The sequence below is a fragment of the Hibiscus syriacus genome, unplaced genomic scaffold (assembly GCF_006381635.1).
Source record: "Hibiscus syriacus cultivar Baekdansim isolate YM2019G1 unplaced genomic scaffold, ASM638163v2 tig00109958_pilon, whole genome shotgun sequence".
Lineage (NCBI taxonomy): Eukaryota > Viridiplantae > Streptophyta > Magnoliopsida > Malvales > Malvaceae > Hibiscus > Hibiscus syriacus.
In genome coordinates this window covers 7,299-148,565 of record NW_024062540.1, presented here as the reverse complement: position 1 = coordinate 148,565, position 141,267 = coordinate 7,299, and the positions used below count along the sequence as shown (strand labels likewise).

Genomic DNA, 141,267 nt, shown 5'->3' with positions numbered 1-141,267 from the left:
TGTCCAAGACAGGGTGTATCGATACTCATTTAATGAGTATCATTACTACCTTTATAATTTTTAAATAAACTAGTCGTTACTAGCCATTGGTCCTGACTAGTATCGATATTGTGCTTCATGGTATCAATACCATTGTGTAAAGTAGTATCGGTACCCCTTTGAGTATCGGTACCTATTTTGCATTCTGCAATTTGAGCCGTTTGAAAAACAACTGGTAGTATCGATACTTCTCTTACCTTTGATATCAGTACTACGTAAATAGTATCGATACTGTAAGAACATTATTGGTACTACTTACCCAGAAAAATGTTTTGTGCTCAAATTCTAGTTTAATGGACTTTGAATTATTTTTGGAAACTTTTGAAAAATTTGAACAAATTCAATCAAGTCCAAAATCATTTTGTCTTAATTTATTATATCAAAATATTATAAAAAATGGTTTAACACATTTATTTTATATTAATAAAATATTAACTAGACAATATATTTTTATATTTTATCCAAAGATTTTCATGAACACTCTATTGTAGGATAGGCGTGAAAAGCACATCTTGACCGAAGTAGTGCGATTCGATACAATATTCGAACGAAAATAAATTTGAAATAAATTGAGTTTATTTTTATAAATAATAATTAATTCATTTTTATTTTAATTTAAATAATAGCAATGCATGTTTCTTTAAATAGTAAGTTATTTTATGTAAGCAACAATATTCATTTTATATTCAATTTACGCTAACTTTGGAGAGGGGTACATTTCTTGTATAATGGAGAAATATATGAGATAACATTCCCATTGAAGGATGTGTAAATCCCGTGATTTCTTCTCAAATTAAGGAATGTTCCCTAATTTGAGTCGTTTGAAAAGCAACTGGTAGTATCGATACTACCTAGAGAGTATCGATACTTCTCTTACCTTTGGTGTCGGTACTACGTGAACAATATCGGTATTGTTCATGCAGTATCGATACTGTAAGAACAGTATTGGTACTACTTACCTAGAAAAACATTTTGTGCTCAAATTCTAGTTTAATGAACTTTGAATTATTTTTGAAAACTTTGAACAAACTCAATTAAGTCCAAAAACATTTTGGCTTAATTTATTATATCAAAATATTATAAAACATGGTTCAACACATTTATTTTATATTAATAAAATATCCACTAGACAATATATTTTTATATTTTATCTGAAGATTTTCAAGAACTCTCTATTGTAAAATGAGCGTGAAAAGCACAGCTTGACCGAAGTAGTGTGATTCGATACAATATTCGAACGAGAATGAATTTGAAATAAATCAAGTTTATTTTTATAAATAATAATTAATTCATTTTTATTTTAATTTAAATAATAGCAATGCATGTTTCTTTAAATAGTAAGTTATTTTATATAATTACCGATATTCATTTTATATTCAATTTAGGCTAACTTTGGGGAGGGTACATTTCTTGTATAATAGAGAAATAGATGAAATAGTCTTCCTATTAGAGGATGTGTAAATCCTGTGATTTCTTCTCAAATTAAGAAATATTCCCTAATAATTAATTCAAAATAAATAAATAAATTTTCAAAAGAAAATGATCATATTTTAAATATTGATTTGAAATTTTAAATTCCACCATTACGACAACGTATATGCGACTAAGTACATATTTTGGGCGTTGTGGGGTGTTTACCTTTCCCCATGCGTAAAGGAATCTTTGACAAGTGCATATCAGTTTTTTGTCTTAAAAATGATTTTTCTTAAAATTGTTTAAAAGACTTTTTTAGGCTTTCGACCTACCTAACCCAAAGGTCGATGGAGACTCCAAATCAATTTAATCAAAATAAACACAAAAATTTAATTTTTTTCCTAAATGAGTAATAATTTAGGGTTTTCATCGAAAATATATTTGTTCGTCAAAAAAGACTTTACGACAACAACCTTAATTAATTGCAGCCTACCCCTTTTAAACCTCGTATCAGCTTGTATGCCTTCCTAGAGACTACCTTCCAAACCACTAACAAAGAATTCATTCTTCTCAACTTTTAACTTCAAACCAGACAAACTATAAAACTACACCAACACATTCTTCACCCCTATCACAGAATCCACTGACCCATGACAAAAAATAAGCAGATCATCTGCAAAATATAAGTGAGTCAATGAGATCATTTTGCATTTAAAGTGATATCTAAAAATTCCCTCCTTAGAAGCCATATCTAACATATGACAAAGAACATTAATAACCATCACAAATAAGTAAGGTGACAAGAGATCACCTTGTCTTACCACCTCTCACCTCTAAACCCCCCACTAAGCTCCCATTAAAGATCATAGAGAACCTAGATGTGGTAACATAAGCTTCAATCCATCTCCTAAAGACTTCAAGCAGCCCCAAAGCATCCAACACAGTTATTAAAAACTCTCAATCAACATAATCAAATGCCTTCTGTAAATCAAGCTTTAAAGCACATTTAGATGAAAGCCCCTTCCTAGCATACTCTTTCACCATCTATTGGCCTAAAAGGGTATTATCAATGATGTTTCTACCCTTAATAAAGGCATATTGAGTGGTAGAAATCATTTTTGTGAAGAATCTATCCAATCTACTTATAATTATCCTTGTGGTGGTTTTGTAAATCACTGAGCAACGATAAATTGGTCGAAACTCCTTAGCCCTACACGTATTTGGGGACTTGGGAACAAGAACAATTGCAATAGCATTGTAAGCATGCAACAGATCTGCACTATGAAAAAATAACTTAATAGCAGCCAAAAAATCCTCCTTAACAATCTCTGAAGTCAATTTGAATAACAAAGCAGTGTAACCATCGGGCCTCATGCTCTTCGCATTACCATGTCTAAACAGATCATCTCTTATCTCCACATCAGTAACCTCACGCACCAACTCCTCCCATGCACCCAGAGGAAACCTATACCCGAGTAGTTCTCTAATCTAACCAATCGAACTACCTACAACTACAGTATCAACTTTCCCAATAAGTTCAGAAAAGAAATGCAACATTTCAGAGGACATACTTTCAAACTTTTCCAATATGTTTCCATTATCATCCAAAAGGAGTCTTATAGTGTTTTTTTCTTCATTCTCTTTACAATTGAGTGGGAAAATATAGTACTTCTATCCCCCTCATTTAACCATTTGTCATCACCCATTTTATCCAGGTGGTGACACACATATGGGCCGTTTCATTTTTATAATATATAGTTTATAGTAAATAATGTGGGAATAGTATATATAGTATAGTTTAGGTTTTAAAAGGCATTACATCATGTAGTTGCATTGCATATTAAATAATTACATGTGTTAGATGTTACATATTATAGTATTAAATAATTGTATGGCATATTTTAGTATTGCATGTTCATGTTAGTAATCCATATGGCATTCCATATTAATTCATGTTAAATTGCATTTCATGTTGCATTGCATATTAAATAATTAAATAATTAATTAGTTACATTGCATATTATAAATCATAGTTTGTATTAGAATGTTAGCCCATTTTTAATTCTTTTAATAAATAAATGAAAACCCAAAAAATAAGTTTATTTGCATTTTAAATAGTCCTTTTACATTGTTTTTTACATAGGCCCAAACATAGCCCACTTTTTGTTACAAAATACATGCATTAAATGATAAAAATAAAATAAAAAACAAAAAGCCTAAAACTACACTTAGGGTCTGTTTGTTTGGGGAAAACATTTTATGGAAAATTATCGCTGGTTTTGTTGCTTGTAGGTGGGGGATATTTTGACTTCAAAACCCAAATGGAGACAAAAGCATTTATGATGGCCATATTTTTAGGGAGATGATGTCATCAATCCATGCCTCGGAATCATGCAACAATCTAGGCCATTGGATCAAAAATAGATCCAATGGCCATGCTTCATCATCTTTAAGGGAGCTAGATAACAATCAAATGTCACCGCCGGCCGGTGAGCTGTCATCGCCATTCGCCGTCCGTCGTCGCGCCTGCCGTCGCCGATCCACTTCAAAACATGCAAAAAATTCAAAAAGAAATCCCAAAAAATTAGAAACTCATAAAGCTTCTCGAATCAAAGGCGGTTGTAACCGTTTTCTAACGATTTTGGGTGGGAACAGTTGAATCTGGGACCTAAATCAACACTATAAATAAGCTTCCATTTCAATATCAAAAGACACCAAGATTAAGTAAGCAAAGGCATCACTAAGAGCTTAAAAGAAATGGAGGAAGGAAAACGTACCATCATCGGAGGGAAGCATTTTTGGGGCGAGACTCTTTTTTCCTTCTAATTTTTTGTTCGAATAAGGGGTTTTTGGGGTATTTAGGTAGTCGATCGGAGGTGGTCGGCGGTTGGGGTGGTCGGTCAGCTGCGGGTTTTGGTCGATCGGAGGTGGTCGGTGTTGGGTTTGTTAGTAGGTTGGGTGTTTGGATGGTGGTTTTGGGTTTTGATGGATGGAGTTCATTATAAATGTTCTTGGGTGTTCTTGAATATTTAAGAAAATTTTGGGTTTTGGATCCTAAAGAAACAAGTTTGGTTGGTTTTTGGATGTTGTTGGTGAATCAAATTGTGTTTTTTTGGGATGAACACTTGATATTTCATAAAGAATATGGGTGTTTGATCCGAAAAAATAAGTTTGGGTTGAGTTTTAGTGTTTATTTTGGATCTAAACTTGGCTTTTGGCTTGAATATTTTGAAGAACACCAAGAACAATGTATGAACAAGTTGAATCTAGGTGATTTTCGATTGAGAGGGGTTGAGAGCATTTGGAAGAGAGCAAAATTTTGGTAGTGTAAAAATAAGCTCTATGTTGAATTTTTTGGTCTTATAATGTAGATATTTAGCTATTTACCTTCATTAAAACACCCATCTTCACGCATGTTTTGCTTTTGGGAAGTGGCTTTTCATTTATTTTATTTTAGTCACCATTTGTTTGTAATTTGTACTCTGAATTTTAATTGAATGCAATTTAGTCATTAATTTCTTTTCAATTGCTTTGAATCCTTTATTTAATGTTTTTAATTGTTAATACCAATTGCTAATTTGTGAATCATTTAAATTGGCCACTTGTTTAATTATTGAATAAATCCTTTAGATTTTCCAATCTTTTAATTTGGTCACTAAATATTAATTAGTCTTTAGATTTTTAATTAAGCCTTAGATTTTAGGTTCCTTAGTTATTAATTAAAACCTTAGTTTATGTTCCTTAATTAGTAATTAATATGTTTAGCAAATGCCTTTTAGGATTAATTAACACATAAATATAAATTCATAATTAATTAAAAAGAATGTTCTTTTATTTCTAAATATTGAAAGAGGTGGTCTTAAAATAACTAGAAATCATTTTTCAATATTTTTCGAATAAAATGAATATTCTATCAAGTGGATCGGTTACCACAAAAAATTAAATAGGTTCACTAATTAAACGAAAGGGTAGAGGTTCGTTCCTATAATTAAATTGCTAAGGACGAGTTGTTTGATTAACATCAAAGGCTTGGTCTTCGTTCTTTAAATCAAAGAACGTCCTTATTCTTTTAATAATAATTTGGCTAATTTGTCATTTTAATTTTCTTTTGGGGTTTAATAATCGATTAATTCTTAAATTTTTAAGGACGAAAATATTTTATTATTTCGATTAAAACACAAGAAATAACCGCCTTAATTTCGATTAGGGGGTTAGTTTCTTCTTTAATTGGAAATATATGAATATTGTGTGTCTCTTTAAATTTTTTAAAATATTTTAGGGAATAAAAAGATCATTACTTAAATAAATATTTGAATTTCTTAATTTTTTGATATAGGCATAAAATAATAATTGAAGGTACCAATTTGGGGAGTTGTGGGGGTGCTAATCCTTCCCCAAGAGTAATCGACTCCCGAACCTAAAATCTCTTAATCACATATCAAATCCCGTCTTTTTAAATTTTTTTATTTAAAAATGTGTATCCCAGGTTTTCAACCTAATCAATCCCAAAGGTTGATGGTGACTCCAAACATTTCAAATCTTTTCTAAAATTCAATTTTAAAATTTTTTTTCGATTTTTGCCACTTCGAAAAAGTCGTCGCGACACCATTGAAGTTTGGCTTTTTGCTTATAGAAAGAAGCCTTAGCAGCCTCCAAATCCCTTAGTTCAGTCTACAATAACCTCTAATCTTCCAAATTCCTACTATGAGGATTAGTAGGATTATAAACTTGAATTTACTCAAGTTGATCTCTCATAGTAGTCACTTTACTAGAAATATCAGCAAAAAATTCTTGTTTAGCTCCTTAAGTTTTGGCTTCAACCTTTTCAACTTGGCAAACAATCTTTCCATAGCATTTGCTCTCACCTACTCCTGTCAAAACCACAAAACAATGTCCTTGAAATCAACATGTGAAGCCCAACAATTAAAAAATTTAAAGGGCTTCGACTTATTAACATGCATATCATTCTCAACCCAAACTAACCCCGGACAGTGATCTGATACCCCCCTGTGCCTTGAACTCCACATGAGACTCATGAAACTTAAGCAGCCACTGATATTTATCAACACCCTGTCAAGCTTACAAGTAAAAAAAGTATTGTAATTCTTATTTGACCATGTAAAAAGAGGTCCCACATAAGGATGGTCTATCAACTCAAGCCCAGACAAACACTATTGAAAGTCCACCATTTCAGAAGACTCATGAGGCCCAACGACCTCAAAGTTAGAACTCTCTTCAACACTAGCTACAATGTTAAAGTCTCCCCCAACAAACCAAAGCGAACTCCCCACTAAACCTTTTAAATCCCTCATCTGTCCCCACAAATTCTTTCTAAACACACCAGAATTGTTCCCATATACTACAGTAATAACACTTTTAATACCTCCACCTCCCCAAAGATTGACATGGTCCAATCAACCTCCTGTAAAACAAAAAGTCCAAATGTTTCCTCCAAAAAATCCAAATTCTGCCATTGTTAGCAGCAAAATGATTAGAACAACAATTCCACTCATCAGAAACTCTAGCAACACAACCACTCACTGTAACACCCTTAACCCGTATCTGACCCGGATACGAATCCAAGGTGTCACATTGACTATTGAAAGATGTTACAATAATAAAATACTGGAAAATTTAAACTTTCCTTACTGTAAAATTTACCGTTTACATAAATATATTTAAACCATTATAAAACCGATCAGAGCATATGTATATCACTTATTTATTTACATGCCAACATTCTTAATATGACAAAGTACATACTATATAATTTACTTCTGATCTGATCTTCGAGTGGAGGTATTTTGTTATGTTGCACTTAGCTTTGATTCTCCTGCTTCTCAGTACCTACGTGTAAATCACTTGCACGCTAAGTCATAGACTTAGTCAGGCATAATAATATGATAATGCATTTCTTATAATGTGACTATGCAATCTAATTATTCAAATACATTCATATCACATATGATACAGTGTAAACAATAATTACCTGATAGCATATAACAATGTAAACAGCTTTGATATCTTTTATGAGCTCATGTACATTACTGAGAACTTAAGGTATGTGAGTTCATTGAGGTTGTGAACTTATGTTGTCACCACAGCTCGTATAAATTCCCACTAAGGGCACTGAACACTTGTCCCAAAGGACCACTATGTCCCGAAGGACTACTCCTTAAGAACCATATACATATTCCAATAGACCAAATAAGTGTACCAAAGTACCGCATACATGTTCCAAAGGATTACATATATGTCCCGAATGACCACATAGAACCCTCGACTCTTGGCATGCCAACTATACCCATAGCTCTCATATCACATAACATGGGCATTATCATTTATGTTATTCCACATATTCATATAAACATGTATTTCACTTACAGTTGGAACAATTTCATATCACATAGGCATATGATCTCATAGATCACTTTCACATAGCTTATATTACATGTTTTGTATTTTGTATCATGTAATCTCATAACTTGTAGTCATATGGCTTAACATAGTCACATAACATACATAATAACATATACCACATATACTCATATTAAACACATGCTTATGTTCATGAGTTTATGCATTCTAATACATGAAATAGACTCATCACAAGTCATACTTCCATTAAACATCATACACTAACTAAGATGCACTCACATTAGCCTCACTTGATTCGGATCGATTCTAATTCTTTGATTGTTCCATAATAGGGTTACGTTCAATATCTACATAATCATACATTGATACGTATCAGTATTCCAATGGTATACTTTAATCTTCCAATTCTTAACTAAAAGAAATGTTAATTTTATTTCTTGTTTAGCGTAGGTATCGGTACCCTCTATAGAGTATCGATACATCCCGTAACGGAGGTATCGATACATTGTCTAGGTATCGATACCCAATTTACATTCGAAATTATTTGTTTCAAGGGGGTATCGATACACTGCCTATGTATCGATACACATATTGCATTCGATGGTTTTTCGTTCAAGAGTGCATCGGTACCTGTTGAATGTGTACTGATACACCTTGCCCAGAAATTACCTCTTGAGCCCGAAAATTCACTCAATTCAACTCAAATGCTTCATATTTCATTCCCTTTACTTATCCTTAACTTACCTGCTCATACTTAAACTCATTCCTACTCAATAATCACCTCTTTAACCTCAAAATCCTATCATCCATATGTAATTCAATAATTATACCAACTTTACAATAGGTTCTAATTCTAATTCTAACACTTCATACATCTTAATTAGGTTGATGACAAGTCAAATTTGATCAGGAAATCTAATTACTATCTTTCTACCAAGATTTCACTTATTCACTTCTTTTCTTTAATCTTTCCTATACCTTTCATCTTGTTGTTTTAAGACAGATTAAGCTTTCCTTAAGCTTAATTATCACCTAAAAATCAAAACCCACACTTAAAATCAACAAATAATCAACTAACCAGAAGACTCACCTTTGCTATGGTGATTCACGGCAGAATGAGAGAAAGAAGAAGAAATGAGATTTTTCTGGAGAAATCTCTCTTTATCCCACGTATATATCCTTATTATTTTCTATTTTTAATTCATTTCTAAGTCAAATGACCATTTTACCCTTCCATTCATCCTTCTTTGTAATTAAATCCTACACCAAAATTTTCATATAAGTCCCTAAACTTTTCAATAATTTTTATTTTAGTCATTAAATTCTGAATTTTTTCAATTTGGTCACTAACATATAGTTTGGGATGTTACACACACATAACCAATCTTAATCCTAGTTTCCATAAGGCACACAACATCCACCTTAATTTTATCCATTTTAGATGTCACCCTCACCTGCTTAAGACAGTTGTTAAACCCTCTTATGTTCCAGAAACAAATTATCATTGAGATGGGCTAGAAACTCCCCTTCTCACCCCTTCCACTACATCAGAGAAAACTAACTTATCAACTTGGTCTTTCTTCTTACCTTTCATATCATTCAAGAGGACTGCAACTCCCAGTGAAGTAACACACACTTTCCTAGCTCCCTCTATACCAGCAGCATTAGCTAACACCTCAAATTTGTTAGATGATCCTGCAATCAATTTTTTATCATTAGCCTTACTCCAATGCTTTTTTTTAGATAAGGATGCCTACAAAAAAGGAAAATCCCTAAGGCCTTCCTTACTCTCAACAGTTTACTTCCCATCCCGATGAACCACTTCAATTACAGTCGCACAAAGAGTAGCACTCTCATTAATGCTTTCAAACACATTCTCAACCTGTTGATTAACCTATACGACCTCAGTACTAGGATCAAGCCCCATTACAGAAGCCTCAGCACTAGCTTCAGGAACCAATTCTTCACCAACCTATTTATCTCCCACAGGTTCCCCAAAATTAACTACAACCTTAACTTTCCAAACCTAGCATCATAATGGGATGACATCCAAGACACAGTAACACAAACAGACACAACTAGCCCATCACCCAACATAACATTCAAATACTTTGGAATATTATCACCCACACCAATTTCCATACAAATTTTAGCATACTCTAACTGTTTCTTCGAAGCCGTGATAGAATCCGTATACAATGAAACTCCAATGGCACTAGCAATGTAGCTCAACCCCGTCCTCGAGTAAAGCTCTAAAGGTACATTAAATAGATGCAGCCAAATAGGCATTCTTGAGAGATCAAAATCAAGTTTTCTTAGCCTAGTTCCCACTTTTGAATGATCCATGGCTTATTTTGAATATGCCACGGTTCATTCTCCAATACACAATTTTTAGCATACTCCGAAAAAAAAGGAAAAAACATAAAGATTCTGCTCAGCGAAACTAACCTGAATAGAAGCTTACTTCCCCCAAAATAAATCAACGATACTCTGCATCGAACTGATATTAGTCATCGATCCTATAAATTGACTAACCAAATACAGTTTCCGCTCAGCAATTCCATGCTCCAAAACCTCCACAAGAGGCTGAACCACAGAAACCCTCTCATGAACAATAGGAGGAAAAAATTCCAAAGATTGCCAAGTCGTCCCCACAAACAGTTGCTTCCAATCCAGCTTTGAGGACTCACCCATGAGTAACCAAACAAACAAGAGAAATATATCGCCGAAACAAGCAGAAATTCGTTCAAAACCCCCAGAGAATAAACGAAATCCTCAAACCCCATTAAACCTTCTAATGTGATCCTAGAGAAACTCATTGAGAAACCCTATTTCAATGGTACTAATAAGATAAATTTTTAGTGTGTCGTGATGCATAGTTTTGTTCACTACCAAGAATTATATGATAATATGTGATTATGAAATTTTAAAATTATTTTTATAATTGAGTAAGTATATTTGATCGATTGGTCAAATTATTTATCTTTGTTTCCTTATATTTTCTTAGATTATCAGTTCTAGACTCACTAGAAATATTCCTCTTCCTTCCCCTAAATTATACCTAAATTGATAATGGTCTAATATTTATATGGAGGACGGATGTGGGGTGGGCGGATGCAGTGCAGATAAGGTCTCAAACCCATCACCTACACCTGTCCATGTAGGGTATGACTTTTTACATTCACATCCTCTCACTACTCAATAAACTTATATCCATCACCGCCCCAATTAGACCATATACGGTGCAAAATCCACGAAATTGTACTCGTCTGTCATCCATACACTCTCGGATCATCCCTGTTTGGTACGAGTAATTGTGTTTGCAGGGTGCATGTTGTCGATTAGTTCAAAAAATTTCTAAACGGATATTATCTTGTAATCACTGTAGATTATTCAAATATTATAATCATAATTTTATAATCGTTTAAAAAATGAATGATTATTTTATAATTTTTAAAATTTAAATGACCGAAAATGATTTAAATATAGTTAATCGACCTATAATGTAATTTAACCGGGAAAAAAAAAGAACTAGTCCCACTTGGATAGAATTACGCGTATCCCGACATCCACATATGTTGAATACATCCAAAGTCCAAACGGACTTTTCTCAACCCCATTTTTCCAATTTCCATTCATTATAAATATTAAACATATCATTAGATTTGCCTTAAATCATCTCCTCCTCCTTTCGCCATGACACCGCCGTCACCTCCGCCGTCAAACATCGGCCTCTGGTCCATCCGATCCGAATGCAATTGTATAATCAAGACCAACTCCCGCAACCTCCAAGCTACCATATTCATCTTTCTCTTCCCCATCTCTCTCTCCTTACTCTTCTACCAAGTCTTCCCCATTAAAACCCTTCTCTTCAATCTCCTTTACACCCTCACCATTCCCGTACTCTCTCTCTTCGCCACCGGTTCCACCATTTACAGCGTTTTCCACGGCTTTCACGGTCAACCAGTCAAGTATTCATCCTCCATCAAAGCAGCTTTCACTTCCTTCTTCCCTCTCCTCTCAACTTGGCTTGTAACCCAGCTTATCATTTCCGGGATCGCTTTAATTCTTGGTCTGGCCTTTTTCTCATTATTCAAAGCAACCCAACTTGTAGGCTTCCAAGTTGATCACTCTTCATCTTATTTCATTCTCCTTTGCCTTGCTTACGCGATCACTCTCATGTTTCTTGTCATTCATTTACAAGTGGAGTGGATATTCGCTTATGTTATCGTCGTGGTTGAATCAAGCTGGGGACTTGAACCACTGAAACGAAGTCAAGCCTTGGTTAAAGGAACGAAAGTGGTTGCTTTTAAGATTCTACTGCTGTGGGTCTTCTTCTGTTGGATTGGTGCCTGGAGCTCAATGTTATTAGGGTTGGTTGATTCAGCCGGTGATAAATGGAAACCTTGGCCATCATCTTTTATTAAGATTTTCACCATTCCCGCTGCCTCCTACTACCCGTTCTATATGTTTTATTACTTGGTTATGAATACAGTTTTCTATATGAATTCCAAGGCTCTGCATGGAAAATTTGCAGGAGAATACGTAAGTTTGGCATCTGATCATCATGATGATGATGATGGGACAGTACCTATTGTTGTTTCAAACGTTTAAGCTTTTGATGAAAACGGGTTTCGTTTCACTTGTATGTTTTTCTGTTGTTGTTTCGTTAATTGTAAGAAAACTGTTTGTAGCCTTATATAAAGGCACTTTGAGATTTAATAAATGTGAAGTGTGTGCAGTATTTCTCCTCGATTCCCTTAGTTTCTTGTAATTTTCAATATAAAATACACATAAAAATATAAAATATATGATAATTTTAAATTTTTAGAGACGATTGTCGCCGCTCGTCCCTATCCATGACTAGGAAGATACTCCAAACCAGGCGAAACTTTAGGGTTTGTTTGAAGGTCTAAAGTTTGCTTGGACAAGGGTTTGAAAAGTTCAGTGTCAACTTGATAGCAGCCACGCCTACTACATGGTTTCTTATTCAAACGTACGTTCAAGTCCCTCAACCCTTGTCAGAGCCAACGCTTCTCTTCAAGATCGTGCATGGGCTGTGGATTATAAGCTCATGCGTCGTCGAAATACCAATTCAGCAGTTGATGTTCTCGCCAAATTCTCCCTTCAGCAAAGTTCGGCATGCTCCTTCCTCGACCCTGCCCCGATCTTCCCTCAGGATGTCTTGCAACGAGATATAAATGGCTTTCTTAGGGGTGCCTCATAAGTTGTAAAGGCTTTGCCTTCATTACCCATTGAAAAGAAGAAGAAAAAACTCAGTAGGCATAAATTTATATCATTACGGTCACATTAGATTTTTAACTATTTGACGGTGAATATTTAATAATGCTTGAACTCAAGTTCTTAAAAAGATAATAGTTATCTTTTAACAAATAAGATCGCTTGATTTACAAAATCATGTTCAATAATTAAATAAGTTGAATAATAAATTAAAGTGAAAAATTTTATGATAAGATCTGTAAATCAATTGATATATATATATATGTTAAAATAATAAACCATCATCAACAGATATAGATTTTAACTTTTTATTATACATTAGCAGAAAGTCATCTCGGTTGATAAATTCAAATGTTTGGTGGCGTAAAGTTAGGTGGCGTTTGGTTGGCATGAATCCCTTGAAATTGGGGGGAATTGAAATCTAATTCCACTATTTTTTTCATGTTTGGTTCAAGTTTTCTAAGGAAATTGGAACCCCTCATGGCTTCAACTTTCCATCAAATGAGAGAAAGTGAATTTCATCCAAGAATAGATGGAATTCAATTCCTTGTTGGAGGAATTGAAATTTCACCATACTACCCTCATCAATTTTTTAGTAACTTATTCATATATTGAATAATTTTTTTTATTATTTCGGGTCGGGTCAGGTTTCTAATTCATATATTCGGGTCGGGTCGGGTCGGGTGAAACTTTATTTTGGTCGGGTTGGTTTTTTTAAGTGTGATATTCGGGTCGATCGAGTTCGGGTTTAGGGTGAAAAATACTAGACCTGAAAATATATATAATTTTACCTTATATAATTAAGAATAATTACAGTAATACCCCTCTATATATAATTTTTTTCAATTAAGTCACTGTTTTTATTGAATAAAAATAATTTTTTTTTATTTCGGGTCGGGTCGGGTCGGATTTCTATTTCATATATTCGGGTCGGGTGAAACTTTATTTTGTTCGGGTCGGGTCTGGTTTTTTAAGTGTGATATTCGGGTCGGTCGGGTTTAGGGTGAAAAAAATCGGACCCGACCCGAAAAAAAATATATTATTTTACCTTATATATTTAGGAATAATTACAATAATACCCCTCTATATATAATTTTTTTCAATTAAGTCAATGTTTTTATTGAATAAAAATATTTTTTTATTATTTCGTGTCGTGTCGGGTCGGGTTTCTAATTCATATATTGAATAAAAATAGTTTTTGGTAACTAATTAACATACTCCTATTGGAATGTATCGAAATATTACTCTATCTTTTGGTAACTTATTAACATATTTTGAATGCGATGATTTTAACTTATGATGTTTATTAACATGATTTTTATAACTTATTGAAATGAATAATCAATTAATAAAATGAAAATTTAATATTTTTTAATTTTTTATAATAAATTACTACATGTAAGTTGTAAAACAAACTAAAATAAAGCAAAAAAAAATAAGAAGGGCAATTATGTCATTTTACATTACTGAAATCAAATTCATCTGACATGTCTGCGAACCAAACAGAATATAGAATTGGATTCCAATTTCATTTCCTGCCAACCAAACAAGATATGGAATTGGATTCCAATTCCTGACAGATTCCAATTCCTTCACAGATTCCAATTCCCTCAGAAACATTCTAGAGAACCAAACGCAACCTTAAAGGTGGGCACGTACCGTACCTACTTTAAAATTTAAAATTTTTCAGCTATTTTTTTATTTCATCTTAAAATTTTATTTATATTTATCTTAAAATTTTAATTGTGTCTACCCATTTAAAAATTTTGTATTACTAACTTATATGTACTTGCCCTAAAAAATATTTCTGAACTTTCTTACAAATGTAGGAGCCAATGTCAAGAAGAGGGATTGGCAATATAAGGAACACCGACTTCCCCTTTGACTATAGTTTTTCTTGTAAGAACAAGTGAAGCTATGCAGGAAACTTCTCTTTTATTGCTGTGTTTTTTAGTGAGAAAATTCTTGTTAATGAAATTAATGCTCAAGAAAATAAGGAAATTGGCTCACACCTTGAAATTTAAAATTTTATTCAGCATTTATTAATGAAATTGAATTGAAGTTTCCTTGCGCATAACGGTATTAACCAATATCAATCTGTCCTTTTTTCTATTTTTTATTATTTATTTATTAAAATAATATTTATTCTAGGTATATATTGAGGTTCAGATTAAATTAAAATTTTCCAAAGTTAAAAGTGTAGGGACAAATTTCAAATATGTAAAGAGTAAAGGGGCTTGTAGCAGAATTACACCTTCTATGTATTGTTTAAGTTGACCCGTACATAGTAATGGCGTATGCCGACTTTTCTCCTACGCTGGACTTTTTCTCAAAGCCAATTTTTCCATGCCGACGCGTTATAAAAACAAAAGCATCTCAATGGCTTTGCCACAACCATCTCCTCCGTCTTCCTCCATGGCAGCGCCACCGTCTCCTCCGTCAAAGATCGGCCTCTGGACCATCCTATCTGAATCCAACCGCATACTTAGGGCGCAACCCCGGAACTTACAAGCTCTATTACTCCTCTTCCTCCTCCCTTCCTCTTTCTTATTATCCCTGTACCCCTTCATAGCTAAACTCTTCTATCCCACCATCGAATCCCACCTCAGCTCCCTTCAACAAAATCCATCCATCAAACCCTTCATCCTCAACCTCGTTTACTCCCTCATAATCTCCGTCTTCTCCAACTTCTCCTTTGGTTCCATCACATACAGCGTTTTCCATGGCTTTCATGGTCAACCCGTCAAGCCTTCATCCGCCATTAAAGCAGCTTTCACTTCCTTCTTCCCTCTCCTCTCAACTTCATTTGTACAATCTCTTATCATTTCTGGGATCGGTTTAATTCTTGGTTTAGTCTTTTTTGCATTATTCATGGCGATCCAAGTTTTAGGCTTCCAAGTCATTTACTCACCGTCTTATGTGATTATCCTTGCTTTTGCTTGTATGATCATTTTCACGTCTGTTTTGTTTTATTTACAAGTGAATTGGATATTTGCTTTTGTTATCGTCGTGGTTGAATCAAGCTGGGGACTTGAACCTCTAAAACGAAGTCGAATTTTAGTTAAAGGAATCAAAGGGGTTGCTTTGAAGATTTTGCTTTTTTTCGGCTTATGCAGTTCGATCAATGTGTTGCGCTCAATTATGCAATCGGGTGATTCAGCTAGTGATGAATATTGGAAAAGTTGGGACTTTATTTGGAATATTGTCGGCACTACCTCATTCTACATGTTGATTCTGATTTATAATTTGGCTGCATATACAGTTTTTTATGCATATTCCAAGGCTGAAGAATTTGCAGGAGATTATGCCAGTTTGCCTTTTGCTGACGATGGCAAAGTTCCTCATGTTGTCTCGATCGTTTAAGTTTTGATGAAAAACAGCGGATTTTTTTAGGTTCGTTTATGTTCTGTTGTTGTTGTTATGTATGAAAACGTGTGAATTGTAATAAGAGATGCTTCAGATTTGTAAGAACTAATAAAAATGCAAGTTTTTGAGTTTATTAATGATGATTCTCTTTGCATTTGAAAACAATTTATCTTGTTAGTTGAATCACATATGGTGAAACATCTGCACTTTTGTTTTTACCAGAAGCTTAGGAATGTTCAGTACTGAAGTACAATGGAGTATTACAGCAAGTACATGTCGAAAACCTTTTTCTTCTTCCTTCTTGTCACCCCAAATTCAAGTCCCAAACGATCGAGTCTTCAATGATACACCGGTTGCTAGCCTTGTCTCGACCTAAATCAGTTTCGCCCCTTACAGCCATTGTCATCTGTCTAGAAAGCGCTTCGTGCTTCCAGGTGCAGAGGTACCAAACTGCTTCGATGAAGTACAAGGATTCCAGTCGACCAGTGTAGAATATGCTGCAACGTCAGGTCCAAGGTGGACAAATCATGTAATATGATGATTCTAATCTGATACAAACGACGAAGATGAATAGTGAATTACTTACCAATAGAAGAACAGAAACCATGAGGGTGAAAATTTGCCGGTAGTTCCTCTGACCGATGCAATTGTTGAGCCACAAAAATCACAGGCGAACAAAAGAAGCATTAGCAGAATCATTGACCAACCAACAAATGAAGATCCATCAGTACCCTTTGAAATAACCCTAAGTCCCTAACTTAATCAGCACATACTGTAAACTTCTTCATGTAAATTATGATATAACAGGTCTCAAAAATTCTGATTTATGGTCCTTTGAAATAAAGAGTTCCTTGAGCTGGACCTTAGGGAAATCCTTTCGCTTAGAGGGGAGTTTCAGGTGATGAGTCCCGCTGCTAATGCGACGAGAGCAAGGGATTTTTGCTTGAAATTAGGAGAAAGGAGGATAAAGTTCTTTGACAAACTTGTTTGGTTCCCTTTGCATATTCTCAAGCACACTGTGATTGTGTGGCTCACGATGCGTAACAGATTGTCAACTAAGGATCGTCTACAAAAGATGGGGCTGGTGGTTGATTTACAGTGTCCTTTGCGGTTTGGAGGAGGAATCAATGAGCCATTTTTCTTTGTTTGTTCTTCTCTGCAAAATTTTGGGAGCTTGTTATGCGTCTCTGCAGGTTGGAGAGTTTGGTTCCCACTTGGGACCTTGTGATGAATTGGGCGACCTCTCGCTTCAAGGGAAAATTGATTGTTGTTATCTTACTTAAGCTGGCCTTGAATGCTTCCATTTATTGTCTTTGGGAGGATTCTGGTGGCCTGTCAAGGAGGGTGGATGATGTACTGGCTAGGATACCATCCGTTCCAAGCTTCATGGGGAAGAACACATAGAAAGCAAATCCAAGGGCCAAGAACACTGCAACAGCCACCACCTTTTACAGATACAGGTTAAAAAAAAGTGAAAACTTTGAAAATTACACAGAATTTAAAACAACAAAGAGATGAAGTTCAAATTCTGCTGGGTTTCAATAGCTAAACTAGACCACCCAAGCAAACAAATGCAGCATACGATCTGTCTTTTGTAAAGCTCTTTGCTTGGCCATAAGACCTGTCTCACAACCCACAAACATGAGAAAGATTGGTTTTTTACTCTCTTTTTTACCTTCAAGACCCTACTTTTTTCTTTACTTTGTACGGTTACTTTTTTTGGTAAGTTAAAATTTCATGTTCGCACACGTTTATATCAACCAACTACATCATCTCATTGTTAATAATTCAAAAATTGAACTAACAGGAAAGTTGAGTGCTAAAAGCAAATACTTCACTTGAAGACAAAATTGAACATCTAAAACTGAAGCCCTATTAGCCTTTATGGCTCAACTAATTCCAATTATTATCTAAACTCATCATTTTTTGTTAAATTTTTTACAACAATCTGAGTTGTACGTTAACTTGCTGACTGAGATATGATAAAATCTAATTTCATCAAACGACTATCATATCTCAATCAGGATGTTAACGTTCAACTCAGATGGTCTTTAATCTTTTAACATGAAAGAACAAGTTTGGAATATAATGAATAATCAAATGACCATTTTGTAACTTTTAATAGTCGACGGACTCAATAAAATAATTAAGAGATCATTTTATAACTTTTAATAATCAATGGACTCATTATCTTATAATCCGAAGATCATTTGTATATTTTATCATTTAATTTAATCCTCATCGTAAGTCTAATAATCAACGACAAGGCCACGTAAGCTAAGACAAGAACGGTAAAAGCCCGCGAAATATCAAACAAAAAATAGGAAGAAAGACGGCAAAAATAGTAAAGAGGAGAAAAAACAGAGAGCAAATGGATTGACAACGAAACAGAAAACAGAATGTGGGGGGAAGAGAAACAGAGGGAGGGGATTTAAAACGGGAGTTTGTTCAAATCAAGGATCCGCCTATACCGGAGACACTCCCGTCTCCATAATCCCTTCCATCTTCCCCATTGTTTTCGATCTCCGATCGGAGTTTAATAATAAACAGACAAAGACGGGGGGACACAACACACGCACAGAGAAGAGAGAGAGAAAGGAACCCGAAATTCCTCGTCCATGCCGGGATTTTAACCTTTCTCTCTCCGAAGTTTGGACAGTGATCATCTTGTCGAGCTGCTCAAACACTTTATTGTCCGACAGAAATGGGTGGCTGCGCCTCGTGTACGGCCAAGTGGCCACCATACCTAGGCCGCATAGGCGACACTTTGGATTGAGCAAGCGCAGAAGGATGTCCGCCAAGATTCCCCCTCCATCCCCGATGTATCCAGGTAGGCATGCATGGAGCACAAGGGAAGGGGAGGCGGTTAAATTATTATATATTTTAGAATTTTATTTATATTTTCTGTTGATATAATCTAGTAACAGCATGAGTGATGCGGAAATCACCGATCACACCGTCAGCAAATACGAGAACGGCGCTCCGACCACCGAGATGTCTAACATGTCATTTCGTGACACAGCTACAATATAACCACAGTCAGATTTCTTCCAAAGGGAAATGCCAAGGGAAGAATGGTTTGATTCGGTTAGCATTATGGAGTCCGAATTCGACGATGATTGCCATAGTATATTCGTAGGTAATTCACTCGTTGACGACAATGCTCTATCAATGAACCCGATCACAAAGCTAACGAATCTACGTTCAACAGGTGGAACTGATAAGTACTTATACCGTCCCCGAGCCGGAACTCTAATCCTTCCCTCCGGAGAGAAGGGAAGTCCAGGAACCTGGTCAGTGGTTTCACCGTCGGTTTTTAAGCTTCGTGGACCTACTTTCTTCAGGCAAGGCATTATAGTTCCCTATTATTCATACAACACCAACTCTTAATCCAATGCCTCCTCATATCTCATATATCATTTGCAGTGATAAACAAAAGGCCCGCGCTCCGGATTATAGCCCCTATGTTCCGATAGGGGTCGATTTATTCGTCTGCCCGAGAAAAATGAACCACATTGCAGAGCACCTTGAGCTGCCAAAAGTAAAACCACATGATAAAGTGCCTCCACTTTTGATTGTTAATATACAGGTCACTATTCCTCTCTTTGGTCTCATGTCTCTTTGCATTATCTCACACGACAACCTCTGTCGATTTCGATCACTTACGTCGTTCCGGTGTTTCTTCTTGCAGGTGCCAACTTATCCTGCCAATGTGTTTGTCGGCGATGCCGACGGGGAAGGCTTGAGCCTTGTCTTGTATTTCAAGGTGTCGGATACTTTTGAAGAAGATATACCCCCTCAATTCCTAGAAAACATAAAGGTAATCGATCCCCTCGGTTTAATTACCAACTTCAAAACATTCTAATCGAATCCTCGAGCTAAAAACTCCGTTGCAGAAATTTATTGACGATGACATGGAAAGGGTTAGAGGGTTTGCCAAAGAGTCCATTGTTCCATTCAGAGAGAGGCTAAAGATTATGGCAGGGTTAGTTAACCCTGACGACCTCCAAATTGGTAATACTGAAAAGAAGATGATTCAAGCTTATAACGATAAACCGGTTCTTTCACGTCCTCAACACAGTTTCTATCAGGTAATCTATTCTAAAATGTTTATAAATATCGAACATTTCTGTATCAGACACTCACTCGAATCATCGATACATCATCCAGGGGGAGAATTACTTCGAGATCGATATAGATATACACAGGTTTAGCTACATATCTAGGAAAGGACTTGAATTGTTTATCGACCGCATGCAGTTCGGGATAGTAAATCTGGGTCTAACCATTCAGGTAAACTTCTCTTCGACTTTATTTTAACCAAACCAAACCAAATCGATCAAAATCGAAGAACTTGATCACTTTTGCATGTTGGTAAACAATGGCAGGCAAATAAACCAGAGGAGCTCCCAGAGCAAGCTTTGTGCTGTTTACGCTTGAATCAGATTGATTTTGTAAATCATGGCCAAATTCCCACCATTGTAACCAGTCAAGAAGACTGTTCAATTTGATGAACAGACATCAGGAAGATTTCTTGCTTATAAAGCCAACAGTTCTGCCATTTTTTAATATTTTTTCTTATTTTACATGCTAAACAACATAAAGCAGGCTGCAACTCGAGAATTCTCGAGATCTTATTGGCTCGAAATCATGTTAGACAACGTTGATTCAGTATTTCCATGTACAAAAGAATGCATGGAATGGTAGAACTAAACACAATATGCTCACTGTACTAGTTTACAAGCAACAACAACATCACCTCGATTCGATCCCGATAACGAGTTTGTTCCAAACTGACTTCTTTCTTATGTTTCCCTTTTTTTTTCTTTTGTATTTGATATCGGTTGAGTGGATGGCCTCCATTAAAACATCAGCCGTGAGTGTGAATAAGAAACTTAGGAAAACATGACAGATTTTACCTGCCATAGTTGTGTTATGTTATCTGCTCTTCTTTTAATCGTAGACGTGCTACGGGCTGTCGACTATGCCTCTCGGACAGTAAATTTTGCATTCTTGCATGTGAAGCATTACTATTGGCTGTGTCGTGGCTCCTTGTTTTGGCAGCTGGTACGTCGTGATTATGCTTTCCCTCGTATGTTGTTATAACAGCTTTGGGATCTGTCGAGGCCCTCTCAACATGCTTACGGACGTTGCACCCCGGGGTTGTACATTTATAGTAGCTTCTGTAGAATCGAAAAGATGCATCAGCAATGGTTAAAATAATTGTAGATCACAAATACATAGTAAGCAATAGCAAAAACATTCAACATGAGGCATTACCTTGGATGAGGATTGCCTTTGACAACTTTCTGTCCATACTTTCGCCACCTATAGCCGTCATCCAAGAGATCAACTTCGCTAGTCGTCTGCACGATAATTCTAGGTTCCGTGACAGTCCGATGTGAAGAAGCTGGATCCTTGACCTGATTTCTGTACTTCTGCATATAAAGAAAAAAATTCGTTGAAGAAATCATTCCCTCAAGGACAGAACCAAGTATATAATACGGATTATATAGTTTTTTACGCACCGTCTTTTGGGGTCAGGTTCGTCTTCGTCATTTTCATCTACAACTTCATTCTCACAGCTTCCTCATTGTCATTCGTCCTAGTAGCTTGGCTAGATTCTTGGTCCTTATACATCACTATGTTTGAGTTGCCACTCTGAAGTTGGCTAGCTGATTCGGAATTCCCCTGGTTACCTGCAAGTCCATTTAAGCTTCTGGTATCTTTCCCACGCTTATTTAACGGCGGAGGTTGATGGTTATGCTGCCCTTTGTAAATGATTTCAGTCACTTGGCCATCTATCGATCTCTCGACCTTCTTCTTCACCTGACAACCAGAATTCGTGCACTTATAGTAACTTCTCGGAAACTCACTCCCTTTGACCTGTTTCTGCCCGTACTTACGCCAGTTGTACTCATCATCAGCAGGCTTATCTACGACAAATGAAGCAGGTTGGGATCCATGATCAGATTGACATGCATCTGATGTTTCTTTCACAGTAAAAGTCGAATCGTGTGACATCTGCTGGTTCATTGTCACACTGGCAACCGATGCCGAAGTTGCAGCAGGTGCCAACGAATGTGCCTGCACGGTGACCTGCGTTAGCGCCTGCTGGTGCGTCATTCTGAAAGGTCCCTGTATGGTTCATATACAGGGGAAATCGGTTAATTTTTATGATGCATACCGCCATGGATTATAAGCTTCGAGTTCGATTCTGAAAAGGGTTTTCTTTTTTACGGTAACCTTATTGATCAATCAATCTTCCAATGCGATGCGCAAGCTGAACAGATTACAAATCCGACATTGCCTTATGAGAAACACCAACAGATGCTAAAATCTTAAGTTCTTTACTTCCACTTAACTGGAATTAACAAATTGAGCTTTGAAAAATTACCTGGGGACCAGGTGAAAACACACTAAAGCCAGGAGACTCCAACAAGCTCGCCGGGCTCAGCCCTGTCGGCACCGGCGGTTGAGCTATCACCAAACCAGCCGGTTTATTCTGCCTGAACCGTAGTCCTGTATCGTCACCTCCACCGGAGCCGGCGACGCCACCCTTCCCTTCGGTGGTAGTAACAGGAGGAAAGTTGGGTCTTTTCCCAGCAGCCGGCGAAGCCATGGCACCGGCAAGCAACTGAGAAAACGACTTGAACTCGTCGGATTCGGAGAAGAAGTTGGAAACAAGAGTCATGGGACCCGGACTAAACCCCATCATGCCTGCTCCACCATTGAACGACGCCTCCGTGAAAGGACGAGGTGGGGGAGTAATAATGGGCCGTGAAGCCGCCGCCACCACCGCTTTCGACGGCTGAGCTGATGGCTTCTGCTCCTGACTTTTATCCATTAAAAACGACAAAAAAAAGTCTCGTCTTTAATTGGGTTATGTGCTTCAAAGTTTCACTTTTGGTATCGGAAAATGGATCTGAGACAAGAAATTCAGTGATTCAGAAAGTCAACGCCGATTTGCACAAGAAATTCACTTAAAAAGCTTTGCTTTTTGCTTTTTCCTTTGGAGCTCTTCTGCCTTTGTTTCTTCTGGGACTGGAACTGTAATAGCGCCAACCCATTATGGCCGATTTGCACAAGTGAACTTACTTTTGTCTCCCCGACGACTTTTGAAACCACGGTTCTGCCATTGAGTCAGAGGTGCAAACTGCAAGCTTTAATGGAAGTTAAAAGCTCTACCTTTGTAAACAAACTTGGTTTGATTAAAAAATTATACTGATATTTTAATAAAATTTATTTTTATGAATAATTACAAGTAAATAATAAAAATTAATTTATATGTAAAATTTTAAATGAAAAATTATAAATAAATGGGAAGAATTTTAATATCATCGATAATATCATACCCCATTTAACTCGCTAATCTTGATGATAGAGCTGGCGTTGTTGTTGGCTTAAAAAGAGGAGGTCAAGATTAGTTGGTCGGTCGGTGGTTTTATAGACTTGAAATTAGGATTACAAAACGTGTGATTAATGTAATTTGATTTCACTTTTCTTTTATTTTTTTTATTCTCTTGATATAATATATATTATACAAATATTTTTATACACGAATTAAATAACCTCAATAATTAAAGAATAATTATTATTATTAGAAATTTCGAGTTTAAACATGACATTTATAATAATATTTAAACATTTATTACTAAACAATTTAAAAAATTTCAAACATTTAATATTTTATAATTAACTCTGCATAAAAAAATCATTGCTATGTATATATATTCAAACAAAAGAGGCAGCCACCATCGTCCGACATGTAGCCCGACAACCATGGCGATGCGTCTTTGGTTTACTTCATAATCAGCTTTGGTAATTTCCATTACCTAATGGAAGCTCTCTTTACTACACAGAAGCAAGTAAAGTAGTAACTAAACACGTGCTACATGTTTAAAATGATAATATATATTACGTGTGTAAATATATGTTTAAAATGATAGCATAATACATATTATGTGTGCATAAATTAAGATGTGATAATATGTGTACATAAGTGATGATGTGATATATATTATATGTATAAAAATAATAGCGTGACACATGTTATAAGTACATAAATAATGATATGAAACATGTCATGTCACTACTTTAAACGAATATGACTTGTCATATTATTACTTCGATCATATATAACTTGTAATATCAGCAATAATAATCAATAGTTAATTAATTCACGATTTTCTTTTAATTAAGAGATTTTTTTCAAAGATCATAGTGTTTTCAAAGAAAAAACAATAACAAAAAAAAGTTAGTGTAAATTTTAGTATTTTACCATAAAACATTCATTCTAAGTCTTAGTTAGAACGTCCATTGCACATTGAATTTTGAGAAAGAAAAATCTAAACTTAGATTGCAGCATAGAAAATTTAAAGTACAACACTCCCACTAAACTTCAACCACGCTACCCGCTTCTCGGCAAGCATATATAGCACTAATCATGTTCTTGTATACGTCCGATTTTAATGTCGACCTGAAGAGGAGGCGAGTTCAAATTTCCGTCGTTGCGAGCGAAGATCCTAACGGAATAAGTCGGAAGTAACCGAAGGAAGGCATGAAACCAACGGCAAAACTGTTTAAATAGATCTAGAAACAGTCCGTGACATGGACTGGAGACGATGATAAACAAATGAAGAGGCCAGAACACCGAAGACGGGGAGAAGAGCGAAGCTACAAGCGATAAAGTTACCGCGATGGAGAAATCCCCGGGACGGAAACTGATGGGGTTGTGGTTTAGAGGAAGGTCCGCGGAGATGAGAGAAGAGTGACAGACAGAAGAGGGCACGAAGCAAAAACGGCAGCTCCAACACTGATGCCTGTCGGACAAAGATTGAGGAAGCATTGAGGTTGGGGTTCAAGGGGAATAAGAACGCAAACACTATCAAATTCAGGAGAGGAGTAAGACAGAATCTCAAATCCATTTTGGACTGTTGTTGCCTTGAAGTTGAAAGCAACCGCTCCGCTGTTCTGTTTTAATAGTGGAAAGAAGGTGTGTTTCGAAGCGCAGTTTCCTTCTGAGGTCAGAGGTTATAGGTTTCACCAATGGCTCAGTTGTTGTCAGGGTTAAGAGACAAAGTAAAATGTTTATGTTTTCCTAGTCACGTGACATGTTACTCTGGTTGGAATGAACACAAAACCAGCAAGAAACAAGAGTCCCCGGTCGTTTCCTGAAGACTAAAATAATTGTTGTGTTATATAAAATGGCTGCGAATTCTAGGTTGCCCAACACACCAAAAGACAAAACAATCAATTTTCAATCAAACTACATCCAATGTGCTCTGACTTAACACCGACTGAACTTCAAACTTAAAATTATCAGAACCACCATGCCTAAAATAAAACCCGACCATAATTCCGCTTGAAAAACCAGAAATCAAAGTTAAAGCAAGACTCAATGCTGATCCAAGATCTCTCCTACAGCTAACGACTCCCTCTTTGGAACCCCTTCCTCAATAGATAAATGATTGACCAACAAAGGAGATCTTCTCGAAGTCGGGTTGTATCCCTAGCAAATTGGCACCAAATAGATAAAGGGTTGATCTGACTACACATTAAGTTTCTTCGTAAAATTGGAGCCATGACCGAACACAAGTACAACTAGAATACAAAAGATTAGACGACTAAAGCTTTAGGAAGTTATTTAGGTCCAAAAAGATTATTAAATTTGGCATATGACACCGTAATATGCATATCAATCGATCTCAATGGTTGTAGAATTATTGTTATTTTTTGAGGTTTTAGATTCAAACACCATATATAACTAGGCACTTGAAAGAATAATATTGAATAATTCATCTCTGTAAACTAACTGTACATACAGCTAATATATACAGAATTACACACAAACAAATTACATGACTACCTCTAACAAACTAACCTTTACTCGCATAACTTACAATTACAAAAAAAAAAATTCTAAGCTTGTAACAACGTAAGCCCTCTTTATTAGACAGAAACAGTTAAATTAGTAACTATAATTGCATGCCTGCGTACATCATCACTTTGCTGTTGGTTATTGTTCATGCATGAGTCCAACTTCAATGTCCAGTTGAAGCGGACGAGAGAAGATCCTAATGGAATAAGTGGGAAGTAACCCAAGGAAGGCCTGAAACCAGCAAGAGAAGCGTTAAACAGATCAAACAACAGTCCATGGCAGGGACACGAGACGATGATGAAGAAATGAAAATACCAGAACATGGAAGGCGAGAGAACGAGCGAGGCGAGTAGCGATAGAGCTACTGCAATGGAGAAATTTCCGGGGCGAAAGAGAATGGGATTGGCGTTGAGAGGGAGGTCAGCTGAGGTGAAGAGGAAGAGTAAGAGAAAGAGAAAGAAGAGGGTCATAAACAAAAATGTGAGCTCCCACATTGAAATTTGGTGGGGAAATATACTAGGGTTGGAGTTGGACACAAAAAAGATCATATTTACCAGAGGAGGAGCACAATATCTCAAATCCATTCTTTTGGGGGTGGTCGTTACCTTCACAGCGCCTGCATACTTGTTTTTATAGTGGGTAGTGGTTTTTTAGGCGAGAAGCATCATAGATTTTTTTACTTGAAAAAAAATCAATTAGAGTCTCGTATTATTTTTCATATTATTTTTCTCTTAACATATTCTTTTAACTCAGAAAATAAATTTAATATAACCCTTTGATCAGCGTTTTTCATCGTTTGATCGTTACAATGTTGTTGTAGCAGTTCACAGTATTGATGTGGCAATTCATCTGTCATGTTTGAATTACCACTTTAGTCGATCTACCATGTTATCTGCATTTTATCAACCACCATAGACTATCACGTCTACATCATGGATCGTCACGTCAGTACTGTAACGATCAAACGATGAAAAACGTTGATCAAATGATCACATTGGGATTATTTTCTAAGTTTGAGGGTCACATTAAGAGAGAAAAATAATACGGGGCCACATTGGGTCTTTTTTTAAAAATACAGTGATCTCTAATGTCTTTTTATCTTTTTCTATTAAGTTAATGCGATTATAAAGTAATATATGTCTAAATATTCTCCACCATTTGATAATGAACGCTTAGTTATCTATGTTGCAGTCGTTGGTTCTCGAACCTAAAACGTCTAGAAATAACATCTATTCTTTTAATCATTGAGATAATTTGATTCGCGCTGCTGGGTAGAAATTAAGAGGGAATGTGGATTTGAAAAATGATTTTCGAGCTTGTTTCTTCCTTTACAAAATGGTTGGTCATTTATACAAATCAAGGGGCCTCCGTGTTAAAGGAATTGTTGTCATTCTTTGATGACTCGGATTCGAACACTATAAACACCAAGGTATGAGCGTTCAATATTAAAAGGTTGAGAACAACTTCTAAATAATATTGTCTTGCACTTCGCTTATACTAATAAAAAAACTCATAAAAAATTCGGCTGTCCATCCTAATTTCTCCAAGGTGGTCAAGACCAGTCGCTATCGCAATTGACAAATCCTTCATAAGAAGCTGTCAGCCATCCTAATTTCTCCTTCAGAGTTGTTATGTGAAAGCACCACAATGACTGAAATTAATTTTTTTTTCATTTTAATAACTAAATCACAAGTAATTTAGTGATCATTAATGTAGTTTACCCTAAACACTGAATGTGAAGCTTAATCTAAATAGAACACCCATAATATTAAAGTTTTATTTATGACTTTGCCTTTCTTAAACTATTTTAATGTAATTTCCCATCCTTGTCATGTTCTGTTGGTCCTTGTTCCTGCATGAGTCCTAGTCCAATGTCATCTTGTAGGGGAGATGAGATTGAACTTCGTTTTAGGTAACGACCGTAATGGAATAAATCCGAAGATAACCAACATTTCAAGGCTTCAAATTGTGCCCAATTTGTCATTCAAAGGATATGAAATTGTGATTTTGATCCCTCTACCATGTTGAGATTTGATGATTAGTCTTCGTTTATCAGGTTATCAGTTAAAGTAAAGCGACTAGATGAATGGAATTGGTCTCATTTCAATCAAAATGAAAACGGAGTCCTTGAACTTGAAATAAGCAGTAATCTTAACCCAATAATATATATATATATACATATAGAAGTAGCTATGCGCTAAACCCCCCAAAAGAGATAAGCAGCGATGAATATCATGTGCTCAAAATTCTTCAACTCTGACGGCATCCCGGGGTGCTTCGTAGGCATCCCTAGGCCTCGACTTCTTAACTCCGGCAGTGAACCACACCTTGTCGGATTTATAGCCTTCGACTGCCACACTAGTGACTTTAACCCAAACTAGGACCTTTGTCTTCATTCCCTCGATGCCTGTGAGCTTTCCCCTAAGTAGAATAGCTTTCACACGCGTCGCGTACCTTATAACCGAGGAATCCTTGAAGCTTACCTCACATGGAGAGGACAAGTACACATCAAGCTTGGCCTTGGTTTCATCGAATTCGTAACAGATGACGTTCTGGGGAAAGAGGCCTGGCGGTAAGTTGTACTCTCGGAGGAGATCCGGCAAGCTTTTCAATGGCTTTCCTGTAGGAAGCACATAACAAACATACAGGTAAGGAACTTGCAGAACCAAGCAGAATCAACTCGTTCATGAATTTACTTTTGAAAGAAAGATTCAATCAATAACGCATCATGCAAAACAAAGACCATCCAGAAAATTTTCTTTCGAAACCGAAGGACAAGAAGCTGAAGAATGACAGAGGAGGATTTTAGCCACAGATCGAACATCACAGGAATGAGGATGCATTGCTTCATTCAAGCAGGATGGTCAACCATAATGTAATGGTTGAATGGGAGGGAATGATTGGTGCTCGTAATCTTCTTCCATGAACTAAGGTAGGCCTCGCAATTAAGCATTGCAAAGCATTTGAAGACAACCAGACGACAATCGTCAGCTCTTATTAACCGTCAAACATAATGTAATGGTTTAATGGGAGGGAAAGACTCGTGCTCAGAATCTTGTTTCACGAACCAGGGTAGGCATCGCAATTAGGCATTGTAACACGTTTGAAGACTACAATCGGCCTCTCTTCTTAACCGAAGAACTATAGCCTATGCTTCAGGACACTAACTAGTACAAGCAAACACGGCTAAGCCTATAAAATTATGTACCTTTCAGCTTATTGAAAACCCATTTCGCCTTCTCTTCAACCGTGCTCGAGAAAGTCTGCAGCAAATAACATTTCAGGAGCATCAACTTTAACATCAGATCTCAGAAGCCCTTTTGGTACTTGATAATTACAGCAATAGAAGCAAAGGACAATACTTTAAATCATCCATTGTTGAATCAAACTTTGTCCTAAAACTCTTTAATCAGCTTGAAATGATTCCACATGTCAAAAACAAAATTAAGGGAAATTTTGAAACAGTAGAATAGATCAAGACAAAAATGCAATCTTTGCATGTCCTACACTTAAATCTGATCACAAAAATGCAACCCAAGTTTCACATTTTCATCTCATTCAACAATATCTCAGAAATATGTTCTGAAAACAAGTCTTTTTTTACATTTAAAAGTAAAAACCCACAGATCTTGCATTGTCCAGCAATCCACATTACACAATCCATGAACTCAAAGAACCACCAACACCAAGAAAAAGCAAACCCCCACCCCACAAAACAAAAAAGAAAGCTTTACTTACAACCAGATCTTCAGTAATGTTAGAGAACTCTTCCTTGGCTTTCTTTGAGATCCATAACCCACCAACTTTCAAGCTCCCAACTTTTGTTAATGCTTTCTCCATTTCCTCCTCCTCCCTCACTAAAAGAGTAAAGCTTTACCCTTTTTTATTCAGCAAGTTAAGAAAAAGAAGAAGAAGAAGAAAGGCAGAGATGGAAGAACAAATCCCAAAAGCTACAGACAAATATCCTTGTATGCCAGCTGTGCATTCAAGGAGAAGGAACAAAAAAGCGGCTGTCTTTTGAAAGTTGGGATTCTCGAGCATTTATCTTCTTGTGAAGGGTGTTCATGTAATTTGCACGGTGACGGTGACGGTGACGGTGCTAATCTGTTGTCTTTTTCCCGGATTTTCGGCTATTTGAAAATTTTTATTTTAATTTCCAATTAACTATCCCATTTTCAAATGAACTTGAAAATCTCTCGTTTCAATGCTTATTTGGCTCCATTGCTAGGAGATGGCTTACAGATTAACTCTAGTGGGTCACAGTCTTCAATGTGACTACTCCAGTCACTTTCTCAGCAGCCCAAAAGTTAGAAAACTGGAAAGGAAAATGAACAAAGATGACAATGTGATTGATGGAAAGATGGTGGTAAAAGTTTTCCAAATTCAATCCTTTTTCTATGAGCAAGATCCTTAATAATTATGCTACTAATATTATAATATGATGGTGTTATGATCAAAAGATGACAAAAGCCACACGTGGTGGGATCAGGTTTTATTCAATTTCCAGCTCAAAAGTTGACTACGACAACCATCGTTGTAGCAGAGTTTTGAAAAATATGTAAATCCAACTAAAAACAATCGCTATAAACAGACGCAATTGAAAGGGTAACCTTAACAGTCAGTGAGGCACCTTAGATATTTAAAAGTTCCAATGGCAGCTCATTATATTGAATCAACTGGTAAATTCTAAGGTATGGATGCATATATTCCAAATGTTGACATCTAAAAGTCTTACCTTACTTCAAATTGAACCTTTTGATGAGCCCATATATATCAATTGGGCTATATCCAGTAAACAAATTTCAATCAACTGATCTTCTTTGCATTTTTGGGTAAAGTTGACTTAATAAGCCATGCGCGGGTGAAAAATTTAGCCCGACCATCTCCAAAATTAATTTGGGATATGCAACAAATATCACAATACTTGATAAACTCGTTGTACGTAACAAGTTCTAATAAAAATGAATTTAATTAGAACTCGTCATGCCTATATGACGAGTCCCAAGTTACTGAAATAAATGACGTAGTTTTCGAAATAAAATATTTAATACTATATTGGACTAAATAATTAATCAGTTTACGGTATTGGGTCAAAATTACCCACTTTTGTGCATGAAAAAATGACATTATCTTTACGCTGCATTCTTAAATGCAGGCTGTGAAGAAGCGAATATGAAAGAGTTATTTTAGGCAAGATTACAAGATAGGAATAAGGCCAGATATGAGTGCCCAATACTGAATTTGAAACTGACCAACCCACCCAGTACCACTTCCCCTCTTGTCTCAACTGTTACATTTTCCCCATGTACTAAAATGTCACATCATCTCTATAGAAAATTAAATTGGGATTTGAATTTTTTAAATATATATATATATATATTTCTTAAACCTTTTAAGAATTATATTTTGTAATCATTTAATAATATATATACTCTATAGATATAATTATTCGAATCTAAAATCTTTAAAGAAAATACAATTAAGACCTATTGATGGTTCATTCATTAATCTAATTTTAAATGTTAAAAAAGTATTTTTTAAGTTAAATAAGTAATATCTATATCTATCTATGCAATTATTAAAATACTACTCCACCCAAATTATGATATCATTATACCACACTTAGCATTACTATAATATATACATGCAATAATGAAAGTAATCCAACTTAGGTTAAGATATCATTATTTTCACTGAAGTTTATGGAGTTAATGAATTATATGTGTTATTATAATATTTAATTCAAATTAATTAATTATATTTTTTATAAAAAAACACTAGTTTTATTAAAAAAAAAAAATATTCAGAATTATAATGAAGATTTATAAGTATAACTGTAAATGTAAATTAAATTATAATTAGGACATTTTCCTATAACCATGACACAAAAACTAGTCACCTATATCGCATAAGGATCAAAAAAATGTTAAAAAACCTACCCAATACTCGAATAAAAAAAGATACAAACAAATTTGACTGCATCGAAAAACGAACTAAAAAAAAGGATGAAACTATCTAAAGAATACCGACAAATCGCAAATCAGATTCAAGCGACATGAGAAAATTATCTACGAGCACAAAACACTATCCAAATCAATCTAAGGGTCCAAAGCAGAGAATATCAGCATGATAACAAATAAGTGACATCTTAATGGTGATATCAAATCCAGCTCTGAGAAAAAATATAAATGAAAACAATGGTTGAAAAATCGAAAACTATAAAAAAATAGAGGAAAATGTGTTACGGAGACAGAAATAAACGTGTCATAAAAACATTAATAAACATGTCACAAAAATAAAATTTTTCTTATTAAAAACTATAAAAAAAAAGACAACCGACAGTCGATAACCAAGACCAAAACTAATGTCGTCGCTTAAACAAAATCAAAGAAGAAATTGAATATTGGTGATTATTCTAATATATATATATATATATATTCACCATAGTTAAAAAAGTCATGGTGGGACCCTAAACATATATTTAGGTAAAATCTTCCCACCACCACTCCTACTTAAACACTTTAGAAAGCTTCACGCATTTTCCATGAAAATGACAATTGCAAAAGTATGTATCTACTGGGGACCACAATTAAGATTAAAGGGTAATCACAAAAAATGTATATACACGATATCTTTAAAACAGCTTCTAAAATAATTCAATTCCAATAATACCCATATAGCTTTAATTAATTTTTTTATAATTTAATTCCTCAATGCTTTCGATTCTTCTTTTGCTTTAAATTTATTTTAAGCCACATGTTTTACTTCCATTTCGATATAACTTCAGTTAATTTTGTTTAAGGACATTTATCCTACGCTGGGAGGAAACATCCCTTATGAAAGGTATTTAAAGAGACTCATTCTCCTGATCTTGTTGAATGTGACTAAGATACTTCTTTGTACGTGCATCGCTGCTGCCACTGTCCGGCTCGGCTCGGCTCCTGTAGACAACATATTAATTAGAAAACTGAGTTTAATTTCAGCTAGTTTAATAGCTATTTTTTGGGCACGAAACTGAATTGTTTTGTGTCTAGGTTCAGCCAACTATTAACATGGGAATTACATAATTAATTACGTGATTAATACGGAAATAAATAAGTGTTTATGAATGATTTTTGTTATGATTTTACCCTTCATTCAGCTTATAAATAGAGACGGTTTTTCTCATTTTCAAATCATCTAAGAATCAAACATCATTTCTTCTTTCTAAAAAGTCTCTCAAAGCTTTCTTATTTTTTCTGTGAGAAGAGCAATTCCACTACTGTCCACCCTGAAATTTGGGTGTACGGTTTTTCAGAGAATCGTGCTAATCTCGGGGGACAACGATTATATACATCGAGGTGAAATTCGTTTCTAAGGCAGTGGTCTATACCACGACACGGTTGTTCGATTAACCTTTTAATTATTTTATTAATTTCCAGCTGGTGCTAACAACAATCGATGAACTTAAGGTTATTGCCAAAAACAAAACTATTGAAGATGAAGACCATGTCATCACCCATCAATCATTTAACAAGCAAAGACCAAAAGTTCAATTCAATAAATTTAGTGGAACAATTGGAGCTTTTTTATAATTTAGTGATTAAAACGAGACGACATCTAAAGCTTGGTGACTAATGTTATAGTTTACCCTATCAAAATTATACAGACACCAATTACATAAATGCTTTAAAAGGAAGGTAATATTGTAATTACGCCATATTCTGAAGGGCATTTATCAGAGTAACTTTCTTCCTAAACCTCATCCTTTCACGCAGTTAGATTTTCAGACAGAATCAGGGGGCCCACTTAGTTGTATGCTATGTTTTAGCCAATTAAAACAGAATCTACATTGTAATTAATTCTTGATTAATTTACTACTTTCCCTTTTGGTTCAACGCTAATTAACTTCACTATTTTCCCTTTGGATTTGGAGATAACTAAATGATATACTAATTAATAAGCATTTTCAAGGCATTTAAAATTGTTTAATTTAAATTTCATCCCTATATTTTTTTAAATTGAAAACATGGTCCTTTTATTTTAACTTTTCAATATCCTATCCTGATACCTTGCGAGAGCTTAGAAATTAGTCCATTTATTGAGAACGCATGAACTTGAAATACTGAATTTTTTCCTGATACCACGACGACACATGATTAGTTGGCTTTTATCGCAACATAGGTCGGTACCCGACACATGATTAGTTGGCTTATATATATATATGTTATATATAAATACATGATTATCATTTGAGAAATTAGAGATTAAGTTTTGTTTATATATAATTATGATTAATTTGAATTTATAATATCATGATTCAAAATTTAAATCTTATTTAAAAAATTTAGTGTATCGTCTCATTAAATTAAATAATAATTAATAGAGTTGAAGTTACCAAAACCGTGTTGTAATTAATTTTTATTGTTTTTCATACATTTTGAGTAAATATATGATATTAATTGTTTAAATATTCTCAATTATTTAACAATAAATATTCATATTCCTTATATTTACAATGTTCTAATCCTAGATTTTAAAGAATTACAATGAATATTTTAACTAATGAGACTCGATTTGTGCGTGTTGAATTATAATGAATATTTAAAAAAAACAAATAATACAAAAAAAAACAGAGAATAAAAGGTGACTGATTTTGACAAAATTCATGTCACTGTTATTAGAAGAAGTTCATTTGTTTGTATTGTATGGGGAGATTTCTTATCCCCATCTCTCTCTAACACCTGCTCAAAACAATCAACTTTTCCTTCTCTCTTCTTCTCAGTTTTCTCTCTATAGAATCAAAAATAAAAATTAGATCTTTAAAGGAAAAAAAACATTCTTTTTTTATTCTGTTCTTTCTTTGTTCAAGAGAGTGGCCCAGTAGATCGTAATCTTCAGCCCCTTTTCTTCTTCAATATCTACACGATCTAAGCTCTTTAAATGATGTTACAAAGCCACCCACTTGTCTGTTTCAGCTGAAAATCATTGCTGTAATTTATTTTCTGGGTCGTTGTAAAGCTTTTTAACCTGAGAAATCTGGGAGGTGATAAATCCATGGAAGAATCTTGGGGGATATGTGATTAAGGGATGTGGGCCTAAGGTAAGATTTCTTTCCTTTTTTTTAACTTTCTTGCAATTTCACTCATAGGTTTCTTTTATTTACCATCTTATGATTTGGTTAATTGTTTTTGGATAAGGAATATGTACTCTTGTTTGTGAGCTGTTCTTTTATCTGTTCTATTTATGGTTTTTGGATTGTGGTTGATTTTAATTCTGATTAAATTAAATGGATGATCATAGCTTTTTGTAATGATATATTCAGCTGTTAACATTTGTTTATATCTCTGGGATCTACTCTGTTAGCTTTGCTTGCTAATTTATCATCTTAATCACCCCTTTCTTCATAAATTTCAATAGCATTTTGCTTCCATGATTATGGGGTTCCTAATTCCCCCCCTCCCAGCAGCACCTTTTTCTTCAAGATTCTGTCTTTATCTGGGGATTTTAAACGTGCATGAAAGTGGTTTTGGTGATTCAGTTATGATTTTTTGCCTGCTTTTAGTGTCATTAGTTATGAATTTATGATCATATTACTTTGCCATAGACATTTTGTTGCTTTGGCTTGCAACTATTCATGTTTATTCGATTCTGGCTGATATTTTTTTATTTTCCGAATTGTTTTGTCAATTCAGTAACAGTTGATTGTGATGAAACCCGAGTGATAATTGGATTTTACTGATTATGTTTTATTCAAGTAAGTTACGAGAAATTTGATCATGTCTCTAAGATAGTGCATTAACAGTTCTGCAATTCGATGAACGACGAGTGTTAATTGTAGCCATGATTGTTCATTGTATGTCATATTAATTAGACTTGTTGAACAATTTCAGGAATGGGAACAAAAATTCAGTCGAAAAGCTATTTGCCAGGATTTTACTCAATGAGGGATCTCAACGAGGATTCTAATAGTCGTAGCTGGCCACTTTATTACGGGGATAAGACTTTGAGAAATGGTCAGTACTACAATAGTTTTTTCCCGAAGGCTGTGGCAAATTCATATCCTCAACATGATAAGGACCGGTTGAAGAGAAAAATGCTCGAACATGAGGCTATATTTCAGAATCAGGTAATAAGGTCTCAGCTGATGAATTTGAGTGTTTTTAAAATGGCCATTTTGAAATGAATTTGAGTGTTTGTTTCACCTCGTTCCCCCTCCCCCCGATATTTATGTATCTGAGTTCTGTATCTTCATCCAGTTATCTGAGCTTCATCGCCTGTATAGAATACAAAGGGATTTGATGGTTGAAGCAAAAAATAAAGAATTACAGAAAAATCAGATTCCTGTTGAACTATCTTCATCATCAAGCTTGTTAACGTCACAACTTCAAAATGAAGTTGCTCACGACTGGCATATCCCCAACTTCTCTGTGGCGAACTCTGTTTGTGGTAGACCATCGATTTCTGGTGTTGAAGATGCTCATTCTCCCCTTAGTTCCGTGAAGGGAAGCAGCATCCAAGCTGGTCCCTTTTTGTCCCCAAATGGACTTAATTCCAAGGACGTTGAGGTGCTAGACTGCAGGCCAATAAAAGTAAGGAAAATATTTGATCTTCAACTTCCAGCAGATAAGTACATTGATACTGACGAAGCTGAAGAGTTCAGGGATGACACAACATCCGGCATGTCAAGTTATCTTCCAAATGGAAATGGGAAAATTGGGCCTGAGAGCGGTGGGAAGCAAGATGCATGTTTGAGGGGCAAAAATAGTTTGGCTGACTTGAATGATCCAGTTCAAATTGAAGAAACTGAAGTTTCCACATTTTCTCACTTTGTTGGCCATGATACCTATCATGGAGGCCGTGAATCGTCTGCTAAACCAAAGCCAGCGCTTCTTGGCTTGCCGAAAGACATTTCTGTGAATTCTCATCACCAAAGTGATAATCGGTCTGTAAATAATATGCATGTTGGAAAAAACGAGAATGCTAGAGGATTCTTTTCCCATGTGCTTGAAGGTGGTAACACTCACTTGTCAACTACTGAATTGCATTATATTCCCTTTGTAATTCTTGTATTGTACTCTTTGGCTTTGACCGGATGGTATTAGTCTGGTTTCTATGCCACGTCTTGTTTCTATGCCACGTCTTGTTTGAATGATAACGGACACTCACAATTCCATTTTTGTTATTTCGGTTTTCAGGGCACAGTAGAAGCAACTCGACATTTATTTCACAAAGTTTCCAGCCACAGAAGTTGTCTTTATCATACCAGCATGCACATGGTCTTTTTGACAAAGCTCATGATCCACCAATGTTTTCACCAACTGATCAAAGCGAGGCAGGTCTCTCAAGAGAAAGAATGCTTCACAGTTTAGAAGTTCCGGGAAGAAATTGTGAAATTTCCAATAATAGCAATCCAGATTCAAACATGGGTTTCAATGTTCCTAGTTTGGGTCCATTTGCTTCTTCTGATCCGGAAAATCTATGGTCTCATTCAGTTTCTTCTTCGGAAAAGCCTTCCAGTAGCTTAAACCTGAAGTCCATGTCAGTTCAGGCTTGCACATTTATGAATTCATCTGATCTTTATAGTAAGAGTTCTGTGATATCACCCCATTGCGATGGGAATCTCGGAGAGAAGTGGCCGGCGAGTAGCAATTCAAGACTTAACCCAGGTTTTGGAAGAGAATTGCCCAATCGAAATGGTTTTTGTTATGGATCCTTGTTGGGATCAAAGGAACTTGCAATACACTTCCTTTCAACCAGTTATGATTATGCGAATGGTGCTGCTTCTGGCAAGGGGATCTTCGATCAATTCTCTGCTCATGGTTCGACTAAACCATACAACTGCTCAAATGATGGTGATATGAAGTCTACAAGTGATATGAATTTGAATGTGGTGCTTTCAAACAGTTCATCTAACAATCCAGTTTCACTACGAGGTCCTCAAATAGATGGAGGAATAAAGCATGGAAACCATTCGCCATGGCTGCCATGGCTAAAGGCCAAGCCTGCTTGTAAAAATGAGGGCTTAAGTGCAGGAATGGATCTGAATGTTAGAGAGTTGAGCTTCTCTCAATCTTCTCCACAGCAATCAACTAAAGAAGACGAGATTGGCAATGGTTTCGGTCAAATGTTTACACAGAATTTGAAGTCAGATTCATCCTCCAACAATGCCGATGCCAGCAGGAGTGAAATAAGTGAATGTCTACGCGATAAAAAGATTCTAGGGATTCCCATTTTCGAAAAACCTCATGTTCCGAAAAATGAGTCTTCTTTTACCTCCCCGTATGTATCTGTTCCTCGGACATCCGAAGGTGAAGGGGAATATAAGTGGAAAAATAGGTTACTCGATATTAATTTGCCTTGTGATGTGACTGTTGATGCAAGCCAAGACATTGTTGCAGAGAATTCAACCATAGAGCAGGAAGCAGATAAAAAGTTATCATGTTTCAAACATCAAATTGACTTGAACTCGTGTGCTGATGAGGATGAAGCTTCTTTTATACCGAATGTTTCGAGCACCAGTGTGAGGATGACTGGAGGAATAATAGATTTGGAAGCTCCTCTCGTTCCCGAACCTGAGAATGTTATTCATGGAGAAGAATTATCAGCAAAGGAAGGTGTAACTTTGGAATCAGCAGCACAAAGCCAAGATGAGTGCATCCAGCATGAACTGAAGAGTGCAGCTGAGGCAATAGTTGCCATCTCATCATCCATTCAGCACATTCATTTGGAAGATGTCAGTAGCAGTTCATCTGAAACTTCTACGAGTGACCCCCTAAATTGGTTTGCCAAGACGGTTTCCTCTTTTTGCGAGGATCTTGAGAGCAAGCTAGAGGCTTTTTCGAGAGATAAAGATGAGGGTCGAGATGAATCTTCCTTAGAAGAGATCGATTACTTTGAATCGATGATTTTGAACCTAGCAGAAACCAAGGAAGAGGATTATATGCCCAAACCTCTGGTTCCCGAAAACTTTAAAGTGGAAGAAACAGGAATTACCTCATTGTTAACAACACGAACACGAAAGGGCCAGGGAAGGCGAGGAAGGCAACGGAGGGACTTCCAAAGGGACATCCTTCCAGGCCTCGTTTCCCTATCGAGGCACGAGGTGACACAAGATATTCAGACTTTTGGAAGTCTTATGAGAGCAACAGGCCATCAGTGGCAGTCGGGATTGACAAGAAGAAATTCTAACAGAGGCGGTTGCGGCAGAGGCAGACGACATTCGGTAACTAGCTCTCCTCCTGCTGCCACAAGTTGTACACCATTGGTGCAACAACTTAATAATATCAAGCTGGGGCCGGAGGATCGAAGCCTTACCGGATGGGGAAAGACAACTAGACGGCCTCGCAGGCAAAGATGTCCCCAGTACCATCTCTTGCGTTAACCTAATCGAGTATATTACAGAGGGAACTAGGTCATTGTTTCGAATCACACTTGGGAAGAGCTTCTCATAGCCTTTTGTGTACACAGTAGCATGAAATCCGGCTATACTTAATCGTATGTCCTCGAAAGGTTACGAACAACTTACATTGTCTATAAATAAAGTTGCATGATTTCTTCAAACGGTATGATATACGAATAACCAACCATTAGAGCTTTTTTTGTTGTTTTCGAGCTGATTCTTGCAATGCATGTATACGTAGTAGTACGATTGTTCGATCACGGTATTTTTAATAACATAACCGATAAAGAATTCATAAAGTGACTCTAAACTATTTCTATTTTTTTTGGGGGGGGGGGGGGGGGGAGACGAGGAGGGAGGGCGCGTGGAAAGGGAATGAGGAAGATCTAAGTTTTGTAAGCTATCGTTGTCTGAAAAATGTTGATGTCGGGAGGGTCAGAGATTGGTCGGTTGGGCGTACAATCTTGCCCTTCTAGATTCTCTCTTACGCAATCACATTTCATTGTTTTTATTTTTTTATATTTATGGGCAAATTAAGCGTTTAATACTTAAATTTTTTATTTTAATATCTAAACTTTTAATTTTTTTAAAACTATACCTAAAATTTAGTCTTTATTTCATTTTAGTACTCAGTTCAAAAATGTAATGTTATTTTTTTTAAAAAAATTAAAAGTTTAAATACTAAAATGGATCAAAATTGTTATTTTAAGTACTAAATGTGTTAAATTTTTAACGATAAAATACTAAAAGGAAATAAAAACTAAACAAAAGTATTATTTTAAAAAAATTATGTACTAAAACGGATAATAATTTAGGTACTAAAAGCGTAATTTACCCTTATATTATATCATATCACTCCAACTCTCCCCCTTTTTCATTTTATAATAAATTTAATCAAATAAATTTATATGAAATAGTTGTCAGCGTAGTAATTTTGTTGAGAACGAATAAAAAGTGAAAGCAAATGATTTAATTTGAAATGGAAAAACTGCTTAATGACCAATTTAAAATTTGATCCATAGTTTGGGACCTATAGTGCAATTAACCAAATAAAATTCTTAAAATTTTAGTGCAAAAGGATTTTATATCTTTCAGTGGGGATCGAGTAAAAAGACTCTTTTAAGAGATATTTACATACTGATCAGAAAGAACCTCCACCTTCATCGTCTTCGGGATCAAGCGGAATTTCATGGCGGGGCTTGTTGTACTTCTCGCGAAGCTGCTTGATAGGGATGAAATCTCCGGCTGCATCCATCCCGTAAAATAGAAAAGAAACGTAGGGATGATCGAACCTTCTCTGCACATGGATATCGACGGTCACCGCCATGAATTAAAGGGAATAAAATCGAGTATCAAGTTGTGTAATTACAATCCCACTCACCAACTCTGGTTCCTCTGGGGCTGAAAGATTCTCCTCAGGAACTGCAAAGAAGAAAAATCACATATAGTGTTCACCGGTGCATGTAAGAACTATGAGAAAAGACGGAATACAACTGCAGTTCCGGACCCTAACTCAATGAGAGTAAAATAAATGACAATGGAGATTCGACCAGCTTCGAACAAACAGAGAGAAGGTAATCAATGTCTAAAGGAATCAAGTAAACAGCGATACCGAAATGGTTTACCATATGCTACTAGTAGATTAGGGTCTGCATATACATCAACCAAGACCTGACAAACAACATAGACCTCATTAGAAACATATGATTAAATCGATCCATGCCGTGCCCCCAATGATCTCATTCCTGCTACAAACCGTAGTTGTGTATTCGATTAAGTTAGTTCCCATCAAATTCACTTAATATTTGGACATTATCACTGCATTAAATATCGGTAAATTCTTATAAAATTGTAATATGAATAAGAACATGGGTCTCCTTTCCGAGTAAGTACGCAACACCACTCCCTTCTCTCTTGCCCTCTCTTTCTGTAGCACAAGACCCTACGATATTACATGACAAACAAACTTTAAAGTAGGAAATCAATGAAGAACGTGTGTATAAGGTTCGACATTTGAATGATCGTCGACTAGGTTATAGGCTAAGAGAAGTTAGCACCCTATGGAGTTCGATCATATCTCTTCATTGCATGGTATGATCTTAAAGGAAGCATGCATAAGACCTATCTGGATTTAGCTGGTCAAAATGAATACGTTTTCCGTATAAGAATTATGTTTTATTGGTTTCTCTTTCATATTTGCATTAAAAGCAAAATAATAATATCTCGATTATAGGGAAGAGTATACCACCCACTCCCGAGTGTTGCAAGTCTAGTACTGATCAAACCTGATAAAATGGCTGATTACAACCAAGAGACAATTTTTCAACCTGTGCAGCTTCCATCCACGCGCTTGATTCACAGCACACTGGATCCATCCCACAAACTACAGCTCGATAACCTGAAAACGATGAACAAGTAGAGGAAGATAGTAAAAAGAGGACAAAAACCTCATATTAATGCTATGTAAAACTTTAAGGTGTTGTCCTCCACTCTCATCTTACGTCCTATTTCTCTCTATCTTTACAAAGAAAAAGCGGGTGGGGCAATGATCAAGTACGAAAGCAGTAATAACATATTTGCGAGCAATAGTTAGATACAGAAAGAAACATGAGTTATTGAACTGAATACTGCAATATGCATATTATGGTGAAACTTCGGAGAAAGGATGGATGGGAACAAAAAAGAAGAGGAAAACAAAAGACTAGTGGAGATCATATTTGGCTATATACCAAAACTTTTATGCTGGACTTTCTGTCCCAAACGAAATGCATATTGTGCATTTTCATGTGCCAATGCTTTTGCAGATGCAGCCAAAGATTCTGCCTCCAGTTTGGAGATGTCATCCCGCAATTGAGCAGCCAAAGCATAATTCTCGTTCTCAATCGCATTTTGCAGTTCTCCACTGCGACGAAACGAAGGAAATCAAATAGTCTAAAGGACCCCAAATGCATCTCAAAATCAAATAAAAAAGAAGATACTACAAAAACTCAATCTCTCACAAAAATCAATTGGCCTGCACTCTAAGAAGAGTGCATATAACATAAGCAAGGGACTCACCATAGACGCACCAAACTTAGAGCCTTATCTTGTGCTTCACTCTTTGGGGATAAACCTCTTTTCTCTTCTTGCTGCTTAAGGATTTCTGCTTCAACCTTCCAAGCAGAACACATATTAATAAACACACTACATACATACACATCCCCAACTCCATTTATCACCATAAGAGTCGGATTGCAACCGAGCATACATACGACTCATGACAGTATATATAAAGCAGTAAAGAACTGATACATGAAAGGGTAAAATGAAAAGTAAATGATTCTACCGAAGCTAATCATTCCATTAACAATGACAGCCATGGGGATGAAAGATGTCACTTCTAACCTCATTAAGCTTGTTTCTAAGCTGTTGTGCAATTTCATATTCCTCCAAGTTCAAAGCACGCTGCAAATCCACAAACACACAAACACCAATTACCAAATCCTATGAACCGAAAGACAAATACAGAAGCTTGTCTTGGACTCTTGGTAAGAAAAGATGAAAATTTCTTATCATAGATTAAAAAAGAAGCCCTAATCGAACCTGAACTTGAGTAGCCAAGTCTAACTGGAAAAAGAAAATCAGTATATCTTCATTAGCAGCCTCACTTCGCTCTGAGCTTGCACCCAATTCCTGGTCACCTCCTTTAAATGGCCATACAGCTTTAACCCCAAAGCCCCTCTTCTTCAACAAATTGGGGTTGCCTTCGAAGTAAAAACTCGGCACGTACCCACGGCAGACAAATCGTCTACCGATCCCAGATTTCATGGGCGCTTTTCCAATTATCTCAAAATGACGCCTCCCAACTACTTCTGTTCCATAGACAGCTGTGTTTCCTGAGCTTGTTAAGCCCCTGCTTATTGAAAGGGTCTGCACCATTTTTTTCTCAGAAAAGGAGGAAGTTTTCCTCTTTTTTGAGGGGAATCACTGAGAATAGAATTCTGGGTATTTAATTTCGTCCTCACAATATCAAAATTATTTCAAAACTACATCAGCTGCAGGCTTTCAAGCGATCAGATGGACAGAGATGAAGGGAAGGGAGAAGAAGATGAAAATCGATATGTAATCTGGATTAGGGGGTTGAGTGTGTTATTGAACAGAGTGTTGACACGTGGAGAATGTTTTAGGCCCGATAGACTCGTAGCCAACATGGATCATTTCTTTTCTTGCCTCTGTTTCTGGGCTTGTTAAATCGGGACGAAGTGAAACTTGAAGTAGGATAAATTACACCGTTTTCACTTCTTTTCTTATTTTATTCATCTTATATTTTTAATTTTTTAATTTGTTCGCTCTTTGTTATCTCTAATATTGTAATTACATGTAATTTTTTTATTTAATATAAAATAATTAAAAATGCAAAAGATAAATTACAGTATTATTCATTGAATTTTACTCTCTCTCTTATTTTGCTCACCTAACAATAAAATAAAAACATAAGTTGATAGAATGTCACTGCTGGCCACCATCAACCATCATAGATGGTGGTCGTTCGGTCTCAAATTTCATGGATCGCTTCGCCTCGCCACCTAGAGTCTAAATCCTACTTCCATTTTGTCGAAACTTACTCCGAAATTCACGAATTGAATATTGAAAGTGAGAAAGTCAAAACGTTTCAGTCGAGATTCACGGATTCTGAAACATTTTTCGGTGAAACAACCGCCATATTTGGATTCAGGGGTTGAGACGAATAAACCCATGAATTTTGAGATCGAACGACCACCATCAATGACGGTAGAAGATGGTCGGAATGAAAGATAACGACGATAATCGGTCACATTATTTTCAAAGTGGAGAGAAAATGAGAGGAAAGAAGAAGATTCGAAACGAAGTCGTTTTGATTTATATTTGAGTTTTTTAAAACGGTGTTTAGATACTTGTGTAATGTCATAACACCATTAAAAAGTTAACGACAAAATGAACAATATAATTCAATTTGTAAAATTCAATGAGCAAATTAAAAAAATTGAAAGTATGGTAAGTAAAATAAGAGAGAGTAAAATTAAATAAAGAACGGTGTAATTTACCCTTCAAGGTAAAAATCACCAACACAATATCCGTCAGTACATATGAGAATAATATTTTTTACTATAATCATCGATATCCGATCTATTGATCAACTAATATTTTTCCGTTATTGTAACACTTAAATTTAAGTGTTTAATTTTTAAAATTTACAAGTATCCGACTTACAGACCGGCTTCAAATAAAAGCTCAGATCATCCTGAAATATTATAAACAAGCATGTTTAAGAGGAGGATACAAGAGAGACAGAAATGGCTTCCCTTATCATGAAAACAAAATATCAGAGTTTTCATCTCTGCAATTTCAGAAAGATTAAGAGAATTTGCCTTAGCAAGGTATCTGGAGTGAAGCGAGTATTCTTCAGCAGCAGATAACGGAGGCCCACTGAGGTTGTCAAAACCAAGCATTTCAGCGAAATTCCAACCATCTTGGGCTTGAGCAGTTTTTTCCTATCGTTCTTGGCGTCTCTGATCCGGATCTTTCATCAAGGACATGAAAGCGGGATCCAAATATGCATCCAAGAAACTTGAGTTTCTGAAATATAAAAAATTATTTGACATGATCAATTAATTACATTAAATTGAAATAGACCATGATCATTTATCATAATCAAAAGAAGCACAGTAATTGAAAGCGAATACCTGAAAAAGCTAGCCATAAAACCACATGGAAACTAAGAGAAGCGATAGTTGGCTACATGTCATGAATCCTAATTATCTAGCAACTAGACATAAGTAAAATAATAACAACATTTACTTCTTGCTTTTGTAATATATTCCTTGAAAGCTATTGAATCCAAAATTTTGAAAAAGCAAATCTCTTGTATTATTACAGCATGTAACAACTGCATGCATCCACATACGGCGACAAAAAAGATGAACCCTCATCATTTCTAGAAAGGGAAGAGTGATAAGGTGCATATTTGGTTTCCTCTTTATATCCCTCGGAATGCTTTTATTGCTTGGTTCACTATGTTAGACAGACTCCCTACTCGTGATAGGTTGCGACGTTTGAGCGTTACTGTGGAGGAAGGCTATTGATTTTGCTTGGATGGTTTGGAGTCGAGGGACCATTTATTTTTTGGGTGTGCATATTCAAAGGAGGTTTGAGGGGTATCTGTTAAAAGTCAAATAATTTAGGCACCAAATTAGGCACCAAATGGTGTTGTCAAAGTCAAAAATTAGGCACCTAATTTTTGTTGAAATTGGGTAATGAGATAATTAATTTTAGTCATTGTAATTTAGGGTATTTATAAGATTAGTCATTAAGTTTCAACTATAAATACCCTAGCTCATATAGCTTCAAAATTATCCCAAAGCATTCTAGCTTTCTTCTAATACTAGAGAGAATTTAGAGAGTTTCTTGAGAGTTGTTTTCTCCTTTTTATCAAGAGAGAATTATCATTGTATTCTCCTTGGTAGATTGAGAGAGGTTGTAATTCATATTTTTCTCATAGTGAAATTCTTCTACCGGTGTCCGTGGTTTTTACCCTATATTATTTAGGGGTTTTCCACGTAAATTTTGTCTCTTTTATCTTCATTTTTATTTTCTCAAACTATCAGAGCCAGATTTGAGTGTGTAATATCTGCTTATTGTCTTTGTGGTTGCCACCAAAAGGTGGGTCCTCCAACATAAGAAAATAAGAAGGTATTACCCATTCTTTGAGGTTCTAGAGAACTATTCACGATAGTGAAATAGTGGGAGCTATCAATAATAGAAGCTATGGCAACAAAATTTGATATTGAAAAATTCAATGGGAGAAATTTCTCATTGTGGAAATTGAAGATGAAGGTCATTCTGAGGAAAGACGCTTGTCTAGCAACTATCAGTGAAAGGCCAGTGGATTTCACAGATGACAACAAATGGATCGAAATGGACGAGAATGCTATGGCAAACTTTCATCTAGCATTAGCAGATGAAGTATTGTCAAGCATCGAGGAGAAGAAGACAGCTAAGGAGATATGGGACCATCTCACCAAATTGTACGAGGCCACATCGCTGCACAATAAAATTTTCCTTAAGAGAAAATTGTACACTTTCTGTATGCCAGAATCTACTTCAGTGAAGGAGCACTTAAATACACTGAATACTTTATTTTCTCAGCTTACATTATTAAGTTGTAAAATAGGAGAACAAGAACGTGCTGAACTTCTACTTCAAAGTTTACCGGATTCGTATGATCAACTCATCATCAACTTGACAAACACTAATGTCACTAGTCTAGTCTTTGATGATGTTGCAGCTGCTGTTCTACAAGAAGAAAATCGGCGCAAGAACAAGGAAGACAGACAAGTAAATCTGCAACAAGCAAAAGCGTTAACAACGATGAGAGGGAGATCAACAGAACGTGGCCAAAGTAGCAGTCACAAAAATGGTAGATCAAAGTCGAGGAGCAAGAAGAATTTAAAGTGTTACAACTGTGGAAAGAAGAGTCATTTGAAGAAGGATTGTTGGAGTCTAAATAAAAACTCAATCCACAAGGCAATACCGCAAACACTTCAGATGATGGAGATGCTCTATGCTGTGAAGCGTCAACCACCGTGGAAGGAAGAAAACTATTTGCAGATATATGGCTCATTGATTCGGGAGCAACATATCACATGACCTCAAGAAGAGAATGGTTCCATTATTATGAACCTGTCTCAGGAGGATCTGTTTATAGTTGCAATGATCATGCCTTAGAGATCGTTGGCGTGGGAACCATCAAATTGAAGATGTATGACGGAACAATTAAAGTTGTTCGAGATGTGCGGCACGTGAAAGGCCTGAAGAAAAATTTATTATCCTACGGATTGTTGGATAATAATGCTAGCAAGATTGAGACACGGAAAGGAATCATGAAGGTGTTCCGTGGAGCGCTTGTGGTGCTGAAAGGTGAAAATATAGTTGCAAACTTGTACATGCTGAAGGAAGAGACATTGCTAGAAGCAGAAGCCTCTGTTGCCTCATGTAGTTCAGATTCTGCAATGCTATGGCATAAGAAACTTGGACACATGTCAGAACAAGGAATGAAAGTCCTTATGGAGCAAAAGCTACTTCCAGGTTTAACAAAGATATCACTTACTTTATGTGAGCATTGCATAACAAGTAAGCAGCACCGGTTGAAATTCAACACATCAAATTCTAGAGGCAAAAGTGTTCTAGAACTGGTTCACTCTGACGTATGGAAAGCACCAGTTACATCCCTAGGCGGAGTAAAATATTTTGTCTCATTTATTGATGACTACTCCAGGAGATGTTGGGTGTACCCTATTAAGAAGAAGTCCGATGTGTTTTCAACTTTCAAAAACGTCAAAGCGCGGGTGGAACTTGATTCTGGAAATAAAATCAAGTGTTTCAGAACAGATAATGGAGGAGAATACACAAGTGAAGAATTTGATGACTTTTGTAGGAAAGAATGCATTAAAAGATAGTTCATAGTGACGAACACTCCTCAACAAAATGGAGTGGCAGAGCGGATGAACATAACCTTGTTAGAAAGAACAAGAGCAATGTTGAGGGATGCAGACCTATAAAAATCATTCTAGGCAGAAGCAGTCAATACCGCCTGTTATTTGGTGAATCGAGCTCCATCAACTGCAATAGAGCTGAAGACACCAATGGAGATGTGGACTGGAAAACCAGCTGATTATTCAAACCTCCATATATTTGGAAGTATAGTGTACATGATGTACAACTCCTAAGAAATTTCAAAGTTGGATCCAAAATCCAGGAAATGCAAATTCTTGGGGTATGCTGATAGAGTAAAGGGGTATCGCTTGTGGGATTCCACTGCCCGCAAAGTGATCATTAGTAGAGATGTTATCTTTGTAGAAGATAAACTACAAAGAAAAGAAGATGATGATAGCGCTGAAAAGTCAGTTACTACTCAGATACATGTGGAGAAAGAGTTTGAAGAAGGAGATTCTTCTGAAGTAGAACCAGCACATGATGAACAAGAACCAGAGAGTTCTGAAGCTCCAACAACTCGTCAATCAGATCGTGTGAGAAGACGTCTCAATTGGCACTCAGATTATGTTATAGAAGGTAATATTGCATACTGCCTTTTAACAGAGGACGGTGAGCCATCAACATACCAGGAGGCAATAAACAGCTCAGATGCTTCACTGTGGATGATGGCGATGCAAGAAGAAATCGAAGCCCTTCATAAAAATAATACATGGGACCTTGTGCCACTACCACAAGGAAGGAAGCCAATTGGTAACAAATGGGTCTTCAAAATCAAGCGAAATGATGACGATCAAGTTGAGAGGTATCGTGCAAGACTGGTGGTCAAAGGATATGCTCAAAAAGAAGGTATTGATTTCAATGAAATTTTTTCTCCTGTGGTTCGACTAACAACAGTTCGAGTAGTTTTGGCAATGTGTGCTACATTGAACTTACATCTAGAGCAACTAGATGTTAAAACAGCTTTTCTTCATGGAAATCTTGAAGAAGAGATTTATATGCTCCAACCTGAAGGTTTTGAAGAAGACGAAAAGAAGAACTTGGTTTGCAGGTTGAACAAATCTCTGTACGGTCTAAAGCGGGCGCCGAAGTGTTAGTATAAGAGATTTGATTCCTTTATTATGTGCATTGGATAAAACAGACTTAATGCATACCCTTGTGCTTTTTTCAAGAGGTCTGGTGATAACGATTTTGTTATATTGATGTTGTATGTGGATGACATGGTTGTAGGACCCAACAAAGATCATATTGAAGAATTGAAGGCACAACTGGCTAGGGAATTTGAAATGAAGGACTTGGGATCAGCAAACAAGATTCTAGGGATGTAAATTCACCGAGACAGAAGTAATAGGAAGATTTGGCTTTCATAAAAGAATTACTTGAAGAAAATCTTGTCACGATTTAGCATGCAATATTGTAAGCCAATTTCTACCCATCTTTCTGTTAACTTCAAATTATCCTCCAGTATGAGTCCTAGCAGTGAAGAAGAGATGATGGAGATGTCTCGAGTGTCGTATGCATCAGTAGTGGGAAGTTTAATGTATATGATATGCACAAGACCAGAAATTGCACAAGCAGTGGGAGTGGTTAGTCGATACATGGCGAATCCAGGCAAAGAGCATTGGAATACAGTAAAGAGGATCCTGAGATACATCAAAGGGACCTCAAATGTTGCATTATGTTATGGAGGATCAAACTTACTAATCAATGGGTATGTAGATTCTACCTATGCAAGGGATTTGGATAAAAGCAAATCTACTACAGGATATGTGTTCAAAGTTGTTGGTGGAGCTGTAAGCTGACTTTCAAAATTACAGTCAATTGTGGCTACATCCATAACAGAGGCAGAATATGTAGCAGCTACACAAGCCAGTAAAGAAGCAATTTGGTTGAAGATGCTATTGGAGGAGCTTGGGCACAATCAAGAGTATGTCTCTCTGTTTTGTGACAGTAAAAGCGCCTTGCATCTAGCAAGGAATCCAACATTTCATTCAAGGACAAAGCACATACGAGTTAAGTACCATTTCATTCGTGAAAATGTGGAAGAAGGAACGGTAGATATGCAGAAGATCCATACCAAAGACAACATAGCAGATTTCATGACGAAGGCAATCAATGCTGATAAATTTACCAGGTGTCGATCCTCCTGTGGCCTGTCAGAAACATAAACAACATGAAGGTACAAGGTAGAAAGAATGGTGTGAAGATATGATTATTACAATCAAATCTTCAAGTGGGAGATTGTTAAAAGTCAAATAATTTAGGCACCAAATTAGGCACCAAATGGTGCTTTGTCAAAGTCAAAAATTAGGCACCCAATTTTTGTTGAAATTGGGTAATGGGATAATTAATTTTAGTCATTGTAATTTAGGGTATTTATAAGATTAGTCCTTAAGTTTCAACTATAAATACCCTAGCTCATATAGCTTCAAAATCATCCCAAAGCATTCTAGCTTTCTTCTAATACTAGAGAGAATTTAGAGAGTTTCTTGAGAGATATTTTCTCCTTTTTATCAAGAGAGAATTATCATTGTATTCTCCTTGGTAGATCGAGAGAGGTTGTAATTCCTATTTTTCTCATAGTGAAATTCTTCTACCGTTGCCCGTGGTTTTTACCCTATATTATTTAGGGGTTTTCCACGTAAATTTTGTGTCTCTTTTATCTTCATTTTTATTTTCTCAAATTATCAGTTGCGATTTTGCTCTATCTGATAGCCGTCTTCCGCAATAATATCTTGAGGCTTAGTCATTTATCTAGGGAGGTCGGTTCTTGGGAGCAGGAGGTTCGATGGGCAGTTGCTAAGCTAAAGATGAAGACTCCTCTAGTTTCTTTGCTGAAGATTGATAGGAGTGCTTATGCTTGTCATATTTGGATGGAAAGGAATAATAGAGTATTCAAGGAGAGAATGGAAGGAGCTCGGGAACTTTAATTGAAGCAATTAAAGAAATGGTTCAGTTGAGGTTGATGGGGGTTCCTGCAAATCGTAAAGGGGTTAATGGTTGGCCGTATAATAGCTGGGGTATAGAATGATTGTTGTATAGGGGTTTTTTTGCCATTACTTGGGGTGTTTGTTGTTTTCCTAGAAGCAATTTTTTTAGTTCTTCTTTCTGTCCTCTGTGTTGAATAGCAGTGTTGTTGCTTTGTTTTCTTTATAGCAGATTGTCTGCTTTCTTTGGGTAATGAATTCTGCATTTATCCACACACATAGAAAATGTTTTATGGAAAATGTTATTTGGTGTTTGATAGTTGTAATTAAAATTATGGATGTTCAAACTGTTAATTCAGTCACCTATCGAATTGAATTACCATTAACCGAATTAACTCAATTTTTTTTGTATAACCATTGGTATCTCCGATCTATTGATCGATTAATCTAAATCAAGTACTCCAGAGGCAAGTGCGGTTCTCCCAACCCAGTTTGTTTCATTCACAATGGTCAGGATTTGAACCATTGACCTTGCTTAGGAGATCTAGTGCCTCATCCAGTAAACCAACTGATTGTTAGTTCAACTTTTTTTTCCTTTAATCATTAATTAAACCGTTTTTTTTAAAATGTTAATCAAACTGAACTTTATTCATTTTATGTAAATCATTTTCTATAAAATTAATTATAGTGTACCAAACAGTTAGTGAAAATGATTTACACAATATTATTCAAACACTGTAAAATAATTTCTGAAAACTGTTTTTCAGAAAATATAATTTATTTTAAGTAAAATAATTTTTAATTTATTTTTAAAAAAACCAATTATAGTTTTGTATAAAGTATGTTTAATATACTATAATTGGTTTTGTGTATGTTCTCTTTCTATTATTTTTTGCAATGAGATTAAATTTTTGCTTCGCAATATAATTTTTTTAATAGAGGCAATATAAAATTTTAAATAGGCTTTTTTTTGTTTTGCTTTATTCTTATTATTATTTGGATAAACTACCCCAATGATCACTAATATTTAAGTAAGTTTTTATTTTCCCACTGAAGTTTAAAAAGTAATAAATTAATTAGTAATATTATCGATTTGTAACAAAAAATCACTTAACCGTTATCTTTGTTAAATTGAGAACGCCACTAAATGTAAAAAATAGTGGCGTTTGTCAGTAAACGCCTCAATAGACATTTAATTTAGTGACATTTTTCATTAAAACGCCGCAATTAAATAGTAAACGGTGGCCTTTTTTACACAAATGTCGGTATAGACTCTTACAATAGTGGCGTTTTATTGCAATGCCGCACGTACATTTGTGTTATTTTTTAACAAAACGCCGCCATAAGATGCTATATCTCAAACCATTTTCCTGCCCGATCCTTAATTCCTTTTTAACCTATTCTTTGACCTCTTCCTCCTCCATCCTTACCAATAGAGAATCTTCATCAAATCGGCGTGCCAGCCAATCACCACTGTCGCGCCGCCAATCACTCTTCAAGGCTCAAAATGTTGCTGTTGTTTGCTGCTGTTTAATTTAATCATCAGCCGAAACCCTCGCTTATAAATACCTATCGTCCCATTTATTCAAATTTCTCTCTAGCTATAGAAATTATTGTGCCAACATCAGAGCCGGAGACAAAGGAAGAGAAGGTGATTGAGATTCCAAAAGAATGTCCGACTCAAAGCGACCAATCACCGAACCGGAGGAAATCGGTTCATTGGTTAGTGATTCGCCTCCGGCCGATCATGGAGCCACCATGCCTCCTCCTTACCGATCAAATCCTTACGTTACTCACACTCCTTCTCCAGAATCTTCTTCGTCTCCCTTCAAAGGCCAGCCATCACACGCTTATTTCATTATCATTATCTTAATTATTGAAACATTTTAATAATTTATTTTTGAAATTGGAAACAGAGAAAATGGATATAGTGAAGGATGCCTTGGGGAGATGGGGGAGGAAAGTGGAAGAAGCGACGAGGAAAGCCGAGGATCTGGCCGAAAACACGTGGCGGCATTGTATGTTTTTTTTCCTTTTCCATTATAAAATTTCACTTCATTTTCATACGATTCATTTTTAACAGAGGAGGTGTTGAACTTCATTATTTCATCTTTCCTTCTCGCTCTGTACCATGTTTTTATCTATCGCGTATAGAAATTATAGTAATCTTTGATGTTTTAAGCTGAACAAACTGTTACTTGCTGCTGTTTAGTTCTTTTCGTGTTCGATGGAAGTGTGTTGAATGAACTGTTATTTGATTTATCTAGTTCGGTTGAACAAACTGTCTTTTATCTAATGTTGCTGCTGTTTGTTGTTGTTGTTTGCTGCTGTTCCAAAGAAATACCGAATTATGGGGATGAACGAGGAAGATGACATTGTATAATAATTTATTCCTCTCCCACTCTCTGCCTTGTTTTTTTCTATTCAAACCTGACCTGCTCTTAAAGGTCCAAAGTGAACCTTTCATCATTACCAAGTCCTTTTAATTTGAAACGCATCAAGTAAGATTTGAGTTTGTGATCAATTAGCTACGAAACTTGATTGCCATGTTGCATGTACGATAATTATGATAATACCTTTAGGTGTTTGTATGTTCTGTCTGCATGAGTTGTAAAAGTTTAATTTATTCTTCCATCCATGTAGGACTTCCAAAATAAAAAAGAAATTAGTGTTTTTAGCGGCGTTTTGAAAGCATTGAAGTGTACAAGTAGTCTTCTTGGAGACCCGGAACTAGAAGATTTATTTGGTGAAATTGGTGAAAAGAGGTTCTCCATTTACAATTTAGACGGAGGAAAAACTTAACGATGATTCATCAAACAAGGAAAACTGTTTTTTTTACTTCCTCTCTCTATGAAGGACCAATGAAGACTCATAGATTGTGGATATAACATAGGTTGAACTTGCGAGAGTTGAGAGGAATTTGCTTGCAGACTTTAATGTTCGTTAACTTTGATTTATTTATGTAAACTATTTTTACTTAATTCGACTCGTAATTATATTTTAAGGTTGTTGTTATTGGATATTGTACATCAATTAAATTTGGGTAATAAATAGCTGAAAATAACATTTACCAAACATGTTTCATTTGTGGCGTTTTTAGATAAAAAAAGCCACTAATGGACTACATAATTGTGGCGTTTTCAATGGAAAACGTCACTAAATTACCTACCTATTGCGGCATTTATAAGAAAACGCCGCTAAATGCTTGAACCTATTGTGGCATTTGTAAGAAAAACGCGCTAAATATATGAACCTATTGCGGCTTTTTTATTTACAAACGCCGATGTTTGCAGCGTTAGTTTTAACGGCGTTTCTTGCACCGCTATAGCCCCATTCTGTTGTAGTATTTGTTCAAAAGTTAATGTTAAGTTTTGAAAAATAAAAGTTTATGTACTAAAACGAACCAAAACTTATAGTTTAGGTACTAAACGCATTAAGTTTTTATCGCGAATACTAAAATAAAATTAAACTAAACATTATATTATTTTGAAAAAATTAAAAGTTAAGTACTAAAACAATCTAAAATTGATGATTCAGGTATAAATACGTAGTTTACCACCTTTAATAGGAAAACATGAGGATTAGGTAAGTGAGTATAGGGATGATAATTTTTCTCGATCTCGGCGTGTCTTGGTTTATTTGATCTGCTTCACATTAGAAGGAAAAAGTGGTTGAATATGAGAAATTATTTCATGAACCTGACTTACCATGTTATTTATGATCACAATAAATCACATTAATTAATTTTAAAATAATTGTAAAATAACTGTTCACTCAATATTTACATGTAGGAAATATGTGAATAAAACATATTATCAGGTGAGACCACAAATAATATGGTGAGCCGAATACATCTAATAATTTTTCGTTGAGTAGGCTGGTTAGAGAAATAATCTCATGAGATGTTCTTTCTCACTTTAAAGGTATTGGAGCTTTATGGTTCGAAATGAAAATCTTTCAGCTTCATGTAACGAAGTATGACTTGAAAACACATTGAAGGTTCTGTTTTTTCCCCCTGGAATTGTGGTCGGGTCTTCGCGATGGTTATTATATGACTAAAAAGACGAAGGTAACCGTTATTTGAATCTTTGATTACAATACATAGGATATATTCAGCAGCAGATGCAGGTCCTGGGAATGTCTCCCGTCGTTCTAATTATATTTGCCTTTCCTTTGCTCGAACTTCATCATTTCTCTGCTTCTCCTCCGCCTGTGCTCTTGCTGCTTCCACTGCTTGTTTGATATACTCCATTTCTTTCTTAAATTTCAGCGAGGCTCGTGCTCTTTTCGCTCCAATCCTCTCTGATGCTCCAAGAAACGATAATTATTCTTTTACTACTAGGTTGCTCAATTTGTGCCTAAGAAATAGTTTGAATCGGACAAAACAAGTCTCACCTCTGCTCGGTCCAGCTTGTCCTTGGCTTTCTTCTTCTTCTTTCCCTCCTTGACAGTAATTATATTTGCCTTTTGATTCGCCTCCGCCTGTGATCTTTCTCCATCCACAGCTTGTTTGATATGGTCCATTTCGTTTTGAAATTCTAGTAAGGCTCTTGCTCTTTTTCGCTCCAATCCTCGCTGGTGCTCCAAGAAATAAGCTATTAGTCTATAAGAAATAGTTGTGATTAGGGAAAGGAAAACGATCTCACCTCTGCTCTGTACAGCTTGGTCTTGGCTTTCTTCTTCTTCTTTTCCTCCCAGGCAAGTATAGTGCTTTTCAACTTCGTATACCGTTCTTTGATCTTGGCCATCTCGTCCTTCTCCCAGGCCTCTGCTTTCGTCCTCTCCGTCTGTGGTTTAATGGCGGGATGATGGGGTTTTGTTGCAGTGCTTTCTGTAGGACCGGAAAGCATTTCGAGCTTAGAGGAACTTCTCGGTTCTGTAAGGCTAGTTATGCCCAAATGATCGGCAAAGGTAAGAGATTTTCTAAACGATGGGCCACGTTTAGGTCCCTTCTCATCATTGCCATCAGTTGCTGGCACCTTTCTCGATCCTTCACCTGAGAATTGTTCGGATATAGTGCCAGCTTCCGATGTTGAAGATGACTTGTCTTCCTTTCTGCTCTTATCTGTGATAAACGAGGGATCAAGATCTGAGCTGCTCTTTTTCTGATCTTGGATGCTTGGTTTTGCAATTGATGAGGTAATTACATATGTAGCAGCTGCAACTGCAAGTACTTGTCTGGTTTATGGTCTGAATCATCATTCGAAGCCATCGTCTTGCCTGAAAATGGTCTTCGAAACCAGTTCTGGGTTCTCTTCTCTGCAGAAGGAACATAATCTGAAGTTGTTCATCTTCAGGTTAGAAAAAATAGATGGGGAGAACAGTGTTACTTTTACTTACCTCGTTTGAATGATTGAGTTTTTTGAGGTGGGATCCTTTGGTTTCTGATCGACTCTTCTGTTTTGCCCTGTCCGGCACCGGAAAGTCTCCCCCTGGTGCAAATGATCAGTCAAAAATCTTATTCTCTGCAGATTCCTAAAGGTCAGTGCATGGAAAGGAAAATAGAATTTACCTCGCCGGCTTCAGCAAAGTCTCCATTGTTTCAGATGACTTTCTCAAAAGGATTTCATGGTGTGGTAATGGGAAGAAGACAAGCTTTGGATAAATATGCTTTGCATTGCATGCAAACCTTGGTTTGAATATTCTCAAGAAACTTATTATTTCCTTTTGATTTTAAATGTTAATCAATGTTAATACACAGCTTAATATCGTTTAAATAAGGTGTTAGGTTCGAGTCATTGCAGGGATGGAGGTAAGATTTTATAGTAGTAAGGATGAATTTGAACTTATAAAATTTTAGGAGACGAACTTGAACTTATAAAATTTTAGGAGATAAAAATAATTTTTCAATAAAAAATACATAGAAAAAGTCTAAAATATATGATAATTTTAGATTTTTAGGGGGCAACTGCCCCGCCTAGGTCCATCCCTCATTCCCGAGTCTTTGTGTATATAAAACTCTTATCGAGAACTCATATAATAAAATCAAGTGTACGACTCAGATTAGTTCAAATTAATAAGAAACGTTGGAACTATAGTAAAAAAAGGGTTTGCCAGGAAGGCAAGAGGTTTGAGGAGAATCTTGTATTGTTCAGATAACATTGGTTTATACCTATGTTGATATGCTAAGCTTCTGGTATGCAAAGAAATAAAGTGATTTATTCCTTATTGAAATAATATTTTAATAAAAATATAAAAATGCTATAAAATATAAAAAAATTACTCGAAAAATATTTTATTTTCTAATAAAACATATTTTTAAACCTAAAAATTCAAATTAAAATTTACCGAATTTTAAATTAAATTATCATCCCTAAATTTGAATAATATTATATACACTCTGTGTGTGAGAGAGAGTTTATCCCAACAAAATATAAAAACATATATGATAATGCTAAAAGAAAACAATACTATATAGGATAAATTACACATTTAGTATCTAGATTATTAATTTTTGGTCCAATTCAATACTTAAATTTTAAATTTTTTAAAATCATATCTAACATTTAGTTTTTATTTCATTTTAGTAATGCACCATTAAAAACTTGTTTAATATCTAAACTATCAATTTTGGTCCGTTTTGATGACTAAACTTTCAAAAAAAATCACAATGAAAACAAAAACTAACATTTAAGTATGATTTTAAAAAATTAAAAATTTTCAGTACTAAAATAGACTAAAACTGATAATTTAATTGCTAAAGGTGTAATTTACCCTACTATATATCGCTATCATTTTGTTTACTTGTACTTTTGGGAAACATGTGGGACATGCCACGTATATAGTATTAGAATATCTTCAACTTGAAACTATACCTATCCTTTAACGCCCATACTTTTGATCTTCCTTTTGATACGGGGCCGGTTCATTTTGTGTACATGTCAACTGAAACCAATTTCCTTCCAGGAAGCAACCAATATAACTTTCTGAGGCGTGATCTCGAGTCGGTTGATCGGATGAAGACCCCTTTTTTCGTATTTCAAGGCCATAGACCGATGTACACTACAAGCTTTGCAAGTAAAGATGCCCCATTGAGAGAAAGAATGTTCGAGCACTTGGAACCTTTGTTGGTGAAAAACAAGGTAACCCTTGTATTGTGGGGCCATGTCCATCGGTACGATAGGTTTTGTCCGATGAAGAACTTCACATGTGGAAGCATGGGACAGAAGGGGGAGGATTGGGAAGCATTACCGGTTCCTGTTGTGATCGGGATGGGAGGACAAGACTGGCAACCAAAATGGGAGCCTAGGCCAGACCATCCAGACGACCCGGTCTTCCCACAACCCAAAAGGTCTTTGTACCGTGCAGGCGAATTCGGGTACACTAGATTAGTTGCTACAAGAGAGAAACTTAGACTTTCATTTGTAGGAAACCATGATGGTGAGGTGCATGATATGGTTGAGATTTTGGCATCAGGGAAGTTCTTAATGGCAGTGAAATCGACAATGGTAAAGTTGGTGCATTCCATAAGGTTGACGCAAAACGTTACTCATTTTCACATTATCTCTGGGGTGTCAGTGTCATGGTGCTCGGGGTTTTCATCGGCTATGTTCTCGGTTTTGTTTCACATGCTCGGATACCGGGAAGGGACTGGACTTTGGTGAAAACTCAGGAGACATGAAGAGCTAAAGATGCACTGTGCGCTTCAAATTTTCAATTCTATTGCAATGTCATTATAGTGCTTTCATGCTATTTACAGGGTATGTGCCTTAACGTATCTCTAAACTTCCATAGTTTACAATCTTTCTCATTGTTTGAAGTAAAGCATTTTATGTGAGAAATGGAGAAGCAAAAACTCGTTTTATTCCACGTAAACCAATCGAGTAAATCGGTGATGACAAATGTTCGTGTCGGATGGGGGAAGAAATCATTACTATTGAATACAAGTTCAATCACCGTTCAGTGATTCATATACAGGAAAGTAACCAGCAAAATATTCACCCTTGAATGGGCGGGACGAAAAGGAAATGTTAAAACATCTTTAATGCAGGTATGTGAAAGTAACTTTGGTAAGCTCTGCAACTGTTCTTAGTTGAGCAATTTTTTTGCACGTTGATTGGCACCCTTCACTCGGCTATTCAGTTCATCCACATCATCAGCTAGATGATCAAGAGCTTTGTTTTGTCTGCAATCACCAATTTCATGCAAGGATATAAGAAATGCAGCTTTTTTTAAAAACGTAAAGCCAATGTGATAAGAGCAAAGTAACAGACCTATCAAGTTCAGTTCCCATGTCAACAGCCATGCCCTTTAGATCACCCAAGATATCACTTAAATCAGAAAGTGCATCGTCTTGCTTTCTCTTCTCGAGCTGGAGTTAGACAATGGATTAACCGTAACACAATCATCGAATTTTACTAAGATTTGCAGGCATGTCATGGTACTTACCTCGACTTTCTGCATGGCATCGGTCGGTTCCGGTTCCGAAGTAGTCTTGCTTCCACCCTTCTTAGGTGCAGGAGCCAGACCCAGCTTTTCTCTCTGCCCCTTCCGGGCATTGTCTTTCTTGTGATCATCTACCAAACCAATGCAATGAACAATCCAATCATACCACAATTCGATGCTGAACGCAAAGTATTCGAATAAATCAATTGCATTGAAGAAAGGAATTTAAACCTGCGGTGATCACCGGACCGGTAATGTCTCGAGTCTTCTTTGGTTTCCAGGGCATAGAAAACACACCCCCTAGATTATTCAAAAGCTTCTCACCCTGATATTGGAAACTTGAACTCTAAGTATGAGAATGAGAGCTACAAAGAAGTTGCCTTCTTGTACAAGGAAATCAAATAACATTATATGATCCAAAAGACCACAAGAATATTGCAGATACTGGTTTTCGATTATCAACACTTCTGTCGATAGTAATGCTGGAAAATACATTCCCTACCGAAGCGATTATATCGGAAAGCTGTGGAGCTAACAACACAGAGTATCGCGCAAAAGACATTCTACGTAGAGCTTACCTTACTCAAATCCTTATCCATGCCAACAGCCATTTGATGAGTCCTTTCGATTTGCTCTCCTTGCTGGTGCAAAGTATCAAGAGTCTTTGAAGCATCCTCTCGGATGTTCTCAGCAATCCTCAAGCAGTTATTGACAGTACTCGTTGTCTCCTCGGCCTTGTAGACGGCGTAACCTTCGAGGTCTTCGGTGGTCTGGGCTTGTAGCCCTCCGGAGTCGCGGAAATCGTCCTTGTATTTATCGCGATTCCTTGCCGGTGATGGCCTAGTGGATGCCGAACTCTGCTTTTTCTTTCCCTTGCCAGTGTCATCTTCCATGGAATCCGCTAACAGCACGGGATCGGAGGATGTCCTTCTAGCAGGCGGCATCGCATTCTGGTTGTCCTCGGCATCAGCCGGCTTTTGCTTCGATTTCATAAACCCAAACATTTTGTCAACCGTGAAATTTGTCTGTCTAGTGATTTATTCAACAAATGGTACCTGAAATAAACAAGCAATTGTAATAACTACAAGGAATGTGTCTCGTGCACCCAGAATTCAACTAAAAACGATTCATCACATTCAAAGCAATGGGATCAACAAAAAACACAAATACAAGCAGATTAAACAAAAGGGTACCAGTGAAAAACTTTGGAATTGAACAAAAAAATGGAGAGGAAAACAAAATAACACAAACCCAAAAACAAAAAAAGGGTTTGTGTGTAAGGAATTATTTGGAAATGGAGAAGAGTGTTAGTGTAAGAATTTCATTTTGTCAACTTCGAATTACCATTTATTTGTCATCTTCTCCATCTTTGATCAAACAAATGGTAGGCATCCCGGAAAAAACCAGAGCAATCCTTACCCCTTGCAATAATCTCCAAAACTATAGGAAATCTCTTTGTTTTAAACCGTTGGAGTTTGAATTTCTGTTGGATTTTCCCATTTTGAGGGGGGGGGGGAAACATACTTTTGTGCTTTCTAATTTTAGCAAAAGATTATGTTCAGTGTACCATTGTAATATTAATGGTTAATTGACTAATTGTGTGAAAGTCTCTCTTGAGAAGCTATCACATCCTTTCTTTCTTTTGCCTCCCTTTTTCAGCAAAATATCTTACATTAGGACAAGTCTTAGCCTCCAGTTGAGATGGTCCCCTCTTCAACTTCTCCATGTGACAAAAATATCCTGTTTTTTTGCTTAATCTCAACACAAGCTTATAGTTTTTGTCAGAAAATATCTGATTTTAAACAAGCTTATGAAGTTATAATCTCCATTAATGGCCCTCATTTGTTCATTACCATCATCATTACTAGCATCAAATGCTTTTGACTGCAAGCAAGATGTTAATGGCACCTAGAAAATTACGATCTAAAAATAAGTTTATTCACAGGAATTACATATAATCATGGATAATCTTATATAGTTTCACAATTTCACTCGTGTATGAGACTAAGAAGAAGAAGCAACAAGTTTGAAGATAAGAAGACAAAAGCAACGCTCTCTCTTTCCACTCATTTCGTTTCTCTTTCTTTTATTATTATCACCCACTCTTTCTACAACTGAACAGAAAGGGTAGTGAAACCAACAACAATGGCGTCTCTACCTTTCTCTGCAACCAGTTTTCACTCCACTTTCATTGGTTTTAACTATAAAGCAAAAAACCCGAACTTTTTCTTGATCAGAAAAGGCTCAAATTTCACTTTCTATAGGATAAATTTTTTTGTTAAAAGTGTTTCTAGTGACCAAAAGCAGGACCTCAAAGATGAAGCTCAAGTCACTGGAGAAGGTAACTTCCACATTTTCTTAAACAACTTGCTGCAAATTTCATAGCAGTTGAACATGATGAATTGTTGATCTTTGTTTTTGGTCATTTGAATCATTCATGTTACATGTTTTGCTGTGATTTGCAGCTTCTTTAGATACCTTTGCTCCTGCTTCTGCATCCATGAATTGCTTCCTCGACATGTTGATGCAGGAATTGCTTTGTAGGAATTGCTTCCTCGACATGTTGAGATCGTTAGAATGATCGATGAGGAGGTAGCTTTGTAGGCAATACTGTGAAATTCTCATCTTTAAGACCACATATTCTTTTCCACATAATCTAACATCTGTTTTACTCTGTTTATAAGCTTATTCAAACCATTATTGATGAGTACGGCACGGAGGATCTCGATCTGTTGCAAGAAAAACTGAAACAAATGAGAATTCTAGATAACATTGAGTTGCCTGAGTCAGTAGTTGAATTGTTTGTAGAACCAGAAAAAAAACTCAGTTGAGGCTATAGAATCAACGGAAGAGGATGATGTTTCTGATGAAGAAACCGAACCTACAGCCGAGGAGGACCAGCTTGAGGAAGAGGAGGACATGGAGGAGATAAATGAGGTGCGACTGCCACCGATTATTGAGCCGAATCCAATACTCCCCAAGATGTTCCGAATGGCTAACCTATGCGTTGCTGGTGGCTATGCAGTGAATGGAGTTGCTGAGATTCATAGTGAAATAGTTAAAAAATGAGGTTTTCAATTAATTCTATCAGGTTGCCATCCAAAATGTTCCTCTCCCATTCACTGTATTTTGATATACTGAAACAATGGTTTTATTCTAGGACTTCTGATATACATATATATTGCTTTTTGGCAGTTGTGGCCTGAGAAATTTCAAAACAAAACAAATGGAGTAGCACCGAGACGATGGATCCGCTTCTGCAATCCAGATTTGAGCAAAATTATAACCAAGTGGACTGGATCAGAAGATTGGGTTGTAAATGCGGAGAAATTGGCGAAACTTCGAAAGTTATGTATATCCATAATCCGAACTCTAACTTGATCGAATGCTTTAGTACGTCAACTATAGAATCCAATTCATATAGTTTCTTTACATGAACGTTTCTGCTACAAAGGGAAAAGCCATGCACTTTGATCCTGCTATATTCTCAGTCAATTAGTAGTGTTTACATTCATATAGTTGAGGACTGACGAGAATCGTCCACAGTTTGCTGATAACAAGGATCTTCAATCTGAATGGAGGGAAGCAAAGAGAAGAAACAAGGTCAAGGTTGCATCTTTCCTCAGAGAAAAAACAGGCTACAGCGTCAATCCCGATTCAATGTTCGATGTGCAGGTTATTTCCTCCAAGCTGCACTCTTTTGTGTCTGCATATACCTATATCCCTGTCTAAATATGTGTGAGATGCAGATACAAGTGTCGAATGCGGATAGTTATAGTAATGAATGCAACAGTATAAACCAACAGTATACCGAATGGATGTAATTGCAGATAAAGCGCATCCATGAATACAAGAGGCAGTTATTGAACATCATTGGGATAGTTTACCGCTATAAGAAAATGAAAGAAATGAGCCATGAGGAAAGAAAAGCAAGCTGCGTTCCTCGAGTATGCATATTTGGAGGAAAAGCTTTTGCTACGTGCGTACAAGCCAAAAGGATAGTGAAGTTCATCACAGATGTTGGGAATACTGTGAACCATGATCCTGAAATAGGAGATCTTCTAAAGGTATTATATATGGTGAACTCTTTTTTGATCCGAGATAGTCGGTTTCTATATTGGCCATATTTTCTGTTCATACCTAAATATAACCTTTTATGCTTGCTTGATGTTGAGAATGATCCTTGTTTGTAACCATGATCTTGTTCTCTGTGTTTTTGTCAGGTTTGTGTTTTGTTCCTGATTACAATGCAAGTGTGGCCGAAATGCTTATTCCCGGTAGTGAGTTGTCTCAGCATATATGGTACATTCGGCTTCTTTCCTCTTCTTATGTGTAGCTGTGTTTAATCTAAACATCAAGCAATTGAACTCGGAAGCTGCTCGGAAAAGGGTTCGCACTTTCGAATCCGACCGATGACGGTGAACAACATACAATTACAAGCAAGGCATAATAAATCCCCTGCAGGTTGATTAATATTGCTCTCTGGCTAGCTAACACATTGTTTCAATTCCTTAGCACGGCCAGAATGGAGGCTAGTGGAACCAGCAACATGAAGTTTGCAATGAATGGCTGCATCCTAATCGGAACCTTAGTTGGAGCTAACGTCGAAATAAGACAAGAGGTCGGAGAAGATAACTTCTTCCTCTTCGGCACGAGGCTCACGAAATCGCCGGGCTAAGGAAAGAAAGAGATGAGGGAAAGGTGAGCCTTTAGTTTTCTATTTTGCAAAGATGAGAATGTGGCATAACAAAGACTAATATTTTGTTTGATCTCTTATCACAGTTTGTGCCAGACCCAAGGTTTGAGGAAGTGAAGGCATACGTAAGAACCGGTGTTTCGGTCCCTACAGCTATGAAGAACTGATGGGATCCTTGGAAGGAAACGAAGTTTACCCGTGCCGATTATTTCCTCGTCGGAAAAGAATTTCCGAGTTACATCTAGTGCCGAGAAAAGGTCGATGAGGCATACAGAGGCCAAAAGGTAACTCTTGCATATGCTGTCTTGGTATGTAAGATAGGCTTTGTGACAACAATTATCATGTTCAATGTTATTCGAACTCGAATTCAATTCATCATTCGTATATATTTTTCGAACAGAGATGGACGAAAATGTCGATATTGAACACGGCTGGCTCGTACAAGTTCAGCAGTGACCGTACAATACATGAATATGCCAGGGACATATGGGGAATCGATCCTGTTGTACTGCCATGAATCATGATTCCTGGTGAACACCATGTCTTAGTCTCCCATTTTTTTATATCTGTAGCTGCAAGTATTGTCCTCATTACATGTACACCAACATTGTAACGATTCTTCACCCTATGGTGTGCCTTTCTGAGTTCGAATCGAGACCTTCTCATACCAGAGTTTGTTAAGGATCACGTTACATCAATATTACGTCACGGTGAACTCCAAAACCGTTATATTATGACTGCAGTTTAATACTATAACAGTAACACACCAAACCAAACCAACGATCATCTGACAACACCACCATGATCATCATCACCACCACCATCATAAACCCTAATTCTTGCTTCAAGGCTTTGCTCATTATATATACCGAACCAATTACTTTCAGTTGGTGATTTGATGTCTCTCTTACACGGGAGACCAGACCAGATGCATACAGAGAATCTACTTTTGATTTACAAGACATTATGACAGAGACTTCAAGCCTGTTTGGTTTGCTTCATCGAACAATTCTAACTGCAAAATGCCACATGCAAGCTTCGAAAGGGATTACACTTACTTTCACACTTGCCTGCATGCTCTGTACTTTATATATATATATGGTCATATATATATATATATATGGTCCCTTCTAAACGTGGTGCTTAGCAAATTGGTCTAATTGCAAGTTCCATCCCTTTACTTTAATAAATTCGATTTGGTCCTTGCTTTCATATGGATATTTATAAATTTTAATATAAATCAATCGATGAATATATCTTATACAGATACGACTACACAAACTAAAAATATAGAATAACTCTCCGACTTTGAAAAGTTGCTTTGGGTATAAGTCACCTACAACCTAGAGTCTATAAAAGTCTAGGCAATGCAACTAACACCGCTTTATTCAGCAGATGAAAAGTGCAGATTGCTTAACTTTAATTAATTAGTTAAATACTCCCAAAATATTTCCCCTCAATCAATTCAATATAGGATGTGCATGGGTCGTATTGGGTTAGATTTTTGGTCATCCTATTGATTCGAAAATTTTAAATCTTCTACTGACTCGAATCCGATCCAAAAAATACATTCGTTCCATCTGTCCCGAATTCAACCTGATTTTTTGAAATAAAATCCGAACTAATCCGAACCGACCCAAAATAATATATTTATTTAAAAATATTATTTTTATTCAATAAAAAACACGGATTTAATTGAAAGAAAATAATATAGAGGGGTATTATTACAATTATCCTAAATATAAAGATAAAATTATAATTTTTTCAGCTAGCTCAGGGTGGATATTTTTCACCCTAAATCCAAACTCAACCGACTCAAACATAACTTTGAAAAAACTCGAGCCGAACCTAAATTTTTTTTTAAAAAAATCTGACCATATTAGATCAGATCGAGTCAGAACCCGTCAGATTCAGGCATCATGCCCATCCTAATTCTATACCCTTCTTTTTTTCTCTTTCTCATCCTTCTAAATATATATATATATATATATTTGATTATCAAAATACTCAATTATATTCGAATTAAATCAAATTAAATTTAAAAATAAAGAATAAAACTTTAAGGTAAAATATACAAATAATCTATTGATTATATATAATATTGTTTTATTAAATTTTTCTATTGAAAATTACAAGTAGTCCTTTACGTCTTATCATTTGACACAAAGACACTGATATCCTTTCACCTTTTTCATTGCCTAAAATTAGGCCCATTTCCACCCAACCAAGAACTGTAAGCATGCAGGAAGTAAAGTCAAGGGCAGCACATAGAATTGTCTTCCAAGTTTTACCCTATATGTTATATATAACATCATAGATTTCATAATCAATATTATATAGTTTTCTTGTCCATTGATCATCCGACTTCTTTTAAAAAACCAGGAAAAAGGGACCTTTCAAAATCATCACTAACAGGGTTTGAAATGGTTCAATAAAGGCGATTTGGATATTTTAAGTAGGGGTGTAAATGAATCGAACTTAAACGGGTAATGTTATATTCGTATCGTTTGTTTATTTTCGAAGATGTTCATGTTTGGTTCATGTTCGTTTATTTATTTTTGAAGGTGTTCGTGTTCGTTTAATGTTCATGAACATGCTCATTTATATGTTCATGTACGTATTCATTTATATGTTCACGAGATTATTCGTTTATATGTTTACAAATATGTTTATTTAGTGTTAGTTTGTATGTTCAACTTTTAGTTTTAAAGAAAAATGATAAAATTATGCTATTGGTGCTTAAACTCTTTAAAATTCATAGCTTGAATTTTAATTTTTATCATGTATTTAATTTAGTCACTATCTTCACCAATATTTAAAATGTAAAAAACAAGGAGAAGGAGAACCGGATAAACAAGTTTGTTCGTGAATATAAATAAAAAGCTCATAAACGATCTTGTTTGTGAACATAGACGAACCGAACACGAGCAGATCGTGTTCATTTGTTCATTAAATGAACATAAAAAATTTTGTTCATACTCGTTTATTTAGCTTAACAAACAAACATAAATGAACGTTATATGAACGGTTCACGAACAATTCACCGAACACTCTATTCATTTACACCCCTAATTTTGAGTCAAATATCTCAAAATTATATCATTTCGAATTATCTCAAAATTGAACTTTAAATACTCAAGCATGCCTTTAGGTTCATGCATGCAACTCCATATATGGAGAAGATTGAGTGAAAGAAGTAGTTGCAGATTTTCTATCACTTGTGTTTAACCCTAGTGTGGGTTGAGATTCTGTGAAACAAAACTCTCTTGTACTTTTGCATCAAATTGGGTTTGCAGTGAGTGTCACTTTCATATGCACAAAGGGCTTTTACTTTCACATGTGCATAGGGAACCATGGAATGGTTGTTTGAAAGAATCATGGCATTTCCATCTTGCCTTTGCCCACCACTATGTATGTAATAATTATGATATATATATATATATGTGTGTGTGTGTGTGTGGGGGGATCAAATTTCCTAATAAAGAGAAAAATATATTTATGATTGGTACTGCTGTTTTTTCTTTCTTTTCTTTTTTCCAGATTCAATCCTTCTGGTTTTGGTACAATCCCCATTTGGCCCACTTGCTTCATCGTATGATCATTGTAAGATACAGGTGTTGAAGGATGCAACTTGTCGTGATGGTCGTGCAGTATATGTCGACGTGAATCCTTTTGGATAAGATTAGGGTTGTAAAATATAGCTTAATCGAAAAGGTTGTGTCATTTGTTTTTTGCGAAGGTATTTATGTTCGATTCGTGTTCGTTAATATCGTATTCATGTTTATTTATTATTTTTGAAGGTGTTCGTGTTCGGTTCGTTTAGCATTCGCGAACATATTTGTTTAACGTTAGTCAACATGTTCGTTTATATGTTTAGAAAAATGATAAAATTACACAACTACTCCTTAAGCTCTTAGCCTTCGTAGTTTGAACTCTAAAATTCACAATGTGTTCAATTTAATTTTCCTACCTTCATCAATTTTTAAAACGTAAAAAATAGGTAAACTACATTTAGTACTTAAACAATCAATTTTGTCTGTTTTAGTACCTAAACTTTAAAAAAATTAAAAATCATGTAACGTTTAGTTTTTGCTTCATTTTAGTACCTATCGTTAAAAACTTAACGAGTTTAGTACTTAAACTATCAATTTTGGTTGTTTTAGTACTTAAAGTTTCAATTTTTTTGCAAACTTAACGTAAATTTTGAACATAATACTAAAATGAAACAAAAACTAAACTTTATGTATGGTTTTAAAAAAAAAAGTTAGGTACTTAAGAAAATCAAAATGATAGTTTAGTACTAAATGTAATTTACCCAAAATAAAAGGAAAAGGGGAACTAGGAAAACGAGTAAATAACCAATGAGTTTGTTCGTAAATATAAACGAACTGAACACATTTATGTTTGTATTCTATCATTTATTAAAAGAACATAAAAATTTGTTCATACTCATTTATTTATGTTAGTAAACGAGCACAAACTACTATATATGGAAGATTTATAAACTTTAGTTTTTAGCAGTTTTGGTTGTTTTATTATTTAAACTTTCATTTTTTTTCAAAATTATACTTAATGTTTAGCTTTTATTTCATTTTAATACCCACCTTTAAAAACTTAAAGTGTTTAGTATTAAATTATCAGTTTTGATCCGTTTTAGTACCTAAACTTTTTCCCCAAAACTTAATGTTAAGTTTTTAACGAGGGTACCCAAAGGAAACAAAAACTAAACGTTGGATGTGGAAAAAAATAAAATATTAAAACGAACTAAAACTAACAATTTATTTACTAAAAGCAAACTTTACCTGATTATTAATAATAATGTCGTCGACACATATATATATATATATAAAGAAGGAATCTGCAATAGGATTAGGGTTGTGGTATCTATCATTTCATGAAAGCGAAACTAACCGTAAATGGAAAAGGAAAGGGAGATAAGATGGTCCACTCGTATTACAACATTTGTAATTTATATTTATACTGCTTGAAACTTTGATGAGCTCGATGATCAGATGATGAATTGATCCAGCGGCTAATCTGCAACGTGATTGGCAACTAGGAAAATGAGAGAAAAAGTGGTCCTCGAGAATGTACTGCAGCTGCTTGGTTTAATTAAATTTCCTTCCAATATACATAAAATTCTGTATTTTCCTTCAACATCTCTAAGATATTTTCATTTATAGAAAAGGAGAGTGAGTTTTCTGGTTTTTGTATTCATGAATTCCCCTGCTGCTTGCAAAAACTAGGGTTTCAAGAAGTTGCAGAAATGATTTAAAAAAGAGTAAATTACACATTTAGTACTGAAACTATCAATTTTGGTCCGTTTTAGTATTTAAACTTTTAATTTTTTAAAACCATACCTAAAGTTTTTTTTCTTTTCATTTTAGTACCCTGTTCAAAATTTAACAATAAGTTTTGAAAAAGATTAGAAGTTTAGGTACTAAAACGGGCCAAAACTAATAGTTTAGATATAAACGCATTAAATTTTTAACGACGAGATACTAAAATAAACAAAGTTGATTTTATTTGAATTAAGTTTTATTTGATATTAAGTTTTAAGTTAAAAAAACAAACAATAAATAAATGAGAAAAAAATAGATTGGATTGATTTAATCATAATTTCATAATATTTTCATTTAAATTTAATTTAAAATTTATTAATTTTAATATATTTTAAATAAAAGCACGAATCAATTTACCTCATTAATTAAATGAATCAATTTCATTTTAGAGATCACGGATTTAAGTAACTTAGCCAAAGTGATTTGAATCTTTATATTCGAACTTCATGTGAATTATTTATAATTTCTATAAATATATTATGAATTCATGAATCGAACAATCTTTTACGATATAGGATAAATTATGTGTTTAATACCTAAATTATTAGTTTTCATCCATTTTAATACCTAAACTTTCATTTTTTTTAAATCGTACCTAAAGTTTAGTTTTTGTTTCATTTTAGTACTCATTGTTAAAAAATTAGTTTTTGTTTCATTTTGGTACTCGTTCAAAATTTAATGTTAAGTTTTGAAAAGATTAAAAGTTTAGGTTCTAAAACGAATCAAAACTGATAGTTAGGTACTAAATTCTTTAAGTTTTTAACGGCGGGTACTAAAATGAAATGAAAACCAAACGTTAGGTATGGTTTTGAAAAAATTAAAAGTTTAGATGCTAAAACATATCAAATTTGACAATGTAGGTATTAAAAGTGTAATTTACCCTAAAATATATATTAATTTTTCCAATGTTACATGTACGGATTGAGATTTATGATGATAAATACTTAATTCGATCCAAGAGTAATAGTATAATTGATTTTATATACTTAAAGATAATTTCTATAACATCTCTCCTTATATTTTTTTCAAATAAGTCCCTAATTCCTCTAATAAAAATCAAAACTTATATGTGTGTTGGACTAGGTTCAAGATTTGACCTTAAAAATTAAGTCAAACTTTAAATCAAATAAAATTTCGTAATTCTAAATCAGATCAAATGACGGATGAAAAAGTATTATACTCGGATCGAGTTAAGATTAAGATGGATCAAAAACTATGTTGAGGGACCCTATTTGAAAGTATACATTATTAATGATTACAATTATGAACTTATTTATAATCGTACCATCGATTTGGATGTTGAAGATGAAAGCACAACCGAACCAAAGCCTTATCAATGAAATAATTAATGGATTTATGTATGCTTTGATCAAACAAAATACCATCAATTTTAATTATTAATTAATGAATTAATATTTGCTTGATTGACAAAATTAATTGATGTCAAAGGGGCATCAATTCAAATGTCAAAACAATTTTTTCAAGAAAAAAAATAAAATTTAATTTAAAATAATAAAAACTCAAGTTGCCGACATGATAAACCTAATAATTAAATTTTAAATCAAATTTGTTAATTTTATTAAATATTAAATGTAAAATATATGTATTAATGAAATATTTATTGTATTTTAAGTGAGTAGTCAATCGAGTTGAGCGAAAAACTAATTTAATTTTTCTTAGGTATTGACAGTGCACACACATCATACAAACACATTACTCAAATTTAAGATAACTAGAAAGAACGACAATCTCTCTTGTCGCTTCGCTTATACAATGATTCTCATTATTTGATAATTTTAAATATGTTACGATTGTATAATTTAAATACGATATAAATTTATCAAATTTTATATAAATAAAATATGAAATATAAATAATCTATGGATGAATTGCCCGTCCAGCTCAGTTGGTAAGAGCACAAGGCTTTTAACCTTGTGGTCGTGGGATCGAGTCCCACGGTAGGCAATTCATAATTCTGATTGCCGGAACTGTCCTACCTCCCCTTACCCATTACATATGAGAATAGGTCACCTAATTTTAAATAATCGGATTATTGAATATTTTTATTGAGTTGCCGGAATATGAAAAATTTACAAAAGATTCACCGACTACAAAAATAAAAAATTAATTTTTCATATAAAAATTAACGATATTGACGTTACATTTAATAAAAAAAATTACCCCTTGTTTTCGTCCAACATATCATAGCTAAGGGATTTGAAAACATACAAATTATTTACATATTTTATCTTTTTATTATATATTTTATATTAGGGTAAAGAAAAATGATATTGGTACTATTTTATTAAGTTTTGACTACTAAAAGTAATAAAATAGTCATTTGACTATGGAGAGTTGTTTTGTTGAGTTTTCGACTATTAAAAGTTATAAAATGGTCACATATTTTTCATTACGTTCAAACTGATCTTTTTCATTAAAAAATAGATGATATTCTGAGTTGAATGTTAACTTATTGACTGTAATATGATAAAATTTCGTCCCAAAATCTAAAATGACTATTATATCTCAGTCATCACGTTAACATCCATCTTAAACAAGTGCAATTTTTCAACATAAAAGGATGAGTCTCGAGCATAATAAATAGCCGGATGACCATTTTGTAACTTTTAATAGTCGAGGACTCAACAAAGCAACACTACATAGTCAGAGGATCATTTTGTAATTTTTAGTAGTCGATGGGCTTAATAAAACAGTATCATATAATCGAGGGACCATTTGAATTCTTTACCCTTTATGTTATAGGAAACTTGATAAATTTATATCGTATTGAATTGTACCATAAGACTTGGAGAAGTTGTCCCATGGCCCTTTAAGAGCATGTACTCAAGAATGTTTTACAAATTTGTGAACAAAGTCTCGCTTGGTTTGTAGTCAATATGAAAGGCATAATTAGCCAAGGGAAGAGCTCCTCTAGCATATGCAGTATACGTAAATAAGTACTATTTGGTTCAATCCATTTGCATTGGGGTAACTATCTGAATCTGGTCCATTAATCGATTAATTTGGCTTCGGTAATGTAGAGACGGTGTTGATCTCCTAATCCAATTTACTTCGTTCACAAAATGTTGAAATTCAAATTCTTGACCTTACTCAAAGAATTTTATACCTCATCCACTAGATCAATTAATTGTTAGCATAACTAAAATAAACTAATTATCCGATATAACGTGTATAATAAGGCAATTTTCCCAATAAATCACCGTGATCGGTATATTTAGCGATCTAACACCGGTCATATTATATTTCCCGATCTAACACCCGTAGCAGTAAAACGCGCCCCCTGCCCCGCGATATACGATGATCTGGCGACACGTGGGTATAGCGCGCCCCCTGATCCGCGCTATACCTGGGTATCTGACACGTGGGGTATAGCGCGGTGCAGGGGGCGCGCTATACCCCTAAATACCCATCCCTACACATCCTCATCCTCCCTGTAAATACCCCATCCTCAATCACTTTTATCACACCAAATTCTCTCAAATTCTCTAAATTTCTCTCAAATACTCTATCTTTTTAAGGTATATTTTATAATATTTTTACTGTTATGTATTTACTTTATTTAATATTTTACTAATATAATTCTTTTGTAGATATATAATGGAAGGCAATCTACTTCGCTCGGATGGAAATCATATATCTCTACACTTTGCTGATACGGTAACATTTTAACGTTTTAATTTAATTTAAATTATTAGTAATATTTAGTTGATTTATTTAATGCATGATTATTAGATTAAGAATTAAATATCTCGACACTTTGCTGATACGGTAACATTTTAACTTTTTAATTTAATTTAAATTATTAGTAATAATTAGTTGATTTATTTAATGCATGATTATTAGATTACAAATTAAATATCTAGACACTTTGCTGATACGATAACATTTTAACATTTTAATTTAATTTAAATTATTAGTAATAATTAGTTGATTTATTTAATGCATGATTATTAGAGAAAGAATTAATTTTTGTAATTATTTATTTTTAGGAGAATGACCGTGTATTATATCCTTTATTAGGAATTTTAAGTTAGTGATACCCAGCCGTGTCTTGCCGTATTTAGTAGAGGCTGGATTCGGTTACATAGGTAGATATCAGGGTCACTGTAAGATAGAGCCAGACATGATTTCTGTCTTAGTAGAGCGGTGGAGGCCGGAGACCCACACATTTCATCTTCCGTGCGGAGAGTGCACGATCACGCTTGAGGATGTTTCTATGCACCTGGGGCTTCCGGTGGATGGAGATGTGATATCGGGGATAGCTTCCGGTTCTTGGACTTCTTTGTGTCGGGATAGTCTATGACGTGTCCCGAAAAATTTTATCGGAGGTAGGATACCGTTAAATTGGTTAGATGCCAATTTTCGGGAGTTGAGCGCAGACGCCTATGAGGATGAGGTTAAGATGTATGCACGGGCATGCATATTGCAGTTGATAGGAGGGTTGCTGATACTGGACAAATCGCGCAACCTAGTTCACTGCATGTGGTTGCGACATCTTAGCGACTTTCGTCTCGCCGGATCATTCAGTTGGGGCTCGGCAGTTTTGGCTTTGCTGTACAGGAAGATGTGTGGAGCCACTGACTATAGACATAATGCTATCGGCGGATGTCTCCTACTGCTGCAGTCTTGGGCATGGTATCGATTGCCCTTTTTATGTCCTCTTGTGAAGAACCCATTCATATTTACACTACTTCTGAGGTAATTATAAAACTGATTTTGTGTATTAATAATTTACTAACTTGCTTTCTTTGCAAAATTAAAATGATAAAAAAATGTATAACTTACTAACTTGTTTTCACTTACCCATGCGCACAATTAATTAACGCTCATCATTCTTCTTGTACCTTCCATGATAGTTCGCAACAATGTGTCGGAGACAATACCTATGTTGGACAAAGGGTGGTTGCCACATTGGACCCAAAGACTCCATTGCTGCTTTGATCCCAGCTCCGCGATATGAAATGACACATATTTTTTCCCTCGTGATAACATGTGCACGTAAATTTCGGAGGAAAAAAGCCCAAGAATCTGTATCTTCTCTTTCGACAAGACCAAAAGCAACTGGAAGAATGTTGTGATTACCATCTTGGACAACTGCCAATAATAAAACTTACTTGTATTTTCCATATAAGAAAGTCTCGTCGATCTGGACCACAGGCTTGCAGTATTTGGCAGCATTAACGCACTGTGGGTAACTCCAAAAAACCCGGTAGAATTGGCATCGATCGCGAAGAACTCGATCATTATGGTATGCATAGGAGGTTTCGAAGTCCACAATTGTCCAAGGATTCAACGTCCGCACCAGCCTAAACCAACCTGGAAGTTCGTTGTAAGATGCATCTCATTCGCCATGAAGTTTGACAATGGTATTTTGTTTTTCAAACCAAGTTTTTTTTATAGGAGACGGTGTACCCATACTGCGATTGTATAGCTGAAATCAACACTGCAACAGCTATATGAGAGCTTGCTTTTACCATGGGCATGATGGCTTGGCATATCACTTCAGAGTCCAAGTTGGGATGATCTTGGTTGACCCCTCTAGCACAATATGTGTGAGGACTGTTGTATACTGTTAGTTCCCATATGTTGTTTTTCCTCTTCATTTTCGATACGCGAACCATCCAATTGCATCCGTTTTCGCGTCGGGCACAATAGCATACATATTTTTCGATCGTCGATTGGTTGACTATGGACTTAACAGAATTACGGATATTGTAATTTTTGATAGACATCATTGCTTCTTCTTTGCTTGAAAACTCCATGCCTAAAGATAACTCACCATTATTTATTGATGAGTAATATCCATAGTCACCGAGATGAGGCATATCCGTAAATTATGGCCCGTACATTGCACCATAATCATCTTCATACATGTGTGTAAGAGGGTCAGTTTGTGCCACATTTCCTGGAACTTCATCATCATCGGAGTTGAATTGCGGTGATTCTGGGTGAATGAATAGTCCAGTCTCAGCACCATCCGCACCAGGCTCACGAAGTGGTTCTTCTGGTGGAGATGATGGTTCCTCCATGCTCTCCACATTTAGGTCGAAGAACCTACTACTACTTGCACGCCTTCCTCTTGATCTGGAAGGCATATCGACATTGAGATCGAAAAAGCTCGCAGTCGAATGCCTCCCCCTTGAGCTTGAAGCCATCATGTCAAATGGAAACTGCACAGATAGTTGCGTCGATGGCATCTCCATATGGTCAAAGAAATTTACAGATGAATGCCTTCCCCTTGAACTGGACGCGGTGTTGCCATACGGATTGTTCGTGGACCCACCTCGGTACATATCGTAAGGAGTTGCGGATGAATGTCTCCCCATTATGGCATTAAAATCGTTACACATTACTGTAGTTGGGCTGTCAACTTGTTCAGCCAGCCCATAGTGTGAGCTTAAAGATTGACCCCGAACAACACGCACTTGAACAAAATGTGCATACATATCAATAGCGGCGTCTGAATAATTACTTTGAGCTTCAACCATCATTTGAACATCATCATTGTTCGAAAGTTCGAACGCTGTATAAGTTAATGGCAACAATGATGTTGGAAATCTATACTACAACGACGACATTCTTCTGTTACTTCCAACATGAATCTTCCTCGAAATCTTCGTTATCAGCTCCTCAAGAGTTATGTTTCTCTCGAATGATATTTTAACATGCTCATTTGATACGAAAACAACGCCGGTTTCATCTTCTCGAATTTCGTCATCATAATAAACAATAGCTGAAAGTCGCGCCATTCTTTGAGTTTAAAAGTGCGGCAATATTATATCTGCAAAAAAATAACTTAAACAAACATGATTAAATAAATTATATATGAATGAAAATATAACACAAAATTTTTTTACACATCAACATAAATAATTTAAATAATATAATTTTATATTATTACCTGCACCGCAAAACTATTTCGATGTATGCTCCCGCTTTTCAATTTTACAAACATAAAAATTAATTAAAAATAATTGGTATAATATTTTTTCAAATAATGATAATAAACAATAAGTATAATTAAAAAATTATAACAAAATTACCTTATAACGAAAAATCACACGAACTTCTAAATCAAATATAAGAAGATTGCTAGAATTATTACTCGTTGACGGAATTGTTGTATTAATTTATAAGAGAGGAGAGATGCGAGGAGATGTGAGGAGAGATGCGAGAACGGGAGGTATTTATAAACATATAAGGCGTGGTACCTGCACCGTGTTATATGTAATTATTATATAGCGCGGATCAGGGACCGCGTTAAATATAATTTTGGTACGGCGTATAGCGCGGCTACTGATCCGTGCTATACCCTACGTGGCGTATAGCGCGGAGCAGGGGGTGCGCTATACCCCACGTGTAACCCAGTCAGCGTATAGCGCGGTACATGGGGCGCGTTATACTCCACGTGGCGCCAAATCAGCATATAGCACGGTTCAGATGACACACTTTACTGCTACGGGTGTTAGATCGGAAATATAATCTGACCGGTGTTAGATCGATATATATACCGATCACCGGTGATTTTTGGGGAAAATCGTCGTATAATAAAGATGTAAATAAGATCATAAGTTTAAATATTAACAACATAAATGGAGTAAGGGTAAATTACACAAATCATCATTGAATTTTACTCTATTTCCTATTTCACTCATTATATTTTAAATTTGTTCAATTTTTTCATTGAATTTAACACAATTAACATTTCTGGACACTCAGCCATTAAATATTTAACGTCGTTAAAATGACAGCGTTTTAGAAAAACAAAATTTTCACAAAAACGATTTTGTTTTGTATCTATATAACAACTCATTTATAACGTCGTTTAGTAAGAAAACGGTAGAGTAACCAAAAATGCTAATTGTGTTAAATTCAGTGATAAATTGAACGAATTTAAAATATAGTAAGTAAAATAGAGAGAGAAAAAAGTAAAGTGATAATTATATAATTTACCCATGAAGTAATTTAGATTTAAAAAATTCATTGGTATATAATTTTGATTAATCAGTCAATAAATTAAAAAAAAAGATAATACTGTAAAAGAAATTTAAAAATAACTTAATTGGATATAAATAAAAGTGGAAAAAACCCCATTGGGTGATTAAAAGAAGCAAAGATTAAAAATAAAATAATTAAAAGAAATCCCAATTAACAAGAGAGGAAATAAAACATGGTGCTTCTTCTTCATGTCGGAAAGTATCTCTTTTCCATTTGCATCGTCATTCATGCGCGTGGGTCCCACACGTACCCGCCTCGCCCACTCCTCCTCCGTAGCTTAAATATCAACCTCCCGTAACTATTTTCGGTTGACGCCGATTTTTTAAAACTTATCTTTTCTCTTATCTCCCCCCAACCCCAAACAGCTTCTCTGACTCGCGCGTGCTTTTCATTCTCCAACTTTCCATTTTCTTTTTTCTGTTTGAATGACGGGACTAAGAAACTAGCCAAAAACCCTAGCTCCTCACTATCTATGTCTCCTTCATTTCTTTGTCTCATGGTCTCTCTACGTTTCTTTTAGATTTCATTTTGATGCTTTGAATCCTTTGATTTTCTTTGTTATTTTATTGGCGCGTGGTTTAGAGGATGGAAGATAAAGAGGGGCTTGATCCAGCTGGGACCGAGTTTAAATCCGATTCGACCTCGAGCTGGACACTGGCTGGACCTGACTCGGTCTCGGATAGCGTCAATTACTTCTTCGATAGGGAAAGCAGTATACTGAATGAATTCGGTTGGAATATTTTACAACCGGACCAATCCGATGAGTTCGGAAGTTTAGTGAACTATACCGGACCGACATCAGGTCTGATTTGGCTGGAAATTTTAGTGGCTCGTCGAAGAGCTGTGGTGAAGCTGGTGGTTCGTGTTTAGGGAGGGCGTCGAATCCGGGCGGGTCAGCTGAAGTGCCGACACCGAATCCATCGGTGTCTTCGAGCTCCAGCGACGATCCGCTGGAGAAATCAACGGACATCGGCGGGAAACAGCCTGAGATACCGTGAGTACTAGTGAACCAACGATGAAAATGAAAAAGAACTTTTATCCTTCAACATTTTTGTGTTATTTCGTGGGACTGAGTCGTAATTAATTCCAATTTCTGTGGGCAAAAGCAACAGGCGGTAATAAAAGCCATGGCATCGAAAAAGATGCTTAAATCAGAGAGAATCTCGAGTCCGAGAAGGTGCAGTTTTCGGCGTCCGTACACCGAAACTGGAAAAAGAAGATAACAACCTTGTTGCTTCATGCAAGTTGGGGGAGGAAGGGGTTTAGGTAGTTTCGTAAATTTAGAGAAATAATAGGTCCAATTAAGTCAAATTAATGACCAAAAATTAAAAGTTTACTTTTTGGCTATTAACGAATTGGCCGTCTTCACCGCCGTTATCGCGGAGGGAATGGCGTGCTTTGCTTTCAGATTTTTTTCTGTTTTAATTAAGTCAAAAAGCGGGAATATAGCTTCTGGGAAATTCCCCTTTCGGTAACAAAAATCATGTATACTGCAAATTAGAATAATTTATGAAGCGTCTGTCAGTTTTTCTACATTCATCCCCTCCGGTAAAAGGTAAATATATAGGGGTTTAGTGTTACTTCTGAGGTGGACTTCCATTGTTTGTGAATTGGGGAATGCACTTTATGGTTTCACTTACTGGATTTTGAAATGCATTCATGGAGTTTTTTAAAGAGAGAAACTATACCTCTATTTATGAACATTTAGTAGCATTTAAGGTTCATAAAATGTTCTTTGCTATAGAAGGGAATTTGATCAGACATATCATTATATCATGGATTTCTTCCATATTATAAGAAAATTCTTTGTATTACTTGGAAACTTGATTTTCATGACATTGTAGTATATATATGAAGTATATGATTCAAGTTTTTTTTTTACATTACATTGAATATATCTACCTTAGTAATTGCAAGTTTCTTATATTCTTCGGTTTTTAATCTCTTTCAATTGAATACCTTGAAATTGCTTAGATTGGCCCCGGACATTTTGGTTATAGTTTCCTTTTATCTTTTGTTAAAAACTGAAACATATGCATTAACCTTCTTTTTAGCAAAATATTTAATGCTAGGATTCATTTTTCTCCTTCATGTTGATAGTTGTAGGTGGATTTTTTGTTGTTGTAGGAATAAGGTGAGGAAGAAAGGGCAAAAGCGAATTCGGCAGCCACGTTTTGCTTTCATGACCAAGAGTGAAATTGACCATCTTGAAGACGGATACAGATGGCGGAAATATGGACAAAAAGCTGTTAAAAATAGTCCATTTCCTAGGTCTGTTGCTATTTCTATATTATTCACCTTTTGAATTGATTCAGTGCATGCCTTTTTTTTCTATTCAACAAAATAAACTTCAACTTGAAACATTGTAAACCATATTCATTTTCCAATATTATAATGAATTTTCTTTTAAAAAGTTTGTGTTTTGATGAGTTTAAAACCTGCTTTGATCTTTGTTATAGGAGGGAGATTCATCAGTTCATTGACAAAAAGATGCCCGAAATCAAAGGGTTACAAACTAGAGTTAAATAATACCTTTCTTAGACAAAATTTAATATATAGATTATTAAACCACTAGGCCATAGTGCATGAGATTCCCTCAGTTCATGTCTATATAATTGATAAGAAGTGTCTATGGCATATGAAGATTTTCTTAGAATGTTAGGTCCACTGTCCTTTTGATTATTAATTTGGCTAACTTATTTTTCAATTACTGCATAGATAATTTCCTTATTCAGTCATATTTTATGTGAGAATATGCACCATATGCATGTATTTTCTAAAGTGAGGTAAAATTTATGAAGTACATGTAGCGTTGCAAAAAGCCTTGATAGGCTCCTTATGTTTTGGGTAGTGAAATTATGACTTCATGCTTAAAATCATTCATCAATTGAAGTAAAACTCTGCAGAGTCTTTCTGCAAAACCTGAGCAACTTGGTTAATTTCACAGGAGCTACTATCGCTGCACAAATAGCAAATGTACAGTGAAAAAGAGGGTAGAACGATCCTCTGAAGATCCCAATATTGTCATTACTACATATGAAGGTCAACACTGTCATCATAGTGTTGGTTTCCCCCGTGGTGGGCTCATCAACCATGAAGTTGCTTTTGCCCGTCAATTTACTCCTGCAATCTCTCAATTTTATCATCCACATGGGATACAGTTACATAGGGAAATCCCTCCAAGCACAACACAGTCGCACCAAGTACCTATTGAAGTAAGAGAATCTCCCGAACCCACCCCACAGTTCCCCAAAGATGAAGGGTTACTTGGGGATATTGTGCCTCCAGGAATGCGTAACAGATGAGAGAAAAAATATGGTATGCATATCTTCCTTGAACCAAGTTTACATACTCTCAGACTGCCAGACTATAACTCTTTGACACACTTAATCTGCCTGAATTTCTTGTGTGTTTGTTCTCTTGTCTATGTTTGCTTCTTGTATGATGACTATTGAGCATAGGAAGTTGAAAGAGAGGACTATAGCATCAAAAGCTTTTTTTTTGTTTTAACTCATAGAGGAACTATTGTACACTTTGTGTTAAGTTATACTTGATGAACGGTGGCATAACCCTGGTCTAATGTTCTATCTTCTATGGCTTCACCCTGGAAGAATCTCTAGGTTGAACTGTTGTAAATACCGTTTCCAAGTCAATAAATTACAGTCTGACTAAGCGAAGAAAAAGGTAAGGGAGATGAATGGCTGAAACACCGAGCATTTTACTAGTCAGGGCTTCAACTTAGCTATTGATAAGATTTAGCCTCCCATTTGTCACGAGGCCTTCACAAGACTATATTAGCTTCTTAGCTAGTACGTAGTTAACTATGATTAATATTTGGCTATTTAACCCCGCAAGGATGAGATATAGAACCCCCTTTTGACATTTTTTGACCAGTCCTAATCTATCTTGGAACGATTAATTATATTGTAGCACTAACTGACTGCGACCTTTAACATTGATGGATATACATATACTGTGATATATGTACAATGATATGGTAGATAAGGTCACAGTTATCTTTGTGATATACTTGTTCCCTCGCAGCAAGGTTAGGTCACGGTCATCTTTGTAATTTGCTTGTTCCCTCGCAGCAAGGTTAGGTCACGGTCATCTTTGTAATTTGCTTGTTCCCTCGCAGCAATACACATCATAAGGTTCATAGAATCAAAGTTTTCATTGGCTACCTAGTTTTTCTGGACTGCTCTATTATATCTTGATGATGCTAAGCTTAATCAGGGATCCTAAAAGGCCTATCTAGTCACTATCTATATGCGTCGGCAAGAGATTTTATGAAGTCTTAGCTTTTTATATGTGGTTTAGATTGTTTTAAGAAATTAGTGATGTTAAAAAAAATTCAAAGGCTTCTTGTGTTTTGAGAAAGAATTTGGTTCCAATTATTCTTTGAGTCATCTTATATATTAATTTGCTTTGGTGTGATATAAAGATGTCTTGAATATGGAACAAAGTCTATTATACAAAGATTCCTTGATTCTGGGTTTTTCTAGATTGCACCAATGTTTTGTCTGGAAAGGGAGGACCTTCTTTTATATAGAACATCACTATCATCATGATTATGCTGATAGATCATTATAGGAGGAAATAGAACAATTCTTTTTTTTTCTTTCTTCTCTTTGCGATAAAAAAGTTTTGGTAAAGCTACTGTAGTCCAGAATCAGAACATATCATCACCTTCATAAAAGATTAAAAGTACTACTTTTATTACTCACCAAATAGATTATTAGTGAGACTCAAACTCTAATGTTTACTAAAATGCTAATGAATGTTCAACCAACAAAACTACATAGATTATTGACAGTGGCGGGCCTTGTGGTGATAATTTGTAAGGGTCTAATCTATTTTTTTGGGTCTTATCAAATTTTTTGAAAACTTCGGGGCAAGAGCCCTCTGATTGTTGTTACTATCCGCCTCTTATTATTGATGGGACTTGAACTCTAATGTTGGTTGGTGGGTTTGTTAGTGAGTGTTGAACAAATAAAAGAATAACTTCTGGTTCGTACCATTTGGGAGAAAAATAAGAAACACGTGTCTGTTTACCAGATCTACAAGAAAATAAATAAAAAAAGCGTAAAGACAAAATGCGATATTAGGTCTTTGTTCATCACTTGTGGAGGTGATGAAAAGATGAAGAAAAAGCAAAATGATTACTATTTTTTTATAGACACGTCAAGGGATATATGAAAATCTGGTTGGAGTTGAACTTTGAAGTGTGCCTGGTTTTGGAACAAAGCATAAAAATCAAGTGGAGAACAATAATCCGATCCATATAGTAATATGCCATAAGAATTTAGGGTATATAGCTAGGTTCTGCAGTTCTTTTTTTCATTTAACACTAACCTTTTTCTTAGTTTTTCTTTTCTTTTCAAATACAGGCTATATTCTCTGATTTGGTAGATGAAGTACTGAAGGTCACTGATCTTGCCCTAAGGATCAGCTCAACAGCCTGCCAAGTGGCAACCAACGCTGCAATTCTTTGTTTGTTTCAAGATAAAAGTGAGTTCTTTACCAGAAACTACAATTTCTTTCTTTATAGTATCTTGTTCACGTGATGAGTTCATTCTCGTAATGGGAAGATTTATCTAACCTAAGCCCTTCGAATCTAATACATGCATGTGAATATACGTATATATAAATCTAATATTTGATGCTTATGCATGTGGATATATATTGAAATTCCTGTTTACTATCAGGTCTAAATGCCTGAGGTTAGGTACAGCAGTTGATGGTTTTTAGAGCCACTAGTTTCTGACATGCGCTACTCTATACACTGATAATCAATATTTTGTCCTAAAAGGAGAGTTTAATATTAATTAATTATAAGCTTAATGAGGAAATATTAAAACCATGTGTACATATATAGGTGTGTGTGTGTTAGTATACTACATCATATATACTGGATCGGTTGTGCTGTAATCGATATTAACTTGGATCTCGTCATGATTTCGTACGTGACTGTGAAGTGCAGATATCGATAAATAAAATGCTAATAATTGGGCGCCACTTTCTTTCTTCGCCACTTGTTTTTAATGGCTCAGTTGCGTGGATTTCGATGTTGCTTTAGAGTTAGGCACTCAGCCGACATTGCATTTAAACCTCCACGGCCCCTCAACCTTTTTCTTTTATTTTAAATTTTCTTTTGAAATTATTAAAAGAGATTAAAGAAATACAATTTAATTTAAGGTTAATAAAAATGTGACCGAACTCATAACATTTTAGGTTGTATACAACCAAAAACATTAACTTTTTCATAATAATTTTCAGTTAAAATTTTTTCGTAACAATTTTTTTTATTAGAAATCGAAAATATTATATTCTTCATAATATTTTTGATCAATCGAAAATATTATAAAATTAACATTGTAAGTTATGTCAAATCTAAAATATTATGAGTTTCATAACATTTTAGATCATACTCATTTCCTAGAAACCTTAAATTAGGATGTACATGTTATTTTTTTATAACATTTTTAATTATACAGAAAATGTTATAAAGTTAACATTTTAGGTTTCGTTTAACTTAAAATATTATGATTTTTATAATATTTTAAGTTTCACTTTTTTTTTACCTATCATTAGCTTTAAATTATATTGTTGTTTACACTATCAGAGTTCTCCATTTTAGTTAATTTTTGTTTTCTTTTTCTTTTTCTCCTAGATTTATGATGTTGGACGGTTATATAGAAATCAATTAAATTTAAGAGTAAGAATTACCCGTCCAGCTCAGTTGGTAGAGTGCAAGGTTCTTAATCTTGTGGTCGTGGGATCGAGTCCCCACAGTGGGCAATTCATAATTCTGACTGTCGGAGGTCTTTCACGGTAGCTGTTTTCAACCTGGCCTACTACATTACCTCCCCCTCACCCCATTACATATGGGAATAGAGTCAACTAATTTTAATTAAATTTAAGAGTAAACTATATATTTAATACTTAAATTATTGGATTTGATTTATTTTAAACTTTTATTTTTTAAATTATACCTAATGCTTAGTTTTTGATTTATTTTAGTACTTTGTCATTAAAAACTTACGCGTTTAGTACCTAAATTACAATTTTTCTCTGTTTTAGTATCTAAACTTTAAAAAAAATCAAAATTTAATATTAAATTTTGAACATGAATACTAAAATAAAATAAATACTTAACTTTAAGCATATTTTTAAACTATTAAAATTTTATTTACTAAAACGAATCAAAATTGGTAGTTGTAATGTTAAACTAATTTCAATTTTATTTTAAGTTCTAATGTTATTTATACACCTATAAGTTCTCAATTCAAGATTTAGATTAAAGATGGTAACCTAATGGGGCAATAAAGAACGAATTTTTGCATTTTTCTAATTTTTACTGGATATCACGTGTGTATATTTGAATCTTGATTTTAACATAATTTAATCTGATTTAACATAATTATGTAAAAAGTAAAATAAATTTAAAAATGTTTTCTTAATGAATACGTAGGATGCACATGTTTTGTTTAAATGTAACCTCGATTTTGACATACCCTAAAAATAAAAATATCCTATCTTATAATTTGATTTTGAAAAATAATTAATTCTATTAAATCAAGTCAGATTAAAACTTATTGATTTCAGTTTTCACCATCCCTAATAAAGATTAGGATGATCATTTTACCCGCATTTGACGGGTTTTGACTCGATCGGGTCAGATTTAAAAAAAATATTAGGGTCGAGTCGGATCAGATTTTTTAAGGGGTGAAGTCGGGTCGGATCCAGGTGAAGGGTGAAAAAATTCTGACTCGACCTGATTTGAGGACAATAAAATTTCCTTAAAATTTTATTATTCATTTAATTAAATCCTTAATTTATACCATGTCAAGTTGGATTTATACTATGAAAAATAGGGTCGGGTCAAAATCGGACAAAGGATATATATTTTTCAAGTCGGGTTAACAAAAACCCGACCCGTTGTCATCCAGATCAAGGTTATTGGCTTTTTCTTCTTCTAGGGTGTCCATTCTACACTCAATTAGAAGAAATAATTATTTCGGTACTTAAAAAAATAATAATTATTTTTTAAAGATTTTAGGATTGAGGGTGAACGACTACAACGCAAGTGATCAATCGTTTATAACAATTGCATCGATTAATCCAACATTCATCGTATGTTCAAATTTATCATAAAAACTTTATTTTGAGAAATAATGTTGTTTAAAGACTAGAACATTAAAAGACATTTTTTCGTTAAGTTAACATTCATCGTCTGCTCAAATTAATCTAGTGGATGAGATATAAATCTCTTAAATAAGATTAGGGGATCGAATTTTGACGATTGTGAATGGAACAAATTGAGTTAAGAGGGTTACCCTTAACTCTGCAGTACTTGATCTACGTTAGTCGATCAATTGATCAGATACCAATGGTTATAAAAAAAACATACTAAAACCAGTTAAACTCATCAAAGCATGCAATTATCTAAAAAAATAAAAGACCAGCAAGTTCGGTGTGGTCCAAAAGCTCACATAACCAGCAAGTTTCTATGAAGATAAAATAATAAGCATTTTGAGCCCAATTTGGATTCTCTACCATTTACTAAGGACTCCTTTATGATTTGGTTATGAACTAAAAGAAAACCCTAAATTCAATGTAAAACTGGTCCAATATCGCAGGCGAACTCATTATTTAGCATAATACGACACTAAACAAATTATTTAAGAGTCTACAATAAATATTATAGTAAAAAAAACTCGTCATGTCGAAGTAACGAGTTCTAATAAAAAAAAATTATTCAAATTTTCTATCTTGTTGTAATAAAATTTTATAAATAAATTATATTTACCCCGTTTGTCATAAATCCCTAAACAATTTGAAGATAGACTATGGATAAACTTTTTTACCTTACTAGCTAATGGGTCAATTTTGACCTAATTCAATTGTCCTAAATTTCACTATGGATAAAATAATTCTCTTACGTCATAGATTCTAGATCAATTACGTGCACTCTCATTTCTTCCTCTCCTCTTTGAGTTCAAACATTTACGTTATAGATTCTAGATCATTACGAGCACTCCCATTTCTTTCTCTCCTCTTTGAGTTCAAACATTTACGATATAGATTTTAGATCAATTACGAGCACTCCCATTTATTCCTCTCCTCTATAGGTTCAAACATTTACGTGTATATAGTGTAATTCCTGTATACTATTAAAAAAACACTCCTCTTATCTTCCAATGTTTCAATGTCATCTCCGTAGCTCAAAAGAAATGATAAATTACGTGTTTAGTACAAACTATCATTTTTAGTCTATTTTACTATTTAAACTTTTCATTTTAAAAATAATTAAAGTTTTATTTTAGTACTCATGTTTAAAATTTAACGTTAAGTTTTGTTTTTTTATAAAAAAGTTTATGTATTAAAACGGACTAAAACTGATAGTTTATGTATTAAACGCGTTAGGTTAACGACGGGATGCTAAAATAAAACAGAAACTAAACGTTAGTATAATTTTAAAAAATTAAAAATTTATGTACTAAAACGGATCAAAACTGATAATTTAAGTATTAAATGTATTACCAAAATTTCACAAAACCGAACTAAGCTTTACTTATTTTACAAGCTTGGTAACGGGGGTTGATCTAAATTCTTGAACTATATTTTCAATGGGAGGGAACATTGTGATAAACAAAGGTCAATTAAGAGATGCTAATTATAATAAAATTCGAGTCGAATCGAATTCCAGAACAAGAGATAAAAATCTTCCAACATTTTCCTATGAAAAAAAAAATCAAACTTTTTATTACCTGACTCAAGAGAGGCTGGTGGACAAACTTATCTTTGTTAGAGACAAAAAGGGAGAATCAAGAATGATGAGGGGCATGTCATTTACCTTATAGCAGGAGGATAAAAAAGAAGTAAAATTTGTTCATTTTATACACTGTAAATTGCATCTTCTTCACCGGGAGCTGGGAGGTTAAGGTCAATTAGAGGTGGCAATGGCATCTCCGGTGAGTCTTGTTTGATGAGCAATGTTGTGTCCTCTGGATCTCCAACAAAATGTGACCTTTTGTGACCTCCCAAAGCCTGGCCCGACTTGAAAATCCTGAAACAAAAAGGGCACTCATGCCCTTTCTTCCTCTTTGACCCTAACTTTGATTTACTCACATCCTCAGCGCCAGCTCTTGACTTCACTTTCTTGGGTCCAGACTCGGCAGATTTTAGCTTGGTTTCCCTTTGTTTCTCAACAGATGATTTAGCCTCAAAACAACTGAGTTGTTATCTGAAGAATAAGCAACTGAGTTCAACCCTTTGTTACAACCAGAAGAGTCACTTGAAAGCATCATCAAACACACAGCAGCCTCTTCTTGTTCATGCTGATCCTCAATCCCTGTCACAGATGATGAACCAATTGGCATAGAAATTGAACTGATGGGATTTTTGCACCTTGTTCTTTTGGATCTCCTCATCATTCTTGTTGATGTTTCAGTGTCTGATTGATCATCACAATGATCCTCAAATCTCTGGAAGACCCTTTCTTTCTCAGAGTGACAAGCCATATGACCACAGAGTGCTTTCCGTGACTGGAAACCCTTACCACATTCTTTGCAAATCATCATCTCTCTTAGCAAAGTGTTGCCATTGCCTGATTCATCAGAAAATCTCTTGCTTTTCTTGGGATTTCCCCTCAGATCATAAGTTGCATTAAATGTGGAGAGAAGCTTGTTCATGGAGGAGATTTCAGCTCTTCCCTCTGCTTCAGCACGATTCTCATTGTTCATATGAGTCCTTATGTGACCCCCTAAGGACTTACCACAAGGGTACCCTTTGTTGCAATACTTGCAAACAAACTTCTTCTCTCGATTTTGTTCCATTAGAGAACGATCCCTGGAAAACTGAAAATACCCAGTAAACCAAACAAGAACAGTGACTCATTTCTTATCTCAAATCTTCAAAAAGATTGCATTTTTTCTAGATCAAGGAGCAGAGGAAAAGAAGAAAAAGAAAAACAGATCAGAAAGTTGCTTGCTTTCGTTTCAGTGGAGATGATGATGATCAAAACGACAATCAGCAGCTGAGATGTGACAGTTTGGGATCCGACCCACAGAAAAGAAATACAATCTTTAAAATCTCAATTTTCTCTCATCCCAAACACCTTATTCCAATGAAACCAACAACAAATCCCTTTTGAATTTGAAAAATAAAACTTTTAAAGGTGATGGGTCCGCTAATGAAGGCGATGAACAGGCTTATAAGAAGAAGAAAGAAGAAATAAACCCAAGACTTTCATTTCCTCTCTCTGTGTATACCCTTTGTTTTTGTATTGTATTTGGAGAATTCCATGTAAGCAAAGAGATTAAAAGGAAAAACAAATAAAAAAGATAGGCAGCACGTGTATTCAAGTGAGAACCATCCGGTGATAGGATTTGAACGGTCGAGATTTGTTTTAAGGATCCCCGACGAGTGAGGAGTCCTGCTGTTGCAACATCCAAACAATGCCTTAGCTTTTGTCTTGCTTGTAAAGCTCACACAAGTGCAAGGGCAGAATCTCCAATTCATCAGTACCTTTGCCTCCACTAAAAGAGATCAGTTCCTGCATATATGCAAGTATGTCAAATTGTGCTTGGCCCCCATTTTCTTTGTTTTTTTCTTTTTCATATTTCGATTATATTCAAAGTAATCATCCTTTTATTGTATTAATATAAGTTATGTACACAAAAAGAAAGCTGATAACCCAATTCCGTGCCAAATCTCACCAACCCTAGAACACACAAAATGTTTTGGTCCACTTGAAGAATTAAGGCTGCAATTTCTCGGTCAAGGGCCCTTCTATATAATGTTCTTGTAATGGGGCAATGTGAAGCTTCACCATGTTTGTGGTACAATGCAATTCACTTTCGCTTGATTTTTCAGTATGAACTTTGTTCATAGGAAGAAGTACTTTGATCCTATATTGGAAAACAAGTTTATGATAAGTTATACCAAACATGTCATGAATAGTTTGTTTATTAAGTTAGATAAATGAGTATGAACAAAACTTTTATGTTAATTTAATAAACAAACGAATACGAACGAAGATGTATCTGATTCATTTATGTTCCGAACATTATCATCGCTAAATGATAATGCCACTGTATTGTCATTTCATTGACATTAGATAATAGTTGGGGTTGTATTCAAGATGACACCGTCGAACTTTGTTGTTTTCCTACTAAAAATTTGGACGTGCATAGTTGACACAATGTAATCTCATTTAGCACGCAATGCTGATATAGAGGTAAAAGAATAAAACAAATCGAAGACATGAAAATTTGGTTGAATTCATCAATGCAATAGCAAGGTATTTTTATGGTAGCCATCACTAGCCTTGTATAAAAGTCAAATATCATATACAAAAGCCAAAAAGGATACCATTAACATCAATTTTCCAACATGCCGACGCAAAATACATTTGGCAGAAGAATTTACAAGGAAAAAAATGTTGAAGCACAAAAAACCTTGGCCTTATCTAATGAGACGATTCTGGACAATCGAAGAGCAAACTATCTGTTTCTTTATCTCATGTGTCTTGTCCGAAAATTTCTTCGATTATGTTGCATGTCGGTTGGAGATCGATGCCTTTTGTCGAAGATGTAGAATACCTAGTGTCCCAGATTTTGGCATCACATGTATCCAATAAATAAACATTGTTCACCAGATCACTTGACTCATCTAGTTTACCTTGATGCAAAGACTTGCTAAGGTCGCTCTTCGTTCCACTAACATGCAAGTTGGCCTTTGTGTCAATCGGATTATGAGCGTCAATCATGTTTGGCTGAAACTCGAAAGACATAAGTGAGTCATCCTGTACATTGATATCCTCCATTATTCCGAAACCCTTGTCCGTTTGTTGGAAAACAGAACCAAACCTGCTAGCATCAAATGACTTCCTAACATGTCCTTTGAACGAAAGGGTTTTACCATAATCCTCTCTTGTTGCAGCACTGCAATAATATCCGACACCATTATCACCATAGGAGTTGCCACTATCACCATCCTCATTGTTGTTATCTTCCTGATCAGCAAGGGATTCAATAGCAGAGTCTTCATCATCTTCTATAGCTTGAACTTTGTAAGGCTGTTGATTTCCATAAAACTCATCGTCATCGCTGTCAATGTCCAGACTACTGGATCTGTTTTGAATAGCTCGCCTCTGAAGGATAAAGACATTGAAATAATAGCTGACAAGCTCTCTCTTGGATCGTGATGAGAAACCCACTGACAACTTATTCCAAAATTTCTTACCCAACGATACAGGATTATTGTAAACAACCTCATGAAATATCTCTTCATCTTCTTCACTCCATTTATATGCTACATCCTCTCCCATGTTATAAAACCCCAGTTTCACAAATTTTTCATGTCCAAGGGATTCCAGTAATAGTTTCCGTGCCTCCATAACATGCTGTTGCACACATCTTGAAGAGCCCCTATCCAGGCAGCTACAATCAGTTCTACCAGCAACAACATTCCCACTTCGGTTAGCAGACAAATCCGACTCAGGCATTGGAATGATACATGTTCCCATCCTAATATCTTCACTGTCATTATGTTCCGTTTCTGAGTCATCATTCCGAGCAAACTTATTATTCTTTATATGCCTACCCCATGATGGAACAGTGGCTTGATGATTAGGTCCAAGTGGAACTTGTTTTCGAGGAAACCGGTCCAAGAGTAAATAATAGTCATCCTCAACAGGAGAAAATGTTCTTTGCTGGAAACCAGAGTCAAAATATTCAGGCGAAACAGCTGCTAGACCAGTGCCTGTATCTTCCTCGATAGAAGTGCTAGTGACCAAAGATAAGGGGGCAGTAGTCTCGGAATCCTCATCAACCAAATGAGTATCATCCAGGGCATCGGTCTTATATTCTTCATACCACTGGTGTTTACAAAATCCACCCTCGACTTCAACTGCATCACACAGGAAGGTCACATCAGTATTAAAACCATGCAGAAGAATATGAATCATTCCCATAAAAAAAGAATAACAGACACCCTTTACCTGAAATATGAGGTTTTGAAGGACTATAACTATGAGGAATAGTATCGGCACACCGAGTCAGCTTGTCATTATAGCCAAATTGTCTCTGATTCTTGAAAGGAAGTTGTTGCAGCTCCTCATCTTCAAAAGGCCGCTTAAATCCCATTTAACACCTGTGGGACACACAATCAATTATAAGAGAAGGTATAATAATAATTTTAATGAGGGATAAAGATGGAGATGCAAGTCAGTAACACAACAGCAAATGCAAAGTGACGCATAGTAAGACAAAAATACATCACTTTCAAGATTAAGCTTATGTAAAAGGACAACTGAATAGTATACATTGATTGACATAACCAAGAGATTTTGATACAACAATGCTTGGAAGCACTTTACTATAAATATTAATTACAATGCACATGTCATTTCATTCTACAAGCATAACTAAGATCAAAGGTATTTCACCACTTGACAAAAAAAAATAGTTTTACTTTGGTAAACTGAGAAGGTTAATAAACAATGTCATCAAAGCTAGATTTAAGACATAAACACAGAAAATTGAATAAATTTTAATTATTAAAGTCAATTACCTCTAAATTGTCTTGAATTTATACCCCGGAAGCCTCAATTGAGATGAGAACGGCAGATACTTTCGTACTAAATTTGATTTCACTACGGAAAGGCGCGTTTTCCCCAATTATTTTGACTACCTGGAGAATCCCCAAAATTTGAATAAAGCCCTAACCCTAAATTCCGATTTCGCTGAGAAAACAACAAAATCACGACAGAGACCTCCTCCGAAAAATCACGCCACAACTTAAAAAACCGAAAACCTCTAATAATTTCAGATGGAAACGAACCCTAACATACGGAACAAATACAACCCCTGGAAGGAAAACGAATCGAGAAACTTTAACAGAATTAGACCAAACCAAAGGGAGAAATCAACATGAGTAGACAATAAAACCAAAACCCATGAGAAATTGATGGGAAAAAGGGCTCGATCGAAGAGATTGAAGAACCCTAACCCTAGAAACACATAAAATCAACAGCCGGGATAGAAAAGGAGATCAATCGAAAGGGGATAACGAGAATTGAACGGATATTTACTTGATTTACAGATTAGGGCAAGAAATTAGGAGAAAATCGGAGATCGATTTTCGGATTTAATTTGGGGATCGAGAAAGAGGCGGCAAATCGGGGTGATAAGCAAGCAGGGAAGACACGGTTCGAGGGCTTTTCTTTATACAAAAAGCGGTCCGACTGATAAACCGGATTTGGTTGGTCTAAAAAAAGTACTTTAATGTCATAATATCTCATTGTCCCATTATTATAGTTTAATATCTATTTTGTCTTTATAATTACAACTTTAAGAGAATATAATTTTAAAACTATAAATTCGGAAAAATATAGATTTTTTTTATATTTTTTAAAAATCATTTTTATTCAAAAATTACACTGCAATAACCAAACAAAAAAAAAACAAAATAATAATTCTGAGAATAAATGTAAACAAGGAAAATTTTACAACGTTCGACATGTATTGATAAACATCACTAACGGTGAATACTATTGATTTAATTTATAAACCTTTAAAATTATAAAGTACTCAATATGTAATTATAAATTAATTAAAAAACGAAACATAAATTATTTAAAATAAAATATTAATTATATTATTTTTATAATTTTATTTTAAATAATAATTAGATCAAATATTAATATCTAAATTAAAAAACCTTAAACTTTTTTTTCTTTGAAGTTGTGGTCACCACCATTGTTATCGTCGCCACCGATATCACTATTGTCGTCGTTATTATTACTGTCATCACTGTTACAGTCGCCGCTGCTGTTACTCGATTACTGAGTATGTATATACCTTTATATTATACCATTTGTTCGTCCAGAATAATTTATTATGTATTTAATATAAAAGTACTTTTAAATTCCAATGCCCCTCATTCCAAGCAATTTTGGCTCCCAATCCATCCTGCTGCCCAAAATTATGATACTTTGTTACAATTAATTGCTTTAATTTTGGTAATCCTTCCGCCTAAGTTTGGTAAATCATTTATCACTACAATTAATCGCACATAAAAACGAAATTTGTCCACTTATTTATATCTTCTTTAGTCACTCAAAATATCGAAAAGAATCCAATAAAATTTGTAAAATTAGATTCTAAGAAGATTTTGAGTTTTTTTTCGGCAGAAGATTGAAGAAAAATTTTAGACCTTTAAAAAGACAGATATGTGATCATGTCGTTAACTATTTAATGATGAATTAATCGATCATGAACAATTGAAAAGTTAAGTGATCAAACTGAAATTTTTTAGAACTTAGTGATCAAAACATGAACATGTGCAAAGTTGAGTGGTATAAAAGCATAATTTACCCATGATTTTACTGTCAAGTTTTAATGAAATATCCATTACAAAAACACTTCCGGTTTCAAAAATTGGTAAAATGGGAATTCAATGGTAAATATTTTATTACATTGGAAAAGCCAATACAAATCAAATGCTCTATGCCACTGCTGCCATGTCCTTGAGCCAGAAAATGCCCTATACCACTGCTGACATGTCCTTGAGCCAGTCATCCAATGGCTTCCCGATGGAGTAGACGATAAACCCGATTTTCCTCAGCTTCTCTACATCGACGACGTGCCGACCATCGAACACGAATGCAGGCTTTTGCATGTTATCGAAAATCTTTTGGTAATCAAGCTTTCGAAACTCATCCCACTCAGTGAGAATGCAGAGCCCATGAGCATCCTTTGTTGCAGTATATGCATCCAAAACGACGGTAACATCCGTGACCGAGGTGCTGAAGATGAACCAGATGGTCCCAGTCGAACTTCTTCATCGAGAGATCCCTCTGAATCTGGTCTTGGTTAACTTGAGGGTCGTATATGCTCAGTTTAGCCTTGTCACCAATCAGCCCTTTGCACACATCGATTGCCGGTGTCTCCCTAGTGTCGCCCGTGTCTTTCTTGAAGGCGAATCCAAGGATGGTAATCTTCTTTCCGGAAACGGTTTTGAACATTGAGGAAACAATCCGGTTTACGAACCGGGTTTTCTGGTAGTCGTTCACCTTAATGACTTGTTTCCAATAATTGGCCACCTCAGGGGTTGCACTCACAGATATAGACCAAATTCAGAATATCCGTTTGGAAACAAGATCCACCAAATCCAACAATGGCATTCAAGAACTTGGGTCCTATTCTCGTATCCTTCCCGACGGCATGAGAAACTTGGCTCACATCGGCGCCGGTCGCCTCGCACAAGGTCGACATAGAATTAACCCAAGAGATCCTCTGAGCCAAGAAACCATTGGCAGCGAGCTTGGAAAGCTCGGCAGACCAGAGATTGGTGCATTTGATTCGGGTCATGGGGACCCAATGCGCATAAACGTCCCTCAATGTTTCAATGGCCTTTTTACCTTCCAGGGTCTCCCTGCCACCGATAAGAACACGGTCAGGGTTGAACAAATCCGAAATTGCAGTCCCTTCAGCAAGGAATTCAGGGTTGGACAGGATCTGAAAGTTGATCCCTTTGCTGTTGTGTGTCAAAATCTTCTCGACCGCCTCGGCTGTCTTAACCGGGACGGTTGATTTCTCGACCACGATCTTGTTCGATTTCGCTACATCGGCAATCATACGAGCAGCACTCTCCCAGTAGGTCAAATCAGCGGCTTTTCCCGCTCCGAGACTTTTGGGTTTTCGTCGGTGTATTGAGTGAAACAAACACGATATCGGACTCGGAGACATGTTTCTCGACATTGGTGCTAAAGGAAAGGTTTTTGCCCCTGCATTTCTTCACCACATCGTCGAGGCCAGGCTCGTAGATGGGGAGTGTATCACTGTTCCAGGCATTGATTCTAGCTACTGATATGCCCACAACAGCCACTTGAATGTCGGGACATTTCAGCGCAATGACGGCCATGGTCGGATCGCCGACATATCCAGCTCCGATGCAACAGATTTTCACCATTTTTAATACAAAAAAGCTCCCGAAACAAGTAATCGATTGAGCATCTACATCAGCAAATAAACCATCATCAACCTCCAAAAACGTATCCCATTAATAAATATATAATACAATCCTGAACCAGAGATCGATGCTCAAATTTCATCATCTTCCAATCCCTTCTAATTTGTAATTTATTCTAAAATAAAGTAATAACAATGACAAAACACGAAAAGTAAATCGAAAGACCGAGTCTTGAACGGATAGAGTTAACCGGAGAAGAAGAAATCTTAGAACCAACCTGGAAAGCGGAAGAGGCTGTTCCGAAAACGAAGCCTTTAGGGAAACTGCCTCTGCTAAAATTCTGGGAAAATCCAGCTTGGATTAATCCCAAAGCCATCACTGAAATTATAGCGAAAGCAATGCCCTTTCCAAGCAACACCATGCTTGTTTTTATTTTCTTTTCTTTTTTCAGCCAAAGATTGAAGCTTTGGAATGAGAGATGAATGTAGGGAGATTTGAGTTTGGGATTTATTATTTATAATGAAGAATCAGATTGAGAGAGAGGAAATGTGAAAAGAAAATCTGGGTTTGAAAAAGACCAGAAGATGGAAAATGGGAATGGTGGTGGCGGCAGCTCATAAGGCGATTATGATGGTGTTCAGGCTGTGCAGCAAAATGAGCAGAATCTAAACACGTTCTGTGTTCATGAGATTAGTGGGTGATAAATTTGATGCTTAATTAATTAGCGTATTTTGCTTTTGTTTTGGATATAGGATAAATTACAAATTTGTATCACTCATTTTTCTTCTTACTCATGTTTTGGTCACTAAACTTTAAATAATTTTTAGTCACTGACCATTATATTTTGCAACTTTTGTTACTCCACCTTTAGATATTTAACGGCATTATAACTGGATATTTTTATTTTAGAAATTATGGAATGATCTTGAAAGTTTCTTTTTTTTTGACTGAAAAACCCTAGTTTTAAATTCTTTTTTATTTTTCGATGATGAAGTATCTTCTTTCAAATCCTAACGGTGAGAAGAAAACAAGTTATATATCTTGATTTCCCTTTTTATGAGTTTTTATTTTAGGGATAATTTTCATTAGTTTTAAAGTGATTTAGGAAAAATCTAAAATGATAGAGTGATAGGAGACAATAATACGAATTCGTCGATATCTTGAGTGGTCAAAGAAAATGTCGAAGAATGATAATCACAACATCGACGTGACACGAGGATTAATTTTTTTACTCTAATACAGGAGCATCCCTTTCAAATTTAATTAAAAATAATAATTGAAGATCTAATTATAAAATAATCAAATTAGAAAATTATCTTACTAAAAAATTCCAATTTAACCAGCTCTAAATTATAATTTTACAAAAATGTTGATTTTATTGAATCGAATCGAATCAAACATTAGATCTGATTATTTTACCATCATATAGCTTATATAAAACACATTTGATGTTATTATATAGGATAATATTACCTATATATTTATATATAGTGGATAAGTAATAATAAGATTTTTTTTTTTGGTTTTTCCTCAGCTTTCAAGCCTTCGTCCTCATTTATTTCAGTCGATCTGTATAACATATTTGGTTTTGATAAGTGAGTTTTTCAACCGATTTTTATTTGCATATATAAAAATTCGAACTCGAAATCTGTTTAAACGATATCAAATTACTTACTACTTAAACCAACAAACAAGATTGATGATTGGAAAAGAAAGTAACCAACAACAAAGCACAGATGATTTTGCGTGTAGAAAGCTATGGAATTTGCCTTTTGTTCGTGTCCTAGTCTTGCTTTGTGTAATGGATTTTGATTGTTGATTACTATCAAACTATATATCCATCACTCATCCCGTATTTTTTCATACCCACCTGACAACAATCTCACAGATTACATAAATAACAAAGCATAAAAAAAACACACCCATTAAGAAATATAATAAAATAAAGCAAGAATTAACTGAGTTTATACTCAAACATTTAGTTAAATTACAAGTGATGTCTTATAAAATCTTAAGATTTATATAATAGTATATGAAATTATACCTAAATTTATAATGATCTAAAATTTATATGGTGAGTAATTAATGGGCAAGCGGAGGTGGGCCTGGCGGATACAGAGCGGATAAGGTCTCAAATCCATCACCTACCCACGATAGATATGATTTTTTACATTCACACCCACTCAGTACCACTACACTTATATCTATCCATGCTCCAATTGGAGCCGGTGGGGTGACCTCTAATTACCTAGAATTTAAAATTAATTAACATATTAATAATTTTTCATAACATAAAGTCCGGGACGTAAAATTACATCATTATCTTTGAAAATCACAACCAAACAAAACTGAGAACAAGAAGTCAGCCACGTTCCTTCACGTTGTTTAGTTGTTCATTCCACAGTTCATGCAATTTGGTAAGTTAGCATGAAAACGAAAGCCTTTTTGATATATACACTCGTCAGATGATGTCGAAAAACAACCTTAAATTAAACAAACCCTTCTGGTTTTAGTAACATGTTTCTATTTTTCTTGGGGTGCTTGTAATAATCATCTTACAAGCAAGGCTTGCTTAAACTTCAAAGCTACGTAAAAGCATGCAAAGAAACAAGTTCATCGACATCATTTGAAACGTGACCGTCATCCTACATGCAAATGAGAAAGTCTTTTGATTCTCCTTTCGTTTTCGTATATGATTATCAGGAAAAGCAAAGAATATGTGTTATATCCATATTTGACAGGCATCAACTACATGAATATACAAGTTATATGTATTCATGTTCGAATCGTGTTCGATATATATATATATATATATTATGATCAAGCAGATGCCAGGAAGTTCTTGAACCATTTAACAGAGTTTTTAGGGTATCTCTTGAGGTTATCGTGATAGTCCACAAAATATAGACCAAACCTCGAAGTGTATCCAAAATTCCATTCCCAGTTATCCAGCAGAGACCATGCAAAATACCCTTTAACATTGCATCCATCTTCCCTGCATCATAATGTTATGTGTCGAACATAAGCGTCGGGTACGGACAATTCGAACCAAAAAAAATGAAAATTTCGAATAACATGTCATATACGAAAGGGTATCGTTATCGTACTCAATAGCAGCAAGCAGGTTAGTTAAGTAATCAGTGTGATATTTGATTCTTTTCTCATCCTTCAAAGCATCTTCAATTGGGATCAATATGCTATTTGGATCATCCATTCCTATGATAAAATCACAAATTAATGAAAATTAATGGACTATTTAAGATGAATGTATGTATGTGACTATGTTTATGCATGTATGTATACCATTTTCTGTGATAATGACTACAGGGTTTCCATACTTCTCCTTGAGGTAATTCATTAATCTTCTCATTCCATAGGGCACAATGTATAACCAAATAGAATTCGCCTGCAATTCGATGGAAGTTAAAGGAAAGCGGAAATAATCGTAAAACTGATGAAAAATATCGGTCGGAATCAGTAGTTCCCGAGACGATAGATGAAAGTTCGAATCGTATACCACATCTCCTATAGGCTTCCCATCTTTATCGAAAGCTGCAACAGAGCAGTATCTTCAGTCAAATGGTTAAGGATAGAACTAAATACTATGATCAGTTCAAGTAATGAAATGCAGTTACGTACGTATAGCATAGGCATTGGCATCCGATACAACATCGTTAAGTAGATCGCTGATCGGATTAGTTGCATTTTGACTTGCATAATATGTAGTGTAATGATTGATGCCAACAAAATCTAATGATCCCTTTAGAAGTGCCGACTCGGATTCTGTAAAAGTTGGCAGTCGAGTTCCAACTCGGCTTCTCATCGAGCTCGGATAATCTCCGAAGATCAACGGGTCTAGAAACCTGCAGGGGATTTTGGCGTAACATCACTACAAGTACAACCAGAAGTTGATAGAATTTGCAATAAACGAATGGAAGTGATTGTAATTACCAGCCAAGCTGAAAATCTTGGGCCCTTTGAGTTGCTTCAATGTTTCCTGTTGCATTTGTCGCTGGTACAAACCATTTAACATCCAATGATATCCCAATTGATCCATTTTGTTTATCCTGCATGGTATGTTGCAGAAAATATGAAACTACTGATGTTGCCTGCATAGTCCCGGTCCGAAGTGAAACCAAACAGCCAAAGTAACCCGAATTTTCTACCTTGTAGTTTTTCCTATAAATATCCGCTGCAGCTGCATGGGAGAGGAGGACATTGTGGGCAACAATGTAAGGCTCAGTCGAAGAGTTTCCGACCATGCAGAACCCGGTCGAGCAGCGCCCCGGTGCTTCGAATCCTGTATAATAGCCTTGTATGGAGAACGAATGAGGTTCGTTAAATGTGATCCAATGCTTCACCCTGTCGCCGAATTTCTCAAAGCATGTCTCAGCATACAAAGCAAAGTCGTTTCTGCAAATGCGAAGCCATGTTCATTAGTAAAAATTAAGAACAATACTATATCTATACAGATGATTTTCAACAACCAGTTTGTGCGTAAAGAACGTTGTTACATAATTCGGGGATCCAGCCATCCGATGTACTTGTCCTCCAATGCTTGAGGGAGATCCCAATGGTAGAGTGTAGCATATGGTTCAGTTCCTGCATCAGAACACCATAAAAAAGGCTTCTGTTTACATACACATACATACGCATATCAGATTCTTTTTCCAGGCAATGTTGAACAATACCTTTAGCAAGCAGAGCATTGATGAGATTATTGTAATGATCAACACCTGCTTGATTGATTTCCCCATTACCATCTGTTCCAAGAACAACAAAATCGTTACCATCTTTCATTTCTTCCATACTAAAGCTTTGAATGCAACTGCAAGCGAAATCGACACCGAACTTCTTTCATACACCAAAGGTGCAATGCAAACTTACTAGGGAATATCCGAGACCAAGCGATCGAAAAACGATAAGCATCCATCCCCATGTCTTTCATGAGTTGTATATCTTCCTGGGAAAACAAAATCACATGCCATTGAAAACTAAAAGAGCATTTCGATGAGTAAACAGCAGATGTTTCGTTTTGCTAGGCTTACGACATAACGGTGGTATTGATCGACGGCAACATCAGCATTACTGCCATCGAGAATTATCCCTGCAACCATGGATTATGGTTATACGCTCAACGTAGACCAGAAAGTGCTAATTAATGATGAATGTAAATACCTGTAGAGTGTGAGAATGTATCCCAAATGGTTGGCCCCCTTCCATCCTCCTTCACTGCTCCCTCGTACTGGAAAAATAAGTAACCAAATTGTTCATTGAAGTTTCAAAAGTTACAAAATAGTCATTAAACTTTATCGAACTATCACCAAAAAAAAAATCCTTTTTTGACCAAAACCTGGTATGAAGCAGAGGCAGTTCCAAAAACAAAGCCCTTGGGGAAACTGGCTCTGCTGATGTTCTGTGAAAGCCCTGTCTGGTGGACTCCAAGAACCAATAATGCTATTGTAAAAGCAACGCCTTTCCCTGTATGCATGTTTCTTTCTAACATAAAGAGGATATTGTCTTAATTTCCTCTTTGGTTTCTGCATCTACGTGCATGTAAGGATATATATTGTGCTCTTTTTCTTGTTCCAAGGATGTTTTTTTCTTGCTTTCTCCGGTTTTTAATGTTTGTTCTACCCATGGAAATGGGAATGATCGACACGTTGTTTTCTTGTTTTTTCCGGCCGAAATAACTCCAAAGACAGCAACAACTATCAACTGGATAGGGCTTATCACCTCTCAGACATATCTCCGCTCTCATAGTTCCTTGGAAAACTCGAAAATTAAATATAAACATCCAACGGGAAATCTTTTTCTAACCGTTTGCAATTCATCCTACTATTGATTTTTAAAATGGGGTAAACTACATTATTAGTCATCTAATTATTACCATTTTCATACTTTGATCATTAAATTATTTTTTTTTACAAATTTTCACATCGTTTCATCTTAGTTATAATTATAGGGCAAAATGACATCAAAAGTCTTGTACTTCTGAAAGAAAGAAAAAAACAATGTGGCCTTTCACCTTTATATTTTTTTTCGATGTGGTCTTCCAACTCAGAAAATAAATCTAATGTGACCTTTGATCAATGTTTTTCGTCGTTTGATAGCTACGACGCTGATGTGACAGTACACGGTGCTAGCATGACGATTTACGGTATTGATGTGGAAATCCATATGCCATGTTTGAGTTACCAATTTAGTCTATTTGTTATGTTATCCACCACATTATCAACCACCGTGAACCGTCATGTAATATCGTGAACCGTCACATTAGCACCGTAAAAGTCAACGACGAAAAATATTGGTCAAAGGTCACATTAAACTTATTTTCTGAATTAGAGTGTCACATTAAAGAAAAATAACACAAGAGACGCACTAATTTTTTAAAGTATAAGGACCTTTGATACATTTTTGTCTAATTTTATCATTGTCGTTAGTTTTGATCCTTTATTTAACACACACGATGATATGACATAAAATTCAATAATAATTGCTGTAATTTATCCTTATTTTTATTGTATTTTTCGTTTAAAATTAATTTAATTTAAAGACAGTTTAAATAATCAAATATAATAATAATAATAATACCTATTTTTGAAACAAACCTTTAAAATTTTGAAGAGTAAGAAAGCCCAAAACTATCATTGGATTAAGAAAAGGATTGAAGGTCCAATTTTCCAAAAATCCATTAATCCCCAAAAATCCGCATTCTCATCGTCTCCGAGACAGAAAAATCAGAAGGAAAAAATGGCTGACGACCAAGAAGAGCCACCTCTTGCTATTCGAATCGATCAAACTGCCGAGGATCCACCCCAGTCCGTTCCAGAGCAACCTCAAGACGAAAACTTTTCAGTTGGGGTAACCGTCATCACTGGCTACCTCGGTGCTGGCAAATCCACAGTAATCAAACCAACTCGTCAAAACTTTGTATTTGTTCCTTTTTTTTACCTGATTATAGCTTATTTTTAACTTTTAATTTTTTTTTGGGTGTTGTTTTCAGCTTGTTAATTATATATTGAACGCCCAACATGGGAAAAGGATAGCTGTGATTTTGAATGAGTTTGGTGAAGAGATTGGAGTTGAAAGGGCTATGATAAACGAAGGAGAAAGCGGTGCCCTTGTTGAAGAATGGGTTGAGCTAGCTAATGGGTGTGTTTGTTGCACTGTTAAACATAGTTTGGTTCAAGCTTTGGAACAGCTTGTTCAGATGAAGAAAAGGTAAAAACTACCCCATTTCACCCTTTGGTTATTAACAATGATTGAGTTATTTTGTGATTTGATGATGACCTTTGATTTTTTTTGTTATTAGGCTTGATCACATATTGTTAGAGACCACTGGGTTAGCTAACCCTGCTCCCCTGGCATCTGTTCTTTGGCTGGATGATCAACTGGAATCTTCAGTCAAGCTTGATTCTATAGTTACTGTAAGTAACTAAGCACATTTAGGGTCTCGGATATAAATTCAATGGCTACGATTAGGTTGTCTGTGAGTGGCATTTATACTCCATATTGTCCTTTTCTTTCTGGAGTTTTAGTGTCATCGTTCTCATTAATCAATGTACTTATATGGTATTATGGCAAACATTTATATAATATTGCTGAATGTTGATTACTCGTTGAGGATGACTTGTAACGGGTGTATTCGAGTACATTTTGCAAGTAACTGAGTGGAATCTGTTGCGTATTAGTTTGAGGTATTTGTTTGTATATATGTTTTGCTCGTGTTACCTATATACACAACGGTCAATTGCTTATGTCTGATTAGATGCTGTGAAGCTTGAGTTATTGATAGGTTTTCATGTGCTGAAGCAAGATTACTTGAAAAAAACAACACTATGTCTTCTTGTCTCTAATTCTTTTTGCTGCTCGATTAGGTTGTAGATGCCAAAAACCTGCGTTTTCAGCTAAACAAGCATCGTGATTCTTCCTCGTTTCCTGAAGCATTTCTTCAAATAGCATATGCGGTACTTGTGATCTCTTGTCTTATGTATTACATCCTATGGAAACCAACTTTGCAGCCTTTTTACAAATGACTAGATTGATTTCAGTTATTATCTGATATTTGTCGGTTACTTACATAGGGGTTTAGGACTTCTATCTGCTAAACGTTTTGTACTTTCTTGTAGGATGTTGTGATTCTTAACAAGGTTGATTTGGTTTCTCAAGAGTCTGGAGGTGCTCTTGAAGAGCTGGAGAATGAGATACGTAGCATAAACTCCCTTGCCAATATCGTTCGTTCAGTTCGGTGTGAAATAGACTTGTCACAAATCCTGAACCGACAGGCATATGACGCCACAGTTAGTCCTACAAAACTCAGTCATCATAGTATACATTTTCATAGAACACGCTATCCTCTCTTCTAACTAATACTACGCATTTTGGTTCCTATGAGGGTCTAGCATGCCTCTCATTTGGAAGCCCTTTTAGAAGAAAGCAAATCTATATCTTCCAGAGATCCTCATGATAGCGGTGTGCGCACATTATGCATTAGGCAGACAGAGGGTGTCGATCTTCAAAAGGTATCTCTTTGACACGGTTTATCAGATTCATTCACTTATAAGTCGATGTACTTTAACAGTTCCTGAGAAGTCTGGTAATTAGACGGATGACTTGCAGGCTTGCAGCCATGTATCATGCTCACAAACATGAGGCTTCATTTGTTTGGTAGATGGCTGAGACAAGCCTATAGCTGGAGTATAATTTTTCTTTTAATAATTTTACTGCGTTTCGGTGGAGCCTATTTCTCAGTTTAAGCCTTAGTTGCTCAAATTCCAAAATTACAGTATCACTAAAAGTAACTCTTCATATTTTACGAGCTTCGTTAAGTACGTAAGTGTAAGGTTCTTTGACATTCCATGTTATAATGTTTCCTCAAGTACATGAACATCGGTGAGAGGTTTAAACTTTTCCATGATTCCTGGTTTTACGTTTTAGGTTCGATTATGGATCGAGGAGATTCTTTGGGATAAAAAGTATGGCATGGATGTATATCGATGCAAAGGGTTTTAAATATTCGAGACTCTGATCATCTACATACTTTGCAGGTAATCTTACATGCCATTATTTTGCTTCATTGAAAGTAGTTTGCTTTTGGTACTAACAAATATCTTTTACAAACCATCCGTTGTTCAACATTTCTACAGGCTGTAAGAGAGATATATGATGTTGTTCCGGCCCGCCAATGGAGAAACGAGGAAAAGAAGACTAACCAGATAGTTTTTATTGGTAATATACTCAACAAAAGCCGATTACCTCCATGCTAAACTTTTTTTTACAAAATTATTGGGTTTTGCAGGTTATAATCTGGATGAAAACATACTCATCGATTCTTTTCGAGGCTGTTTATGCGAGCGAACTTAATCCGAGTCATGCCGATTGAGTTCTTGTGATGTACTATTGAACTTTTTAGCTAGGACTATAATATAACAGCATGTATGTTACATAAATCACTGGATTTTTGGCTCACTCAAGTTTTATGGAATAAGATATTGATATTCATGCTTGTTCTGAATCTGATCATCGTTTAAAATATTGGGTAAATTACACAAATGGTTTTTTTTATAAGATATCTTTTGTTATGTCTTCAGCTATGGAGATTTATAAAATAGTCACCCAAATCAAGATATAAGCATAGTTTATAGACAGTTAAACATCGGTGGTGAAAAAATATTATCTTCTTGAGGGATGAGGATTGAATTGATTAAATTGATATATGAATTTGATTTATTAAAACTAATTAATAAAAAATTATAAATACTGATTTTAACCAGTAAATTAAACTCAGGTACCGATTAGAATCTTGAGTATTTTTAGCGAAGTTGCACTTTGCTTTTAACTTTCAGTTTTGATCCATTTTAGTATCTAAATTATCAATTTTAGTCTGTTTTAGTACTTAAACTTTTATTTTTTTTCAAAGTCATGAAGTTTAGTTTTTGTTTAATGGGTATATTACACCAATCATTACTTAACTTTATTTTCTTTCCTATTTCACTCATTGTACTTTAAATCCGTCCAATATTCTCATTGAATTTAATACAATTAGCATTTTTGTTCACTCAGTCGTTAAATATTTAACGAGGTTAAAAAGATGTCGTTTTAGAAAAAAATTCACCAAATTGACGTCGTTTTGCATCTATATAACAACTCATTTATAACGTCGTTTAGTGAGAAAACGAATGAATGACCAAAAATTTTAATTGTGTTAAATTTAGTGAGAAAATTGAACGGATTTAAAGTACAATGAGTGAAATAGGAGAGAGAGTAAAGTTAAGTGATGATTGGTGTAGTTTACCCTTGTTTAATTTTAGAACCCCATCGTTAAATTTTAGTTTTTGTTTCATTTTAGTACTTCGTTCAAACTTTAACGTTAATTTTTTTTAAAAAAAATTAAAGTTTAGGTACTAAAACAGATCAAAACTAATAGTTTACGTACTAAACGCATTCAATTTTAACGACGGGTACTAAAATGAAATGAAAAATAAACATTAAGTATGGTTTTAAAAAAATTGAAAGTTTAGGCACTAAAACATACCAAAACCGATATTTTAGGTACTAAATACATAGTTTACCTAAAAAATTCAGGCACCAAATTAAACATTGAAGCTAAATTTAGGCACCAAAAATGTATATTTACCTTTTATATATACTTCACACTTTCCCTAAACTCTTTCCTATCAGAGACCTCTCTTCCCTCCCGCCCCCTCCCTCTCTCCGTGGCAGCTGCGATTCAAATCTACGCTAAGGTAATATCTCCACCTCCTTAAATTATCAATTTGGAACTATTCCCTTTTGCGTTGTTCTGATCTGTCACTAGTTTTTTAAGTTTTGTTTTTCTTTTTTCTGTTTATATTTCGTTTTACCTTAATTCTGGGTTTTGCTGCAAAACGATGTAGAACTTAGTTCTATCCGTTTAGTCTCGGGTAATTGATTAGGCATGTTTCTAATTGGATTATAATTTTCTTAAATCATGATTCCATGAATTGAAGCTGATTTTGCTGAGTTCCCAATAACCCAGTTTTTGTATTGAAGAGAAAATGGCATTGGTGGTAATTTGTGGACAGCCCTGCAGTGGAAAATCCACGGCCGCAAGATGTCTGGCTGAAGCTCTGAATGATTCGGAATGCAAACAGACGGTGAGGATCATTGACGAAGCTTCGTTTCATCTTGAACGCAATCAGAGTTATGCGAATATGCCGGCCGAGAAGAACTTGAGGGGAGTTCTCCGGTCTGAAGTTGATAGATCTGTGTCCAAAGATAATATCATTATAGTTGATTCTTTGAATAGTATCAAGGGTTACCGATATGAGCTATGGTGTTTGGCTCGTGCTGCGGGGATACGGTATTGTGTCGTTTATTGCGATGTTGAGGATATGCAGTGTAGGAAATGGAACGAGGAACGACGGGAGAAAGGAGAGGATGCATATGATGATGTCATATTTGAGGATTTAGTTAGAAGGTTCGAGAATCCGGATAGAAGAAACAGATGGGATTCACCGTTGTTCGAGCCGGGCCTCAAATTGATGGAGTGGAGAAATCATGTGTTGCCATCGTGGATGCTGTTTCTTATTTGACTAAAAAAGTGGACTCGAAATCACGCGATGTTAAAGTTTTGCAACCGACGATCGCCACGCAAAGTACACGGTTTTCAGATGCGAATTCTTTGTATGAGATGGACAAAGCTACACAGGAGGTGATTAACGTTATTGTGGAGGCACAATCCCAAGCCATTGGAGGACCACTTGCTGGTATTTCTATCGGTCAGGGTTTACCAAGTATCGATATTTCCCGACCAGTCGGGTTGCCCGAGCTACGTAGACTACGACGTACATTCATCAAGTTAACGGGGCAAACAAGTTTGAGTGGGCGACCTCCGCCTTCTGATGCTGACAGCGCGAAAAGGATGTTCGTAGACTATCTGAATAGAGAACTAGGAGCCATATAGGATCACCCCCTTCATCATTGTTGTTAAAGACTATTAATGTTTTGTTTTTTGTTGGACTTATTGGACTTGGCATTGAGAGCCATGAAGGGGCCAGTTTACTTTTACAGGATTCTGTTAATGCGCTAAGTTGCAGGGTTTTGCCGATCGAGTTCCAATTATTGCTGTGGTGAATGGATGATTCCCCGCATGTTATTCAGACTGAGTGTGAGTGTAGGATGCTAGTATGTATCTCTCACAGGTATGGCGACTTTTTTCTAAAAAAATCATGTATTTGGAGAAAGAAGTATCTCCGTATATATATATATATATATGTTGGACTCTCTCAACCTGATGAGATGGGCACGCGTAGGGTGGTTCGATTTTTCGGCCCACCCTGACCTTGTCTGAAAGTTAATGCCCTCCACTCAACCTCTACCTGTTCCGACTTTAGAGAATATTCCACATAAGATCAAATTTTAAAAAATATAACCTCATAAGATCGAACCAAGTCGGAATGTACTCAGGTCAAGCTAGATGGAGTTAGTTTTATGGTTCATGGCTAAAACCCACATGTCTATTCATGGTACGATGAAATGATCAGTGTGTCCCAATACTGTCAAAAGTGGAATCATCCCCATCATGAGTCCTTTTCTGCTATATGCTCTGCTTTTTTACTGACAGGAAAATGGAGTATAAAAAGAACAGCTGAATGATTTACAGGTAAACGGAACAGTTAACTTTTACCAGGTTTACACTCGGGTGGGCTTTAAACCCTGGAAATTCATTTGTTGCTAATGGGGCCATGGCAGTGGGCACGGCTCATTCTCTGCTAATGCAACCCTGGATTCTGACACAATCCACAATCCTCCATATTGCACAACATTCTAGATGGTAACTTTAAACATAATTTCATTTTTCTAATGTAAGGATAAAATTATATTTTTAATCTCTATAAAAGAAACTATAATTCAATTATGACCTTTAAAAAAATGGGTGAAGTACACTAGAGGTCCTTAAACTATGTTTAAAAATTTATTTTGGTACCCATGGAATTTCAAAAGTTAAAGTTCACCTCATTAACATAAAGTTCTGCGTCTAGGGATGGGTATGAGTCGGGTTTGGTTGGATTTTTGGTTCACCCGACTTGACCCGAGAACAAGGAATCCTCCACTCCAGATTCGACCCGAACCGAACCGATATATAATTTAAAAATCTGATTCGATCCGACCTGAAATAATAAAAAAAATTATTTTTATTCAATAAAAACAATGACTTAATTGAAAAAAATAATATATAGAGAGCTATTATTGTAATTATTCATAAATATATAAGGTAAACTTATATATTTTTCGGGTCAGATCCGGTCGGGTATTTTTCATCATAAATCTAAACCCAACCTGACCTGAACATCACACTTAAAAACCCGACCCGAAACCGAATTTTAAAAAAATTGACACATTCAGGTCGGGTTGGAATCCGTCGGGTTCAGGTCCAATGCCCAACCCTATGCGTCCGACCCTGCCTTCAAGATATTTGACATTTAAAGGTGCTCCTCTTCGGGTAGAACTCGATCTCTTATATGTAGAATAGCTTTTTATAACCATGGCAAGTGTCTTAATTATGATGTTACACTGATTATTTTATAATGGTTCAATAAATTTAATGATTGTTTTATAATGTTTAAAAATATAACTATTAAAACAATCATTTGAAAATAATTCAGTGAGCTTTTAGTGCACTTTACCTTTTTTATACTTCATTTTCAATTTTTTATTATAAAATAAATACTTAAAATTAAGATATTAACTAACTTTTAAAAATAAAAAAATTAAACTAATTACCATCTGTTTAGATTTTAAATCCTAAACCATATCCTTAGAAACAAAATTGCCTTAAATGCACTCTTAACGAAACCTCTTCTTAATCTTTTTGACGGCTAAATCGGGACCGTTGATTCGCTTGACTACACGGAATAAAAGAACATGAGCCGCCAATCAGTGACAGCATCATCACCAGCTGTCATTCTGGTTTTTCTTTTTTTCTCGCGACGGTAGCGTACATTTCAAAAAGAAACCAAACACACCCCCACCATTTAATAATAAGGTCAAATTATTGGTTTTTGGTCCCTATTTTATTATGGAATTTGAAATCTAGTCTATACATTTTAAAAAATAATTAAAATCCTAAAGTTTTTGTACCCAATTGAACTTTCAAACCAATAAATTAATGAGATATTTTCATCACTTTTGATTATATCACATAAAATTTATAAAATTTTAGAAGTAAATTCTATATATGTGTAATTCATTAGTCTCCATTTTTATATTAAAAGTAAACTATTGGAATTAAATTTTAAATCTAAACATAATAGAGGGACCAAAACAAAATTTGACGAGCAATAAAACAAATAATAATAATAAAAGTCTGCAAACGGCCAAATTAAACAAATCATTTTCATGTTGCTAAATCATTTCTGCTCTGTGTTCGTCCATTTGCCTTCAGATCTGATTATTTTATTAAAACTTCTGTTTGTTCAATCACTCTCTCCTCCATTTGTCAATTTCCAGATTTTGAATCTCCACCGGTAAGCTCCCACGTAAACCCTAATTTTTTTTTTTGTATTTTTGTTTTCGGTGTTCGATTTACTTCGCTTGGGTTTTAATGATCGTGATCTGTTATTGTTTCCTTTTTGAGACCCGACTTCCGTTTTCAGGATTCTAAAAACGGAAAGTTTTGCTTTTCCTTTTTATTTTTTCAAGGATGTAATTTTTTTTTGGAAAACTCGTGTTAGATTCAATAGCCATTTCATCTGTCAAATTCACCTTTAAAGAATTGTGATTCCCTTATCTTTGAGTCCTCATTTTAGTGGATCATTTGCAGCTTCATGCGATTCGGTCACTCGTCAGAGACTGAGGGATTGACATTACTCGAAATTGAGTTTCCGTTGGCTCTGTTTGGATTCTGGTAAAATATTTACAGCAGTAAATTTTTGCTTTGGTTTGGATCAGGAGTTGTGTGATTCACTTCTGGAGGTGGAATCATTGATCCGTAATAAGGAATTGAAATTCAGCTCGGTTTTTGTATTTTTTATATATACTGGTTCTGGTGGATTTATTGTGAACTTTGGATTTTGTTCTATTTTTTTCTCTGTTGCTTGTGATGGTTAGCAGAAGATTGCTGCTGAAGGAGTGTAGAGTAGGGGATTTCGATGCTTGCTGGGCTTATCCAGATTTACTGTAACATATGCAGAAGCTCGTATGTGATGATAGGTTATGGTTTTCGCTATTCTTGGAGATTTAACTAAAGGGGTTGGCGATTTTGTGGATTTCCAATCTTTTAACGTTTGAAATTTTGGACATGAGAAGCCCCTGGCTCAATAAACTGTCTGTAATTTTCGGTCCTAGACCGCCTTTCAGCTGGTTGTTATTGTGCTTTGTCAGTGTGCTTGCGCTGATTGCAGTCTTTGGATCGTCTTCCTCTAATTCCTTTGACTCTGTACCTTCCACTCCGGTACCTGAGATCTATCCAAACTATAGAAGGCTAAAGGAGCAAGCGGCAGTTGATTATTTTGAGTTGAGAACTATTGCGTCGGGAGCTAGTCGACAAAGGGAGTTTGGTCTTTGTAGCAAAGAAAGAGAAAATTATGTACCTTGTTACAATGTGACAGAAAATACGATATTAGGGTTTAAAGATGGAGAGGAGTTTGATCGGCATTGTGAAGTGTCTGGGCAAGGAAACTGGTGTTTAGTTCGTTCTCCAAAAGATTATAAGATCCCACTCCGTTGGCCTGCTGGTAGGGATGTGATATGGAGTGGCAATATCAAGATAACAAAAGACCAATTCCTTTCTTCTGGAAGTATGACAAAAAGGTACTTATTAAATACATTTGGAGGCCCATATCCATTGTTTACAAACTTTACGTTTTACAGTTCACCAGTGTCTGGGTTTTTTAGCTGCTTATATTATTTTTCATGTGTTCAAAACCAGCTTTCGGATTTACCTTAATAATATTTTGACAATTTTTGTAGAATCATGTTGCTAGAAGAGAATCAAATTGCTTTCCATCCCGAGGACGGCTTAATCTTTGATGGTGTCAAAGATTATTCTCGCCAGATTGCAGAGATGTTGGGACTGGGAAGTGACTCCGAATTTTTTCAAGCCGGTGTATGTCTTTTATTTCACTTTACTTTTAGCATTATGGGGTACCTTGAGCTTTAGGATTATGATGTTTTGGGAACAATTTTTTTCTAATATTTTAGATTGTCCTATTTAAAAATATAAGAAAGATATCGTATGGTCTTCAAGGGGAACTAAAACTATCTGCACTGTATAGTATTTAATCTCCTACTCTGATTACAGGTGCGCACTGTACTCGATATTGGTTGTGGATTTGGAAGTTTTGGAGCTCATTTAGTTTCACTCAAGTTAATGACTCTTTGTATTGCTGCATATGAGGCAACTGGAAGCCAAGTTCAACTAGCTCTTGAGAGAGGTCTTCCAGCGATGATTGGCAATTTCGTATCAAGACAACTGCCATACCCATCACTATCATATGACATGGTTCATTGTACTCAGTGCGGTATTGTTTGGGACAAGAAAGGTACCTTCTCAGTTTAATAATTGGATTCAGTTATTTATTGATACTACTCTTTTACTTTCATGATTATTTGGGAAAAGGGGCTATGCCCCGATTCTTTTCCTACTATTTTTTAGTGATAATCACTATGTCATGTTTCATTATAGAATTTTGTTGAAAGTGCTGAAAATGTATACGAGTGCTGAAAATTCGTCCTCAAGTAGCTGCCCTATTCTGAAATTAAATATGTTTTGCTGTCAACCTATGATTTTTTAAAACAGAGGGGATGTTCCTTATGGAGATGGATCGGTTACTCAAGCCTGGAGGTTATTTTGTTTTAACCTCACCGACAAGTAAGCCACGAGGAGGTTCAACAGGTATGAAGAAAAGAAACATGTTAACGCCACTAGAACAATTTACGGAGAAAATTTGTTGGAGTCTTATTGCACAGCAGGATGATACTTTCATCTGGCAGAAAACTGTTGATGCACAGTGCTATTCTTCTAAGTGAGTAGACATTTATAATTTTTTCTCTTCTGCTAGTAAATCTTAGTTAAATTGCATAATGGAACTGGCTTCCAATTTCGTAAAATGGTTTTTAGGTTGTGTTATACCTCTTTACTTTGAATTAGTTTTATTTGGTTTGCTTAACTTGTAACTGTCAGACCAGCTCTGTTGTTTTTCTAACTTCTATTTCTTGAATATAGCAGGAAGAATGATGTACCCCTCTGCAAAGAAGGATATGATGCACCCTATTATCGGGCCTTGGTGCCATGTATTACTGGAACTTCCAGCAAACGCTGGATTCCTATTCAGAACAGGTCCTCTAGCTCAGATTTGAGCTCAGCGGAGCTTGAAGTTCATGGAAAGTTTTGTTCCAACTCATTTTTTCTCCCTGCACATGCTTTTTTATGTTGCTATTGTGCTGCAATATGCAATCTGTATTTTATGTAGTATATGGTTTAGTTGGCTAGCATATTGATATAATTTAATCTTTGCAGGAGTCAGTCAGGAGGATTTCTTTGAAGACTTGCAAGTTTGGAAATTAGCTTTAAAAAACTATTGGTCATTGCTTACACCATTGATTTTCTCTGACCATCCCAAGAGGCCAGGAGATGAGGATCCTTTGCCTCCATTTAATATGCTACGCAATGTGATGGACATGAATGCTCATTATGGGGGCTTGAATGCTGCATTACTGGAGGAAAGGAAAATGGTGTGGGTGATGAATGTGGTGCCTGTTAGAGCACGCAATACGCTTCCTCTCGTTCTTGACCGAGGTTTCCTTGGTGTCTTGCACGACTGGTTAGTTGTTTTACAACTTCAAAGCAATATGTTTAATTTGAGTTTAACATCTTTGTTTGGGTATAAATATCTTCACAAGTTTTTAGAACTGATCTTACTTTTTGTGTTCTCAGATTATGATCGCGTTTAAATTTTTGGATCATAAAGATTCTGTTAAAAATTAAAATAGTTTGCTTTAATTCAAATTCATTCTTAAAATTGATTAATACTGTTGCCTATAATATTTCTGTATCTACCTTGAGTTATTGAATTATAAGTGGCTTATTTGCTCAAATCAATGTTGCAAGTAAAGACATGATTGCTATTTGTGAATAAAATTTACATTTGGAGTCTGTATGTACATTATTCTCTCTGAGATCAAGTTGAACATTTAAATTTTCTTTTCAAGCTTGCTCATTTCTGATGTAATTTTTGAATGCCGAAAGAACATTTTTATCTTTTGTATCTGGTGCTGTACAGGTGCGAACCCTTCCCAACATATCCTCGAACGTATGACATGCTTCATGCAGATGGACTCCTCTCACTGCTTACTTCAGAGAGGTGCGGTTTGATGGAATTATTTATAGAGATGGATCGAATTCTTCGTCCCGAGGTATTATTTTTCAGAGTTTGTGGTTGAAATCTAGCATCCTAATTCTCCTGAATGATCCCCCCTGCAAAAAGAATTTGGGTTTTTAATCAATTCCCTAGAATGTGATGTATTAATTAATTGTTTCTGAAATAGTTATTACCTACTTGTGCAACCGAATATTAGAAGTTATAATTATTCATAATCAGAGCTTGTGTTTTTTGCAGGGCTGGGTCGTGCTCTCTGATAAATTAGGAGTTATAGAGTTGGCGCGTGCACATGCTACACAAATACGATGGGATGCGAGGGTGATCGACCTTCAGAACGGCAGTGATCAGCGCCTACTTGTCTGTCAGAAACCTTTTCTGAAGAAATGATTGATTGAGCACCGAAAGGTCTCAAGCCTGCGGATTGTAAACTTTTCTTGATCTGGTAAGCTTCTAATTAATCCGCCAAAAAAACTTTTTTCGCTCCCATGCACAATTTGTGATCCTCTAATTGATTTCTCATATTGGAACCTGATTGCCTTTGGTTTTTAAATCGACAGAGTAAGTGGCCTCGGTAAACAAAACGCTAACCGGATTTTATGCCATGAATTCTTTCAAGCTTTTGATGGTATACGTGATTATGTTCTACAAACCGGATTTTAGGCGCTGACACTTACTGTAGTTAGCTAGCATCATTGGTTTCATGTCTTGGAACTGATTATGTACCTATTTTGGCAGAGGATGAACTGTCTGTGGCATGACAACCCGAGCTATGCTCCATAGTTTCAAGCTGTTCGATATTAATGACCGAAGGAGCATGGTGGAGGATTGTAGATGAGCTTAGAAACGAGGTTTGCTGCTAAAGCAGCCGTGGTTCGTTTTCTTTGCCAAGGTATTTGTAGCCAATTCATTCGTCCACATTATTTTTTCGCCTCGGTCTTAATTTTGGGTTTGTTGATTTCTTTATTATTTCGATATCGAACTCTCCTTGCACCGAACCATACAATTTTATTGCTGTGCAATGCCCATGAAATGTGATAATTACAAATAGATTAAACCATCTAATCTCTATGGACGTGTGAGGTTCATGGAGCCATTGTTTCTCATTTTTCTTGTCAGAAATTGTTTTTGATGCATAGGAGTTGGGTTGTAGTTCGACTTTTGAAAAGTATCGTGAAAAAAATAATGCTTTTGAAAAGTATTTATAGATTTATTAAAATAGGAAACGATATACCAAAAACCTCTTTGCTTTAGGTATTAAAGTAGATCAAAACCGATAATTTAGGTATTAAATGCGTAGTTTACCCTTAATCTTAAATATCCTCATTCAAAAGGGCACAAAATCATATTCAAACCCTTTATCTACCATCAAATATAAAAAATCAAATACCCATCTCCATGTGATCCCTCAAATCAACCATTTTACAAGTGTTGAAGTTCATTAGCGGTCACTGAACTATAAACGACCTTTTTGATCAACGAATTTTTCAATGTTACAAAATGGTCATTAATTACTTGTTGATATAATCACAAAATGGTCATTAATTAAGTTTGTTGATATAATTACATATGGCCATTAACTTATTGATATGGTCATTTAGAGGATCTTTTAGTGCGCAGTAAGAAAAATTCACTGGACGTGGACTGCTTGGTTGAGATTTTTTAATCTAAAAATTTAATTTTTGGAGTTGCAGGGGATTGAACCCTATGCCTCTGCCTCTCACATGCAGAGCGAGCGCCCTACCATTTGAGGTACAACCCGTGTGTTGACGTGCCTTGAAAAAGAATTTTAACAACACTTTCTAAGTAAAATTGGGTAATTCAATTAGCACTTTCCCATATTTTTCATATGAAAAGTGTTTTAGCATTTAAGAAATCAGTTTCAAATCCAAATAGATTAACAGCATATAAGATTCAAGTTCCATCAACTCGCGTTAACAAGTAATACATAGGAAACAAATAGCTTATAAATATTTATTGATCTCAATAATAGAATATTATCTTAATAAAAAAGATAATATTAATAAAAAAAAGATATAATTGTATGAATCACGTGACTTCCGTATTAAAAGAATTGTTATTATTCCTTAAGGATCCGGATTCGAGCATCATAGATGCTAGGGACTTGAATGCTCTATCATATCAACATATTATGATAATATAGACTTAAGACGGTATTAGAAAATGAATATTGATAAAATCAAGATTTGAGAAAGAGATCTTAAAATTGTACTTTCGTTCAAATTGATAAACTTTTAAATATCAAAGAATTTTTAAAATTATTTTAAGTTACGATCAATTTGACAAAATTATAAATTTTAAAGACTAAAATTATTATTATATTATATCATATCATTATTTTCATCAAATCGATAATATTTTTAAGGTAAAAAGACATTAGAGGTCCTTGCACTTTTAGAAATAACAATATGACTCATATTATTTTTTTCTCTCCATGCGACTCTCTAACTCAGAAAATAAATATAATGTGGCCCTTTGACCAACAATTTTTGGTCGTTGACTATTACAGTTCTGATGTGGTAGTGCACGATGCTAACATGGTGTTCCACGGTGTTGATGTGACAGTTTGCGATAGTAGATTAACGTGGTGGATGAAATTATAGATGAATTATATCGATAACTCAAACATGACAGATGGATTGCCACTAGGAATGGGCACGGGTCCCGAACCCGACGGGTTTCGACCCGACCCGATTGGGTTGAATTTTTTTTTAAAAAAGGTACGAGTCAGATTCAGGTTTAGGTGAAAAATCCGACCCGACCCGAAAAATAATATAAAAATACCTTATATATCTAGGGATAATTGCAAGAATACCACTCTTTATATTAGTTTTTTCAATTAAGTCCCTATTTATTAAAAAAATAATAATTTTATATTATTTTGGATTGAGTTTCAGATCTGGTGGAATTACTCTAAACTCGAGTCTGGTCGGTTTCTGGTGGAGGTATAAAATTTTCGAGTCAGGTCGAGTTGGCCGAAAACCCGACTCATGCATATCCCTAATTATAACATCAATACCATAAACTACCACATCATCACAGTGAACTATCACGTCAACATCGTAATAGTCAACGACGAGAAATGTTGATTAAAATATCACATTGGATTTATTTTTTGAGTTGAAGGATCATATTGAGAGAAAAAATAATACGGGCAGATTATCCCAAAAAAATATAAGTATCTCTGATGCCTTTTTTTTTAACTATGTTAAAAAATAATTAAATTATGAAAAAAATATAAAATAGATAAATTGCAACGTAATAAATTTATCCTAATTTTTATTAAAGGAAGAGAAATAATAAATTTATCCTAATTTATCCGATTAGAAAGGAATTGAACAAGTCCTGGCAAGTTAAAAAAGAAAAAGTAAAACAACGAATGGCGCGCTTCGCCTTTCATGGCTTCCCCCTCAAACTTTGCTCCACCCTTCGACTCCCTTCTATAAGTTATCATCTTCCCCTTTCCTCTCTCCCATTCCGCCATTTTACTTTCTGGATTGTTTTCCTTTTTGAAAACACACACACACTGTTCTATCTGTTCTTTCTCTCATTCTCAACAATGTCCTCTCCGGAGAAAGAGAGAGAAACTCATGTCTACATGGCCAAACTCGCCGAACAAGCCGAGCGTTACGAAGGTAATACAAAAAACAACGATGGGTTTTCAATTCCTTTCGAGGTTGAACAAGCTTTAACGATTTAAGTTTGAATTTTTCTCTTCCGTGTTTTTTGGTTTCTGGGTGTGAGGCAGAAATGGTGGAGAGTATGAAAAAAGTGGCGAAACTCAACTGCGAACTCACCGTGGAAGAGAGGAACCTGCTCTCGGTGGGGTACAAGAACGTGATCGGTGCACGGAGAGCTTCGTGGCGGATCATGTCTTCCATCGAACAGAAAGAGGAATCCAAAGGGAACGAAGAGAATGTTAAGCTGATCAAAGGGTACCGTCGAAAAGTAGAAGAAGAGCTCTCCAATATTTGCACTGACATTTTGAGCATCATCGATAAGCATCTCGTCCCTTCTTCCACCTCTGGTGAAGCCACTGTTTTTTACTACAAGATGTAAGTTAATGGCACCTACTTAAGATTTTATGTTAGAGTTGTGAAACTAAGAATTTATATTAAAAATTTAGCAGTACGAATTTAGATTATGAATAGAATTAAGAAACTACCCGAGAATTCGAAATTTCTCGGGTGTCCGACCGAACTCCAGTACCTCTCTGTCCATCCCTGGCTACCGGGATTGTTAGTTTTATCGAATCAGAGAGAATCAGATAACTAGTGTTCTCTGATTGCAAACTTACGTAGCAAGTAATTGGATCCAGGAAAGGTGATTACTACCGGTATGTTGCTGAGTTCAAGACAGATCAAGAGAGGAAAGAAGCTGCTGAGCAGTCATTGAAAGGTTATGAGGTAAGTTAAAGTTTACACTTCTGTCATATATAACAAAAAGATCCCATAATTTGATCATAGTGTTCTTCACTTACTGCAGACACCTAATTTCCCCTTTTTTTTCTTCTCAACTTGTTAGGCTGCTTCTGCTGCTGCAAACACTGATCTTCCTTCAACTCATCCTATTCGTCTCGGCCTCGCCCTTAACTTCTCTGTGTTTTACTATGAGATAATGAACTCACCTGAGAGGTATATGCTCATAATATCTGTTATAGTAATTAGTTGAATGGTCTAATTGGTTGGGGAACTTGCAGGGCCTGTCATTTGGCTAAGCAAGCTTTCGATGAAGCCATTTCCGAGTTGGACACTTTGAGTGAGGAGTCATATAAGGATAGCACCCTCATTATGCAGCTTCTAAGAGACAATCTCACTCTCTGGACTTCTGATTTGCCTGAAGATGGAGGTATTCTATTTAAAAAAAATTAATGTACTTATATCAAGTATATGAACTTTGGGAAGAATTGTCTTAGACAAGTATATGAATTTGTTGCAGGTGAAGACGGCGCAAAAGGTGAAGATGCTAAATCCTCAGCAGCCAAATCTGAGGCAAAAGCCGAGGTAAGGGCTAAACCCTCAAATTATGACTGAATTCTACATTAGTCCCTAAACTTCGAAACATACTAATTGAGTCCACAGAGTATATATGATGTGGTACACCAACTGTTTTAAACACATTGATCAAAATTTTGAACATGTGTATATATAGGGTATGGAAGAGCTTGTATAACATGTCATATCCAAATTGATTCATGTGTTCTAAATATACTTCACATCGAATCTAAATTTATAACTAGCTGACAGCACGAGTGCATGACCCTAGTAATGCGATATCGATACTTTCGAGGATATAGTTAGATCGTTTCGAAGCTTTAAAACTAATTAGAATGATATTGATAGCTTCATTACATGAAAATGTCTAATTGGTTTTTGCAGAAAAATTGATGAAGAGAATCTGGGAGGCCTGAATTGGGGCGGGGGCAAATTCAATGTGTTTTCAAGTGCTCTTTGCCTAAATTGGCTTCTTATGAACCCTTATTACAAGAGGATTGGATCAGCCAGTTTAGCCCATTTTACAATACTAAACGATCATTTTGCAGTAATACCAAAAACCAGATGATCAAGTTTGATCAGTTGATCCAAACCATGTCTTTAATTTCCACTCTTGTTTTCATTTTTCCTTTAATTTAATGTTATCTAATATGAAGTTACTTGTTGAAATTATGGATATTTTTTTTTGCTTTATATTGTTTCCTTTTGGTTACATTTTGTATCATATTATAAGCTTCTATTTTCGAAAACGTAGGGCCGTCAATTATCAGATAAAGCATTGTTTAATCTATGAATTCGATCATTTCAACCACTATCTGTCATTGAACACTCACACATCTGGTAGTTTTGGTGTTAGAATCCGAGATCTCAAAGAATAACAACAATTCCTACACCACTGAGGTCGCTTGGTTCGTGCAAAAATAATATTGAACTTAAGATTTCTTGAATTGGAAAAATGGAACATTAATAATGTAAGAAAATTTAAAAAAGAAATTATTAACTTCTATTGATTTTGCCAATGCAAATTAAAAAAAAAAGGAATTTATTGGTAAATTACCCTCTTTGGGTGTTGAATTCTATTTCATTTTTTAGTACAAAGAAAATGTATGAAAATTAATTGTAAGATTATAAATACTTTCATCATGTAAATTAAATATATAAAAAAATACAAAAGTAAAAATTTATTTAAAAATGGTTAGTTAATATCTTCGTAAGGAAAAAAATTATTGATCTAACTAGATAAGACGTTGAGTTCCTTAAACAAGATCAATAGTTCAAATCGTAACAATATGATAAAGAAAACTTCAATAAAATAGTCACCCTCGTAATGACGCTATGTAATTTCAATTCAAATTAGTCGATCAATGTGTCAAATACAAATAGTTATAAAAAAAACTAGCATATCCTTTAGATAAATATTTTACTCAAGAAAGAGAAAAATCTAAAGGAACAAGAAGTTGTCAACAAACTAATCACATTACATCAAAATTGCAACCTAATTTTTACAATAATATTGTGCAGCATGATCAAGGAACATTATGAGTTATCACAGTTAGATATCATCAGATCTCAAGTAAAAACCCAAATCTAGTGCAAATATATGGATGCCCCAAATCCCCCAGAAATGATTTAGGGTTCTTCCTTGACAAAATAGCTTTGTGGCAAGCAGAAATCTTCCTCGTGATTTAGGATATCAATCCCTTCATCATCTGGTTTCTGAAATTTACAAAAGAACAAATTAGCTCAGGAATACTACCTTTCAAGATAACCAAAAAGGAATAGCACCATTTAGGGTTTATGGTGTCCGATTTTTCAGCAGGTAGTATCCTTTTATTTAGTGTGAGACATGGATATGTACCAAAATAAGCATTACTCGGTTTTTTTCTAAGTTGTCTATATATTTCGATGTTTCGATGATCATATATGTCAATACCAATGTCTGGTTATGCTTCTGAAATAGATGTCCAACTCGGGTACTTCGAAAAAAAATGAAGAGCATGGGCAGCAAAGATTTGCTCATCGAAGAGTATACGACACAGCTATCGATTCTTATGTTGGAAAAGGAAACAAAGAATCATTTGCAACAACTTTTTTCTGCTTCCAATCCAACATCACCATGTTAACCAGGCTAGACTTGCAAGTCTCTCTATCTAACCACAATGGGTGAACACAAAGAACTGAAACTAGCCATTTATCATTTTTTCGACTTATACAGACATGTAAACATCCAAGACAGTAGTCAATGCAAAAAATCATCTTCAATGGAATATCAAACTAAATTAATCGGAACAAAAATAAACTATCGAAAAAGGTTACCAGCACTTCTAAGTTGTAGAAACGATCGAGCAATTGCAAAACCTCATCTGGAGAAAAATGCCGGTCAAGGCTGGGGCAACATTTAGCAATCGATAAGAGAATGCAAAAGAAACAATGACCCACCACAACACTGGGATCAGAAGAGGGTATCAATACGAAGCACGAAGAACAGGAGGCGGAACAAACCTCTTCCGCAGGAATTCCATCAGACCATAGAGTACAAAGTGGTGATGCACGCCTGCAGGGAAGTATATTCGATTCAAAGTAATGCTTTCAAACAGATTGTTGAAGACTAAATCAATCCTAATTGTTTTACCATAAACATGTGCATGAACTGCTTGATGCCCTGATTTCTTTACCATATATAAGTTATTCCAGCAAGCTCAAGGGATTCAAAGCTTCAAATTGATCCATAAACAATAAACATGAAAAATGCACCATTAGATTCTAAAACTACCAAAACAAACACACAATATAAAAGCTAACCTTTCACTGCAAATACCAGCACAAAAGACATTTATTAAATTTTCTAGCTGAAAATATAGCTTAACCATTTCTCAGCACAAAGGGATTCAAATTTCCAATAGTATTTTACTTTTATATATATATATATATATATACCTCGTAATGTGACGGGAGGATAAATTTCAAGTGCTTCCAATAGCCTCAACTCCAATTCTACCTTTTTTCCAGATTAAACTTGAATTAATGAACTTTTTTCAGATTCTTTACCTAATAAATTAGTTGGTCCTATTCTCATATGTAATGAGATAAGGGGGAGGTAGGGTAGTAGGATGCCCCCAACACTAGGTTTAGAGCAACTTCCGTGTAAGACCTCCGGCAATTATGAATTACCCACCGTGAGACTCGATCCCACGACCACAAGGTTAAGAGCCTTGCTCTCTACCAACTGAGTTGGACGGGCAATTCGAGTTTACCTAATGTACAATAAAAATAATAGGATAAATTACGCGTTTAGTATCTAAATCATCAGTTTTTGTACGTTTTAGTATCAAAATTTTTATTTTTTTCAAAACCATACCTAAGGTTTAGTTTTTGTTTCATTTTAGTACCCACCGTTAAAAACTTCAGTTTTTAACTCAATACTCCGTTCAAAATTTAACTTTAAGTTTCGAAAAGATTGAAAGTTTAGGTACTAAACAGATCAAAACTGATGGTTTATGTTCTAAACGCATTAAGTTTTTAACAACATGATACTAAATTGAAATGGAAACTAAACGTTAGGTAAGGTTTTGAAAAAACTGAAAGTTTAGATACTAAAACTGATAATTTAGATACTAAATACATAATTTACCCTAAAAAATACATCTAAAATTACACTTTAAACCCATCTTTTTAAGGTTTATAAATTGGATATAGAATAAAGCAATAAAGGGCATTAGCTGTATGATTAGTTGGTACAGCTTAATTTGGTCATCAAGCCAACTTTTTCACTACAAATGTATACTCAATTTATCACTTTTGTCCATATCGTATTTTTGTATCAATTTAGCCCTCGAAGTTGCTTAATTGCATCATTTTATACCATACCCCTAACTTAAAATCTGAAATTATAAACCCTAAAATCTAAATAGAATATAGAATGATGCAATTAAGTAGCTTTGAGGACTAAATTGATGTGAAAATAAGATAGAGACGAAAATGACAATTGAGTATATTACAGGGACATAGATGACCCTTAAACCTATAAATATTAAATTCGGAATTTACATACATTACAAAAATTAAATTTATTACCGTTACAAGTAATGATAAGTAAATTATCATATAAGATATTCGTATCCAGCATTCATACCTAACGTATATAAGTATGACCCTTATTTTAAATTAGTCTCTAAACTTTTAAACATTTCAATTTCATCCCTAAACAATAATCTTCCTTCTAAATTGGTCAGTTTCCATTTTATGGTTTTGGATCGAGGAGAAGAGCATGTTCAAAGGGGAAATTGTTGGGGAACTTGTCACCTTTGGTTGGGAAACTTACCGAGCTTAGAGTTTTATCTCTTGCTTTTAATGAGTTCGGTGGTGAAATTCCTTTAGAAATTCGGGGCTTAGAGAAATTAGAATAACTTGATCTTGAAGGGAATTCATTTACCGGGAAGTTGCCTGATGAATTTGTGGGGTTGAGAAATTTGAGGGTTTTGAATGTCGGGTTTAATGAACTCGAAGAGCAGATTCCAGGGTCTTTGCGAAATTTGTGGACTTGGAGGTTCTGAACTTAGCTGGGAATAAGCTGAAGGTGTCTATACCTGGTTATTTCGTTAGTTTCCGTAACTTGAAAGTGCTTCATTTGTCTAATAATCAGATAAACGGGTCTATTCCTGATCGTTTCGGAAGTAATAACCGGTATCTAGAGCATCTTGATCCGTCGGGAAATTTCCTGGTCGGGAGTATTCCTGGTAGTTTGGGTAATTGTCGGCGATTACGGACTCTTCTGTTGTTTTCCAACATGTTGTATGGTGTTATTCCTAGTGAGCTTGGCCAGCTTCATATGCTTGAGATTCTTGATGTTTCTAGAAACAAACTTAGCAGTGTTATCCCCTCGGAGCTTGGAAATTGTGTTCGGTTGTCCGTTCTTGTGCTATCTAGTCTCTTTGATCTTGTGCTGAGGGGGCAGGATTCAAGTCAAGAGCTGTCGTTTAGATTGTTGTATTCTACTACTGATGAGTATAATCGTTTTCAAGGCTTCATTCCGATGGGAATCACAACACTTCCAAAGCTTAAAGTACTTTGGGTGCCCGGGGCGAATCTTGAAGGGAAGTTACCGAAAAATTGGGGTGGTTGTGAGAACTTGGAAATCGTAAACCTAGCTCAGAACCAATTCGATGGTGATCTCTTTGGAGTGTTCAATGGATGCAAGAAACCTCGCCATCTAGATTTGAGCTCAAACTGGCTAACCGGAGAGCTTGATGAGAATCTTCAAGTTCCTTGCATGACACTTTTTTATATCAGTAGGAACCTCATGTCAGGATCGATCCCCAGGTTTAATTTCCCTCTGTGCCGGTATTTTCTCCTTAAGCAACAAACTTATCCAAACCCGCGATCCAGCATCTGCTAATCTGTCATTCTTTACATATAAAACACATCTCGAAATGGTTTTGCCATTTTCGGGTTTGAGAGCTGCATTGGTTCACAATTTTGGTGGAAATAACTTCTCCGGTTCACTCCCATAGCTCATGCACTTGCTTATCTACATGATGAATGCGCCCCGAAGGTGATGCACCGGGATGTCAAGCCGAGTAACATATTGTTGGACAACAATTGTAATGCTTATCCGTCCGAATTCGGATTATCAAGGCTTTTGGGTTCCTCCGAAACCCACGCAACAACTGGTGTAGCTGGTACATTCGGATATGGTGCACCCGAGTATGCTATGACCTGCCGTGTGTCTGAGAAGGCTGATGTTTACAGCTATGGCATCGTGCTGCTCGAGTTGATATCAGACAAGAAAGCTTTCGATCCTTCATTCTCCTCACATGCAAACAGTTTCAATATCGTCTCTTGGGCCTGCATGCTGCTGAGACAGGTTCAAGCAAAGGATGTGTTCAATACAAGGTTATGGGAAACAGGTCCTCGTGATGATTTGGTAGAACTGATGCACTTGGCCATCACGTGTACCGTCGATAGTCTCACTAACCGACCAACTATGAGTCGAGTTGTCCGAAGGTTGAAGCGAATTCAACCTTCTTCCATAAGATGATATAGTTTCTAGTTGCATGACTTGATCTAGAAGGAAAAGCTCAAGTGTACAAATCATAACTTTGCATTTGTGATGTTGGCTGAGGTTGCCATTGCAATATAATCTTTTCCTTATTTCCTATGCTCAGTTATGTCTGTGATTTGCTCATAACCTAATTAATTGGGAATCTGAAAACGACAGTCGAAAATATTATGTTAAAATGAAATAAAAATTAAAGGTATGGTTTTGAAAAAAAATAAAAGTTTAGGTACTAAAATATTATGTCCTTCATTCTCCCCGCATGCAAACGGCTTCAATATTCTCTTGGGCCTGCCTGCATGCTGCAGCAACAGGGTAAGGTCAAAGATGTGTTCACTTGGCCATCACGTACGTGCACGGTCGATAGTCTCACAAACAGGCTAACTACGGGGTAATTTGTCTGAATTCGACCTTCTTTGGTAAGATAATATGCTTTCTAGGTGCATGACTTGATCCATAAGGAACAAATCAAGTGTACAAATCATAACAAACTGTGCATTTCTAATGCTCAAGTAAGATAAATATGTTTTTTTTTCTTCTAAGAAACCACATAACCGAAAGAGGTGCAGTCGAAAATGGTCCTATGAAACATCAGAAAATCAATTTTCGAGGGGGATTACGAAAGGGAAGCAAAGGAAGGGTTTATAACTATATGCCTAAGGGGGTGATCCACATTGCCACCGTCCGCATGCTTGACAAACTCTACCGGAGACAGAAAACTGCCGTGGCATACACACATTATCCTCACTTCCTCTCCCTTTCCATACCTGTATAATATACCATCTACTCTTTTCCCATTAGGGCCTTCTCCCTTTGTGAAAACACAAGGCATGTCTTCCATCGCGTGCCCTCGTTCTTTCCCCTTATTTTCATTCGTCTTATGTAGAGTTTCACACAGCAGGCTGGGAGTTCTGCCGAATTCACCCGTCTCTGTCCCCCAAGAACCGGTAGCCTCTCGATTGCCTTGATCTTCCGAGGATAGAGAACAACCGGAGCTTCTTGCTTCACCACTACTTCTAGCTCCTGCAATGAATGTGATCACATAAAACATTAAAATCAGCAGCTCCTTACCAAATGAGTAATCAGTATTTCGATCAAAGATTCTCTACACCGATGTCCGACATGCCAAGGAGGCTCGCTACACGGGAGAAGTCAATTTCTTCAACATTCTATTACCAAACACCAACTAAAGCAGACCAAATGACATTCAGAGTATTCAAAAAACATGCAACCACTCTCAAGGAATTCACCAGCAAATCCAATGAGCAGTAAAAGCAACTTCGATCAAGGATGATTACAACTATCAGCACACTTCTATTGAATAATCAAGGATTATTGTTCTCGTCGAGACATAACCTTAATCTATTCCAGTAATCTCTCTTCTAATGATGATCAGCAGAGTCTAATCTTAAACAACATTCCTCATTACAATTATAAGTGCATTAATGCATTGAACCATCGGTCCTTTCTTGCACTAGCTACTACTAAGACTAGCTAAATTAAACCTACAATCCACCATAGATGAAGCCGAAAAAGGGTACCTTGAAGTGCTTTATTTTCCTCTCTGGAGCTCCTTTGCTTCTCACATCTTCTCCTCTTAGCTTCCATTCTTCTTAGGGTCTGCAACTCTTTTCTCTTCCTCCGCTCTTCCTCGGTCTCGGTAGGCAAAGAAGATGCTCTCACGAGAGTCGGGCGAGGAACAGACGGTGGAGTAGTATCGGCATCATCGATCTCCCTGAAAATCGGTATCGAACCAGCAATGGACGATGACCTTTTCAGCTTGTTTGCATGCTTATCAACCCCAAATCTACCCCCTAATGATAACCCAAGATTCAGTTCCACTTGTTCTTCTTCACTTCTTGTTGAAGCTTGGGTTTCACTCGGGGTGAACCTTTGTAATAGATTTCTGGGGTAATTCTCCGTTTGCAGAGAAAGATTCATCTCTTTGCTGCTGCTGCTACTGATGCTACTACTCGTGTTTTCACTTGCTTGTGACCCCGTTTTCGATGGAAACATTAGATGGAAAACCCAAACCACAGCCAACAAGAAACAATTTTCTTTTTTTTTCTTTCTTTTCTTCTCCCTCTTGAAATAAAGCTACTGCCTTTGGCCTATGAAATAGAAACAAAAACCAGTTCTTGATCTCAGTTAGCCTGAACCATGTAAATGAAAAGGGCTAAATTCCGGTTTTGGTCCCTATACTATACTTAAAATTTGAATTAATCTCTTAACTTTTGATTCTTTACTTTTATAATGTGATAAGTTAGTTCAAATAATAGACACTACTAACTAATCTCATTAGTTCAAATAATAGGCACTACTAACTAATCTCATTTCCCAACTATGTTAACATAAATATGGATGATAATTTAATTTGAATTTGATATGTTTTGATTTAATTAGAGCTTATAAGTTCAGAATTTTAAAAAAATCGAATTTGAGTTAGGTTGAATTTTATAAAGGGAGAGATAATATCAAATCCAGAAATTTAAGAATGAGATTCAAGTAAGATTTTTTTCCTTAACACAAATCTAGATTTAATCATTTTCTCAAAATAATGGGGATGAACTTGACCCTTATGGCGTCCTAATGCATCTGCCCCTGAGGAGAGGTCGAGATGATTTTGAGTTTATGGTGAAAAAATCATTAATTTGATCCGAAATAATGATATAATCTTCTTCTTCTATACATGTATGTGTGTGTATATATATATATATATATATATATATATATGATTGCTGTAATAATCCTCTTCCATATTTTTTTTTCAGTAAGGTGTCTATTTTACTGATTAAATGTAAATTTGAGTTGGTCGAATATGAATTTTTACCCTAAAATTTTAGTCAATTTCAAGTTTAGACTTTCTTAAATTTTGATCGGATCATATTTGAGTGGAGAGACATGCTTCTCAAGTCGAATCAAATTGACCGGAAACCAAATATAAGGACTGAATCTTAATTTAAGGATAATAAGAGGACAAAAACCGAAATTCGACGTATAAAAGAATCATAAACTTGGATTATTATTCACATCAAAGAATTTTATTCATTAAACGTGGAAAAGGAAATACCCTTTGGGGAATGATAAGGAGAATGCAAGAGGTTTTTCGTGAAGAGACAGGTGGTATGTTATATATGAATAATTGCTTTTTTAGTCCTTTCTATTATTATTATTTTGGGTAAAGCCAGCACGGTTTGGTTTTAGGACGTTTGGCAAATCGACACGCGGGTTCACGTACATGTTAAGTAAACGAGGTAAATAAATAACCGAAGGGACGTGGTTCCCTCGAGGGTATTTTTACTATTATGGGTCTCAAGAAATTTCCAGATTTACAATCAAGTCCCCACCTACCCCACCACCATTATACCCAGGGACGGTGTTTGGTACCCAAGGCAGAGGTAAACCGACAACAATGCATTGCACTAATTAAAAACGAACGACGAGAGATGAGACCACATAAAAGCCACGTGTAAGGATTTTAATGTTCAATCCTCCCGACAACAATATATATTTGTAATTACAAACAGTAATTATATGTTTTTAAATATTTGTTAATTATTGAATAATAATTATTTAATTAATTTATAATAATTTGGGCTCGAATTTGATACCTTTAGACTCTAAAAATAATAATCGTTCCTTTAATAAATTAAAATTATTTAGTTCCTGTAAAAAAACCTAAACTTCAAATAAGGTTTTAGATAATAAAAAAATATTACTATTTTGTCAACTCAAAATAAAATATATTGATAAGTATATATTTGTAAGAATGAATGATTGATTTATGTAAAGTGTATAAATTTAGGAAGTCAAATTAAAAGTCTAAAGATGCAAAATTCTAAAATATAAAGGATATAAATTTATATTTTCAATATAAAGTAGGAAAAAACAATTAAATTATACATAAAATTAAAATTTTTAAGAGTGAGATCGCACGCTTAACATCCCTAAGGGTCGGTTTGGTACAATTTTTAAAAATAACTTTTAAAAGTGTTGTAGAAATAAACTTTTAAAAGTGTTATTTGAAAGTATAGTTTAAAATTTAATTGTTTGGGTTTGTTGTTAAAAAATGAGTTTGAAAAGATAAAATGTTGATTATATATATTATGTTGTAAATTGAAAATATAATATTTAAATTATATTTACACTTATTAATATTATGATATATAAAATATATAAACTAAAACTATAATAAAAATATAAAAATATTCTAAGATAACTCATTAATAATACTTTAATACTTTTATATATGAAATATTTTATTAAGAAAAAAAATATTTATCAATAATTTTTAATATGTGGATAAAAAATTATTATGAAATAATAATTTAAATACTTGCTTTGACAAAAATAATATTACAAAAATATTAGTAATTAAAATAAATTATTAAGTAATTAATTAATTTTAAAGGATGTTAGTATTAAATTATTAAAATAAAATGTAACTACGTAAGTGAGTGGAGCCTATGCATTATTAAGGGTAAAATTATAATTTGCTTCCAAACGAAAATTTGAAACTGAAAAAGTTAGAAATCCTAACTTTTGCGGTTGGTTTGAAACTACCGTTTACAAAACAATTTGTTTTTCATTTTTTACCCGTTTGACATTGATTTTACGGTCGAAACAGACTTTTTACCTAAAAATACTTTTAGAAAACCACCTAAAATGAGGCCTAAGTTTATCATTATCTATTTCAATATAAACTTTAATATATTTATATAATTATAGATCCTAAACTTTAAATCTTAATCTTTAATATCTAAATTCTAGATATAAATTTTAGATTTTAAAATTTATAGATATAAACGCTAAATTTAAAATAAAACGTATAACAAAATAAAAACCTATAAACAAAACAAAAAGTAAGATAAAATATAAAATACAATTAGTAACATATAAAATTCAGATAAATTAAAAGTTATATATATATATATTAGAATCCACTTATATTTAATGTAAAAATTTTAGTTTTATATTATTTTAGTTTCGTCGAATGAGGTGAAATAAAAAGCTGAGATTAATTCATTTTTTTTCTCAATGAACTTCTTCTCATTTTCTACCGTTAATCTAAACTTTTAATTTTTCTTCATCCAATAATGTAAAACTTTTTAATTTTATATTATATAATTAGATCCTAGCCTATATTATAATATACTTTTTAATATAAAAGGGAAATAATCATGGGCTTAAATTTTCTAGTTAACATTAAACATAAGCTTAATTTTCCGTTTTAAGCTTTTAAAAACATAAATTAAAAAAGAGAAAAATTGTGGGTAGGACACGTCAGTGGTAGACAAAGTGTTAGAAAGATTCACCGACATAAAAAATGGCTTTCATACACTCAAATTCGAGATCTTATTTAAGCGAGATTTCAAGCAACCTATTAATATAAAGCTAATTAAAGTTTTGATTGCAAATGGTAGGCCAACAAACATGCAAATACATGTGTTATTATTATTCATGAGAAAAGTTATATCCTTAGAGCCCCCGGCGAGGATCGAACTCGCGACCTTTCGCTTACGAAGCGAACGCACTACCACTATGCTACGGAGGCATGTTGATGATCGTAATTTATTTGTATTCTTTTTTCAATAATTTACCTTTCTAGTTTCCATAATGGTAATGGACTCATGTTCAATCTCAGAATAAAAAACAACTCCGGTTTCTTCCTCCTTCAGAAGTTGCTGCCTAAAGCGCTTTAATGGATACTGTTAGTAGCAGCAATAGCAACAGCAGCATCGGTAACGGTGAGGTAAGTGGCGTAAGTGAGGGTCAATGGAAAGCTGAAGAAGCAATTGGTTTTCTTTGCAATGGTAGACAAGCTTGGTACGTACAATTGTTAGAGAATCCGGTGCTCATTTAATTGTTCTCAGGTACTACAATATTTGCATTTTTCTTTCTATGATATAGAATTGCATACGAGTGGCACAAAAGTCAAGTGTTTGAATAGTTGTTTCGTCGTCTTCGACTTGGAGTTTTAGTTTGTTCTTATGTATTTTGCTTCCTTGCAGTCCACATTCTGTTCACAGAGCACATGCTGCAGAAAGTGAGAAAATTGCTCATATTAGCCTGCATCTTTCTTTTGGTTTCCTCGACGTGATTCAAGGTTTTGTAAGAAGTCAGAGCTGGAATGAATGATTTTTCCTTCTTTTTTGACAAAATTGCTCATATTGGCCTGCATCTTTCTTTTGGTAATTGTATTTGCATGTGGTTGAACAACAAGTTTATCTACGGATTGTAATTTGCATGTAACCAACTGATGCTTTTCTGAAGTATCATGGAACTAACTATGCTTCTATTGCAGACACGAGCAAGATGTTCGTCTAGCTTCTCATCTCCTTACACTGCATGGACTTCAATAAACCCTCACCAAGTTCTGTACCACAAGTTGTTGTGGTTGCATCAACTAAATAGGTTGGTTTATCTAACTCAAGATGCAAGACTCCGTTCAACGTACGTGTGATGGCCATCCTTGTCTATATGGAACTTAGTGTTGAACTTCGGGAGATGTTTAGATAATGATTCACATCCCATTCACATTTCTTGTCTTGCCATGTTTATGTCAGCTGCAGTTGGTCTTAACTTTTTTGGTTGATTTCTATCTTTTTCCATCAAGAGTGGATGCAATCGACCCAGCTCTAAGAAAGTCAGGGCGTTTTAATGATGAAGTTGAAGTTACCACACCTAATGAAGAAGGGTTTCAAATTCTCAAGGTAAGACTGGTTCCCTTGCATTTTATTATGTCCCTTGTTTGTATTTTAATTTTGGGAAAAGAGTAACTTTTGCCCTATAATAATAGACTAAATTTATCACTTTCGCCCATATCATATTTTCATATCAATTTAATCCTCGAAGTTGCTCAATCACGTCATTCTATAACTTACCCTTAATTTAAAACCCTAAACTATATTCCCATGTCCTTTAAATAATAAACTCTAACTTAGGGTTTATAATTTAGAGTTTTAAGTTAGGGGTAGATTATAGAATGATGTAATTAAACAACTTCAAATGCTAAATTGAGTATACTGCAGGGGCAAAGATGAACCTTAAGCTTTTAATTTTTAATATAACAACTGAATACAGGCGGATCCTACTGGTAGAAGAGTAGCACATGGTACAAGAGAATAACTATTCAAAAATAACTATCAAACATTTGACATTTAATGTTCACATCCTTGGTATTCGAACTCGGGACTTCAAGAAATAATAACAATTCTTTTACCACTGAAATCGTTTGATTCATACAATAGTAGCATATTTGGATATAATGTATTCGAGTTTATCCAAATAAAAAAAATGATATTATCATAATATTGCAAAAGAATGCTAAAAAAATTCTGTAACATTTGTTTATTTATTAAAAATTGTTGATGATGCAAGTTGATTATTCCACATTGCCTGGCTGAGAAATGATTGAACTATGTACTACTGGATTCAACAGTCAATTATTGGATAATATGAAGGCTTAATATCAAATTAAGAGCCCAAACTACCGTTTTTCTTAAATAGGTAACTAAACTATTTTTTGATTCATCTAAATGTTTAATGTTACAAACGTTACCTATTTAGGTTTCGGGCAGTCAACGACGTTAATTTATCCAGTTAAGTGATACATGTTACAACATGGTGATTTTGAAATTTATTTTTAATTTTTTTTAAAAAATATTATGATATTTATAAAAAACACTAACTTTTCTTATATTATAAAACAACCCCAAAAATCCCAATTCCTAACCTTAATCCGCCGCCGCCGTCCTATCCGACCACGACCACCGCCACCGATGTAGTCCTTGCCATCCTCCTACTCATACGTCGTTGTAGTTTCCGTCAATTGGTCGTCAGAATCACGTGGGGTCGCGATTTTTATCCTAGGGTTCGTGGGGTATAAAACGTTGATTCGTCATCAATTGACCCTCAATCGGTCACGATTTCATGTGGGTTTTGTCGTCGAGGGAGGGGAGGTCGGATGCAGTTTCGTCGACAGCAAAAGGCGGCGGCCGGCGTGGGTTTTCAAAGTTTTGGGTTGAAATGAAGGTTTTCAAAGTTTGGGTTTATTTCAAAATTTGATTTTTCTTTTTTTAAAATATATAATTTTAATATTTTAATTTTAAATAAAAATTTAAAATTATCAGATTATGACACGTGTCACTTAAAGGATAAATTAACACCGTTGAAGGCTTGGGCACCTAAATGGGTAACGTTTGTAACGTTAGCCACAAAGATGAGTCAAAAAATAGTTTAGGTACCTATTTGAAAAAAGAGGTATAGTTTAGACACTTATTTTGGTATTAATCCTAATATGAACTCAATTATTCCATTTCCTTTATTAGAAACTATTGAACATATAGAAGCCAACTAATTAAACATCATGATTGAAGAATTAGGCAAAAAAAAAACAATGTATTTCTTATCTGTATCGATCATATATAAATATCGTAATTGTTTAATCATATGTGATTATATAGAAACAAGTTAATAATACAGCAATAATGATGACTTTTGTAAGGAATCTACATCAACCACCATCAACGCCAAATGATAAGGGTTCATACAAATTTAAAGATGATTCCAATTATTAATTTAAAAAAGGCAAAAATTGTCGGAGATCCCTGTACTTTTGAAAAAAAATTAATGCGACTTTCATATTATTTTTCTCTCAAAATTAATGGGCCAAATAAATATAATAAAAACATTGGTAGAATACTAAAATTAGCCCCCCCCCCCAACATTTTAATTTTGATGTAAAAAGGTCCCTCTGTAGATAGAAACCGTTAGTTAACAAACAATTGATTTTATAAATAAGGGTCTTTTTTTTATCCTAAAACAAAACATTGAGAACATAAATGCTAAAAAAATAAGGGTCAAAGTGACCATTCAGTCAAGCATTAAAGGTTTTTATGCCTAAAATGAAACGTTAGGAGCCAAAATCCTAAAAAAATACAATAGAGGCTAAAATGATTATTTTATTAAATGTCGGGGACTGATTTTTATATTATACCAAAAAATTTATCTAACATAATCTGTATATAATTGTTAACTTAAGAATATAATAATTATATATATTTAAAGTGAATCTAAAAAATATATAGTTATAATATAATATATATATATATATATATATATATATATTGGGGCATGGGTGGGATATTGCCCAGGTAGGCCCACCCCTAAATACACCTCTTATTGTATTAATGTGATAATTTACTGTACTAATGTAGTGGTTTACGGTATTGATGTGATAGTCTATGGTGATTGATAATGTAACAGATAACATAATAGATATGTTAAATTGATAACTTAAATATGACAGATGGACAACCATGTCAGTACTATGAACTATTACATCAGTATTGTAGCAGCCAACGACGAAAAATATTAGTTAAATGATCATATTATATTTATTTTCTGAGTTAGTGAAGCACATTAAAAGAAAAAATAATACTAGAGTCAATTTTTTTTAAAAGTACAGAGACCTCTAATGATTTTTTACCTCTAATGGTAGTGGTTAAGAAACGTAAAGTTTCAATCCCTTCATTTATTATGAATTATGAAATTGTTGAAATTCCATTAGCTTAAGACGCTTTATCATTGTTTGCTAATATTAATGCTAATTAAATATTTAAGGTCACCCGCAATTTTTTCAAAAGTCAAATATATTTAATTACGATTGCTTTGCTTAAAAATTAAATATCTAATAATTTTTATTATGATCATTTTTAGAATATATCGTGCCGATGATAAAATGAAACTACTTTTCTCTAAAAAGAGTTTAAAATATATATTTTTTAAATTATTTTGTTAAAGAATTGATGTATATGCAACTAAGTGATATCAGTGGTAAATGAATTGTTGTTATTCCTTGAGATCTTAGGGGTGTGAGCATTTAATACTAAATGGTTGAGAGTTATTTTTAACCAGATATCACCTTACTTACCCCAAATTAATAAAAAAAATATGTATATGATGATCAACAACATTAAGAGACGGATGAAAACGACAAGGCAAAAGGGTAATTTTTGTCCATATAATAGATTCAATTTATTATTTCACACCTATCATATTTTTACATCAATTTAACCTTCGAAGTTGCTAATTTGTATCATTCTATACCATCTTCTTAACTTAAAACCCTAAATAATAAATATAAACCCTAAATTATAAACCCTAAACCCCTAAACTCTAACTTAAGATCTATAATTTGAGGTTTTAAGTTAGGGGTATAGTATAAAATGATACAATTAAATAACTTTGAGGACTAAATTAATGTAAAAATACGATAATAATAAAAATGAAAAATTGTGTCTATTACATAACCTCAGTGACCAAAAATCCCATATAATATACGATTTTAACCAACTTTTTCCGGATTTGCCAAAATGACCAACAAAATCGCAATGCGATCGCTAATTCGCAACGCGATCTCCATTATCGCAAATTCGCGTTGCATTTTCGCAATGCGATAGTTGAAAATCGCGTTGCGATGGTCTACAGTATCGTTGCGATTTTCCCAATTCGCAATGCGAATAAGTAAATCACAACGCGAATTGGGAAATTCGCAATGCGAATAAGTAAATCGCAACGCGAATTGGGAAAATCGCAATGCGATACTGACTATCGCAATGCGATAATAAAAAATCGCAACGAGATACTTACTTTCGCAACGCGATACTGACTTTCGCAACGCGATAATACATAATCGCAATGCGATTTTCAAAGCGCCATTAGTATCCTGGCCAAGTATTTTATTTTTAAATTCCAAACATGAATATAAATATATTGGAACACTGAACTGTCCACAGTATATCCCGTCGCAACTCATAACCTAAAACCTAAAATCACAACTCAGTCCCATCTCCATCTCTCACTCTCTCACCCATCTCCGACGAAATCCGTCCCCATCTCCGGCGAAATCCGTCTATCTAAATCTCTCAGAGCCACCCTCACAATCAGAAATGGAAAATCAACCAAATCAACCAACGAGGGTTAGTTTTTTTAATTATTTTATTTTTGAAATTTTTGCATTATTATTAGGTTTTTCATATTGAAATTGATGATAAGTTTACTGGTAATTTCAATAATAGATTAACCATTTCACTTAGATTGCTTATTAAATCAACCAAGAATCGCAACGCGAAATGCAAATCGCAACGCGAGTTTAGTTTCGCGTTGCGATTCTCTCGTTGCGATAGTCATTTTCGTGTTGCGATTTTCATTTTCAGAAACTATTCTTCTTCTGCAAATTGAAACTTGAATGAATTGCATTACTTCAACCAAAAAACAAAGACAAATACGAAATTCACAGTGTTGCATATTTAAGTTTGAAGAATAAACTACTACTATTTATGTTTATTATTGTTTTTGGTATATCTTCACAGTGTAGTTTTTGGTATATCTAATTTAGTATGTTTATTGTTTTTGTAGAACTTTTATTCGACTCAATTGACCTTGAGAAATAAAGTCAGCCTGGCCAAAACAATTGCGTCGAAGCTTTCACATGCACAAAGAAAAATGTTTGAGGATACATGCTTCGGGCCATGGCTGAAAGTACAACATACCGGTGGAGATGCGATGTTGACACCTGTTTCTTCAAACCATGACTAGAGATCTACCAGAGACTATACAACGTCGTGATGAAGAGATATGGTTTGATTTTCCACCGGCGTATACGTGTTTGGGCGGGAGGAGTTTTGCTTAATCACCGGTCTACGCTTCGGACACGATGATGTAGGTCGGTACACTAGACACATTACCCGCCCATCATGGCTATCCCGGGTTTTTCCTGAGCTGGAGAGGCCGAGTCTACACGTAGAAGACCTGACAAGATTTTTGAATAATAAAGATGGTTTTACTCGGATGGATGACGTCGACGTTGTCCGAGTATGCCTTCTAATTCTTTTGCATGCCGGCTTTTAGGCAGAGAGGCCAGACAACCTATTCCAAATGATCTAATCAAATTGGTAGAAGACCTAAATGCGTGGAACCTGTTTCCGTGGGGCTCGTATTTATGGAAAGCTACATGGAATAAGTTATCGTCTGCCTTGGATGATCGAAAAAGTTTGCATGGCGATGGTTCCAAATACACTTTGACAGGCTTTATTTGGGCCTTTAAGGTAAGAATTTTTATATAATGTTTCCAAAATTATAAGTAATTATTTAACATTACTAATGTTTGTTATTATATTGTTTGTAGATTTGGATATTTGAGGCCTTTCCCGCCATGAAGACATATGCAATAAAAACTTCAAATAATATTCCCAGGGCTATTTCCTGGAAGAGGAAACGAACCTTGCAATGGGAAGATTTACTACGGTATACGACAATAAATAATGTAAGTTAACATAAATACTACCATATGTTTATAAACAAGTTATTACTAGTACACATTTAACTTTGTTTGAGCTTTTATATTGTTAGGAGGCCAACACTCCTCTACAGAGGCTGACACCCACGGAAGCTGAGCTTGCCACTGATTGGTGGCAAGCTAGTAAGTGTTTTTTTGATGGAACGGTTGATGAGCAGCCTCCACTTCGGGAGCCATCACCTCGCCCAGAGCTATCACCTCACCTAGAGCCATCATCTGATCGACCCGGCTATACACCTCCACAACGACATCCATCACCTATTCTGTCACATCATCGAGCCTCTTCTCCACCATCACCGCAAGATAGGCGACCGGCAAAGATGTCACGACGTTTATCTCCCTGTTCTCCACCTCCACCTCAACGGGATAAGTTAGGGGAGTTACGTGATGAGGTCAATGCCTTGCGTGAAGAGGTCGGTACTTTACGCAAAGACGATGGTGCATGGCGTGTTGAGGTGTCTACATTACGCGGTGAGGTAGCCGCTCTACGTGAGATGGTAGCATCGTTGCAGAATGAGGTTCATACTCTACGCAACGAGGTAAGTTTAAGATTTTTCATACTCGTAATTCATTCGGTTGCTACCAATCTGTTTTTGTTAGTATTTGTTTTTGGTTTTGTTTTTGTCTTTTGGTTGAAGTAATGCAATCCATTCAAGTTTCAATTTGCAGAAGAAGAATAGTTTACTTTCGCAACACGAAAATGACTATTGCAACACGGAAATGGCTATCGCAATGCGAAATAAAAATCGCAACGACAAAATCGCAACGCGAAATGAAATCGCAACGACAAAATCGCAACGCGAAATGAAAATCGCAATGCGATTTGTGTTTCGCGTTGCGATTTTGTCGTTGCGATTTCATTTCGCGTTGCGATTTTGTCGTTGCGATTTTCATTTCGCATTGCGATAGCCATTTCCGCGTTGCGATAGTCATTTCGCGTTGCGATTTTAAGTTTCGTGTTGCGAAAGTAAACTATTCTTCTTCTGGAATGTTTATATATGTTGTCATTTTAAATGTTTATATAAGTGCTTACTTCTGGAATGTTATCTGAGCATTTTGTGAACTATGATAGAATAATAATTTGGGTGAATACAATGCTAGTTTGAAACATATTTGTCTTTGTTTAATATCATGTCTGTTTATTTACTGATTTATGTATTAATTTTTTTTAGCGACCCGATAAGGTGGATGCTTACGTCGGGTTTTCCTTGCACGACGGAGTTCACGCATCAGACGGCGTGGACGTGCTATTACGTCTCCGTTCACCCCAATGGTGCGAAGACTCCGCAAGAAGAAGCCCGACTCACCGGTCATCCCTCAAGAGTCCCCTCCAATCGTTCAAGAGGCCCATTTTCTCCCTCAAGATTCCCCCCCCCCACCGTTCAAGAGGCCACTGTCATCGTTGAAGAGGTCCCTCCCACCATTCCAGAGCCCGATTCACATGGGGTAATATATCGAAGTATTGAGAAACCCCCACCGGTTCCGGACATGATGGATGAGAGTTGGCTCTCGTATGAGTTACCGGCTAGTACCCTTCCGGTATCTGAAGTGGAGAGGAGACAACTACCGGAAACAATTGTGGATAATACCCTTTGGGCTAAGACCGCAGTTGATTTTTATCTACATGAGCGGAGCCAAGGGTGTTACACTGACATCAGCAAACTCAACGATAAAATGTTTTTGTTGCTTGATCGGTCTTGGTGGGGTGTGCTATTAGGGGTTGAAGACAGTGGCTATTTGGATGGGGAGGTAAGACTATATTTGTCTTATATATGATTTTGATTAATTTGTTTAAAAATTAATGTAATTCACTAATATATGTATTTTTTTGTAAAACAGCATATCGATGCGTGGGTGTCACGTCTACTAATAATAAGGAAGCTTAGGAAAAATAAAAAAAATCGCTATATACAATAATGCCGACGACTTTTCACGCAGTTCACTTGAAGAATCAACGAGATGAATCATTTTTGTTGGGCAATGGACAAGCTAAACTTTATCCTGCATGGTGGGAGGTCGATAAGGTTAGTGTTAATTTTTTAAATTTTTTAAAGGTGTTAATAAATAAGTGCGCAAATAAATGAATTATTACTTATGATCGCAGGTGTTTATCCCTGTTTTGGAACGTCGTCACTGGCTTCTCGTCCAACTTCAGCTCCCATCCCTGAAGATAAGTGTATGACAGCATGATCATTACATATCACTGTCTGATTTGAGAGATATTTTCAAGGGATGGAGCTCTCATTGGCTAAATTCTTGGATGAGATTAAGTATTGGAGTCATTCTGGACACAAGAAGCCAAAGAAGTTCAATGTCACAGTTGTCAGAGACGAGACCGCGCCACAGCAATCGCCGGGAGCCAGAGGGGATTGTGGTCCTCTCGTATGCCTTTGCTTGGCGCGTTTGACGACGGGAAGCACAGAGTTTTTACCTCCCACCGATAGAGATAGAGCTGCAGTAGGCTTGTGGTTTCGGCATTATATAGCTAGAGCAATATATTCGAGACGCTGTCTACCTGCATCCGCGTTATGAAAGTGTCCATTGTTAATTGGTAAGTCAAATGCAAGTTTTGTTAACATATATACTCCTTTTGGTTTGAAAATGTTTGGTTAAGTACATAGAATTCAATAATTTGTTGTTTGTAGGTTTTAGATGTGTAGGAAGTCTTGTTTGAGCAAATGTTTGGTTTCTGCAGGTTAATCCTTAAGTGAGCTGCGTGAAATGGATGTACGGGGTCACAAAGTTGTTGATTCATTGATTCAATAATTGATGAAGAAATAAGAATTATTATTATTTTTTGATTGTTTAATTGATTTGTAAAAGATGATTTGTAAATCTTGATTTGTTTAATTGATGTGTACATAATTTGTGTTGAAATGTAATAGTTGATTTGTTGATTTTCAATCTGCTTTATGTTGAAGGCAAAACAGACTATCGCAACGCGAAATGGCTATCGCAACGAGAAAATCGCAATGCGAAATGAAAATCGCAACGAGAAAATCGCAATGCGATTTCATTTCGCATTGCGATTTTCTCGTTGCGATAACCATTTTCGCGTTGCGATAGCCATTTTCGCGTTGCGATAGCCATTTTCGCGTTGCGATAGTCAAATGAATGTCTAATAAGTGATGACAACTGAACAGATCATAGCAATGTTCAAACTCAAGTTACTAATACATGCCTAACTGAAAATGTTAAAAGTGCACACATAAAATACACATAATGCAAGTTTTGTTAACATATACTCCTTTGGTTTGAAAATGTTTGGTTAAGTACCTAGAATTCAATAATAATTGTTAAAAGTTTATGCATGTTAATCCTCGTTGCCTTTTTCATTTCGCATTGCGATTCTATCGTTGCGATTTGCATTTCGCATTGCGATGGTCAAATGATTGCCTTTCGCAACGCGATTCTGACTTTCGCAACGAGATAATACAGAATCGCAATGCGAGTTTCAAAGTTCGCAACAGGTTTTAGTTTTGCAAGCCAAATTTTGAGTGTATATATATACGCAGCAGCAACAATTCATAACCTAAATCCCTAAATCGCAACTCATGCCATCTCCATCTATCACTCTCTCCGGCGACATTCGTTCCAATATCCAACGACATCCTTCCCCATCCGGCAACAGGTCTTAGTTTCGCATCTCGTTGTGTTTAGTTACAACCATGAAATCATCTAATGTTGATCATGTTTGGATAGATTTGGTTTGGAGGGTCATGGGAGAATGTTCATGGTGTTTTACAATATATGCCTTTACCCATGAATCTTCAACTAAAACTGTCATTAAAGAAGTTAACTTATGAAACCCTAATGTTACGTGTTTCAAAGAAATTGAATTTAGAGCCCTAAGTGGATTTAGGCTATCTTATCAGAGAAATGGTAAAGTTTATTTGTTAACCGACAATGAAGATGTT

General features: G+C 35.3%; 17 protein-coding genes, 1 long non-coding RNA gene, 2 other non-coding genes and 6 pseudogenes across 26 annotated transcripts; 13 read left to right on the top strand and 13 right to left on the bottom strand.

Moving 5' to 3' along the window:
* Window positions 1-11,526: 11,526 nt before the first annotated feature.
* Window positions 11,527-12,444, top strand: LOC120211130. The gene has a single exon (XM_039209747.1). It carries the CDS (start codon window positions 11,527-11,529, stop codon window positions 12,442-12,444), a length of 918 nt encoding a protein of 305 aa, XP_039065678.1.
* A 3,006-nt stretch (window positions 12,445-15,450) lies between these two features.
* On the top strand, window positions 15,451-16,434 carry LOC120211129. The gene has a single exon (XM_039209746.1). It carries the CDS (start codon window positions 15,451-15,453, stop codon window positions 16,432-16,434), a length of 984 nt encoding a protein of 327 aa, XP_039065677.1.
* Window positions 16,435-19,497: 3,063 nt separating this feature from the next.
* On the top strand, window positions 19,498-21,003 carry LOC120211127. Its single transcript, XM_039209745.1, has 6 exons — window positions 19,498-19,781; window positions 19,864-20,026; window positions 20,129-20,257; window positions 20,334-20,528; window positions 20,608-20,730; window positions 20,826-21,003. Exons 1-6 carry the CDS (start codon window positions 19,498-19,500, stop codon window positions 20,946-20,948), a joined length of 1,017 nt encoding a protein of 338 aa, XP_039065676.1. The 3' UTR covers window positions 20,949-21,003.
* An 83-nt stretch (window positions 21,004-21,086) lies between these two features.
* LOC120211150 lies at window positions 21,087-23,605 on the bottom strand (annotated as a pseudogene).
* Window positions 23,606-28,438: 4,833 nt separating this feature from the next.
* Window positions 28,439-30,341, bottom strand: LOC120211149 (uncharacterized protein At5g01610-like). Its single transcript, XM_039209765.1, has 3 exons — window positions 30,056-30,341; window positions 29,526-29,580; window positions 28,439-28,937 (listed from the first exon to the last, which is right to left on the bottom strand). The coding sequence occupies exons 1-3, from the start codon at window positions 30,155-30,157 to the stop codon at window positions 28,558-28,560; spliced, it is 537 nt and encodes a 178-aa protein (XP_039065696.1). The 5' UTR covers window positions 30,158-30,341; the 3' UTR covers window positions 28,439-28,557.
* A 4,671-nt stretch (window positions 30,342-35,012) lies between these two features.
* LOC120211148 lies at window positions 35,013-39,794 on the top strand. The gene is made up of 4 exons (XM_039209764.1): window positions 35,013-35,399; window positions 36,190-36,425; window positions 36,556-37,312; window positions 37,495-39,794. Exons 2-4 carry the CDS (start codon window positions 36,192-36,194, stop codon window positions 39,678-39,680), a joined length of 3,177 nt encoding a protein of 1,058 aa, XP_039065695.1. The 5' UTR covers window positions 35,013-35,399; window positions 36,190-36,191; the 3' UTR covers window positions 39,681-39,794.
* Window positions 39,795-40,769: 975 nt separating this feature from the next.
* LOC120211146 (clp protease adapter protein ClpF, chloroplastic-like) lies at window positions 40,770-43,800 on the bottom strand. The gene is made up of 8 exons (XM_039209763.1): window positions 43,281-43,800; window positions 43,083-43,142; window positions 42,756-42,850; window positions 42,428-42,600; window positions 41,984-42,096; window positions 41,324-41,369; window positions 41,080-41,120; window positions 40,770-40,995 (listed from the first exon to the last, which is right to left on the bottom strand). The coding sequence occupies exons 1-8, from the start codon at window positions 43,614-43,616 to the stop codon at window positions 40,840-40,842; spliced, it is 1,020 nt and encodes a 339-aa protein (XP_039065694.1). The 5' UTR covers window positions 43,617-43,800; the 3' UTR covers window positions 40,770-40,839.
* An 11,266-nt stretch (window positions 43,801-55,066) lies between these two features.
* LOC120211121 (remorin 1.4-like) lies at window positions 55,067-56,760 on the bottom strand. Its single transcript, XM_039209742.1, has 5 exons — window positions 56,646-56,760; window positions 56,474-56,565; window positions 55,780-56,392; window positions 55,529-55,708; window positions 55,067-55,435 (listed from the first exon to the last, which is right to left on the bottom strand). Exons 3-5 carry the CDS (start codon window positions 55,981-55,983, stop codon window positions 55,400-55,402), a joined length of 420 nt encoding a protein of 139 aa, XP_039065673.1. The 5' UTR covers window positions 55,984-56,392; window positions 56,474-56,565; window positions 56,646-56,760; the 3' UTR covers window positions 55,067-55,399.
* A 1,227-nt stretch (window positions 56,761-57,987) lies between these two features.
* On the top strand, window positions 57,988-58,882 carry LOC120211115 (annotated as a pseudogene).
* Window positions 58,883-59,109: 227 nt separating this feature from the next.
* On the bottom strand, window positions 59,110-60,575 carry LOC120211119 (putative SNAP25 homologous protein SNAP30). The gene is made up of 5 exons (XM_039209739.1): window positions 60,097-60,575; window positions 59,750-59,843; window positions 59,522-59,649; window positions 59,347-59,444; window positions 59,110-59,258 (listed from the first exon to the last, which is right to left on the bottom strand). Exons 1-5 carry the CDS (start codon window positions 60,520-60,522, stop codon window positions 59,162-59,164), a joined length of 843 nt encoding a protein of 280 aa, XP_039065670.1. The 5' UTR covers window positions 60,523-60,575; the 3' UTR covers window positions 59,110-59,161.
* Window positions 60,576-61,663: 1,088 nt separating this feature from the next.
* LOC120211126 lies at window positions 61,664-65,972 on the top strand (annotated as a pseudogene).
* Window positions 65,973-71,447: 5,475 nt separating this feature from the next.
* TRNAK-UUU lies at window positions 71,448-71,521 on the top strand. The gene has a single exon. It is a non-coding gene; the product is annotated as a tRNA-Lys (tRNA).
* A 6,384-nt stretch (window positions 71,522-77,905) lies between these two features.
* On the top strand, window positions 77,906-80,882 carry LOC120211145 (annotated as a pseudogene).
* A 6,593-nt stretch (window positions 80,883-87,475) lies between these two features.
* Window positions 87,476-88,323, bottom strand: LOC120211125 (zinc finger protein ZAT1-like). Its single transcript, XM_039209744.1, has 2 exons — window positions 87,898-88,323; window positions 87,476-87,802 (listed from the first exon to the last, which is right to left on the bottom strand). Exons 1-2 carry the CDS (start codon window positions 88,321-88,323, stop codon window positions 87,476-87,478), a joined length of 753 nt encoding a protein of 250 aa, XP_039065675.1.
* Window positions 88,324-89,887: 1,564 nt separating this feature from the next.
* LOC120211138 lies at window positions 89,888-92,789 on the bottom strand. 4 transcript variants are annotated; one of them, XM_039209755.1, is made up of 3 exons: window positions 92,671-92,789; window positions 91,584-91,730; window positions 89,888-91,492 (listed from the first exon to the last, which is right to left on the bottom strand). In XM_039209755.1, exons 2-3 carry the CDS (start codon window positions 91,726-91,728, stop codon window positions 90,102-90,104), a joined length of 1,536 nt encoding a protein of 511 aa, XP_039065686.1. In that variant the 5' UTR covers window positions 91,729-91,730; window positions 92,671-92,789; the 3' UTR covers window positions 89,888-90,101. The 4 variants fall into 4 exon arrangements, with proteins under 4 accessions (XP_039065686.1, XP_039065685.1, XP_039065687.1 ...); XM_039209754.1 differs by lacking the exon at window positions 92,671-92,789 and adding an exon at window positions 92,156-92,664 and having other exon boundaries at window positions 91,584-91,735; XM_039209756.1 differs by lacking the exon at window positions 92,671-92,789 and adding an exon at window positions 92,156-92,664 and having other exon boundaries at window positions 91,614-91,735.
* Window positions 92,790-94,075: 1,286 nt separating this feature from the next.
* Window positions 94,076-95,567, bottom strand: LOC120211139 (annotated as a pseudogene).
* A 2,768-nt stretch (window positions 95,568-98,335) lies between these two features.
* On the bottom strand, window positions 98,336-101,112 carry LOC120211143 (beta-glucosidase 40-like). Its single transcript, XM_039209762.1, has 13 exons — window positions 100,911-101,112; window positions 100,736-100,802; window positions 100,606-100,664; window positions 100,445-100,520; window positions 100,249-100,320; window positions 100,072-100,159; window positions 99,724-99,970; window positions 99,509-99,624; window positions 99,197-99,420; window positions 99,075-99,109; window positions 98,861-98,963; window positions 98,665-98,773; window positions 98,336-98,552 (listed from the first exon to the last, which is right to left on the bottom strand). The coding sequence occupies exons 1-13, from the start codon at window positions 101,061-101,063 to the stop codon at window positions 98,378-98,380; spliced, it is 1,524 nt and encodes a 507-aa protein (XP_039065693.1). The 5' UTR covers window positions 101,064-101,112; the 3' UTR covers window positions 98,336-98,377.
* Window positions 101,113-102,272: 1,160 nt separating this feature from the next.
* Window positions 102,273-105,074, top strand: LOC120211140 (COBW domain-containing protein 1-like). Its single transcript, XM_039209759.1, is given in 10 exon segments — window positions 102,273-102,463; window positions 102,564-102,781; window positions 102,873-102,987; window positions 103,438-103,527; window positions 103,690-103,860; window positions 103,963-104,082; window positions 104,498-104,564; window positions 104,567-104,607; window positions 104,707-104,788; window positions 104,859-105,074. Coding segments are annotated over 10 exon segments (1,122 nt in total). The 5' UTR covers window positions 102,273-102,310; the 3' UTR covers window positions 104,924-105,074.
* A 1,178-nt stretch (window positions 105,075-106,252) lies between these two features.
* Window positions 106,253-107,527, top strand: LOC120211141 (protein KTI12 homolog). Its single transcript, XM_039209760.1, is given in 3 exon segments — window positions 106,253-106,305; window positions 106,578-107,065; window positions 107,068-107,527. Coding segments are annotated over 2 exon segments (906 nt in total). The 5' UTR covers window positions 106,253-106,305; window positions 106,578-106,596; the 3' UTR covers window positions 107,505-107,527.
* Window positions 107,528-107,555: 28 nt separating this feature from the next.
* Window positions 107,556-119,125, bottom strand: LOC120211144. The gene is made up of 3 exons (XR_005524577.1): window positions 119,114-119,125; window positions 117,357-117,360; window positions 107,556-107,626 (listed from the first exon to the last, which is right to left on the bottom strand). It is a non-coding gene; the product is annotated as an uncharacterized LOC120211144 (long non-coding RNA).
* On the top strand, window positions 109,971-114,966 carry LOC120211136 (probable methyltransferase PMT5). 4 transcript variants are annotated; one of them, XM_039209752.1, is made up of 10 exons: window positions 109,971-110,067; window positions 110,364-111,352; window positions 111,512-111,647; window positions 111,843-112,083; window positions 112,341-112,566; window positions 112,770-112,924; window positions 113,061-113,364; window positions 113,824-113,956; window positions 114,160-114,364; window positions 114,658-114,966. In XM_039209752.1, exons 2-9 carry the CDS (start codon window positions 110,841-110,843, stop codon window positions 114,307-114,309), a joined length of 1,857 nt encoding a protein of 618 aa, XP_039065683.1. In that variant the 5' UTR covers window positions 109,971-110,067; window positions 110,364-110,840; the 3' UTR covers window positions 114,310-114,364; window positions 114,658-114,966. The 4 variants fall into 4 exon arrangements, with proteins under 4 accessions (XP_039065683.1, XP_039065681.1, XP_039065684.1 ...); XM_039209750.1 differs by having other exon boundaries at window positions 112,767-112,924; XM_039209751.1 differs by lacking the exon at window positions 109,971-110,067 and having other exon boundaries at window positions 110,346-111,352; window positions 112,767-112,924.
* Window positions 117,458-119,487, top strand: LOC120211142 (14-3-3-like protein GF14 iota). Its single transcript, XM_039209761.1, has 7 exons — window positions 117,458-117,575; window positions 117,689-117,995; window positions 118,259-118,346; window positions 118,465-118,574; window positions 118,640-118,788; window positions 118,879-118,943; window positions 119,319-119,487. Exons 1-7 carry the CDS (start codon window positions 117,500-117,502, stop codon window positions 119,325-119,327), a joined length of 804 nt encoding a protein of 267 aa, XP_039065692.1. The 5' UTR covers window positions 117,458-117,499; the 3' UTR covers window positions 119,328-119,487.
* An 893-nt stretch (window positions 119,488-120,380) lies between these two features.
* On the bottom strand, window positions 120,381-122,446 carry LOC120211124. The gene is made up of 5 exons (XM_039209743.1): window positions 122,408-122,446; window positions 121,872-121,932; window positions 121,437-121,488; window positions 121,251-121,320; window positions 120,381-120,650 (listed from the first exon to the last, which is right to left on the bottom strand). Exons 1-5 carry the CDS (start codon window positions 122,444-122,446, stop codon window positions 120,564-120,566), a joined length of 309 nt encoding a protein of 102 aa, XP_039065674.1. The 3' UTR covers window positions 120,381-120,563.
* A 711-nt stretch (window positions 122,447-123,157) lies between these two features.
* LOC120211123 lies at window positions 123,158-125,042 on the top strand (annotated as a pseudogene).
* Window positions 125,043-125,518: 476 nt separating this feature from the next.
* On the bottom strand, window positions 125,519-127,105 carry LOC120211114 (ninja-family protein AFP3-like). The gene is made up of 2 exons (XM_039209737.1): window positions 126,531-127,105; window positions 125,519-126,012 (listed from the first exon to the last, which is right to left on the bottom strand). The coding sequence occupies exons 1-2, from the start codon at window positions 127,003-127,005 to the stop codon at window positions 125,606-125,608; spliced, it is 882 nt and encodes a 293-aa protein (XP_039065668.1). The 5' UTR covers window positions 127,006-127,105; the 3' UTR covers window positions 125,519-125,605.
* A 3,366-nt stretch (window positions 127,106-130,471) lies between these two features.
* On the bottom strand, window positions 130,472-130,543 carry TRNAT-CGU. Its single transcript has one exon. It is a non-coding gene; the product is annotated as a tRNA-Thr (tRNA).
* Window positions 130,544-141,267: the final 10,724 nt, after the last annotated feature.

Bases quoted from the DNA above. Each gene is read 5' to 3' on its own strand.
- LOC120211121 (XM_039209742.1), bottom strand. From the start codon at position 55,983: ATGCTTTCCGGTCCTACAGAAAGCACTGCAACAAAACCCCATCATCCC. The intron at 55,709-55,779 runs GTGAGATCGTTT...TTGGAGCACCAG, and splicing joins CCAAGCTGTACAGAGCAGAG to CGAGGATTGGAGCGAAAAAG. The intron at 55,436-55,528 runs GTGAGACTTGTT...TTGGAGCATCAG, and splicing joins ACAAGCTGGACCGAGCAGAG to AGAGGATTGGAGCGAAAAGA.
- LOC120211125 (XM_039209744.1), bottom strand. From the start codon at position 88,323: ATGAACAATGAGAATCGTGCTGAAGCAGAGGGAAGAGCTGAAATCTCC. The intron at 87,803-87,897 runs GTGTGTTTGATG...AGTTGTTTTGAG, and splicing joins ATGAACAAGAAGAGGCTGCT to GCTAAATCATCTGTTGAGAA.
- LOC120211129 (XM_039209746.1), top strand. From the start codon at position 15,451: ATGGCTTTGCCACAACCATCTCCTCCGTCTTCCTCCATGGCAGCGCCA.
- LOC120211146 (XM_039209763.1), bottom strand. From the start codon at position 43,616: ATGGTGCAGACCCTTTCAATAAGCAGGGGCTTAACAAGCTCAGGAAAC. The intron at 43,143-43,280 runs GTTCGATTAGGG...GTGGATTTGCAG, and splicing joins ACTTGGCTACTCAAGTTCAG to CGTGCTTTGAACTTGGAGGA. The intron at 41,121-41,323 runs GTAAACCATTTC...TCTTCTTTGCAG, and splicing joins TAATCTACTAGTAGCATATG to TTCCTGAGGAGAATCTTTCA.
- LOC120211149 (XM_039209765.1), bottom strand. From the start codon at position 30,157: ATGGAGAAAGCATTAACAAAAGTTGGGAGCTTGAAAGTTGGTGGGTTA. The intron at 29,581-30,055 runs GTAAGTAAAGCT...TATTTGCTGCAG, and splicing joins ACATTACTGAAGATCTGGTT to ACTTTCTCGAGCACGGTTGA. The intron at 28,938-29,525 runs GTACATAATTTT...TGCTTCCTACAG, and splicing joins GGTTTTCAATAAGCTGAAAG to GAAAGCCATTGAAAAGCTTG.
- LOC120211148 (XM_039209764.1), top strand. From the start codon at position 36,192: ATGGGAACAAAAATTCAGTCGAAAAGCTATTTGCCAGGATTTTACTCA. The intron at 36,426-36,555 runs GTAATAAGGTCT...ATCTTCATCCAG, and splicing joins AGGCTATATTTCAGAATCAG to TTATCTGAGCTTCATCGCCT. The intron at 37,313-37,494 runs GTAACACTCACT...TTCGGTTTTCAG, and splicing joins TTCCCATGTGCTTGAAGGTG to GGCACAGTAGAAGCAACTCG.
- LOC120211130 (XM_039209747.1), top strand. From the start codon at position 11,527: ATGACACCGCCGTCACCTCCGCCGTCAAACATCGGCCTCTGGTCCATC.
- LOC120211142 (XM_039209761.1), top strand. From the start codon at position 117,500: ATGTCCTCTCCGGAGAAAGAGAGAGAAACTCATGTCTACATGGCCAAA. The intron at 117,576-117,688 runs GTAATACAAAAA...GGTGTGAGGCAG, and splicing joins ACAAGCCGAGCGTTACGAAG to AAATGGTGGAGAGTATGAAA. The intron at 118,347-118,464 runs GTAAGTTAAAGT...TCAACTTGTTAG, and splicing joins AGTCATTGAAAGGTTATGAG to GCTGCTTCTGCTGCTGCAAA.
- LOC120211143 (XM_039209762.1), bottom strand. From the start codon at position 101,063: ATGTTAGAAAGAAACATGCATACAGGGAAAGGCGTTGCTTTTACAATA. The intron at 100,521-100,605 runs GTAAGCCTAGCA...TTGTTTTCCCAG, and splicing joins ATCAATACCACCGTTATGTC to GAAGATATACAACTCATGAA. The intron at 100,160-100,248 runs GTATTGTTCAAC...GTTCTGATGCAG, and splicing joins CAATGCTCTGCTTGCTAAAG to GAACTGAACCATATGCTACA.
- LOC120211114 (XM_039209737.1), bottom strand. From the start codon at position 127,005: ATGTTTCCATCGAAAACGGGGTCACAAGCAAGTGAAAACACGAGTAGT. The intron at 126,013-126,530 runs GTACCCTTTTTC...CATTCATTGCAG, and splicing joins GGAAAATAAAGCACTTCAAG to GAGCTAGAAGTAGTGGTGAA.
- LOC120211136 (XM_039209750.1), top strand. From the start codon at position 110,841: ATGAGAAGCCCCTGGCTCAATAAACTGTCTGTAATTTTCGGTCCTAGA. The intron at 111,353-111,511 runs GTACTTATTAAA...CAATTTTTGTAG, and splicing joins TCTGGAAGTATGACAAAAAG to AATCATGTTGCTAGAAGAGA. The intron at 113,957-114,159 runs GTATTATTTTTC...TGTTTTTTGCAG, and splicing joins ATCGAATTCTTCGTCCCGAG to GGCTGGGTCGTGCTCTCTGA.
- LOC120211119 (XM_039209739.1), bottom strand. From the start codon at position 60,522: ATGTTTGGGTTTATGAAATCGAAGCAAAAGCCGGCTGATGCCGAGGAC. The intron at 59,844-60,096 runs GTAAGCTCTACG...TTCCAATATCAG, and splicing joins TGGATAAGGATTTGAGTAAG to GGTGAGAAGCTTTTGAATAA. The intron at 59,259-59,346 runs GTCTGTTACTTT...TGGTGATTGCAG, and splicing joins ATGGGAACTGAACTTGATAG to ACAAAACAAAGCTCTTGATC.
- LOC120211124 (XM_039209743.1), bottom strand. From the start codon at position 122,446: ATGCGTTTAGAACATAAACCATCAGTTTTGATCTGTTTA. The intron at 121,933-122,407 runs GTACCTAAACTT...TCTGGAAAAAAG, and splicing joins CATCAGTTTTGATCTGTTTA to GTAGAATTGGAGTTGAGGCT. The intron at 120,651-121,250 runs GTAACCTTTTTC...TGTAAATTTCAG, and splicing joins TCTACAACTTAGAAGTGCTG to AAACCAGATGATGAAGGGAT.
- LOC120211138 (XM_039209755.1), bottom strand. From the start codon at position 91,728: ATGGGATTTAAGCGGCCTTTTGAAGATGAGGAGCTGCAACAACTTCCT. The intron at 91,493-91,583 runs GTAAAGGGTGTC...TGTGTGATGCAG, and splicing joins TTCAAAACCTCATATTTCAG to TTGAAGTCGAGGGTGGATTT.
- LOC120211127 (XM_039209745.1), top strand. From the start codon at position 19,498: ATGCCAAGGGAAGAATGGTTTGATTCGGTTAGCATTATGGAGTCCGAA. The intron at 19,782-19,863 runs GCAAGGCATTAT...TATCATTTGCAG, and splicing joins CGTGGACCTACTTTCTTCAG to TGATAAACAAAAGGCCCGCG. The intron at 20,529-20,607 runs GTAATCTATTCT...TACATCATCCAG, and splicing joins CTCAACACAGTTTCTATCAG to GGGGAGAATTACTTCGAGAT.